The 114,672-nt window shown below is 42.8% G+C and overlaps 1 protein-coding gene and 1 pseudogene across 2 annotated transcripts; one reads left to right on the top strand and one right to left on the bottom strand.

The window, feature by feature from the left end:
- Positions 1–12,790: 12,790 nt before the first annotated feature.
- On the bottom strand, positions 12,791–78,321 carry Pank1 (pantothenate kinase 1). 2 transcript variants are annotated; one of them, XM_041661296.1, is made up of 7 exons: positions 77,416–78,321; positions 37,986–38,338; positions 28,200–28,453; positions 22,853–23,029; positions 22,224–22,347; positions 15,465–15,590; positions 12,791–14,190 (listed from the first exon to the last, which is right to left on the bottom strand). In XM_041661296.1, exons 1-7 carry the CDS (start codon positions 77,978–77,980, stop codon positions 14,131–14,133), a joined length of 1,659 nt encoding a protein of 552 aa, XP_041517230.1. In that variant the 5' UTR covers positions 77,981–78,321; the 3' UTR covers positions 12,791–14,130. The 2 variants fall into 2 exon arrangements, with proteins under 2 accessions (XP_041517230.1, XP_041517231.1); XM_041661297.1 differs by lacking the exon at positions 77,416–78,321 and adding an exon at positions 76,593–76,794.
- An 18,993-nt stretch (positions 78,322–97,314) lies between these two features.
- On the top strand, positions 97,315–97,609 carry LOC121453823 (annotated as a pseudogene).
- The last annotated feature ends 17,063 nt before the right edge of the window (positions 97,610–114,672 follow it).

Here is a 114,672-nt window from a genome sequence, read left to right as displayed (position 1 = left end):
TTTATTTCTTCCTTAATCCAGGTATGGTTCAGTAGTTGACTGTTCAGTTTCCATGAGTTTGTAGGCTTTCTGGGGGTAGCATTGTTGTTGAATTCTAACTTTAATCCATGGTGATCTGATAAGACACAGGTGGTTACTAATATTTTTTTGTAACCGTTTAAGTTAGCTTTGTTACCGAGTATGTGGTCAATTTTCGAGAAGGTTCCATGAGCTGCAGAGAAGAAGGTATATTCTTTCCTCTTTGGGTGGAATAATCTATAGATGTCTGTTAAGTCCATTTGCTTCATTACCTCCATTAATTCTCTAATTTCTCTGTTATGTTTCTGTCTGATTGACCTGTCCATTGGTGAGAGAGGAGTGTTGAAGTCTCCTACTATTAGTGTGTGCGGTTTGATGGCTGCCTTGAGTTTTAGTAATGTTTCTTTTACGTACGTGGGTGCTTTTATATTAGGGGCATATATATTCAGGATTGAGACTTCTTCCTGATGAATTGTTCCTGTTATGAGTATAAAATGCCCCTCTCCATCTCTTCTGATTGATTTAAGTTTGAAGTCAACTTTGTTAGAAATTAGTATGGCCACACCTGCTTGTTTCTTAGGTCCATTTGCTTGATAAGCCTTTTCCCATCCCTTTACTCTGAGTAGGTGCCTGTCTTTGTGGTTGAGGTGTGTTTCTTGTAGACAGCAGAATGTTGGATCCTGTTTTCTTATCCAATCTCTTATCCTGTGCCTTTTTATAGGTGAGTTGAGCCCATTGATATTAAGTGATATTAATGACCAGTGGTTGTTAACTCTGGTCACTTTTTTAGTAGTAGGGTTTGTGTGTTTTCCTTCTTTGATTTGCGCTGGTGAAGGGTCTCTAGATGTCTGAGTTATTGTGGGCATTGTTGGACTCCTTGGTTAGTGATTTTCCTTCTATTATTTTCTGTAAGGCTGGATTTGTGGCTACGTATTGTTTAAATTTGTTTTTATCCTGGAAAATTTTGTTTTCTCCATTTATAGTGAACGAAAGTTTGGCTGGATATAGTAGTCTGGGCTTGCATCCGTGGTCTCTTAGTTTTTGGAGTACATCTATCCAGGACCTTCTAGCTTTCATGGTTTCCATAGAGAAGTCAGGTGTAAGTCTGATAGGTTTACCTTTATAAGTAACTTGGCCTTTTTCCTTTGCGGCTTTTAATATTCTTTCTTTATTCTGTATATTTTGTGTTTTGATTATTATATGGCGAGGGGATGTTTTTTTTTGATCCAGCCTATTTGGTGTTCTGTATGCTTCTTGAACCTTCATAGGTACATCTGTCTTCAGGTTGGGAAAGTTTTCTTCTATAATTTTATTAAGTATATTTTCTGGACCGTTGAGCTGCACTTCTTCTCCTTCTTCTACTCCAATTATTCTTAGGTTTGGTCTTTTTATTGTGTCCCATATTTCCTGAATGTTTTGTGATGAGAGTTTGTTGGACTTGCTGTTTTCTTTGATCAGAGCGTTTATTTTCTCTATGTTATCCTCAGAATCTGAGATTCTTTCTTCTATCTCTTGTATTCTGCTGGTTATGCTTGATTCTGTAGTCTCTATTCGTTTACCTAGATTTTCCATGTCCAGCCGGCCCTCTGTTTGTGTTTTCTTCTTTGCCTCCATTTCAGTTTTCAAGTCATGAACTGTTTCCATTATCTGCTTGATTGTTTTTCCTTGGTTTCCTAGGGTATCATTCACTGATTTACTCAATTCCTCGAACTTTTTGTTATACTTCTCATCCATTTCTATAAGGGCGTTTTTTATATGCTGTTTAAGGGTGTCAATCACTTTCATGAAGTCAGTTTTTTCTACTTCTTCTTGATTAAGGTGTTCATGTCCTCCTGTTGTGAGGTCACTGGCTTCTGGTGGTTTCGTGTTGTTTTTCAGATTGTTGGGAGAATTCCTGCATTGGCGTCTGCCCATCTCTTCCTCCCAATACTCCCCTTTGGATCTTCTTTTACAGGATCAGGTCTTCTTGCCCACTGATGTACCTTCCCAGTGATGTCACTCCCCAGAGATGTTTCTCCACAATGATGTTTCACTTGGGGCCCAGATCGAAACTCTGTGCTGCTTGGTTAGCTCGCGAACAAAGGGCCCACCCTGCTCGCTGCGGGCAGGCTATGGGAACAAAGGAGCTACCAGCCACCCCTTTGTCCTCCCAGTTTGGGTTCGGTCCCAGCGCCCTAGCAGGCTGAGCAGGGAGGCGCTATGCCGCCAAAGAAGGGAGGGAGGGAGGGAGGGAGGGAGGGAGGGAGGGAGGGAGGGAGACAGGGGGTGGGGGAATCTGGATGTAAGCTGGATGAGATAGGAAGAGAGAGGAGGTATGGGCAGTAAAGCCCCTGTAGGATGGCCAGGAAGTGTGGGTGGACTGAGGTATGTTCCCAGCTGCCGCAGCACTCACTCACCACAATGATGTTTCACTGGGTGCCCGCGCTGCTTGGTTAGCTCGCGAACAAAGGGCCCACCCTGCTCGCTGCAAAGGAGCTACCGGCCACCCCTTTGTCCTCCTGGTTCGGGTTCGGTCCCAGCGCCCTAGCAGGCTGAGCAGGGAGGCGCTATGTCGCCAAAGAAGGGAGGGAGGGAGACAGGGGGTGGGGGGATCTGGATGTAAGCTGGATGAGATAGGAAGAGAGAGCTGTCTTTTTTTTTTAAGCTAATTAATCCTTTAAAGAAGTTCTGCTTGCTGAAACCAAAAGTCACACCCCTGTCTCCGCCTCCTGTGTGTTAGGATGACAAGCAGGCAGCCATGTGTGCCAGGCATTTATGTGCACGCTCCAGAGCTGAACTTGGGTCCTTGTGTTTGTATGGTAAGCACTTTACTGATTGAGTCATCTGCCCAGCCCTGCCTTCAATTCTTCAAAAATAATTTGGTGTAGGTCTTTAAGGTGATGTGGCTCCTCACAGCTGGATTTGGCCATGACAGTCCTCATGTTTATTTCATGAGCACAAAAGACTGGAACAGCTGAAGTCAAATGTGAAGTTCAGAACACAGGCTAAAGTATACAAGGAACTGTGCAATCACTTATAAATTCCGGGCAGAGGAAACAGAACTCAACTGTGGGAGACAAGTAGCTATTTGCTCTGCTGTTTCCAAAGACTGCCTGTGGGAGGGAGATGTAGATAATTGCCTCACTTCTCCATTTCCTTCTGCCTGTCTAAACATTGAGTGTGTAGCTCCTGAGTGTCAGCACTTGAACTGACAGTCAGGAGAATGACTGCTCATTTTAGGATTTAGAATCCAATATAAATAGTAATCGAACCCCAAAGGGGAATTTCTAAAAGTACCCAACTTAAAATTCACGATGAAGTTGACTTATCTCATTTCAGACCCTTGCATTTATAGAATTTAATACAAAAATACTCCCAGTTTATAGTTAAAATAATGTCGTATTTGAAACGCTATTAAATTTAAAAGCATGCACTTTGTCAGGCATGGTACACATTTAATCCCAGCCCTTGGGAGGCAGAGGCAGGCAGAGCTCTGTAAATTCAAGACCAGGCTACATAGCAAGCTCCAGGACAGCAAGGGCTACATAGAAAAACCACACAAGTGTGTGTGTGTGTGTGTGTGTGTGTGTGTGTGGTGTCTGTGTGTATGTGTGTGTACACATGTATGCATATACACACATGCTTTAACTAAAGTAGTTTTAGTATAAAACTATACTTTCTTTACTTGAAGGATTAATTTGTGAGATATACTGTAAATGTATATGCATCCAAACACATACATCACATAAATACAAGAAAAAAACACAGACTAAGAATGCATTATAAAAGAAAATGTAATCTATGGAGGTAAGTAAGCTTGAGTGATAGAAAGCAATTTTTTTATTCAGATGTAGTGGTGTCTGCCTGTAATTTCAGCACTAACTAGTGGAACTGAGACACTAATATAGAGTTGGAGACCAGCCCGACTATACAGCATGGCCATATCAAAAGAAAGAAAAGCTTTTAAGTTCTCTTGAAAATTACTATTTATACATCTCCTAAAGATATATGAGAAGACAGACCATCTGCCTTTCTTATGAAATATGGTAAATAGTCATGTCTCAAGGACCAAATTGCATAAATTCTTTAGATTCCTTAATTTGTTGACTTTGGGACAATATGGAGTGAAGGGGAAGAGGAGAAGAAAGAAAAGTCTAATACTAAAAGAAATATCATCATAATTATTTCTGGATGCTTTATAGCCTACAAAAATAATGAACTCTTAACCTTATACCTCCAAAAATTCAAGAGGAAATCCATTTGGAGAGAGGACTGGGGAGAAAGAGAGAAAGGGAGATCTGTGTACTGGTTAGTTTTGTGTCAACTCGACACAAGCTAAAGTCATCAGATGATGGAGCCTCAGCTGAGAAAATGCCTCCATAAGATAGAATTGTAGGCAGGCCTGTGTGACTTTTTCTTAACTAGTGATTGAAGGAGGGGGACACAGATCATTGTGGGTGGTGCCATCCCTGGGTTGGTGGTCCTAGGTTCTAAAGAAAGCAAGCTGAGCAAGCCATGAGGAGAAAACCAGTAAGCAGCGCCCTTTACAGCCTCTGTATCAGCTCCTGACTCCAGATTCCTGCCCTGTTTGAGTTCCTGAACTGGCTTCCTTCAGTGATGGACTACCGTGCAGAAGCGTAAGCTGAATAAACCCTTTCCGCTCCAACTTGATTTTTCGGTCATGGTGTTTCATGGCAGCAATGGTGACACTAACAAGACAACATGGAAGAGAAGGGGAAAGGGGAGGATGGAATGGAGAGAGAGAAGGAAGTGGGGAGAAGGGTAGCTCACACAATTGGGGCTCTCTGAATTTATACCAAAGGAGTCCACATGGAAAGTACTCTAGCTTTGGACCACAAAATAATGGAAAACTTAGTGTTTGGAAATTAAAGGTTGAACATTGAAGCACACACCAGTCCCAGTACTCAGGAGGCTGACAGAAGCATGGCCATGAATTCAAGGCCCATCTGAGCCATATAGTAAGCACAATTGGTCAGAGATACAAAGCAAGTCTCTAAATCTCAAAAACAACAACAAAAAGAGTGATAATTTCAAGAAATGTGTAGAGAGAAACAGGCAGAAAAGCAGAAGAAATGAACAGAATTGAAAGTGGATCCCATCAGGATTTCTTTAATGATTCACATAAAAATTAATAATTTTAATTCTAAAAGAAAATTTTGGTTTTCTTTTTAAAATTTATTTTCTCTATTTGGATGTTTTGCCTGTATGTAAGTCTGCACTCCATGTGTGGTATGCCCACAGAGGCCAGGGAGGCATTATATCCCTAGGAACTGGAGTTACAGATGGTTGTGAGCCACCACATGAATGCTAGAAATTGAACCCAGGATCTCTAGAAGAGCAACCTGTGTTTTTAACCATTGAGCTCTTTCCAGCCCCCTTGTACCACTTTCAAAGGATATTTCTCTATGTATTGTCTTCTATTTCTTTTTAAAGCAACTTTATGCAAATATAGTCCATGCATGATTCAATTCATTCATTTCAAGTGTACAAGCGAATAGTTCTCAATCGAGTTGTACACCCATCAACCACAATCTATTTTAGAACATCTTCCTCACCACACTAAGAACCTCGGGTTCGTTAGCAATTAGCTTCCTCATTTCCCTCAAAGGAAGCCTAGGAAACCACCAATCTACCCTCCGGCTCTGTAGACCCGCCTGGTCTGCATATTTCACATAAACAGTCATATGCTATGTGCTCTTTTGCCTTCAGCTGCACTGTGTACTCAAATTCAAGATATTTTAGACTCCAGTCCTTTTTATGGCTATCTAGTTCCTTGAGTTTCTATACAAATCTTGGAATCGTTTCTAAATTTCTGCTTCAAGAACTACAGAAAGCATCTGAGATTTTGATAAGAATTATACTGATCTGTACATCAGTTTGGGAATTATTATTATCTCAATAATAATAACTCATCAGGTCTAGCAGATTCTTCTATACTCCCAGGGTTGAGGAAAAAGAATAGCCACAAGTTTGAAGCCAGTCTAGCTAGTCTTAGTGTAAAATCTTACTCCAGTCAATAAATATTCTTTGGATCTAAGTAATATGAACTATTTCTTCTTCTTTATCTGTTTTTGTTTAATTTAATTTTTCATTGTTATTATTGGTGGTGGTGGTGGAGGTGGTGTGGTGTGTATGAAACTGAGATTGTCAGGTCTTAAATGATAAACACATTTATTTGTTGAGCTATTTCATCAACAGTTTAGTTTTTGTTTTTTATTTAAATAACATTTTTCATTTATTTTACATGCTGACTGCATTTCCCCTCCTTCCTCTCCTCCCAGTCTGTTCCCCCATGTTGTGTCCCCCCCCCCCCCCCCGCCCATTTCCCATCTACTCACCTTTCCTTCCACGCCTCCATCTTCATTCACAAAGGGGCAGACCTCCATGCATGGCACATCGAGTTGAGGCAGGACTGAGCTGCCCCTTGTGTCAAGGCTGGGAAAGGTAATCCAGCATGGGGAACAGGTTCCCAAAAGCCAGCTAAGCACCAGAAATAGGTCCTGATTTCACTGCTAGGAGCCTTACAAACAGCAATCTACACAACTGTCACACACATGCAGAGGGCCTAGGTTGGCCCCATGAAGGCTCCCTAACTATTGTTCGAGAGTTAATGAGCTCCCAAGAGCTCAGGTCAGCTGTCTCTGTGGACACCTCACTTCCCTGTCATGACCCCTTCACCTCTCTGTCATGAACCCTCTGGCTCATATAATCCCCCTTCCCTTTCTTCAGCAAGATTCCCCAGCTCAGCCCAGGACTTGACTGTGGATCTCTGCATCTGTTTCCATCAGTTACTGGATAGAGTATCTCTGATGACACTTAGGGTGGTCCCCAATCTGATTACAATAGATGGCCATTCATGCGCTCTCTCCACTATTTCTAGGAGTCTTAACTGAGGTTATCCTTGTGGATTCCTGGGGATTTCCCAGGCATTAGGTTTCTCCCTAACCCTAAATGCCCCCCATCAAGACATCTTTTTTTTGCTACCCTCGCCTTCCTTCCTGCCTATAACCTACCTCCCACACCCAAACCACCCAACCGGCTCCCTCAAGTTCCCATTTCTCCATCCCTCTTCCCCTACCCTCAGTTTACCCAGGAGATCTCTTCTATTTCCCCTATAGGGAAACCCATGCATCCCTATTTGGGCCCTCCTTGTTATCTAGCTTCTTTAGTGCTAGGAGTGTTTGTCTTTCTAGGTCTGGGTTACCTCGCTCCAAATGATTTTTTTCTAGTTTCATCCGTTTGCCTGCAATTTTTATGAGGTCATTGTTTTTTTGTTTTTTGTTTTTTTACAAATAAGTAATACTCCATTGTATAATTGTACCATGTTTTCTTGATACATTCTTTGGTTGCTTGTCAGTTTTGGTTATTGCTCAGGGAACTCCCCAGAAAGGATGGTAAAAGGAGTATGAGTGCCAGAGAGAATGGAAGAACCAGGGAACTGAGCCAACAAGGGTCTTATGAACTCACAGAGACTGAAGCACCTAGCACAGAGCCTACACGTTTCTGCACCACGTCCTCTGTGTATATATCATAGCTTTCAGTTTAGTACTTTTATGGGACTCCTGAGTGTGTGAATGAGTGGGTCTCTGATTCTTGCGCCTTCTCTCGGGGCTACTTTCTTTCTGTTGATTTGCCCTCTTCAACTTTGATGTAATGGTTCCTGTTTCATCTTACTATATTTTATTTTGTTATGCTTTGTTATCTTAGAAGCCAGTTCTTTTCTAAGGAGAGACAAAAAGGGAATGGATCTGTATGGGAGAGAAGGTGGGGAGGAACTGGGAGGAACTAGGAGAAATTGTAATCAGGATATATAGTATGTGAGGCATCACTGGCTGGTAATTCCAAACTCGGTTACATCAGCATCTGGTTGCAGTATTTGTATCATCAGACTTCTATTTTTCTTCTTGTTTCTGGGAAGGTCTTGTAATCTTTTTTAAAAGTTACACAGGATGAACTGAGTAATAGAAATAGAGACAAAGACCTGTAGGGTGAAGGATTATGTCAACTTGACTAGGACTAGAGCTGTGTTTCTCTTCACCCTATGGAATCTCCATGGCCAATTCCCTACAGTTACAGAACATTTTGAATATTCTGGAATCTAGCTGACCATGGAGAGTCAGAGGGGAAATGTTCTCCCCTTTTAATCCACCTCACCACACCAATATAGTCTCCAAGTATGGTTATGTAATAAAGCCCCAGACCTTAGTACAACTGAGCCCATGTTAGAGGCTCCGTCCTGACCTTAAAACCCAGCACATGGTTTCCAACACCTGCCAACATGGGAACAAAGACCTAAGCCATCAAAAGACCTGGTCCATAGTTCCAGAAAATGTAGTGACCTTGCTTTTTGGCTTCTGTGGTTCTGGCTTATTGCTAACTGAAGTGTGACAACCAGGATGTGGTTTTTATGCATAAAGGACAAAGGGCTGTGAGGCTCGGGGCTGCATGATTGGGCAAGTGCCACTGGCCAGAAATCCTTTCTTTTTGGCTTTAAGGAGTGGCTGTGTTACCAGTCTCTGGTCACCTAGGTCAGCAACAATACCCTGACGCTATAATGGTTAATACTGTGAACATGACTAAATCCAAAATCACCTAGAAGACATCCTTGGGGCATTCCTGGGAGAAATTGTGGATTATTTTAGCAAAAGGGGAAATCTACAGCTGTAGGAAATCCTACAGCCTTTAAGTTACCCGCCCACTGGGTCGTGGCCTCTTATCCTATTATGCCGAGCTAAAGCATGCGTCCAGCATCTTTTCCAGCTGCGGGATTCAGCTGCTGTTCTCCATTTCAGCAGAGAATATTGATTTATGAGTCTACCTCTAAATAAATAACCATTTATTGTTTTCAGTTCTGAGCTAGTGTGGGATTTCTTTTAGGCGTCCTTCTTCAATCTACCTCTTAACTGTGGGTGGTACTTTACCATGGTGTATGGCCCTGAACTAACTGAAAAGTAGCTGTTTCAGAACAGGTGATTGACTTGACAGGTCAGGATCACTGTCTACCACAACTACAGCCTGTAGTTGTCAGTCACCTGGCAGAGAGGGGAGACATTACTAGTGTGGCTGCTGGGTCTGTACCTATGGATTTTTTGAGGGTTTCCCTTTGTATATTCTTCACTCCCGTGGAGGTAAACATCTTGACATGAAATCACATGTACATATGACACATTTTTTTTTTCCTGGAAAATACTTTAAAAGAAGATGACTTCTTGGCAACTGGCTGAAAACAGCGTGGTAAAAACACTGAGCTGTGTCAGCTAATTCTGTGTTAATCTGTGAACAGTGAATAAAGAAAGAGTCAAAGACTTTTAAAACGCAAAGTTTATTTATATATTGCAGCTGATGAATCCTTGACAAGCAGCCTTCCAAGGTTGACTTGAAAGGGTTCTATATAAACGGTCACACCGTAGCCCTTGTAGGTACCTTTCAGAAACTGCAGTCACTGAGTTCATTATGAGAGACAGTGATTGTGGGTTGGCTGAGGAAGAAAAGATCAATATATCATATATAAATTCACAAAGGGCTAAAGCTATACACTGGAAACGATGAAGCGATTCTGATGGTAAGTTGTCGACAATAATGATTCATGTGAACAATTCAAATCAATCTGTCTCGTGAAATGATCAGTCTAAAAACAGGAAGCAAGGTGAGCATGCCATTCCCAAAGGCTGACACCATGACTGAATTATACCTGCACACCAAGAACATCTGACCAAGGAAGTCCTTCCCCTTGCCCGTCATTTTCCCTCTCTTCCGAGCACTAAAGGCTCTGAAGGCTTCCTATGTACTGGCTTCCATACACAATGCCTATCCCCCACCCAGAACGCAAGCCCAAGGAAGCCAGGGTCTGTAGTCTCATTCATAGCCGAGGGCATCTCGGATGTTGTTCATTGCCTCCTGTGTTGTGAGTTTTCAGTCAAAACTAAAATGATGGAGAGTGAATGAACGAGCACCCAACAGGGCCAGTAAACAAGGTACATTATACAAGTCTTCCTCAGAAACTTAGGATCATCTTCTGATCACTGGGAGAAAAATGTATTTCCATAGAACAACTCTTGCAAGTGATAAGAGCTTCGGGTGAACCTTGGTGCCCGAACATTCTTATTCACTGACTAGAGTCACGGTAGCATAGCCCTCGGTAGCTGCAGAGCATACATGGTCCGCTGCGCAGGTAGTGCTTGAGCCTGGCACATTAGGAACAACGAGCCAGAAAATGGAATGGTGTGATGTACTTATGCGGTAACTGTTTTAATAGATTTCCCTCCAGGGGACAATTTGATCTCTTACTTTGAGTCAGGTTACTTATAGCTTCCCTTTATTTGGAATGCTTCAATGGCTCCAGGCTGACTGTGGAGAAATCTAAAACTTTTAGCATGGGATTAAAAGCCCCCCTGTCCCCCATAGCATATGTAGCTGATTGCCTCTCTCCCAGTACCCAGTTTCTCATTTGTGAACCAGGTTCCAGCAAATAGGTTCTACCCCAAAGAAGGCAAGCAGGCTATTTCTTCCTTCATGGCTTAACTTAGAAACCCTCCTCTCCTGATCCACACTTGGTTAAGATTCCACAAACTTTCCCAAGCATCCTTACAAAGGAGAAACCTCCCGCCCCATCTCCCCTTCCAGCTCTCTGCTCTCTCACAAGTCCGACTCCCAGTAGGACTTGGCCTGGGACTGCTCCTAAAGCTTCGTTTCCCACCCCTCTTGTTGTTTTATCCCTTATAATAAAGCCTTTTACAGAGCCCCTGAACTCCACTCCATTTGCCATGAGTAGAAAAAAAATATGTCCCCACCTACTCAGTCTGCTTCTGATTTCACTCACGTCTCTGTCCAGAGGTCATCGCCAATGAGAGATTATCTTTGATCACCCCATGGAAGCGACTCCTCCCCTTCTTGTTTCCCTAGAAGAACTACTCTGCTCAATAGAAGGAATATAAGCCTTAGCCTACTTTATCCTTCTAGTAGTGATGTGATATGATACTATATATTTCTTATGTATTATATAATGTATCTATTTTTTTTCCTTCTAGAATATAAGGTTTGTGAGCATGGGACTTCATTTTACTTATTACTATCTTTGTGGACAATGATGAGTGAATGTCTCTGTGTCTCGTTACACACTTTGCCTTGCACTTTCTGTTTTCACTGCTGGACAGCAGGGATGTATACTGTTCGTCTTCGTTTCCAACTCCTTCCTAGTTCTTTAAAGTAAGCTAAAATACCATGATACTCCTCATATGACTGAGTGACATCAATTGTAATTACCCACTTACACTTCCTAAGAGAGGGTTTCTGAATCCATGTACTGCAAAAGCCCAGGAATACAATTATATTTCCATTGATGCTTATCAAAAATTCTTAAGACTGTACATACTTTAAAATTCATCATTCTCACTTACCACCCTTAAAAAGTGCCTTGAAATCATACATATTCACAGTTCTGCTATCGAGTTATCTGAGAAGTCCTATTATCATGATAAACAATGCTCAAGTCAGCTGAGGCTGCCAAGTCGATCACAATGGCAAACTTTAAGAGCATGGGGATTTGGAATGGTGGTCATGTTCTGTCATGGAGTCCTGTGAAGTGTCTCCATGCTAAGTGCCCCATTTATCACAACCGAGAAAGCTGGGGATGACTTATTTATTGTGTTGATTTAAAACATCTTTAAAAATATGGATGCCATTTTAATGTATGCATTAAAATATGAATGTAAAACTATTTGCTTTATTTTACAGATTAGCAAACTTGGGCTTAGAGAGGATTTGAGCCACTTGCTTTCACAGTTAGTAACAGGCTAAGCAGCATCCAAACCAAAGCTATCTCACTATGCCAAGACGCCAAGCCACGTGCTGGCCGATCTCACCATCCTCATGTCACATGACACAGGCTTTTTTTCCCCCTTAATTCTTACCAGGTTTCTTTGTGATGGCGAATCTAAGGAGAGCTCTGCAATTCAAGAAAATGTGAAAAATCCTGAGGACACAAGTCCCTCCCTTGTAAAAAACAGGCTAGCTCTATGTAGCCAACACTTAGTTGGTAATTTAATGGAAAATTTACTTATTCATCTATACCAATGGTAGTGGTGGGGTTATGCAGAGCATTCTGGAACTCTATGTAGCCCAGGCTGGTCTTGAATTCACACTGATCCTCTCGCCTTAGCCTCCTGTGAGCTGGGATTACAAATGTGTACAACCACGCCCAGCTCCTAAGTTTTGGATGTTTGTAATAAGCGATCAAGTGATTTCAGAGAATTAATAAAATATATAGGCACAGTTACTTGCTCTGGTTTCCTTGGCAGAACCATGACCTTCAGGTCTCAGGTCTGCTGTCCCCTGAAAGACTAAAGAAGGGAGGGGAGACCATCAAAAGGCACTAGGGTAGATAATACAGAGACGGCGTCTTTGTCAAGAACATTGTAGTTGACTGACAGCTGAGTAGAAGCTGACATAATGTAAATGCAATGAGGTAAACCTGAAAGTGGTTCAGAATCACCAAATATCACAGTGGTACTTTGGCATTCAGCAGTCAATAATCTAAGAGCAATAAAGCTAACTATTAAGCAACCCCTACACAGGTCTAGGGCTACAGCTGAAGACCCAGTCTGGACCTTACCACACTTGTGGGAAAGCCTCATGGTATGAGCTATGCAGCAGAAAGAAAACAGCAGCAGCAGCAACAGCAACAACAACAACAACATACAGTTACTTTACATATACAGCAGATAAATATAAAGACGAGGTGTAAGAAATGAAAATAACATATACACTAAAAACATCCCAACAGAAACGGGCTTTATTTAAACCAGACAAGTGAATTCTTCCATTAGCATCAACTTCTTCAAGACTCGAGGATATGGAAATAAAAGGTGGCGCTTCATAAGGTAGAAAGGTGAAGACTGACCAAGGAGTAACAAGGCCATTCAAAAGCCCTTGCAAGGGTACCCTCAATCCAGAAGACGGTCAGATCTTGTGTGACACTGTGTGTACAACACCCTCATTTGAAAGTGACCCACCATCTATCTTAATGAAAATCTTTCAGAAGGAAATGTCTGCATATGTGAGTATCATAAATTATATTTAAGTTTTAGAAATGAAATAAAGTACAAATCTCGGTTTAAATACTAAAACAAAAATTAAAAAAAAAAACAACCTTTAACATTATTCCTCATGCTGTCTTCTTGTTACAGGGCTCCTAGGTAAAACACTCATTTCTGACACCCCAACTCACAACCTCCCTAAATCTAGCGTGACCAGATGAGCTATGGGAGCCCCTCCAAACTGGTGCCATTCATACGCCATCCGTGAATGAGGATGTCTGATGACAGACGACTTCAACTTAGTGTAGAGTAAATCCAACGAAACGTTATCGTTATGAGGGGTAAGGAGACAAAGATGAAATTGCATATCATGTTCAGTGTCTGCCACTTTCATCAACCCTTCCCTTGAAAGTCTCACTGTGGTCACAGTTTTAGAACTTTAGATTATGTGTCTAACTTTGTGTTGAGTTGGTCAGCACCTTGATTGACACGAGCAATTACAACAAGGAAAGCGTATAGATAAGAGGGAGATCACAGGGGACAAAAAAACGGAAGGACTTCTTTTTGTCCTAAGACACTGAAACAGAAAGAATAAAAAGAGAGCGAGAGAGTAAACAAAGTGTTCACAGTGCAACATGCCAGATTCGTAGTTTCATTTGAAACCAAGAGCAAATCATGAAACGTCATGAAAAAATATAAGTAAAGGTAGAATCTCCTAGAGTAATTACTAAACGAAGTTAAAATTACCACACTGATCAGTAAACCCCAGAAGAAAAATGGACAGCGCATTCAGTTCAGGCCCCTCTTAAACATCACACAACTTTTCAAAGTTAATGCATGAAATTGGTAACTTTGGCCACATTGCACAATTTTTTTTTAAAAAATACAGTATACAGAAAAAAATTATTATATTACCCATTTTTGTATCATAAGCATGAAACCTAAGAGCAAAAAATTTTCAGTTATTTACAAATACAGCAGGTTCATCCACCACAGTGGCTTGGCTTCTGTCCCAAGAAGATGTCACCTTCTCTGGCAGTGTCTGTCAGTCCTCTGTCCTCACCGGAGGCCGCTTCATCTACTGCGCATCCGTCATTTTGAACAGTTCCAACAGGGCCCCAACTGCTCCAAAATAACCCTAGAAAACAGTGGAGAACTTCTGTAGGATTGTTTCTGAGCTTTAGTCAAGGGCTATTGCTGTCACCATTCTAAGAATGCTGCCGTTAACTTTACAGGTGCATCATATTAAAAGCAGAATTCATAGCTGGGGATATGGGTTAGAAACAGGACCCGGGTTTAGCATGATCGAGGCTATGCAGTTGACCTGCAACACAAAACAAATGCTGATCTCTTTGCAAAAGGGATTGAGTGATCAAATAACTATAATTTATCTGAATGCATATTTATCTATATTAATATAGGAAAGTGCTTAGGGCTATATCTAGCATAAGATTTTAATGCCTCCCCGTAAAATAGAAGCTCATATTTCTATGAAAATGAAGGTTTCTGAAACTCAGCTGTTTTAGGAAACAGTGTTTTAGTCATTTGAACTACTAAATGCAACAAAATACCAAAGACTAGGCAGCTTATAAACAACATAACTTCATTTCCTAGCTTTCTGGCGGCGGGGCAGTCCAAAATCAAGGTGTTTGTCAAAGCCAGGATCCTTGCAGACTGCCGAGTCACTGCAAACTGGCCTTGCAGTCTGAGGCCTCTTTTATAAAGATGCTAATTCCTTTCCAAAGAGCTCAGCCCTCTGATCCGAACACTTCCCCAAGCCCTCACCTTCCAACAACGCCATCTTGGGGTTAGGATTTCAGTGTGTGAAGGAGTGGCGTGGAAACCAGGACTTACAAATACTGAGTCCACTAGCTACCTAGTCTCCAGAGGGCTAGAGACGCAGCTCCTCGTTCGCCTGACTCAGCAGTTCCCTTAGAGATGGCACGGATATGCCACTGAGCCTTTCTCACGAGCTAGAAATGATTCTGAGCACTTTCCACGTGTTAAATCATCTCTTCGCCAATCATGGGGCCGTCTCTTCAATGTACTGACTTCACATGTGTTGGAATACTACACTGCAGTGTGACTGCTGGATCAATTAACTCTACTTTCAGTTCTCTAAGGAATTGTCCACACTGTTTCCCACGATAGTTAAAATAACCCATCATTCACATTTCCAAATGACATTTTGTTTTCATTTCAGGAACCGTCTTCAAATCCCCACTGTTGGCTAAGAAAGCTTCCACTGTATAAACGACTTTTTTTTTTTTTTTTTGGTGGGGAAAGTAATAAACACAAAGTTTAAAAGGCTATTTCCTACTTGATCCATTTTGAAATACACAGATTTGACTCATATTGTTAGGCAACTCAAAATACACGTATGACAATGAAGTCCCCGTGAGCCTGACCTACCTCATGTTCCAAAAACAGTGCTTTCAGTTGTCCCTTAGACCAAAAGTCCATGGCATATGCTAGCAGCTTCATCGAGACCATATTGATTCTGAGAAAGTTCCCAACAAATACAACTTTGTCAATATTCTGGAAGAAAAAAAAAACACACACACACACGAAAACAATTAAACCATGGCTTAAGACAGCATTTAGTAAGGACTCAATGTTCTGTGCGTGGCTGTATATGAGCCCTCTCAGTCAATGCTTGAACTATTTCAGCATTTCCCAAGTCAAAGTTAAACCAACAGAGCACCCCACAGAACAGAAGGGTCAGATTCTGGTTGGGCTATGCTGGCTTTTTGGTTAACGTGACACAAACTAGAATCAGCTGGGAAGAGGAACCTCAACCGAGATGCCTCCATCAGACTGGCCTGTAGGCAAGCCTGGGTGGGGGGGCATTTTCATGACTGATGGTCCCGCTCACGATGGGTGGTGTCATATATGGCCTGTATTAGGCTGAGCATGTCAGCATCAGTAAGCAGTATTCTTCCTCGGTCTCGGCTTCAGGCCTCATCTCCAGGTTCTTGCTCTGCTTGTGTTCCTGACTTGGTTTCCCTCAATGATGGAGTTTGATTAGGAAATGAAGGACCAGTAAAATCCTTCCCACCCCAAATGGCCACCGCATGAACTTTATCATAGCAACAGAGCGCAAACTAGGGCATGGGCATAGAGCAGAGATGATAATGAACATGTAGTTTGTTATTGTTTTATAGTTACTATGCTAGGCTGCATTAGGTGGGATACATCTTCAGTTTACAGCATGGCATTGAAGTTAAATTTGTCCCTCAGTGAGCCCATCCCCAAATTCCAAGTATAAAATACTAATTCAGTTAACTTACAAATGAAAAGAACGGCTGCAGTGCGATTTGTTCATCTACTAAGTTTGGGATATTATAAAGAAACTATATCCATCTCAGCCCTCAAGAGCAGAATATCTTGTCGAGCAACAGAAGGGTTAAAATACGGTAACAAAAAGACCCAGCATGGATGTAGGCTTTCATTCTGAACCCACTCTTGATAAACACTCCTCTCATTCTGTGCATGCAGACAGGCTTCAGATCTCCCAAGACTCCCATGCCTGCAGCTCTTCCCGTCTTCCCCGAGGTATTTCTGATCAAAGGCACGAAAGGCTTGGACAGTTATTTTCTGCTCTGTCTACCAGGAGTGATTAAGGTCCAGGAGCATCATCTTTGAAATGTCTCAAGTTTTAACAGTGTATGTTCATGAAGACATTAGTCACTGGAAATATTCCATGGGTAAAGGACTCAGAGGTACTTTCAGTATCTTTCCATTAGAAATGAAGTCTGGTGCCAAAGCCTAACCAGACTACAAACACTCAAGATAAAGAAAGAACACATCAAAGAGGAATTTAAATTTAGGGGGCACAAATAGAATTCTTTTATCACCCTACGGAAGACAGATGGAGTAAAGTCAGTACTAAATTCTGACAAGTATTTCATATTTCAAATAAAGGCCAGGTGGGTCAAAATTACAATTGTTTGACAAAGAAGGAAAATGAGAGGTGACTAAGGAAAATATAAGCAGGCTCTTCTTAAGAGCAACGTAAGGTTAGAGAGAGCTCAGCAGGTAAGGGTGCATGCTGCTTTTGCAGAGGACTGGATTTTGGTTCCTAGTACATACACAAGGCAATCCCTAACTGCCTATAACTCCAGCTCCAGGGCATTCAAAGGTTCTGACTTCTGCAACCACCTGCACTCATGCGCACATATCTACACGGACAGATGCAAACACACACATAATTTTTTAAAAAAAATATTTATTTATTTATTATGCATACAATATTCTGTCTGCGTGTACGTCTGCAGGCCAGAAGAGGGCACCAGACCTCATTACAGATGGTTGTGAGCCACCATGTGGTTGCCGGGAATTGAACTCAGGGCCTCTGGAAGAGCAGACACTGCTCTTAACCACTAAGCCATCTCTCCAGCCACGAACACACACACAATTGAGAAGACTCAGAGTCCAGTAAAATTGATTTGTTTACTTGAAAAGTTATCTTCAGTACATATCAAATGAAATGATTTGTTAATTAATAGAGTTCCTGAAAACCAACAAGAAAGCAGGACCAACTATCCAATACACAATGGGTGAAAAGTCTATTCATAAACTATTCACATGTGCACAAAAGAATTACTGGGCTAGCAAGATGGCTCAGTGGGTAAAGGTGCTTGATGTTAAAGCCTGATCACCTGAATTTAATGCCATGAGTTGTCCTAACATGGACCAGAGTATGTTTGCACCTCTACACATAGACACACACTGAAACACACACACATACATGTAATTTATGAAACTTTAAAAAGGGGAAAACACAATAATGATTAAATAAACGAATATTTACATATGTTCATATATTACATAACCACTTACATTAAGGTACAATTTCTTTTCTATTAGATTAAAATTTTTTTTAAAAGGTTAACAGTCCTCTTAGAAATTTATATAAATTAGAACTATGCTTATGGAAGGAGTTTTATAATGTCTGTCAAAATTATAATCAACATACCCATTGATCCAGAAATTTATCTTTTTAATTTAATTGATTAAGTTACTTTGTTTAATTAATTTACTTTGTTTGAGACAGGTCTTACTATGAAGACCTGGCTGGTCTCAAACTCACAAAGATCTCGTTTCTTTCTGCCTCTTGAATTCTGGTATTAAAGGTGTGGGCTCCCATGCCCAACTAAAAATTTATCTTACAGATATACTGATATTTATACAAAATTTTATGTTGTATAAGCAAGCTTGTTAATAATACCTATATATATATAAAACATATATATGTATATACTGCAGGATTTTTGATAAAGCAAAAGGCTAAAAAAATACCCTAAGTATTTCTAGGATAGTGATCAAATCTTTAATAGCATGTAGAGTAATAGACAGCTATTACAAGTGATGAAATATGAATATAGCAATCTCAAGACATTCTATGTAAAAAAAAACTGTGAGAGGCATATTTCAGAGATGCATTTGTGTAGACTGATAATGGCGGAATTAAATTTCTGATGTTTAAGCTAAAAAGAGTAGTAGAAAAAGGAGAAACAAGGGGCTAGAGAGATGGCTCAGTGGTTACGAGCTCTACCTGCTCTTCCAAAGGTCCTGAGTTCAATTCCCAGTAACCACATGGTGGCTCACAAACATCTGTAATGAGATTTGGTGTCCTCTTCTGGCCTGCAGGGATACATGCAGGCAGAGCACTGTATACATAATAAACAAATAGAAAAAAGAAGGAGAAGCAAGAAAAGAGACAGATGAGGCATATGTGGCAAAATCTTGGAAACTGCTCAGTATGAACTGATGGACATGCGGGAGTCCTTTATCCTTGATCCTTCATACATGCCTAGAAACTTTCACAGTAAAAACCTAAACCAACAAGGCAGGATGCAGAATAGTATGTCGAGGGTGGACTGTAGAGTTTCTGATGATTCCTCAGATTCTCCAGAAGATCTGGGTTCAATTCCCAAGACCCACACATCAGTTCACAGCTGTCTGTAACTCCAGACCTAGGGTATCCAATGCCCACTTCTAGCCTCAGTGGACACTACAAACAAGTAGAGCACAGAAACAAATGCAGGCAAGACACTCACTCATACACATACAAATACATTTTTAAAAAGAGAGAATGTTCTTTAGAGGTTGATATCTTTGAAAGCCATATTTATCTCATACCGTATAAAACATAGAAAGACAAACCAAAGCTGAAAACCTCCCTAGTGAGGTTCAAGGGGAGGTGAGTGTAGAAATGGACTTACTTCCCTGACTGCCTTTCTTTGGGACTCTGCATTACCTGTTGGAAACTAAATAAAAGGTGCAACGCAGGCTGCCGGGAGAGGAATGACATCAGCAGCCTTAGCTAGCAGAGGTGGACCTTGTGTGTAATGATACCGACTGTCCAAGCAAGATATGCCCACAGGTACAACCTCGTGAGCCCATCATGGGGGCGACCTACTGCTTTCAGAGTGGAACAGAGGAGGAAGTTCACGTCTGGTACCACACTCCCAATCACAACCTGCGCCTGGGAGGTCAACAGGCCCTAGTTGGGAAGCTATTGTTCTTGCTAAAAGGACATGACATGCCTATCAAATTACCTCCTAAAGAGCTATCTGCACCCATGGATCGGTGTTGAGATCAGCTTTAGTCAGAGGAGCTTTTTTTGCATACGCTCATAACTGGTCAGAGTGCTGAGGATAAATACTGCTGAGTATGCAGCCACAAGAGAGGCATCTATAATTCTCCCTCTAAGGCTCCAACAATACAGAGGATGGACCAATATCGCCTTTATTGCTCTTATAAACACACCTTCACCAATGCTCCTGTTAAAAACAAACAAAACAAAACAAAACAAAAAACCCTAATGGAAATCACTGGTGAGAGGAGTGGGGAGTAGAAAGGGAGACTAGGGGTCCCTTGGGAAGAGGAAGGGGATCAGTGCCAGTGGAAGAGGGGACAAGAAAGAGGAAGAGAGGTAAATACAATCAGAACATACTGTGCATATGTATGAAATGTCATTACAAATGGATATATGCTAATGAAAAGGTAAATAAAGCTTAAAGTTGGGAGGGGGCTGGAGAGATGGCTCAGTGGGTAAGGGTTAGCAAGTGATACACTTCCAGAACGCCTGAGTTTGATCCCCAGAACCCACATCAGATAACTCACAACAGCCTGTAACCCTGGCCCCAGGGGATCCACGGCCTCTGAACAATGGGGGCATCTGACTCACATGTATACCACTGACATGCACACATACACATCATTGAAAACAATAAAATCAATTTTCAAACTTAAAAAAGAAGTTGTAAGGAGAGCATTTCATTACCCTAAGAGAAAAGCAGCTCAGATTCAGGAAATGTGGTGCCCCACTATATGAAAGAGCTACAACCAAAGATGCACACAGCTACAACTGCAGAGAACAACGCAAGGCTGAAGACCTTGGCTTCTGCTCTCCCAGGGAAATCTGACACTGCTAATCCCCGAGCTGTCCAGAGAGCCTCTTGGTGTCAGGGGGCAGTGAGTCAGTCACTCCATCCGATGAACTGCAGAGGAAACATCCAAAGCAGCTGCTCACGCCAGCAAATAACATGTGTGCACATTTTCTAATGTGAGAAAAGAAAGGCGGCTGGCCTCTCCCAAAGGGATTGTGATATCTGTGAAAAAACCTGGCTCACTCCAGCAGACTGCAGGGCAGAAGGTAACTCAGGAAAGCAGGGCAAAGGGCACAGCTGCTCTGTGGGGCAAAGGCGGACACTATGCAACTGACCTTTGAGAGCCGTGAACAGAGCCAGCCTACCCACACATTAGTCTTCCAGCTTGTTTGGCTACTTAGAAAAACATGCTGGAAAGGTTAAAGCTCGAGAAACCCTTGTTTCCAATGAATCTCTTCATTGCAGTGGACTTTGATAAGGCATGTCTCTGGGACCTGATCACCAGCCTCCCATCTAAGCCCATGTGGACCAGGGACCTCCAGCAAGGGCTGACTGCTCTCCAGGGGACAGCGATATAATCTACTCAGTGTTGCGAAAGGAGGGGTCTCAAAGCCGGGATCAGCATTATTGAAAACAAAATCAACCAAGCAACCAACCAAACAAGCACTTCCTGTAGCTCATCATGGCGGGGTCTCTCCAGATGCCCTAGAGTTGCAGTTACGGGCAGTGGTGAGTGCTGGAACCTAAATTCGAGTCCTCTGCAATAGCAGCATGTGCTGTTTGCCACTGAGCCATCTCTCCAGTCCCTAAAAAAGGTTATGAAGTATCTGTGAAGTTTCATTTATTGATCTTGGTAGTGTGTCTGTGTGTGCATGAGTGTGATAGTTATGAGGCACTTTGAACTGACTTTTGCATGCATGTCATATTTCTATTAAAACTTCCATATTTCAAAACCCCACTACTGACCTGCTGTTGGTGTTGCTTTTTTAAAAATCTATTTATTTTATATATACAAGTGCTCTATCTGCATGTACGACTTTATGCCAGGACCTCTGGAAGGACAGCCAGTGCTCTTAACCGCTGAGTCACCTCTCCAGACCTATCCCACTTCCATTCTTTTTTTAAAGAAAAGATTTATTTATTTATTTTATATACCTGCTGTGGCTCTTATATATTTCTCCTATTACCTGTTTCATGCCCGACTTCTTTTTCTTGTCTTCCTAATACACTTCAAGGAGAGGGCTGTTCTACTGTTCAAATCTTCTTTCTCAGACAGGGGTTCTGCTCTTTTTTTTTTCTCAGTAGAATTTAATTTTTCAAAACTTGTTAATAAAGCTTTGTCTGTCCTCAGCTCTACCTGCTTCTTGCGCCTGGGGCCCTCGACTGCAGCAAGCTCTCTCTGCTTTGATAGCCCTGTACAATGCTGCTTGAACTCCATGCCACAAGGCAACACTGTAAAGAAGCTGAAAGCAGAGAGAATCTCCAGGACTGCAGGCGGGAGTGTTTTATGTTGGATCAGCTACACATGCCCAGGGCGTGCCCTGCGCTTCAGTGGCACGTGGCAATCAATAGTTAGAACGACCGAACCGTGGATTGGAACTCTGATACGCTTCCACCGGGTGTCTATTTAAAAGTAAATCCCATTATCTTCTCCCCCGTCACTACACCCCTCTCCTGTTCTCTAGGGCGAGTTTCCGAAGAATGACAACAGTTAGCACATTGCCAGAGACGATGCGTGAGATGGTCCCCGGCTTCCTCGGGGTTAACGCCTTACCTCGTTCAGTGCACACATCCGAGCAATGGAGCCGATGTTGTTGGTGATGGTGACCAGCGTGGCGCGCGCGAGGTCCTCCTTGCTGATGGACTCTCTCTTTTCCTTACTCATCATGTTGCCAAAGCTATGTTGGAGATATCAGGGAGAGTATTCAAAGTCATCCCCAGGCAGGACCCAGGCTTCCACCAAGGCACTCTGGGAAGCAGTACGAATAATCCTGCCCAAACTCACATGACCTGACTTTGCTATCACGGTTTATAAGCAGACAGTATTGCACTATGAATGGCTGGCTGCCCCCTTCTTACCGAGGGACAAAGTAGTATGACTATAAATGGGGAAGAAACTCATAATGTGTCTAGATATCCGAACAAGCATGGAACAGGGGAAACTGGCAGTTTTCCAGAACCTTCTTTCAAAGTTGTCTTATTTTAAGCACAGGTGGTAACTATCTCAGTGCTTTGTTAAGGACAGGAGATCGGGTCTGCAGTCTGACATGACAAGATTTGTGCCAGGCTGGTACACCGGCATTTATTTTTTTTTTTTTAAAGAGAAAACTAGATGAATGGCCAGGGTGGAGAGGCTGCCTTGTGTGGTAGATTCTCTACGGCTCCTAGCCACTTCGTCTCTACCTTGATGCTACAGCAGATCCTTGAAGGCCAAATCGTTCATAGTCTCCTCCGTAAATGTCCTTCACCAGCTTATCAACATTGGTGCTGTCGCCTTTAGCTGCCATCTCCAGAGCTTCTTCAAAGGTCTCACAACCAGTCAGCAAGCAACACAGGCCTAGGAATGTCCCGCCTCCAAGACTGAAGGACAATAAGGTTGGATTTTTTAATGTTTGCTTTGTGACATGCCCATCCAAGTCCCCAGCTACATCAAGACTATTCATACGGGTTCAGGAAAATGCGGACAAGCGAAGGAGCACTTTGTTGGAGAGCAGAGAGGCCTCTAAATTAAAGTGCTAGAGTTAGAACAGAACTTGAGGGTAGACTGGATAAGGAAAGCGGGCAGCGGCTAAGATCAAACATCAAGGAAAACTCGCCCCTAAATTTGAGAATAAAATTGAAAAAGACTCTCACTGATTTCTGTTGTGAGACCTTCAGCTAGCTACTAGCCTATGAGAGGGGTCACATCATGGTGTGTCCAGTTTGGGTGGTCTGAAAGCAGCATGTAACCAGAAATGGCTGGTGTTAGAGCACCATAGGCAGCTAAAAGCAAACACACAGGGAAAGAAATGGTGTGTACATAGTTCACAACTATAGAGCCAGTCTCCAGGATGGCTGTCCCAACATGCTCCCTGAGGGCTGTCTTCCCTGACCCTGCTTCTCTACAGTAATCATCTCACCCTGCCTCAGAAATCTTGAGAGTAAAACTACTATGTATCTAACACTGTTAGGCTTTGGAAAAGGCTATTGCTGATTTTCTAACTACCACTCACCAGTAAGAGTGACAAAGGTCACAAAACGCTTGCAGTATGTTTTAAAAGTTTTCCATTGTTTTAGAGGTTATGGCTCCAAAATAGACCCTGTTGCCAAACTTAGCAACACACTATGGGAGCTGAGCATAAATTAATTATATATCACATCAAAGCTTCCTGGTGTCTTGACACCCAACTCAAGGAAATAACTACTATTAGTGAAGTCATGGAAGAAAAGGGAACTTTAGTTCTCAACTGCTGGCAAAGGCTTCTCTCTCGGATGATAAACAGAGAAGAGCTGGCTGCTCATCCTAATTGGTTCTGAAGCTTCAAGAGCCACTGACTGTGGAAGAAACAACTTGCACTTGATGCAAGTTTTTAATTCTAAGGGAGAAAAATTAAGTTGAGATTAAAGAAGAAAATGTATGGCAAAATTAAACTGATCATCAATAACTTCTACCAAGAAGACACCAGATTATAGACCGACTAAAAAAAACTATGTGTTTTAGTGTTGCCTTGATTAAAAAAAAATGTGTCATAGTCTGAGACTGTGATTCTAAGAAAAACAAAATGAAACCCAAGAGTTCTTTTTCAAGGGTCATGTAGGCCTCGCTGTGCACCACCAAAACTACCCAAGTCGTGGGTGTGACATCCCAAGGGAACAAACAAGCACACACACAAAAAGAAAGTCTACCTCCATCTGTACAGCAAACCCTACACAGATGCGTTTAACGAGAACCCTTGCGGGATTCTGGGCCGTCTACATTTTCTTGTTTGCTCACATTTTTAGCTTTGACAGTTTTGTCCCTGCTAATCTTTCTTTGAACATTAGGCATCCACCTTGATCAAGGCATTCAACCACCAGCTCTGGGTGTAGGCAACTCAAGAAACTGGCTGACTTAGAAAGAAGGTAGCTCATCAACGGATGTGCTGGTATAACCGGAAAGGGGGTATGGCCAGAAAATGGTAGTGATTCCAGATAGAAGGCTGGATGGGAAAGCAGGCATGCATCTGTACAGCTGGCGTGAGAAAAGAACACAAGGTCACAGAAGAACCGAGAGTCTCCAGCCCTTGTCATTTCCCTCAACCTTCTTATTTGGTCAAGAAATTTCCTTGCTCATGAGCAGATACATCTGTCTGCTTTGACAGACATGCAGAAAAATCCTCAGTATATCAGAGACAAAATATCTAGATAGAAAAAGGCACTAGATACTATTATTCATCAGAGTGAGAAGAAATCTTCAGTTCCTCATTTAGTAATTGAATTGGTAAGCCTGGGAGCAATGCCTGGGGATAGACATACGTGTAGATTCCTGAAGCATCAGGGAGATGCACTGCTCCTTCCACGTTAAGTTCCACAGTTACTTTCTTCTTACAACAGACCATACACTGCAACATTGCCTGTAAAGTACTAATTTTCATACTGAGAATTGGACTTGTGTCACTAAGGGGAAAAATGATTGTGCCCAATCTCGAAAGTAGTGAAAGTATACAAAAGCCATCCATCTAAAACATGCAGAAGAAAATGGATATCACAAAATGACATGATTCTTACACTTATTGCTGGAGCTGGGGAGGTGGCTCCCCAAGCCTGGGGTGTGAGTACGGAGGATGGATCTAAGATGCTCACTGGCCAGCACATCTGGCCATCTAGAACTGGTAAGCTTCCAAGGGTCATTGAGGAACCTTGTCATGTATTTGTACCAGCACACACATGTGTGCATGCACACATACACACACACACATACAAACACATAAACCCACACAAAGGCATGGACACCTATGATCCCAGTACTTGGTGGAAAACTCAAGGCCCGTTTTGGCTGCATAGTGAGACACTGTCTCAGAGAAAAAAACAAAATCAAAATGAAATCCACCAAAGCAACAACAACAAAATGCTTACAGGGGAAAGCCTTATATAAGAAAAAACAAAACAGTAACAAAAATCTGGAGTTAAACTCTCGGTTTATAAGAGAAGCAACAAAACTTAACGTTTACACCATTTGCTTACATCAATGGTCCCCAATGAGGTAGCTCAGTGGTAGAGAGCTTGCTTTAATACCAATGGTCCCCAAAGTGTGTCCCACATGCTAATTCTCACCACTGATCCTAAGTGTTTACATCTGACGTTTTCTAACATACAACAAGAGCGACTTCTGAGCTGGTGTGGTGGCACACACCCGTAATGCCAGCACTTGGGAGATGGAGGCAGGGGGATCATGAAGGGCATTCCTTAATCCCTGAGCTTTATAGACAGACATTACTCCATCTGTGAAGAAGCCACACCCACAATTAGCTCCTTCACAGCTTCTCAAGATGATATGGATCCCTAAAGTGTGTACATTGGAGAGTGCATCTGTCATTCACTAGCTATTGTGTATGCATCAACAAAAGTGCTAAGATTTTGTTGCTGTGGAGAATGTATAGCCTGTTGTTACCTTGAGAGCAGCTTTACCAAGTCAACTACTCATGAAAGAAGTCTGTTGTCGCAAAACTTATACCTTCACCAGGAAAGCACTCTCTAAGGGAAGACCTGTTTAGCTGGGTGTTCGTATCTTGATATTCCTATGGTCCCAAGGGGACCGTGGGATCAGTGTTCATTCCTGGACAAGCCAGAGAGCTACTATATTCTCAATGAAAAGATGTATGCAGAGCCAGGAATTATAGTGCACATCTTAATCCCAGCACTGAGGAGGAAGAGACAGGTGGATCTCTGGGAGTTTAAGGTCACCCTGGTTTACACACTGAATTCCAAGCCAGCCAGGGCTACATACTTATAATAAATAATAATAAATAAAATGAAAATTAGAAAATAGGAACCGTGTGTGCCTGGTAGCAGTTTACAGACATAACAGATACTACACTCTGAACACATGCCCACTTCAGTGAGAGTGTGGGTGTGCCCCACGGTTTCTCAACTGTAGCACTATTGATATTTGGGACTCCACATACCTTTTGCTGTTGGAGGAGCTGCCCTCTGCATTATAGAATTTTATCAGCATCCCTGACTTCAACCCACTACATGTGTGTAGTGCCCCACCTCCAACTGGGAAAACTAGAAATGTCTTCAGACATTGAGTCGTATCACCTTCTCTTGGGAACACCGATTCACACAGCTCCACCACACACACACACAGAGAGAGAGAGAGAGAGAGAGAGAGAGAGAGAGAGAGAGAGAGAGAAGGGGAGAGAGAGAGAGAGAGAGAGAGAGAGAGAGAGAGAAGGGGAGAGAGAGAGAGAGAGAGAGAGAGAGAGAGAGAGAGAGAGAGAGCTGCAGAGTTTTTAGTCCTGGAAATGTCTCCTTCCCAAAAAAGCAATTACAACACCCTTCATGGCAGAAATGAGGACCCTGAGGCCCAGACAAGTAATGTGCCACGTTCATCTGCCATGAACAATGGTTTCGACACCATATCCTAAGCACACTCCATGTGGTACTCATCCTTTTTAGTTCCTTTAGAAGATGGGGTTTGCGGTCTAACAAGCTGAAGCAATGCTTCATTCCAATTCATTCCAAGTCAGCTTAATTTTGCTCTTAGTGGGCTTGCTTGCTTTCTTTTCTTTTTTTTTGGTTTTTTTCGAGACAGGGTTTCTCTGTGGCTTTGGAGCCTGTCCTGGAACTAGCTCTGTAGACCAGGCTGGTCTCGAACTCACAGAGAACCGCTTGCCTCTGCCTCCCGAGTGCTGGGATTAAAGGCGTGCTCCACCATCGCCCAGCGGCGTTTAGTGGGCTTTCTTAATGACTCTTAACAACGGGGCCTTTTGCCATGTTGATTTCTCCAGTAACTGGAAACTGAGCCCGTTTGCCCTTCATGGGTCTTAGGGTACATAAAAGAAGAAAAAAATCCTCCAAGGATTCCAGTCACCTTGGGATGTGGTTGTGTTCCTGGGCCCTACATTCCAAAATTCCTATAAGTTACGCTGATTAGTCACTTCTCGCTTACGCAAAAGAAGGAGAAACCATTCCTTGTACATCTCTTTGCTGGTTGCGATAATATACTATGTCAAGCTATCTTTCCTGGCTTGACACCAAGAAGGTCCCCAAAGGAAGTTTCTCTGAAGCATCTCAGACCGTCCCAGCTCCTACTCCTGTCTTACTGGGCTTGCAGTCCTGGAGGTCCTATTGGTGGCACTTAGTACAAACTAATGTGTGCCACCCTCCTTCTACAACTGGAGCATGACTTCCAGTAGACAAAGACCTTGATATTAACCTTTACATGAATCATCTTCTACTCCTCTAATGCCTCATCCAATAAACTGGCCATGGTGGCTCATGCCTAAATTCCCAGCACTCAGGAGACAGAGGCAGGATTTTGAGTCTGAGACTAGCCTGGGCTTACACACGAAGCTCCAGGATAGTCTTAACTACAAGTTAAGATCCTGTGTCCTAAACCAAACTAAAACAGATACCCAATAAAACTCCCTTTTTGTTAGTATAGGAGCCTAAATTTCTTTTAAAAACATATTCGATGTAAAAAAAAAATCTTTTACGATATACTACTCATCAGGAAATAGGCATAGTTTAAGCAGAGAGAGGCTCTCCTACTCGAGAGCAGGTTTACCTGGTCCCAGTAACTCTCTTGTAGTTGTCCTTGGAGTACACCGCTAAAATGCTGACACCTGAGCCCATGTTAACCAGCAACATGGGGTATGGGTTATCAAGGCAGTATGGCTTCTTTTGACACAACTCGGGATTTGTGGGGTTCTCGAAATAGTAACATTCCGGCTTGCCATTGAAGCCGACCGAGTCAACGTAAAGCAGGCCCTGAATCAAACAGTCCAGTTCGTCCAGTTTGTGCAGCTGCAGGTCCGCAATCTGCAAGAAAACAGAAAGAACCCTGTTAGATGCCACAGACTGTGTTGGGAGGAGCGTAGGAGGTGTGTGCTGTTGGGAAGATTCATGTTCAATGTACAGAAATACTCTCAGACCCGTAGTTAGGAAACTGTGTGGACGAACACGCACTGCCAGGAAGACAGCTGTGCTACGAGAACAAGAGCTTGCCTGGTTCTTGGGAAAGCACCCATTAGATTATGTGATTGGTGGCCTGAATACGAGAGCTCTTCTTAGGTCTCAGAACCTGTGAGTGTGGTCTGATTTTGGAAAGCAGATCTTTGCAGATGTGAACTTGAACAATTGCTGTAGGTCATCTAGATGGATCCTAATTCCAACGACAGGAGACACATCTAGGAAAGGTGTGAAGAGCCCAGAGGATTAAGCCTTTGGAAGAAGAAAGCAGAGATCTGAGAGGGGCACCATGGTCTATGGGATGCCGGCAGCAAACAGGCACCAGGAAAGGCAAGCTGTGTAATCTCCCAAGGCCTGTACAGAACTGTATTGTTGCCAGTGCTTTGACTGAGAGCCACTGATCTCAAGAACTTTGATGGAAGAACTGTCTGTCATTGTAAACCACCAAATCTGTGGTAAATTGTTAGGGCAGCCAAGAGAAGTTAGTGAATTAGAATATTGACGAGCTAATAAGAATCCTACACATGCTTGACAGAACATGGGTCCAAAAGGCCTGGTTATGGATGGAGAAAAACTCCCTGGAACCCATGAAGTCTCTTCCCACACTTGGCTCTGGAGCAGATGGCCCTGGCTTTGGACTCCAGGTCTAAAGTTTGCTTAACTGAGATGATCTGGGTGAGTTATCTAGCTTCTCAGTGTTGCTGTGAAGATTACGACAGTCACCCGCTATCTGCACGACACTCCTCACACACAAAGGGCTCACTAGCTAGGGTGGCCCAGGAGTGTCCTTTCAGAATTCTATGAGGTAAAACCTCCCCTTGTTGGGGATTAAAAAAAAAAAAGTGCTGAATTATATGTGGTATGAAATCGGAAAGGAAGATATTTTGGAGAGGAAGCAGGCCAGCCAGAGGCAAGTCAGATGTGGGATACTACGGAGAGGGAGGTGGATAAGAAGAGACAAATCCCCTCCACTTCTTTCAGGGATGGAGGAGACGCAAGAATAGATCTGGCTGTAGGTGGTCTGAGCAGCTAGTGGCCGCTCTATGTCCTCAAAAGTTTAATTCCTATTAACACTGTCTCAGGTCCAAGTTGGTGATCATTTTCTCGGGGACTATTAGCCTTATTCAGCGGTTACAATAAGAAGCTAGGTAGATTTCCTCAGGTGGCACACTAGCACCAAGCAAACATCTCACAGTGATTCTATTTTCATCATATTTGCCACTACTATTTATGGGGCCTGTGGAAAAAATTCTACACAAGTGCTAGATAGACTTTGATATTCTGCTAAATGTAACGGAATGCTAGATCTAGGGAGAGGGTTGGGGCAGTAAAGGACCAGAGTTTGGGATCCCCAGAACTCATGTTAAAGACCTAGGCATTCTGGCTTCAAACCTCTAATCCTAGCTCTCGGGAGGTAGAGACAGGAGGATCCCTGGAGCTTGCTGGCTGGATAGCCTTGCTAAGTCTGTAAGCTCCAGGTTCAGCAAGAGACCTGGCCTCAGAAAAGAAGGTGAAGAGCAATAGCACGCGCAATATCCCACCCACACATCTCACACACAGACAAGAACATGTATACATACACATAAGGCAGCAGCTACAAGGAAACTTGACTTCCTGTCACTCACCTGAATTTGCTATTCAACACGTGGATGGAATCCTAGGCCTGCCTGCACTGCAGGATTAGACTAGGTCGCCAGCGCGGTAATCAAAGTCTCCTTGACACATGGGAAAAAGCATTCTAACTGCCCCACAGCAAATGCATCCCATACATGTTCCCCCAAACATAGTTCTTATCAAGTGAAACTTTTAAATGGGATGTACATGATTTACATTCTAAGAGGGCAATGCTATGGGTATAGAACTGTCCTATAGTGGGGCACAGTGGGCACACGTTATGTCCTCTGTCTACCGTGGTTCCATAGACTTACACCGGCAGCTCTGGCCATAGGCTGTCTTGTACTTCAGAAGTGCCTTGGTACCATGCAAAAAGCTACCCTCAATCACTGTTTAATAAACACTCAGTAAATGAACAAGGAAAGCTGTCACTTCCTGGGTCACCCCAGGTTGAAAAGTGGCGATTTCATCAGCTGATCTTGAAAACATAGGCTAAGCTGCTTAAATATCAGTCACAGGTTCATCAACAATATTGACAGCCACTCCCAGAGCCAACATCATAAATATGGACACAGGCAATCTGTCTATCTGGATACCCTGAAACTACCACCCCCGTGTCCAAGATAAGTGAACTAAACACATACATACAACTTTGATCTGAAACACTGTTATGTCACCTTTCCCTTTAAAATGGTTTTCCCAAATACCTCGCGAGAAGGAAGCACACATCTCTCCTATACATCTTTTCAGAAAAAAAGAGGTTCTTTGAGCCGAAGGTCATTCATTAAAGCCCCCAAACAAAGGGAAGCAAAAAGGTCACTTTTGTTGAGCCCTTAGGAAGTAGACCCTAAAGAGGAAGAAGTTCCCAGAAGCCCAGAAGCGAATGAGTCAAACTGACACAGAGAATTCCAAACAGGAAATCTGAAACTCAGTTTGTCTGTACACCTGAATTTACTTTGCGAAAAGTTTAAAACCTATCCTTCGGATTCCAGCTATGGAGAAAAGCTTTCCGCGGGCCAGAGTTTTCTTACACAAAGACACCATAAGGGAGGGTCAGAAAACAAAACAAGCCATGGACTGGCTAAAGGCAACAGACTGCTGAGGGCTGTGTCAACAAGACAGTCTGCTCACTCTGTAGTCACCTTCAGCCAAGGGGAAATTGTAGCATGCATCTTTCGATGCCTATACATTGGCAACTAACTAGCTATTTTTTATTTTGCACATTGTAAGCCAAGAAAACACAAGTGTGTTTTATTCTTTATTAGCACATTTACATATGGTTTAGATACTGTTTTTTTGTTTGTTTGTTTGTTTGTTTTCCTCAAGAATCCATGTATTCAGAACATGGTTCCCAGAGGGTGATGGGTTGATGAACTTTACCCCAAGTGGCGCTCCATGGTACATCCTGCCCTAGAGTGTATGTCTTCTCTGGAAACTGGAAGCTGACTGAGTTTTCTGAGTCTCTCTTGCCAAGAGCATCCACTCTACACCTGTCACCATTCTGTTGGACTTTTAAAGTCTGGTATGGTGGCCTTGGGAAGGTTGAGACAGGACACCAGTCCACTACTAAAAGCAGATCCTATCTATAAAAAAGTTCAAGGTTCAAAACTAATAAGCCCCTTTTTTCTTCCTTTAAGAGAGAATCTAGTCAGGTAGTGGTGGCACACACCTTCAATCCCAGAACTTGGGAGGCAGATGCAAGTGTATTTCTGAGTTCAAGGCCAGCCTGATTTACTGGCCAGCGTGAGTTCCAGAATAATCAGAGCTTCAGAAAAACCCTGTCTTGAAAGAGAGAGAGGGGGGGGGGGGGGGATGATGTCTTGGCTAGATGATCTTGAATTCCTAAACTTCCTGCCTCACTTCAGAAGTGCTGGACTTACAGACGTGAACCAACTACAGCTTTCTTTATAAAACTAGATTGCCTGAGACATTTTATTAGAGTAACCAAAAGCTGACTAATCAGTCACCTACAGCTTAATTACAAGGATATATTCTGAGAAACATATTGCTTGGCAATTTCATCACTGTGCAAACAGCATAGACTGAACTTACACAAACTAAGCCAGCATAATATTCCTAACCAATTTCATCTTTGGGACCTCTGCCACATACGCTATTGAATAAACACTGGGATGCAGCACAGAACTGTCTCTGTTCTAATTCTGATCTTAAATGGGCCTTGAATGATGACAAATTTGAACTATTGGAGGCAGCAATCACACCATTAAGATTCCAGAAGTTTGAACATAGCACAGTAAGCAAGGTGTTGTGCAATGATCAGCTCTGGGAACAAAAGCCTTGGTCTATAGGATTTACCACTTCTAATGGGAGAATTCATTCTGAGCAAAATCCCAACCTAACTTCAATGCAGAGAGAGCCAGTCATCCTCAGCAATCCTCCTGCCTCTGACACTCCCTCCCACCCAGGTCTGGGGTCACAGGCATGTGCAGCCACAGCTGGTTTTCTCATATAGGTGCCGAGGAGCTGAATTCAGTACCTTGTGTTTGCACAGTAAGCACTCTGCCCTGCTGAGGAACCTCCGCAGACCTCCTGGAGGTCTTAACACTGAAACCCGCATGAGGAAAGCATCCTTTCCCTGACCTCACTCAACCAGACTGTCGTCACAGCCTATTCAAAGCAGAGATCTGCAGATTCTTTTTAAGACAAAAATTAAAAGAATATCTTTTTGTTGTTATTGTTTTGTTATGTTTTTGTTTTTTGTTTGTTTGCCTGTTTTTCCAGGAGAGGGTTTGTCTGGCTGTCCTAGAACTTGCTCGGTAGACCAGGCTGGCCTCGCACTTACAGAGAAACCCTGTCTCTGGGGGAGGGGAGAGGGGGAGGAGAATGTTGCATTATTAATACTCTTGTTGAAGTTAAGTAAAGTATGAAGTATGGCAGAGCATGAAATATTAAAATTAGCAGATAAAGCATCCTATTACAAAGCTATCTGTAATCTACATTGTTTTGTGTTGTTATGAATAGCCAGGATTTATCACGTGATCATGGTTACACAGTGGAATTCTTCATTGGCTTATCAGTGACACATACCACGTAACATTAAGCTGATTTATTTATGGGGCGGTGTGTCACAGTGTGTGTGGAGATCAAAGGATAACTTACAAAAGTTGGTCCTCTTCTGCTACCGTCAGGGTTCTGCAGACTGAACTCAGGCTACCAGGCTTGCTGGCAAGCATCTTTACCACTGAGCTATCTCATTGGTCCCCATTTAATATTAGGCTAGGCTTTGCACTCCAGCTTGCTACATCATTAATTTAGGAAACAATTATACACCAATCATGAATTGACTTGAAGTCAGGAATATTGATGCGTGCTGCAATCCCAGCACCTGGGAGGCAGAGGCAGGAGGATTAGGAGTTAGGGCTACACCATAAGATCCTGTCTCAAGTAAGAAGCTTTGTTAGGACCATGATCCTAAATGTTAAATAAAAAAAAAAAATCAATAGGGGCTGGAGGAATGGTTCAGTGGTTAAAAGCACTGGCTCTTACTGCGGAGGACCTAAGTTTGATGCCCAGCACCCACACGGCGGCTCACAACTGTCTATAACTTAAGTCCCAGAGGATCTGACTTTCTTCTGGCCTCCACAGACACTGATATACAGACATATGTATAGGCAAAACACCCATACACATAAAAACAGAGGTAAAAATTAAAATTTTTAAACTGAAATTAAAAGAAGAGACTCTATGAAACAGAATAAAATTGAAATAGAGCCTTGTTCAATCAAAAATATCCTAGAGAAGAGTCTAATTTAAAGACTATCTCATCAGTTACAGCCTTTTCTGGTTATTCTAAATGAAAGAAAGAACAACTAACACTTCCTAAAAATGTAAGTGCATTTGCTATATACATCTGGGATGCAGTCCTCACACCTAACAAGTGCAAACTATTCAGAGTTTGCTGAAGACCGTCTGCTTGGGTCTGATAACTCAAGAGTTCTGACACTCCAAAAGCAGCGATTCTACACAACACCATCATTTTACACACATGTGATTTGTTCTTGGACAAACTGTCTAATGCAGAGAGTAGCATATATTCTTTTCTTAGTTTATTTCTGTATGTATCTGTGTGTTCGTGCGTGTGTGTGTGTATGTGGACAGAAGAATGTTGGATCTGGATCTGGAGTTACAGTTGGTTGTGTGCTGCCTAGAGTGCGTGATTGGATCCACACTCCGGTCCTCATGAATGAATAGCAAGGATTAACAGGATTAACTGATAAAGACATCCATGTAGCCCCTCAAACAGTGGTTCTCAACTTTCCTAATGCTGAGACCGTTTAGTCCAGTTCCTCATGTTGTGGTGATCCCGAACCATAAAATTATTTTGTTGCTACTTCATAACTGTAATTTTTCCACTGTTATGAATCATAATGTAAATATCTGATATACAGAATATCTGACATGTGACCCCTGTGGGGGTCTCTACTAGGTTGAGAACACTTGTCCTAGCTTATATAGTGACCCTTCGTTCCTAAGTCTTCAGCTTTCTATTGTACAACACCCAGGAGCTGGGACTCTGGACACATATGTGCATTAACACTTACTAATCCATTTGCCTAAAATATCTATACAGCCTGGTATTTATTACTTCTCAAGGTTTTTGCTTCAATGTTATCTCATCACATCTTGGACCCATCCCAACACTCTCTATCCTTCCTTTGCGTCTATTTCTCCTTCATGACACACACACACATTTTAATGTATATTAAACATATAAAATGTGTATTAAGCATACAAAACATCTATATATTTAATACATTGCACATTCACTTGCTTATCTGATCACTGACCACAAGGTAGTCAGGAGACGTGTAGCACACAGAAGGGGCACGATAAACCATGTGTTGAGTAGATGAATGGCTACCCAGAAAGAAGACAGGAGAAGCCTATCCATCCTCACAAGCTTTGGATAAAAGAACATCATCTATTAAATCATGGGAAGAAATCTTTCTCAATTCTGTCTTAACGTTGACCAAGACTTATCATGGAAACAGAAGACAGCTGTTAGTCCAATACGGATGGAAACAGTTTGGTCAATATTATTTTATTTAAGGTGTGCTACGTTTTTTTATGCTGTGCAACACTTGTTTAGTGATGTAAAGTAAAGGTGTGTTGCTTTTGTTTACGCTGCCTTTGTTTAACTCTGTGAAGCTGTGATTCTTTGTCTAAAACACTGATGGTCTAGTAAAGAACTAAATGGCCAATAGCAAGGCAGGAGAAAGGATAGGTGGGGCCGGCAAGCAGACAGAATAAATAGAAGGAGAATTTCAGAAAGAAAGGAGGAGGAGCAAGAGAAGGACGTCAGGGGCCAGTCACACAGCCAGGCTCAGAGTAAGGAGGAAAGTAAGACTTACAGAAGTAAGAAAGATAAAAGCCCGGAGGGAAAAGGCAGACAGGATAATTTAAGATATGAAAAGCTGGCTAGAAACAAGCCAAGATAAGGCCGGGCATTTATAAGTAAATAATAAGCCTCCGTGTATTTATTTGGGAGCTGGGTGCCCCCCCCCCCCACAGAGTGAAGAGTAAATAAAGAAGTACACCAAAGAGCTTAGTAAACACTCCATTTAGTAAATGCTCCCTCCCCTGGTCTAGTCATTAGGCTTCAAGCAACTGCCTCAAGGATGAGACGACCTTTCTCAGTTCAGAACCTAAGGAAACACACTTGCTCATGGCCAACACAGATTGAGTAAGTCTTTCTCCTAGGACATGAGCAAACCCTGAGGAGGGATGGAGATATGACAGAGGTTGCATAAATCTATCAGGTCATCTTGGTTCACGTCAGGCTCTCCAGTGCACAGACACGATAGCGTGTACTGGAACGCTTAAGAAACTTATCTCATTCCCACACAAAGTCAGCTCTCCTTCTGAATTAAAATGGAGTCCAAGACCAGATCTTACCCAGAAGGCATTGCTATACAAAAGCTTCTTCAAGGCCTGCAAGCCTTTGCTTCTTCACACAGTGCAAGAATGTGATTATCCCTTCTAGTTCTTCTGTCCTGGATGCCCCTCCCCCTCTCCCCACATTGCTGCTACTGTTTTGCGGATGACGAAACTGAGGCCCACAGCAGAAACACACATCAGCAAAAGTCACCGAGCAGGTAAATGCAGAAACAGAACTAGAATTCAGGTTCAACCACCCGCTCCCACTCCATTACGGACTTAAGTTTAGTTCTCCCATCCGTGCTCCTTCACTGTATTTTATTTCAAAACTGTTTGGTTACGGGATCCCTGTAGCAGGGAAGAAGCCCCCACCCATGAGTCATTTGAGTAAATGGTTGTACCAAAGTCTATAGCTGTGTAGGGAAGGCTGACACAGAAGAAAATGGTTAAAACCTAGAGCTACTCAGCCTAGCCAGGTTATTGCTGCAAGTCTGCAGCCAGCTCCTCTGAAAGTACCCCCTGAAGGGTCAGTTTGTACAGCGTGCACTCAAGCCTAAGTCCCGGATTTTATAAGTGGCATTACAGCCATCCCTAGAATATGACTCGCTGAAATCAGTGAAGGAAACGGTGTACCTTTTGACGGGCAAACTTTGCATCTTTCAGCTTTATTAAACACCATGAACAACATGATTGTTCGCTATGCAATAATCACAGGTTTTTCTACCAAGACTGGATTACACTTGTTCTGTGAGAAAACGCAGGTGTCTGCGCTGCAGGCTTTGAAAGTCGCATTCCACAACACGTCTCACCGGCTTGCCAACTTTCTCTTCTAACCTTCCCTTCACCTATGTTCAGGCACATATCTGCCTGTACTTTCCAAGATAGACCTACATTTGTCCCTTAATTTTATTCTCACTTTACCCCCAAGAGATGAAGCCAGTCAGTGGCAAGATTAGTATCTTGACTGAAGAGATGGAGAAATGAGAATGCAGATGTCAAGGGACTGCTAAATAGAGAAAGAACCTGGGATAAATGTTACTTCTCCACATCTAATACTAAGCACTGTGTACCTGTGTCTACCTTGTTCAATGATGATGCTCAATAATGAAGAAATTTACCAATAAATAATAGTGAGGATGCTTTCGATATAGGTTTTTTGTATGTTTTTGTGGCAGAGTGGCTAGCCTTGGTCCTTCAGCCTCTACATCCCAAGTGCTAGAATCACAGGTACGCACCATGATGGCCAGCCAAAAGAGAAACTTCTGAATGGCACTCACAAAACTGAGAAATGCATGAGAGCAAACGGGTATAAAGAAGAAAATCATTTTTAGTTAGAGCTGTAGAAAGTTTTCCTGTGGGTCTTAGTCTATATATCCATAGAACTGGCCTCACGATTATGTAGTAAGAGTCTGTGGAAAAACCCGTACTGTCTCTGAAGGTGATAGATATCATCTTATTGTGACATGATACAGCTGTTCAATCCCGGCATCATACAAATCATCCTGGCAATAAATGTAACCCTAGGACTCGGTGAGAGAATCAGAAGTTTGGGTTATCTTTGGCCTCATAGTGAGTTCAAGACCAGCCTGTGCCCTGGAAGTGAAGATAACAGACGTTAAGTACTCAATAAGAACCAGGTACATTTCCTCATTTAACCTTTCTTGGAACAACACTATGAAACAGGTCAAATATCTCTTATCATATGGGTGAGGAAACCACAGGAAATAGGTCAAATATTTGTTACCATATAGGTGGGGAAACCATGGCACAGACAAGTCCAAGTCCCAAGGTTAATGGTCTAGATCTCAGCAGCCCAGACTGTGGTCACGTGAGAGGCTTGGCTGATCTCACTACTGCAAACCCAACCTACCATTCTGAAGTCCTCTTCAAACTTGAAGGCCCCGCCTCCCGTGGCACAGAGGGTGGTGTGGAGGCTGGAGAAGTTCTTCTCGCTGCCCATCTGGATGAACATGTGCATGGCACAGGTGGGGAAGCGAATGAAGTGCAGGTTCCCTTTGCGCCCACACATGGTCAGGTTTTTCAGCTCCAGGTGGACGTCTCGGATTCCAGTTTTGCCATAGGCAGTGTTAGAAGTCAGATACTTCCGGATGCTCTTCAGGTTCTCCACTTCTTCTTGTTCTTCTTCTGCCGTGATATCCTTTGGTTCAAAGTAGACCAGCTTAACCAGGGTTCCGCCAATATCCATACCAAACCATGGGAATGCTGGGGGGGCAGAACAGAAAAGAATGAGGCTGCAGGCTCAGGGCTGGGATATTCAATGAGGACATGCATTCAACATTAAATTTCCTTTTTCTTTGTTTTTGCTTTGTTGTTTTTGTTTTACTGATGGAGGTGGGTCTTGTATCTTATCTGTTGCTTTCATTGGTTAACTAATAAAGAAAACTGCTTGGCCTGATAGGACAGAAAATTAGGTAGGTGGAGTAGACAGAACAGAATGCTGGGAGAAAGAAGCCGAGTCAGGCAGTCGCCACGATTCTCCCACCGGACACAGACGCAGGTTAAGATCTTCCCTGGAAAGACACCTCGTGGTGTTACACAGAATATTAGAAATGTAAGAGCTAGCCAATAAGAGGTTAAAACTAATGGGCCAAGCAGTGTTTAAAAGAATACAGTTTCCGTGTAATTATTTCGGGTATAAAGCTAGCCATGCAGGTGGCCAGGAGCTGGGGCAGCAGGAAAGGCAGCCCACCGCTCCTCTCACAACATTTTACAAGATAGGGCTTTTCTGTGGAGTCTTGGCTGTCCTTTACTCATTTTGTAGATAAGGCTAGCCTCGAACTCAGAGATCAGACTGCCTCAGGTCAACTACACGAATCTAAAATGAGGTTCAGAGAGACAGAGGCCCTGAGGTACCCACAGCTGTGTACAGTCACTGAGAATTAAGAGAGAGCACAAGGTTCTGCAGAATCCTAAGTCAGCCTCAGTTTTGCTGTGGGGACTTAAGAACCGTGCCAAGCCCTGTCTACGCTAGTCCAATGTTGGAAGACATTTTCTTTTCTTTTTTGCATAGACTCTAAATGTCATTTTATAGAAATCTTAGCCAAATTAATGGATGAGTTCCTAAGCCCGGAACAGTGATATACACCAGTACACAGAAGCTGAGGCAGGAGGATTGCAAGCTGAAGGCCAGTGTGGGCTACAGCCTCAGAGGAGAGGAGAAGAGGGGAGGGGAGACAAGACAGACTGATTCTGGGAACAAAATGTGCCTTTGAACGCTTTTGTTTCGGCCCTAGAGGTTGTCTCTATAAACCCTTGCCAACTGAGTGTGATGGGATCTAGTAAAGGTCTTTTGTGTGTTGCCAGAATCACCTGGCTTTCTACTCATGAGGTTGAGAGAAAAGTGTGCAAGGAAAATATCCCTACACTGCACACAGTCTTTCCTAAACCTCACCGCTGTTTCATTTATGACTCAAAGCATCCATTCGACAGTTGGTAAGTGCTTGTTTAGCATATGGTGTGTGTGTGTGTGTGTATGTGTGTGTGTATGTGTGTGTATGTGTGTGTGTATGTATGTGTGTGTATGTGTGTGTATGTGTGTGTGTATGTGTGTGTATGTGTGTGTATGTATGTGTGTATGTGTGTATGTGTGTGTATGTGTGTGTGTATGTGTGTGTATGTGTGTGTATGTATGTGTGTATGTGTGTATGTGTGTGTATGTGTGTGTATATGTGTGTATGTGTGTGTATGTGTGTGTATATGTGTGTATGTGTGTGTATGTGTGTGTATGTGTGTGTGAGTATGTGTGTGTATGTGTGTGTGTATGTGTGTGTGTATGTGTGCGTGTGTGTATGTGTGTGTGTATGTGTGTGTGTATGTGTGTGTATGTATGTGTGTGTGTATGTGTGTGTATGTGTGTGAGTATGTGTGTGTATGTGTGTGTGTATGTGTGTGTGTATGTGTGTGTGTATGTGTGCGTGTGTGTGTGTGTAGTATTTCAAAGATAACAGTTTTGACAAAGTTCTGACAACGTGATGAAACTAAAGTGGCCAGGTGTGGTGTCACGTGTCTCTAATCCTACCACGTGAGAGGCAGAGGTAGGGGGATCTTTCTGAGTTTGAGTTTCCTGGTCTACATAGTGAGTTCCAGAACAGCTAGAACTATGTAAAGACTCTGTCTCATAAAACAAACAAACAAGCAGTCCTAAAGCTACATTAAAAAAAAAAAAAAGGCCCAAGCCAGGTGTGGAACATGTCTGTAAATGTCTGTAATCCTAGCATCCAGGAAGTTGAGATAGGAGGATTGCCTGTTTTGATTTCCAGGGCAGCCTGAGCTATAGCTCAGCTGTAGCTGATTCTGTAGAATAAGACCCCTGTCTTAACAAAACAAAATGTCTAAGTATTCCAGGGTACATATAAGCCTGTAACTGGGGTGGCGCAATGGCTCAGTGAGGGCTAAGTGCACAGACTGCTCTTCTCCCGTTCCCAGCACTTAGCGCAACTGTCTGGAACCCCAGTTCCAAGAGACCCGGCATCTCTGGCCTCCTCAGACACAGGAGCACACAGGCGCACACACAGAGACACAGACACATTAATTTAAAAATAAAAAAGGTAGATCTTAAAAATAGAATGACCAAATTAACACAACTATTCAAACAAACTATAAACAAAGTGTCTGCCCTTTAGCAAAGAAAAGAAGAGTATGACTCCTATCTAAACTGTGGGACACTAGACAGTAGGAAACCTGATCTCACTGGAAGAACTTTCCCCAAATTTCCATTAATGAGAAAAGCAAAAGATCGGGGCAGTGTACACACAGACAGGTACAAATGCTTATCTTCTTTGTATTTGCTTTTTGCTTTGAGATGGGGTCTTATGTAGCCCAGGCTGGCCTCAAACTCAATGTGTATCCATGGATCCCCTTGGACTCTCTGACCCTCCAGCTTCCACTTCCTGAGTTCCGGAGTTACACATGTGCCGTGCTTGGTTTATGGGGCTCTGGAGACTGAACCTAGGTCCTCGTGCATGCTAGGCAAGGGCTCTACCAACTGAGCCACATCCTCAGCCTTTTCCTTTTTAAAAACAAAAAACAAAACAAAACAAAAAAAACCAGGGGAATCAAAGAAGGATGAGACATCCAGTTCCTACGTTAATGGATGTGAGCCGGCAGAAAGGACAGGAGACCTTAGATCTGCTAAAGTGACAGACACGGAAGGAGTGGCGACCCAGACAAAGGCTAGACAGAGGGAAATGACACTATATTCTGGCTGCTTTTAGTGCAATCAGCAGTTGGAAGAATTCAGCAACCATGGGAGACAGAATGACAGGAGGAAGAGCCCCCTCAAAACCTTTTATTTGGTTAAATCTTGCTACTGAAAATGACTGACTCTTAAAGGCACAGCAAGAGATTCCTGAACATTCTGCAAGTTATTCAGAAGCCTCATTTGCCTTTGGGCCAAAGCATCAAAACGACATGAAAAAATGTGTAGTGTTACAAAAATTCAGTACAATGTTTGATGAGCACTTTGGGCTAAGGTAAAAAAGAACAAAGATTGGAAGGACTGCATTAATTTAAGGAGGAAATTGTTCTAGGACCTGGAGACGGGGAGAAGGAGTCAGGAAGGGAGACTGAGGCTGTTTGTTCAAGAGCATGGCACGGACCTCGAATGAACAAGAAAGGCCCTACATTCTGTCCCTAGGATGATGGGAAGTGGAGCATAGAAAAGGAGTCATTGTTAGAGAAGGGGTGGTTGAGATAAGGTCTTGTCCTGTAGCCCACACTGATCTGAAACTTTTGAGCCTCCTGCCTCAGACCCTTACAGCTGAGTCTGCCCACACGGCCTGCTTTTCTACCGCCATGCACACAGCAAATCCTCTTCTGCACACTGCAACGCTTTTCCAGGCGTGTGTATGCTCGTACTCCTCTTCCTGAAAGCTAGATCTGCCTGAACCGAAGCTTCCCTCAGAGCCACCCTGTCAATGGAGATAGGAGAGAAGGGGAAGGAAGAAAGAACATCCCGTGCCACCGCCAACGCCCCACACATGCCAGAGATGGATGCCCAGATATGTGGATAAACTCAGCTGAACTAGTATGCCTACCAGAAGCCATGCCCATCCTAGACACAGAATGTTAGCATTCACTCCTTACTATCCTCCCCAAACCAGATGGTACAACAGAAGCAGGCTGATCTAACTCAGAGGTAAGTAGCCTGTGTGGCAGGAGCAAGGCCCTGAGCTAAATCCCCAGAGAAGGAGGAGGAGGTCAGTGAGAATAAACCAGAGGAATCAATAGTAAGAGACCATGTTTGGATTTCACAAGAACACTTCCATAAACAAGTGTTAAATAAAAACAGGAGACCACTGTTTGGACTAAGCACTTCCCCTACTCCCCGAAAGACCAAACTAACTCTGTGGAGTCATTCACACCCATCTGAAACTAAGCTATTGATTGGTCTGACCTCCTGAAAAATCTAGATTAGAAAAATACCAGGAACTGCACCCCACCCCAAACAAGCCAGCTTCTGCTAGAATCCTCCACCCCACACCCCACTTTTAATCCTTACACAAAGAAGCAACCTAGCTATGAGTAGGGACTCCTATCTATAGTCCTCACCTTGGATACTGAGGCAGGAGGATTGCTACAAATTATAGGCCAGCCTAGGCTATACAGTGAGTTCCAGGCCAGCTAGGATTCCTGAGATCCTTCCCCGAGAAAAAGAAACAAAACATCAAAGAAAGAAATGACTTCATGCTATCAATTATTTTTCTATGCTGATTCCCCTTCCCCGCCATAAAGGAAATGCCTTTTCTAATGACTGATTGATTTACATTTTATTGACTCTGCTTTCCAGGCCTTTTCTGTCCGTACCAAACATCTTTGGTTGGCCCACTGGAAAATTGCTAAAATTGAAAACAAAGCCAATTAAGCTTAGAAACCTTAAACTGGGGAGAAAGCTCAGCACGTGAAGGTATCTGAGCCTGAATGAGAGCCCTGGAACCCACACAAGAAAAAACGGACCTCAGACCTCCATGTGTGCCCCCTGACATGCACATAAACACGTGGACATGAAATAAATAAACCAAAAAATCAGTAATTTCAACTGTTGTGAGTCTACCTGTTGACAGCATTTATAAATAAACCTTTGCTCTTCACAGCAGAGAGAGCTGAGCTGGGTGGTGGTGGCACATGGCTTAAATCCAGCACTTGAGAGGCAGAGGCAAACAGATCTCTGTGAGTTTGAGGCCAGCCAGTGTGGGTACACAGAGAAACCCTGTCTCAGAAAGAAAGAAAGAAAGAAAGAAAGAAAGAAAGAAAGAAAGAAAGAAAGAAAGAGGGAGGGAAAGAGAGAGGGGAAGAAAGAAAGAAAAAGAAAGAGAAAGAAAGGAAGAAAGAAAGAAAGAAAGAGAGGGGAAGAAAGAAAGAGAAAGGAAGGAAGGAAGGAAGGAAGGAAGAAAGAAAGAAAGAAACCAGTTCAAGTGTAATAACATGGTGAGGTGAAAGATCAGGCCCCAGAGCGAGAAGCAGATCTGGGAGACTGGTAAACAATTGGTAAAACAATTTCCTGTGGCGATTTGAATGACAGATAACTAATATACCTGAGGCCTGAGCTGAGACTTGAAAGTCAAATGCTAGTGGCGTGCCCTGGCTCTTTCCGGCTACCACTGGCTGTACTTGTAAAGGTGAGAGGGAATGAAGTCAGAAAATAATTGCCTGGTTTAACAACAGCGAAGAAAGAGGGTGTGGTCAATAACCGAACTCGGTGGAATGCAAAGCAGGAACTCCTGCCAGGTGTGAGAGTGGAAACGCGGGGTGGCGCATGCCTGGAATCCCAACACTGGCGGGGTGGAGACAGAGGACCAGAAATTCATTGACTGCCTCAAAACAACAAAACAAAATGAAATAATGCCCCCTCTCTAAGCAAACCACTTTAGGGGTGGACATATTCTTGACCATGCTCAGTTTAAAGGCATAATTAAGGAAGAATGATGGGCACACTTTGGGCCGTGTTTACCTAAGTCAGGTAGTAACCGTCTGAAGGGTTAAAATGCCTCTGGGCAAGCTCAGCTTGTGCCACTTGGTTTTTGCTGAAGAAGGAAAGGGCACTTTGAAGGTGTATTATTAATACAAAACTATGCGCTAAACATGCCCGTCTTGCTTCTGGCTAAGAGTTAGGTCTACGGAGCAGGGGAAAACCACCTGGTGACAACCAACCCGAAATAGCCTCTTCCTGGGAAAGGTCAGTTAGCACTCAACACTCTCTGCAGAAATCACCTGTCACAGAGCACACACAAGGAAGGAGGGTGTCGCAAGGAAAGGTGCGGCTTTGCTGCAGGGCTGTGGAAAGAGTTACGAAGCTGATTCGTCTTGAAAAGGTGTACAGCGGGGGACCCATGGGTCTGAACCCGCACAATCAGGGGGCAGCGCCATTGTGAGTGGGTTAGCCTCTCCAGACATCTTAACTCTGAACAACAGCCTCTGCAACTGCTACCTAATTAAGGTGACATCGGAGGGGAAGAAGGGCTAGTGGTAGGGCTGAGGAGCGCAGATGGAAACCAGAAAGGGACATTCTCCACCTGGGGCAGAGCATCTAACAGGGTTGCAGAATCCCGTCTATACTTTGGAGTGGCTACGGAGGGACTACATCCACTCCTTCCAAAACAGCACAGCAGTGTGTGCTGCCTTTTCTGAACTTTGTTTTTCTACGTTAGTACACAATGGGAGGAGTATGGAGAACAGCTAGTCTTTAGTTCAGAAGTCTCTAAATCAGCAGTTCTCAACCTGTGGCTTGTGATCCCCTCGGGGTGGGGTGTTGGCTAAGACCATAGGAAGACACAGATATTTACATTACAACTCATAACAGTAGCAAAATTACAGTTATGAGGTATCAGTGAAAATGATTTTATGGTTGGGAATCACCACCCATAAACATGAGGCACTGTATTAAAGGGTCGCAGCATTAGGAAGGTTGAGAACCACTGCTCTAAATCAATAGGGATCACACCCAAGTTGATTTAGAATGACTTCATATCACCTAATTTAGAGCCCTAATTAGGCATCATCTGGATGCTGTGACTAGCCAGGACACTGGAACAGTCTCCTTTGAAGATTTGGATGTATTTCATCTGCAAGACAAATATCTGGTCATCAGAAGAACGCACTGTGGCAGTCACTTGTGCTACTGACCAGATAATTCTGGTATTTTCCTTTTAGGAACAATGAGGTAAGATAGCAACTCCTGCCATTTGATAACTGACCTGGGCCATGTTCCTAATGAGGCTACTGAGCTGTCAAGGTGTGTGCTTTCCAGGCAACGGGGCATGGATGGCTGGAAACACTGCAGCACCCTTAGCCAAAATAGCAAGACTCAGGTTGCTCTGTCATCTGGGTCTCAGACTGAAGATGAGTCAGAGTAGACTCCCTGTCACCCTTCGATAGAGACCTGCCTTGTTTAAAAAATACTTTATTTTTAATCGTGCATGTATGTGAGTGTGTGTCTGTGGGGGCCGAGCGCATAGGACCTCTTGAAGCTGAAATTACAGGCAGCTGTGAGTAACCTGATGTGGGTGCTCAGAATTAAATACGGGTCATCTGGAAGACCAATATACTCCTCTCTCTCTCTCTCTCTCTCTCTCTCTCTCTCTCTCTCTCTCTTTTCGAGACAGGGTTTCTCTGTAGCTTTTGGAGCCTATCCTGGAACTAGCTCTTGCAGACCAGGCTAGCCTCGAACTTACAGAAATCCACCCGCCTCTGCCTCCCGAGTGCTGAGATTAAAGGCATGCACCACTACCGCCTGTCCCAATAAACTCTTTTATCCAGAGTCACTTCTCCAGCCAACTGCCTTTTTAAAATTAAAATAAACTTAACACATGTATTTGTGTGCATGTGTAGGTCAGAAAACAACTTGTAGGGTCAGCTCTCTCTTTCCACCATGTGAGCCCTGGGTCTCAAGTCGTCAGAATTACAGTAAATCATCCCTCCAGCTAGGACTCTTTTTGACATATTTGGTAGTTTAAATGTAACTGGCTCCTATAAGCTCATAGGGAGTGGCACTATTAGGAGGTGTGATGGGGGAGTGTCATATCAATCTGTTGATTTCATTGGTTAAAAAAATAAAGAAACTGCTTGGCTGGCCCTCATAGGTTAAAACATAGGTAGGCGGAGTAAACAGAACAGAATGCTGGGAGAAAGAAGCTGAGTCAAGGAGTCGCCATGATTCTCCCACTCCAGGCAGACGCAGGTTAAGATCATTCCTGGTAAGCCAGCTCTTGGGCTACATAGATTATTAGAAATGGGCTAGTCCAAGTGCAAGAGTTAGCCGAGAAAAGGCTAGATATAATGGGCCAAGCGGTGTTTAAAAGAATACAGTTTCCATGTAATTATTTAGGGGCATAAGCTAGAGCTAGCCATGTGGGCGCCCGGGTGCTGGGGACGCAGCCCTGCCACTCCTATTTCAACGTTGGGCGCCGACTGAAGGCGTAAGTCACAAACAATGCCACACCAGTTTGGAATTATGATTAATAGGGTGGTATTTATTTAAAGGGGAAAAAACTTAGAGATCGCCATCCCAGACAACAGCCCTCTATGCAACCAGGAAGGGAGTCTAGTCGCCGGCAGAGCAGGAAGTGAAGAGAGAGAGGAGAGGGAAGTGGCCGCTTTTTTAAAGGGAGAGAGACCACGCCCCAATGGGCTGGTATCTCAGCAGCTATAGGTTAGAGGAGCGGGAGGACCTCCCGCAACAGAGGTGTAGCTTTGTTGTAATAGGTATGGCCTTCTTGGAGGAAGTGTGTCACTGTGGGGGTGGGCTTCGGGGAGGTTTCATATATTCTCAAGCCACGCCCAGTGTGTCAGACCACTTCCTGTTGCTATCAAGCTAAGACGTAATACTCTCATCTGCTTCTTGAACACATGTCTGCCTGCACACCACCATGTCACACGATGGTAATAATGGACTAAACCTCTGAAGATGTAAGCCACCCAATTCAATGTTTGTCCTTTATGAGTCACCATGGTCATGGTGTCTCTTCACAGCAATAGAAACCCCAATGAAGACAATATATAAACCTTTTGCTTTGTTTTGTTAAGCCACTGGGATTTCATAGTTATTTGTTGTTATAGATAGATCTGCTACATTAGTCAGTGCTGAATTAAGATAATGAAATACTTGAAATAATCAACTTACAAAGAGAAAAGGTTTGTTTGGACTCATGGTTCTAGATGCTCTAATCTAAGACCTAGCAGCTGCTATACTCTGGGCCTGTGGCAAGCCAGCAGAACCAAAATGATCACTCTATCAACCAGGAAACAAGTGGCAGAGAAGAAGCAGTGACCAGGATTTCACAACCTCCTTTATGGAAATGAATCCAATGGCATTAGACCTGCAGCTTAAGTCCCACCACCTAGTGGTTCTTCCACCTCCGACCAACATACCTGTGCAACCAAGCCTCCACGTGGGAACATTTGGGAAACACTTAGGCAAACTATCGTGCTTGCCTGAACTGACTCCTGCATCAAATCTTTGGCTGCTTGTTGTCCTGAGAAGTCTCTTTCTTCAGCAGAATTAGACACGGGGCTTGTCACCACTCCTGGGAAGTGTGTGGTGGGTCACTTATTAAAAGGTAAGTCCGGTTAACATTCACTTCTTTCCTAAACTTTCTTCAAAAACAAACCAGGACGGTCGATCTGATAGTGGCTCAAACTGTGAATTGAAACTGCATTCCAATCACTGTGGCAAGAATTTTATACACTTTTTGACAGTACGTAGGTGATGTCAGAGCTTTTTAAGCCTTGGGACCTTACGCGGCTCAGCTGTGCATGACCCAAGGACATACGTCGGCATCAAAGATCATCCTAGGACAGCAGCTCTAAGTTCATTGTCTCCCACCACTGACGATTAATGATGTGGACTCTCAACAAGTATTCAAAATGAACACAGGCTTTATGGAGAATTATCTACAGAGGAACTGGACTAAGAATACTGGCTATTCTTCCACAGGACCTTGGTTTGCTTCCCAGCACCCACCCACGTGGTAGAAGCAATCACCTGTAACTTCAATTCCAGAGGATCCAATGCTGTCTCCTGACCTCCACTGGCACTAGGCAGGCTTGGGGTGCACATACAGTCATGCAGGCAAAACATTCATAGACATAAAATAAACAAATTTGAAGAAAATTATTATAGAAAAGTGAGAAATCAAGTTAACTGAACTAAGAAAGGGAGACAAAGTCCTGTGAATGAGAGAAAGATTTCAAAGAGAAAAACAGGCTGTTGAATTTCCTTTGTCTGGGGTTTTTGTAGGCAATGACAGAAACTGGACAAATTCAGAGGAAAACCTCTGTTAAAACTGGTTAATTTTCTGGGATATCATGGACTGAAACAATGGAGGATCTACATTCTCTATGCATGTCCTCCTAACCCAACCAGGTTGATGAGTATGTGTTATTCATATGTTACCACCCTGTCAAGGCTGGTTACAGATGGCACCCCAGTCCATCTTAGACTTTAACTACCTGCTAGCTATTAGTCACTTGGCCAGCATTACTATCTTCTGACCTTGCAGGTGTCTTGCTAACTGTTAATTAAACTCAATGGCTTCTTAGTGGCTGATCTTGACTGACTGTTGGACATCAGTTAACAACGGGTATTACTACCTCTGACTTTGAAGATGTCTCAAGTGCTGTCAACTGCACAGAGCTGTCTTTGGTATCATAGCTACAAAGGAATAAATAGCAGCAGTGGTCTTGGCTATCTCTGTCTACAGAATAGTCTGGGATCTCTTTCTTGAAATAGGACAGGCTTGTCAGAAGCCATCCTTGCTTACAGCTTAGTCTAATACAACTAACTGCATTAGAAGCAATGTATTAAAAGCAAGAATATTCAACAATATTTAATAACAATAGTGTTTAGCATGTGTTTCCCAGAGGGCAAAGGTCTCACAGACACTATCCAGCTGGCCCATTGTAACTGGCCTTGATTCTTGAAGCCTGTTCTCTCTCTCTGGTCCACTTGACTATCTTATACTGCCTAAAAGTAACTGGCTCTGCTTCATTAGCTTAAAACAAAGACTCCTTTTCTTTTTCTTTCCTCCCAGTCCCCTTTGCTACTTCTCTCTTTTATTTGAGATAGAGTCTGTAGCCCAGCCTATCTCTAAACTATAGCCAGGAATGGCCTTCAACTCCTGATCCTTTTGCCTCCTTCAAGTGCTGAGATTAAAAGCATGCACCACCACTCTTGGTTTCAATGTTGTTCCTTAAAGTCTTTTTGAATACTAGGATCATCTGAGATGATTTGATTTCTGTGGTAAATGTTAAGGGTACATAGTGAACATAAATATCAAAGACAAGATCCTTAAAGTTTTTTTGAATACTAGGATCATCTGAGATGATTTGATTTCTGTGGTAAATGTTAAGGGTACAGAGTGAACTTAAATATCAAAGACAAGAAAACAAACAACAATAAAAACTAGAAAAAGGTTCCTACTGGCTTCAGAAGCAATTTTAAAGATATAAGGGAGTCTGGCGAGAGAAAAAAACTATTTCCTCTTGACTTCACAGGATAAAGAACTAAGGGAAAATCTGAGACTCCCTCTAGTTGACCACAGAGATTTAAGTGTCTTAGTGAGGCAACACTCTCTAAGTGCCAACAACACAAATTTTTGGTCAATGATGGTGGTCCCCTGAGAATAGCACCTAAATGACAGTATAGCCACCTTAGTACGTATGGATTTCTACATGGTCACACAGTGACACCAAACACGTCAGAATGCACGTATCTTTGAGTAACACAGGCTATATTCTTCCTAATTGTAATTAGACACCTGTATGAGCAGTTACTCCTTTGGGCATGTACCTGATCTAGTGGCCTTGGACAGTGACAATTCTTTCAAAGAATTAAGCAGTTAAGTTAGGATCACGCTATGGGCTGTTGAGCTGGATCAGCAGCCACAGGTGATTGCTGCACACACCAGACTGGCGACTGAGTTCAATCCTGAATAGGACTTCTACAAGTCAAAAAAAAAAAAAAAAAAAAGAGCCCCATGGACAACAAAATTGTATGCTGGGGATACAGCACAGTGGCAAAGTACATTTCTACCATGTATGAGGTCTAGTTCTTATACGCCAACATCCCAAATGCACACACGCTAAGCACTCCAAAGCCATATGTCAACGGTGTGAAACCAAGGGTTCAAAAACTCCATCTATAAGGACCTTAGAATTTAATAAAGGGTTTCCGTAACACTGAAGAGACCCATTATTGTACAGAGAGATCTGTCAAGCTTTAAATTCTCTTTACAAAGACACCAGAGTCAGTGTTTCTCTCAAGTTAATGCATGCCAGATTGTCTAAATTTAAACTGTAGTCATGGAGTGACTGTCAATGCTGTCAAGGGTATATGTACCACAAATGGGAAGGTAAACTGGTGCAATCTTTCCCACGGGGCTAGGTTGGTGTACAAAAGAGCTCCACAACAGCCCAGAATGGAGTATAACAAAGGTGTATTTCCTTGGGGATAAACTCAGAGAAAGAATAGTGATCTGCAATCCTCTGTGTGTGCTGGGAACTGGAATCGAATCCAGCAGCCAATTTTCATCTGCATTTATAGTACATGAGTCCACGCCCAATGTGGGCTGGTATCTTAAATGCTATTGGTTCAAGGAGTTCCACAGTCGGGCTATTCAGAAATCTGTATTAAAAAGCTCCAGATTCTTCAACCTTTGACACCTTCATTCTAACCCTAAGGACATTATTATGAATGTGTCCAAAGAAATTAGCATAAAATTTTCAAAATATGGCGAAAATGTACCTTGACTACAAAACACTTGCCTAGTATGTAGAAGGCTATAGGTTTGATCCCTGGCAATTAAAAGACAAAAACTTGAAGCATCAATGTTTAAAAATTCAGGGCTGGAAAAAGAAATGATTATCCATTAGTACAAAGAAACAATACATCCTTATTTAAATAATTTGATGGGGGGGTGACTGGAGAAGTGATTTTTTGGTGCTCGTTCAGAGGACCCGTGTTTAGTTCCTAGTACCCTCATGGCAGCTTACACCCTCTAACAACAGTCTTAGGGAATCTCCTGGTTTCTATGGACACCAGGCATGCACATGGTACATAAACATACATGCAAGCAGAGTACTCATACACAAAATAAAATAAAAATAATTTTGTTGGACAGAACTTAAGGGCATTAAAAGAAAGTTCCAGTTAGGGTCAAGGAGGGTGATTAAGCGGCACACGCTGTACAATTGCAGTTCTGTCGATGGATGAAACTGGCCTTGAGCAATTACAGAAAGCCAGCCTAGAATCACTGTTAGCCACGGGTCATAGAACAGGGTGATCCTTTCTCCGGAATTTTCTGACACCTTCTGATTTTTAGAATTAACACAGTTAAACTTCATAATCTGAGGTCTTTCTAAGTTCCATCTCTGTCATGGTATAAAAGAAAAGAAACTGCTTTAACTTTGCTTCAAGTAGCGATAGCCGATCTTTGGTTTCCCATGGAAATCAATTCAACATTTCGTTTACTACCCATAACGGCCTCCACGTCAAAGTTACAACCCACTGGGCACTAGCCATCAAACATGGCAGAGAAGCCAGGTGCGGTGTTACACACCTGTTGATGTGGGAGTGTCATATATCAATCTGTTGATTTCATTGGTTAAGTAATAAACAAACTGCTTAGGCTCATAGTTTAGAACATAGGTGGGTGGAGTAAACAGAACAGAATGCTGGGAGGGAGAGGAAGTGAGGTAAGACGCCTCAGACAGAGACGCCATACCCCGCTCCCGGGCAGACGCACGCAATGAAGCTCTGACGCAGGATGGACGTGGGCTAGAATCTTTCCCAGTAAGACCGGGGCTACACAGATTATTAGAGATGGGTTGATCGGGATATCAGAATTAGCCAGTAAGGGCTAGAGCTAAAGGGCCAAGCAGTGTTTAAATGAATACAATTTGTCTGTTGTTATTTCAGGGCATAAGATAGCCAGGCGGCCAGGGTGCTGGGGACGCAGCCCCGCCGCTCCTATTACTACAACCTGTAATCTCAGTACTTAGTGAACTGAGGAAGGGGGACCATGATCTTGAGGCCAGCCCACACCACAGAGCAAGTTTCTGTCACAAAAACAGGGTTGGGGGTTGTGGGTTAATATTAATTAGTCCCTTTAAAATCAGGAGAGCCAGGTACAGTAGCACACAGTTGTCATCTCAGCACTTGAGAGGCGAAGGTAAAAGAGCTACCATGAGTTATGGCCAGCTTGGGATACTTAGTTCAAGGCTGGCCTGAGCCACATGGTGCGGTTCTCAAACGACAAACAAAATAAATCAAAAGAAACCATAAACACACACCTCTCTCCCCTCCCACCTCTCTGTGTGAGACACAGTCTCCCTGGGTACCCCTGGCTGGCTTGGAACTGGCTATGTAGTTCAGGCTCATCTGAAATTCACAGAAATCAACCAGTCTCTGCCTGCCGAGTGCTGGAAGTATAGGCCTGTGCCACCACACCAGGCAAAAACATGAACTTGTGGGTTGAAGGCAATGTAGTACAGATAATGTTAACACATTTCTCTCTGCTGACATAGTCATAAAATACATTACCCTTTTATTGTTTTATTGGTGAAGGGGACAAACAAAGGCGGGTTGGCCTGGGGCCCACAAAAGCTGGCCTCTTCACATTTTGTTGCCTGTGTAACCTCAGCAGCAGAAATGACTCCCACGCCACAGTCGACTGCACACTTGGAATTGAAACTGGATCTCTGTGGCTTATTTACAATCATGTTTCCTTAAAGCAACCTCGACTTCGGTGTTTTGTACAACTGCACTCGAAAGCAAGGATGTCTTATTTGTGTGTGGTGGCGGGAAGCAATGACTTCGTGGGATGGCACACTTGTCGAGGGCAGAGGACAACTATGGGGGGAGTCGTTCTCTCTTTTCACTGTGGATCCTACGGATTGAAGGAACGTTGCCAGACCTGAGAGACATGCCTTTGCTGGTTGAGCCATTTGGCTAGCCCTAATTACAGTTTCTTTTCTAAGTGACTGGCCATATTCACCCATGCGGTTTCTCAAACTTACCAAACTTCACAAAAACAAACAAACAAAGTAACCAACAAAACACCTAAGGCATATTATAAAAATATGGATCGCCAGAACAGAAATGTGAGTAGTGGTAGGGTATTTGCCCACCGCCCACGAGGCCAGTTCAATCCACAGCGCCATAAAAAAATAAATAAATAAAAATAAAAACAAAGAGTACAGACTGCCAGGCCATCGTCTAGAGATTTGGGTTCCCTGGGGCTGGAGCACTGCCCAGGACATGTTTCCAACAAGGGGTCCCTTCACTCGAGTTCAGAACTACTTACTACACTAGCTGACTCCAGACGAACGGTCTAAAAAGCTGGAGCTCATCTTCGGCGAGATGCTGGCACTTGATCAAGCTGCTGCTCCTGGCACCTCTGAGGACAGAGCCCTGCTGCTGACAGCTGAAAGCAGCACAGGCCAGTGACCCATAGACGCCGCTGTTCCCAGGACACACCTAACTGCTTCCTAACAAATTTCTTCACGAACGACTGACTTCATGAGTGCTGCAAGTGATTTTCAGATTTAAAATCCAGATTTTGAAGTTCTAGACATCATGCTTGATTAACCCCAGGGTTGCAGTTCAGAAAGTCTTATAATTAAATTCCCTTGATGTCTCCTCTCTCTCTCAGCAACGACCATGGTAGAGGTAAGTATGCATTTCTTCATAAGGAAGCCAGCTCTGGCAACAGTACTCAAGTATTTAGGTCATGTCGGTGCACAGTTCTTTGATTTGCAGCCCATCTGGCTGACCCTAACACAGATAACCACATGAAATTAAAACAAGCTGAAATATCAACATTTCAAACAACAACAAAAACCCCCGTGTCTTGAGATTAAGATTTAAAAAGCAAGATGCTCTTGCAGGGGCAAGGGAAACCATGAGCCAAGGCTCCCTTCATCCCTGCATTTGGACGAGACAGAAGCAAGATGGAACTGGGGGTGATCCAAACATACCAAACTCAAAAGTTTACAAAACATTTCTCAGTTCACACCTGTAATCCTCATACTGGGTAAATCTCACACAGAGACTGAGATTGGAGGATCAGTGTGTGGTCTTCGGGGCCAGCCTGGGCTAGTAAAACTCAAACCGAACAAGTGCCCAAAGAGCAGTTTTTAGTCCCAAGGTCCTGGAGACTCAGTGCCACCCTTATGACAGAAATTACAGACAAGACTAGTCACAGAATAAAAAAGAGAGGTCGCTCCAGTGACCTCATCTCCACAATACCAATGCTGTCTGTCAATCCTTGCATTTCCACTCCAGGTCTTAAGGAGGCGGGTAGGGGAGGCTGACTGAATCCAAGTCCTATTCTACATTAGTGTTCTTGGGCTGTCTAGAGGGAGACTGTACAAGAAACAGTAACCGACAGCCGCCGCCAACACCTTTACTTCTCACCAAGAAGCCGTCGGTTCTACCCAATTTAGAGGCAACAGAAGACGGAGGATATCAACCTTCCTGACACCATATTGTGCAGCTCGCTCCTCCAAATGTAAACACTCCCTTCTAGAGGAAGGAGGCAGGCTCCTAACTAAGGAAGTTCCTAAAAGTCAAAAGATGCACATGGCCCCTCACGAAGGCTACAGATGCGGCAATTATTCATAGGCACGAAGGAGATTTTTTCCATGCGCTGACTCCATGGTGTTCTAGGACACAACTTTCATGAGTCTTCACTCTTTCCTGATGGGTCTGTAAACTACGAAGCTGCTGCTGAGTCACCCAAGCTCCTGGAAGTAACCCCAATAAACTCAACTGGCTCATTGGGCTAGAGTTTGGTCAAATCATTTGTTGGGTCTGTGGTTGATGCTGTATCTTAGGATAATAATGTCTCCCCAGGAAAAGTCACACAACACCTCATTTTCTTAATTAAAATTAGTCTCTGGATGAAACAAGAATCCCATTATTTGACCACATGCAGATATACCAAGGGACATGTCAACCAGGCACTTGTGTGACTGTCTTTAATATGCCCACCTTACCCACCAGAGCTGATTAGAGTCTACCAAGGTATAGAGCTCCTTCAGCTTCTTAAAGCCTTGTGCTAGGGCTCAAGATGGTAATCTCATTATCTGCTAAGACAAATCCCAGTTTAAACCACCAAGAGGTTTAGCTTTCTGTCTGTACAAGTCACTAGAGAATGCTGGTTTACTCTAGGGATGCTACTGATAATTTAATGTCACAGAGTAGATAATTAAAGAGGTGCCAGAAGAAATAGCATTGCTAGGTAGCACCACCGAGCAGAACAAGTCTGCCAAAAATAAGCTTCTTTCATTTCTTTCAGCCTCAACTATAAAAGTCTAGCAAATCTTTAAAGCTTGTCTGGGGTCACAGGGAGAAGGAAGAAGAGTGTTCGACTGCTCTTGTGGCAATGCAAGATGAAGGACAAAGTCATAAGCATGTACCTCATACAGTTCGGAACAAGTGCGTTCTGCCATTTAGCCACTGAATAGGGTCCTTACTTGTTTGTTTTCCTAGACAGGGAAAGATACTGCAGCAAACAAAATTTAGACATAGCAATGCATATTTCCCCCTTCACTTACATTCTTCCTAAGTCTCAAAGACTGACGATTAATTAAGAATAGTTTAGAAAGAAGGGATGAAATCCACATTGCCTGAGACCTAAATGCTATTTAATTAAAACCAATCTTCAGTACCTGGAGGTCAGTCAGCCTCTTAAAGCTTGTGACCACCTAGCAAAAGTTTAGCACTTTTAAAGCCATGGCAGAAACATACTTTAACTGGATAAGGGACTCAAACTTAGAAAACTGGATGTTAATGTCTGAAGGGTTTAAGTGCTCTAGACAGCAATACATACATAAGATGTCCATCTCTAGGAAATGCCAATAAAAACCAAACAACAACAACAAATAGTTTTTCAAACCCAGTGGGAGGGCACTGAGAGAGAAGGAGGGAGGGAGGGAGGGAGGGAGGGAGAGAGAGAGAGAGAGAGAGAGAGAGGGGCAACAAGTGTTGGAGAGGATGTGAAGAGTGCTCATTGCTCCATTATCATCTCCCAGGTGGAAACAACCCAAATGGCTACCAACTGATGAACGCGAATCCATAACATGTGTTATAATCATATAACGCAGAGCAACAGAAAGGCAATAAAATGCTGAGAGATCTTGTAACATGTACGAACGGTGAGCACTGCCATGGGAAAGCATCCAATGAACAGAGACCGCATGTGAAGGAGTTAAAAAAAAAAAAAACCTCCAAGGACAACCAGGGCTACACAGAGAAACCCTGTTTTGAAAAGAAAAAGCAGAAGCAAAAAGAACCAATCAAGCAAGCAAACAAAAACCAAAAAACAAACAAACAAAACCAAAAAGACAGAAAATAGATGAGTGACTATTTAGGGTTGGAGGCTATGGAAAGATAGGAGGAGTGCCTGCTACTAAGTGTTTTGGAAGATGATGAAATGTTCTGAAATTATGGTACCGATTGCACAATATTAAATACCACAGAACTGTATATATTAAATGCAAACATTGTATAGTAAATAATTTTAAAGTACATATGCTAAATTCTAGTCTTTTTTTTTTTTTTTGATTTTTCGACACAGGGTTTCTCCGTAGCTTTTGGTTCCTGTCCTGGAACTAGCTCTTGTAGACCAGGCTGGCCTCGAACTCACAGAGATCCGCCTGCCTCTGCCTCCCGAGTGCTGGGATTAAAGGCGTGCGCCACCACCGCCCGGCTTCTAGTCTTTTTTGAAAAAAAAAAAAAAGTCTTCCTAAAACAGGAAGTAGTTTCCGTATCTTTAAAAAAAAAAAGACTAAGTATATTTTTGGTTCTTTCTAAAAGTTGAGGCAAAAGAGATTCAACTTTGTCCACCATTCACTGCTGACACGCTCAAGAATAAACCAAACTTACTGATGTTCTCAGAAGGAATGGGGGTCCATGCTTCTCAGCCGCTAAGTTCCAGTGTTCTGAAGTCTCAAACCATTATGTCCGAATACAGACAAAGGAGAAAAATAAGTCTGTTAAAATGTGACTTCGAGCAAGTTGCATGCCTTTCATCATAGCACTCATGAAGCAGAGGCAAGCAGATCTCTGAAAGCTCGAAGCCATCTTGAACTATACAGACTTTGTCTCAAAAACAAACAAAAAGTGACTTTGAAGGGTAGAGTAGAGAGCTACCTAGCAGGTACAAGGTTCTGGGTTCAATGCATAATACAGACAGGAAAAAAAACAAAGCTAAAAAATTAGACCCCTAAGACACATGAGCATCTCTCCCTCCATATACTTCCCACCATTTGGCTGTTTAAAAGTGTTTGCAGGAGCCAGGCATAGTGGTGCGCACCTTTAATTCCAGCACTTAGCAGGCAGAAACAGGTGGATCTCTATGAGTTCCAGAATAGCCCCGTCTACATGGTGAGTTCCAGAGCAGCTAGAGCTATGTAGACTCTGTCACAAAGACAGATAGACAGAAATAAAGAAAGGGTTTGCAGGGCTAGAGATGCAGCTCAGTTGCTACAGTGATTATCTAGCATGCATGAGGTCCCAGTTTTGAGTACCAGCAGTGGAAAAAAAAACAAAAAACAAAAAAAAAAAAAACAGGACATGGTGATGCATGCCTGCCATTCCAGTACTCTGGAGGATCAAAATTCAAGGTCTTCTTTGACTGATTATTGAGTTTAAAGCCAGGCTGAGTTACAAGAAACCCGGCCTCAAAAAAAAAAAAAAAAGAGAGAGAGAGAGAGAGAGGAGAAAAGAAAGAAGGAAAGGAAGGGAGGGAGGGAAGGAAGGAAGTGCTTCCTGTTGAGCATAGCAGTGATCAATGAACGTCTACACTCCAAGTACTTCAGGGGCTATGGCAAGAGACTCTTGAGTTTGAGGCCAGGCTGGTGATAAAGTACACCCATCCAAATAAAGGAAAAACAGACAACAAAAGAAGGTAAATATTTCCAAGCTCTTGCTTTGAAATTCTTTCGCTCCATCTTACTCCTGAAGCCCACATATGATAGATAAAAGTAATTCTCCTTTGCACGAACATACAAATCATATCACAACACTTAAAGCTAAGTGGTCTCAATGAGAAATGCCTCCCATTGGCTTCTGTATTTGGAACTCAGGGGCAGTTGAAGGTTTGTTTATAGCCTTGCCCACTTCCTGCTCTGTCTGCCTCCTGAGTAGGGATGAAACATCATCACACAGCTTTCCCCTCCAGCCAGCATGCCATTATGGACCGTAGTCTTCCAGAACCATAAGCCACACCAGATTCTTCTTTATGTTGCCCTTGGTCCTGGCATTTTATTACCATAACAGAAAAGCAACTAGAACCACAATGACCAAGAATAATGACACTGATTTGAGCAGAATAAAGGCAAGAAATTGTCTCATGGAACAGCTTCATTTTCATGAATCCCAGCACTTGTTTGTTTTTATATTTATATTTATTAGTTTGTTTATTTGAGACAAGATCACACTCTGTAACCCAGACAGGCCTCAAATTCACAGTAATCCCCCTGCCTCAGTGTCTCACGCTGCAATCAGAGGCATGACGTCCCATGCCTGGCAACCCATGTGTGTACTCTATCGGCTTACATACTACAAGCAGAATCCCAATTTACAGAATAGGTGCAAATCCTAAATGTTTCTGAACTGCCTCTTTTTTCCCCCTCAGAAATCGACTCAGAATTGATTCCGCAGCACAGAAAGGCTTACAGAAAGTCTTCCATACAAAGCTGAAATCTAAAAATATTTAACAACTCTTCACTCTGTTCATGATAAGCATAAAAATCAGAAGTTACCTAAGCCTTTCAGCAAATGTTCCAATACGAAGAGAGCACTATCCAAGGCCTGGCAGGTTACACATTTACTTCTTAGGTAACGGACTTCAGCCAAAGTCAGAGCAGTGGCCAACTAGAAATGCCTACCCCTTGACTACAATGTCAATGAAACTGCTGCACACGTGCTAGAGTGGTGTGCTGGATGGAGCATGTGCTACTAACTCAGTTACCGCTGACATCTTCCTGCAGGCCGAGAGCTACAGGTCTGCTCATAACAGTTGGGAGGATGCTTACCACAGGGCTCTGGCAATCCATCCAATCCAAGCCTGCAGAACAGCAGCCGTCAACTAATGTGGCCTGTACCTCCACAGTGTCAGGATGCTCACTAACCTCAGTTAACAGGGTGTGGGTTTTGTCGGTGTTTGTTGGTTTTTTTTGGGGGGGGGAGGGTGTTGTTTGGTGTTTTGGTTTGGTTTTTTGGTGTTCGTGTTGGTTTCTGTTTGTTTTTGAGACGGGGTCTGTGTATCCCTGGCTATCCCGGAACTCATTATGGAGAGCAGACTGGCCTGTGAATTTTAGGCAAGCACTCTACCATCTGAGCTAAATCATCACCAACAAGAGGGGGAACAAAATTAAGAGTTTTGAATGAAATATTTGAGCCCTTCAAGGTTATAAGCTGCACATAACTCAAAATGCTCAAAATGCTCAAAAATAAGCTAATTCGGATATTTGTGCATTATCTTAAGACTTCCCTGAACTGTACTTCACTATAAAATTGCTGTTGATGGTACCTCTAAATTATTAAAATATAATAAATCAGATACTCATTCTGTCAAGAAAGACAAGAATGTATAAAATGCCTCTAATGCATGTTTTGATAAAACAGACAGAAATAAACCAGCTCTGGCCATCACACAGATGAGAGAAATCATGCAGAACTTTAGCTCCTGGGGATTCTTAAAATACAGTGGTTTTAAGTAGATTCGGTTTCTCTGTGTACTTTTGTGTCTGGGTGGCTTTGAAACAAACTCAGAATCTAAACTAAAGCTCAGTGTGGCAATTCCCACAGTTCAGCAATCCAGGGACTTTAGACTCCGGTCCTAAACTCAGCTCTATACACTAATGGTTTTTCAAGATAGCTCGTCCACCTGTTTCTACTAGCCTTTTACAGCAATCTTGAAAAGGAGAAAATTACTACTATTCCTTGCCTGGCATATATATGAGCACCCTTCTCAAATTACAGTATTTGGGACACTGAGGCAGGAGGAGCTCTGTGGGTTTGAGGGCTACCTAAGCAGGACCTTGTCTCAAAAATCAAATAAATAAATATCAAACATTTTTAAAGGGAGGGAGATTAAGATGTCTTGGAAAGCATGACGAATGAAATCCAGATCCCTAGAACCCACAGAAAAATACAGGCATAGAGGCACATGCTCATAATCCCAAAGACAGCAAGACAGATAGCGGACAAGCAGATCCCTGGAACTCACTGGCAAGTTAGCCTAGCCTCCCTGTGAAGTTCCAGGCAAACGGCTGACCCTGTATCAGACAAAAGGTAGAATATGTATGAACAGGACGAATGATACTTAAGGCTCTGATCTTAATGTACACACATGTTGTCTGACCTTCCAATGTACACACATACAGGTATACACCCTCACACAAGAGCATACAAACATACATGCACACTCCTACACCCATACCAAAAAAGTATTGCTTTTTCTCTCTCTGAGGTCCCAGCCCCAGTTTGTCTGTGTGTTTTGGAGGCTGTTTTCTGAGATGGTGTCTTGCTATGTTTGTAGCCCTGGCTGGCCTAACGTAGGCTGTGGAGATCAGGCTGGCCTTGAACTCATGGCACTCCTCTTCCCTCTGCCTCGGGAATGCTGGGATTACAAACATATGTCCTCACTCTGGCTTGTTTCTTCATTCTTAACCTCTCTCTCAAGTCAGAAATGATGAAGAAAATATTAATTATTTCTAGTCTAGTGATTTGGGAGGGATCCAAATGCTGCTTTTTGGCACAATATTATCTTATTTGCAAAAATGAGGTTTCAAATCTCAAATCATAAAACAAATGGTTAAAAATTAATCACATGCAAACAATTACAGGCACTTGCAAACAAAGGGGTTCTCTGAGGACAACACAATAAAAAGGCGTTTATTACTTGGTCTATAAGTGAGATGTCACAAGTTTTATTGTGACTAAATAACTTCTAATTATGCATTATATAACACATTGCTAATTTTAAGGTAATAACAGGTTACATTTTTAAAGAGGTTATTTTTTTTTTATGGTTTCTCTGTGTATCTCTGGCTGTCCTGGAATTCACTCTGTAGACCAGATCGGCCTAGAACTCACAGAGATCCACTTGCCTCTGCTTCCCTGAGTGCTGGGATTAAAGGCATGTACCACCATCGCTCGACTTAAAGAGGTTATCTTACAGAAAAATATACAAAAACATAGTAATTGAAACGAAATGGTCCCTGAGATTTTCTCTCATAGCATTCGGTGTGCAAGGAGGGAAGCTGAGCTTGCAAGAAAAGAAAAGAGATTCCACATGAGCGGCAATTACAGAAGCGACTGATGGGAACTGGGCAGTTCCTAACACTCTGGTCTCTAATTTTGAGTAACCGCTAAATTTTTCCCAAAGGAAAAAGGTTTCTGAAACCCCAGCACTGTCCAGATGTTCTTCCAAGACAAGGGAGTCACAACAGGTGATCTCTGAGACAAAATCCGCATGGTTCTTGGCTGGAAACACTTCTCTCTTTGCCTCCCAGATCCTATTTATAGAAACACTGGGGACAATTTCCTCCACTTGGCCACAGCGCACTTTAATTTACGTGCCCTAGCAATGAAGATGAAATAAACATAGTGTGGCCATGGCACCCTGACACCTCAACAGCAGTTAGTTATAGGAAAAGTCATCTCACAGGGTGGCACTGGCCTGACCAACACCTGGGAAGGAGAGGCAAAAGAATCATGAGTCTGAGGTCATCCTCTGCTACATCACAAGCCTGAGGCCAGCCTGTCTCCATGCTTCAAATAAACCAATAATCACCTCAGAGAGGTTGAGGGGCCCAACCGAAGCCCTGTTTAAAGCTCTTTAAAGGCAAACGCTTGCTGCGTTCTAAATCACAATAAACAAGGGCCTCGAAATAATCCAAGTCATTCAAAAACAATAATGCTGAATCATGAAATACGTATAAACAAATTCAAACCTTTGCTTTTCCTAGGACTAAAACTCTGGTACTCACAGGTACAAACACCTACAAGCAAGAATAAACACACTCTCTCCTCCACATTCTCCCCCCGGAGTGCATAGACATGTTCTACAGCTCCTTGACCTCCTTGATCAACCAACTGGCCAACCCAGCACCAAGCCCAACTATGTTTGGAATAGGAATTTAATAAGAAAGAGATGATCACAATGTGGTTCTTAAAAAATTTTATCCTCATGCCACGGTGGACCCTCAAGTATTTATAGAATACTTTTTCTCCCAAATCAAAAATGCAAGCTGAAGCTCTGTACTATCACTGAGCTACAGTCTACTTTTCTCCCATTCTTTCTTTACAATTAGCTTTCTTTTGAGGCAGAGTCATGCTCTGCAGCCTGGCTAGCCTGGAACTATGTTGATGCTTTATAAAGGAGGACGACCCTGAATTTCTTCTGTGTTCACCTTCTAAATGCCTGCTGGGATTACAAGCATATGCTGCCACCCCTGGCTTGAATAAATCCAGCAAGAGCAAAGGCAGCACCCTGAAACCCTGGGAGGTGGCAGTAGCTAAACCCTTGGGAGGTGGTGCTATCCTGAAACCCTGGGAGGCAGTAGTACCCTAAAACCCTGGGAGATGGTACCCTGAAACTCTGGGAGGCAGTAGTACCCTAAAACCCTGGGAAATGGTACCCTGAAACCCTGAAAAATGGTAGTACCTAAAATCCTGGGAGGTGGTACCCTGAAACCCTGGGAGGCGGTAGTACCCTAAAACCCTGGGAGATGGTACTCTGAAACACTGGGAGGCGGTAGTACCCTAAACCCCTGGGAGGTGGTACCCTGAAACCCTGGGAGGCGGCAGTACCCAGAAACCCTGGGAGGTGGTACTGCAAAGCCCACCTGGGCGGTGGAAGCAAGATAATGAAGACCCAGATCATTTTCAGCTACATAATGAGTAGTTCCTGAACTGCCTGGGCCACGAAAGATCCTGTCACAAAGGAGAGAAAAAGAAGAGGAGGAAGAGAAAAGAGCAAGGAAGGAAGGAAAGAAGGAGGGAGGGAGGGAAGGAAAGAAGGAGGGAGAAAAGGATCCCTGCTGGGTGTGGTGGCCTATACTCATAACCAATCTAAAGAGACAGAGGCAGGAGGATTACCTTAGGTTCAAGTCCAGGCTGGGTTACAAAGCCAGTTCGAGGCTAGACTATGCTAAGAGTGAAACCTTGTCTGCAAAAAAGCAAATGAAAAACAGTCAAGAATGAAGATCTCCAATCCCTTGTCCGACTTTCACCGTCAAGCGCCGTGACACTTGGCAGAGACCGCTGACCTTTCCTCTAGCTCTCTACACCAAACGCTTCGGTAACTCAACTGCATTACCGATAGCTTCTCTCTGGTTCTGTGGTCTGTGTCCCTTTGAATGGAGGACTGGTATATGCGTAACTGGCTTCCTGCTTATCAGTTTCCATGGTGTAAATATAGCCACCACAGTCAAAGACATTGATTGCAAAATTAGCCAAGTGTGCACATTCAAGTCCTAACTCCAGATATGCTGCCTTGAGTACACCACCAGGCCAACTGGTTTGCTTATGATAATCCTAAATCATGCTAGTCATGGTCTCATTTATTATAGTACTACTACAAATACATGGTCACCTCAAAGAATAAATTTCACCTGAATCTTTCTCATAGTGAAAACCTTCTGCAAGGGGCTGGGTATGTAGCTCAGTGGGAAAGTGTTTGCCTAGAATGCATAAGGCTCTGTGTTTGATTCACGGAGATGCATACAATCAAGGGCGGTGCACGTCTGTAATACCAAAGAAATTACAGGGAGAATTTGAGGCTACCCTGGCCTCATGAAACTCCATCTCGAAAATGAAAAATAATAATAAAAAAATAATAATAGAATAAAAAGCTTTCTATCACAGGGAAAGGATAGCCTCCCAAAGGTAAGATATGATTACCCCATTGACCAGACTTATTTTTTGCCTTTATCTACTTACTATTTTGATATTATCTATTTTGTTTTAGGTCTTGCTATATACCCCTGGCTGACATGGAGCTCATGATTCTCTTGCCTCAGTTTCCCGTTAAGTGCTGTTATTATCAGCATGCCACGACCTTGGCTTCAAACATCTGCATGGGATACAGATAGCTGGAAGCAGACATGATGATGGGCCTCTACACCTCCAGTTACTTGACAGACTGATGCTGGAGGAGCTACAGTGCAGGGGAAGCCCAGACAACAACATCACAAGACACAGGCTCAGAAAATATAAACATAAAACTTTAAAGCATGGTTGACTGGAAGAAGCATGATAGCTAACAAGCAGATCCTCGGTCACACACTTGTGACTCTGCTAACCTCTGTAACTACTGCAGGGTTCACCTGCTTAGAGTCGCAGGAAACTGGTAATACATGAGTACTTGGCCCACAGGGATAAAACTGATTAGTTCCTATGGGGTCCTACTGGAATCATTACATCTGAGTCTAAGGCCACCAAGCTCAATGCCTTCTTAATCCCTACTACATCACTCCAAGAAGCCATCTTTGGGTCTTGGGTTAATTCTGGCCAGTAACCCAATACAACCCATGCTGAATGACAGGAGTGGGGTTTGGCCGACGACAGTATTGACAGGTCTTAGTTCTGTAGGGACTAAGGATTCAGAGGAAGAGTTAAAATAATAAGGCTATCTTAAAATAGCTAATGGGCTGTCATATAAAAGAATAATGGGATAAATTGTGAAGGAACACAGGGTAGAAGTCATGGGGAAAAGAGGCAGGATTTGGCCTAGAACATCTATATAACCACCAATAATAATCGCCAACAAGTACTGAGTGCCTGCATGCATTATTCAGGAAGCCTCACTGTACTGCTGACTCACGCCAAGCTTCAGATTGACCAAGCCCACCCTTGCCACTTTATCCCAGCACAGCTGACCTTGGGAGATGGAAGGAGCTGTTCACCCAGAGCCGCAGAGAACTTCAAGTAACTGGCAGTACCTAAGCTGGCCACAGCTCACTGGTTCCTGCTGACCACAGCCCACAGGTTCATGCAGGCACAGCCTTCCTGTATGCAGAATCCGTGCAGCCTCAGTCCTCAGCAGAGACTCAAGGCCAGAGCACCAGAGGCCCTCGTGGTAATGCTGAAGGCAGCACACACCTGGACACGTACGTTTCATCTGTATGCCACCGAAAGATGGCCTGAGAGCTAGAGGCAGCTGCTCCAAAATCATGTTCAATTCATGCAATTCTTCAAAAGAATAGCTATGACCTTTCTAATCCTTCGTATCTCTTTCTGCCTCACTTAGAGGCTGAGATATTAGTCAAGAGCAAAAGATACTGCTTTAAAAACAACTTTGTAAGGGCCGACGGGAAGAGCACTTGTTGCTCAATCTGAGGACCTGAGTTCAGTCTCTGGAACCCACAAGACAGAAGGACAGAACACACTGCTGTGAGCCACCAAAGACTTACTGTGGCATGTGTATGTAATGTAACTTAAATATAATTTGAAAAATAGTTTAAACAAAAGTGTTGTCCTGACTCCAAATTAGTAGTTAAATCAATTACTCATTTCTCTTATTCGCTAAGTTGCCAATATCAATTCACGCTTTCTTAGTCTCAGGAGTTGTAGTGGGGCAGTCTAGGCGTGTAACAATGAGGTTACGACTTGATTGCCACATAGATTCTAGAAACATCAGAGGGTATTAGAAAACTCTCCTCTCAGGAGGTAATGGAAGATGGGATTGGAGAATACTCTAAAACCCAGTCCTCAAATGACCCAGAACACAAGCATACACTTTATACACATGTTCCATATCTGGTTCTCTCTCCAGCCAGTAAGATGGACACCTCTATTCCTGCTAATGAATGGGCCTCGGAGAAGTCTGGACCTCACTCAAGTCTACAATGTTAGTTAAGAGAGAATCCGAGTCCAAAACCAGAGCTGTTCTCTATATAATACTTACCTTCTGGAACTCCATGAGAGTCCTATCCAGCAGAGTCAAGACCCCACGTCTTCAGCCTCTTCATCTGTAGACAACTGTAGCCCTCACTCATAGGGCGCCGTACTTAGCACATAGAAAATTGGGTGTTCCTTAATGTAGGTTATTGTTACTTCCATAGACATGGAGAAACTTATTGCCAAAGCTGTACAGACTGCATGCACCTATCTGTTTTAAAAGCTGTACAGACTATATGTACCTATCTGTTTTTAATTTTACAGAACTGGTTCCCATTCCCAATGAAATGTCAGGAACATTGTGACAGAAAAGAAAGTCACTCAGAGAGGGAGATAAATGGCATGGGTTTAAGTTTTGGCCCTGACAATCATTACCCACATGTCTTCAGGCAGGACCTTTCACTCCAAGCCCTCTACACCTGCGCAATGGAGACTGTGCATATACTTTTGGAAAAGCAAACTTGGAACAAAAGTACACAGCTCTTGCTCAACGATGGCTACCTGCAGGCGTCCACAACTGCCACGAGTCTCTCCAGATGACAGAGAAATCACAGTGGCCAGGATGGTGACTTCTATAGCCATCCCTAAACACTACCGTTCTCTCACCCCTTTGAATCATCCAGTGCTCTCAAATATATTCTCAGGGAGAAAAACATATTCATAAATATCCATTCAACTTGAGGCTTCCGAAAGGTGTCATAAATTAGGTATCACGAGACCAAGCTTGACGACTGTACTATCTAGAAAAAAATGTACTCAAATGCCACACTGAGTACACTGAAGCTTCTGTATCTGAATTAGAATACTGTCATTCCAACATGGGTGGATATAGGCATAGATATGAAAGCCAAGGCACACATACCTAAATGTAATAAAAATCAAACCGGGCTGGGGAGAGCTCATGAGACAGTGCTCGTCTAGCATGGACGATGTCTTGGGTTCGATCCCAGATACTGGGGGGCGGGAATGGAGAAGTTACTTTGTTTTGATCTTTCTTATTTTCTTTTTTGAGAGACTATCTCTCTCAGTAGCCCACACTGGCCAGAGACTGACTAGGTAGCCCAGCTGGTCTTGAATTCTGGACAATCCTCCTGCTTTAGTCTTCATATCGCTGGGTTTCCATGTATGAACCATCATGTCCAACAGATAGTTTATAACACACACACACATAAAATAAAAAAAATGAACACACGAATTGAGCCTGGTTGATACAAAAACAAACAACAACAACAACAAAAGGGGGGGGAAAAAAGACCTGACAGTAAAAACTAATACTTCCACTACAGACTGTAGACAGCTCTTTCAAAAATGGCAATGGATTTCCACTTACTCACTTGTAGAATTAACATGTCCCTCATGCTAAGAATTAACAGCACTGCTTTCATCTGTGGTTATAACACCAAACACATCCACAATGTTCTCGTGTGCGTAACAGAATCCTGAAAAGTAGGCGGGCAATACGGGGTAGCATCTAAAGACTGGACAACTGGCGGAAGTCAGTTTTCTCCTTCTGCCCTGTGGTTTCCAGAGACTGGTTGTGAGTTCTCAGGCTTGGCATCAACCCTGCCGAGCCAGCTCGTCCCCGGCCTAGTTTCAGTGTGTTTGGAACGTATCTGGCAAACAGGAAGCTGGGTGGCTGCGCATGGCAGCACATGTCTGTAATCCCAACCACTGGACAATGAGCTTAAGAACACAAGGACAAGATCAGCCTGTTCTACAGAGTTCTAGGCCGGCCTGGGCTATGAAAACTTGTCAAGAAGTAGAGGAGGACATGACAATTTGACCATGTCCCACAAGGTAGCTCCTGCTAATGTTTAATATTTTGTAATTGGATTTGCACTACTCTTGTCTGTCTGGAATGACTGATTAGGACTAAAGAACAGAGAGACAGAGAGATCAGGGCTCTGCAGCTAATGACCAGAAAACTCCCTCTCTTTCTCCTCATGCTGACTTTTCTCATGGGTCGATTTAAAGATAAAGGCCGAGCTGGGCAGTGGTGGTGCACGCCTGTAATCCCAGCACTCTCGGGAGGCAGAGGCAGGCGGATCTCTGTGAGTTCGAGACCAGCCTGGTCTACAAAGGGAGTTCCAGGACAGTCTCCAAAGCTACAGAGAAACCCTGTCTCGAAAAACCAAAAATAAATAAATAATTAATTAATTTAAAAAAAAAGAATAAAAAAATAAAGGCCGAGCAACTGGGCACAGTATCTCAATATTTTAACACTTTAGGTCCTGTGTACGTTTTCACACTTGCAGCTAAAACTGATAACAGATTTAGTTGTCAAGTCTGTACCAATGTTAATACATAACTCCCTCATCCATTTCCTGCTACCAGAATGTACTCTTTGATTGCAACAAGAAATCAGAACCACTTACCAGAAGGCCACCAGCTTGAATCACCTATAACTGCTGCCTGTTCCCATGCGATGGAAAGAAAGGGGGCCTGCCTTCCATATTGAGTTCTGTGTGCCCAGTGACCACCTGAGCATTCTTCTACTCCTCTCAGTAATGCTGTGCCTCATCCAAAACAATATCCATCGTATCTAAAATCACTGGGGTCTCTCTTTCTTTACCCCTTCCTTCCTTCCTTCCTTTTCTCCCTCCCTCCTGCCCACTCCTTCTCCTCCTCCTCTGTTTTTTTTTTTTGTTTTTGTTTTTGTTTTTAAAGCAAAATCTCCCCATGTAGCTCAGGGTAGCCTGGAACTCCCTACATATAGCCCAAGCTAACCTAAATCTTTAGATCTTCCTGTGCTGCCTCCTGAGTGCCGGGATTACGGGGCAAAGTGCCAGCACATCAACCTAACACACACACACACACACACCACAGCCCTAAACATTTATACCCAATACACACACACTCCTAATACATACACAAACCTAACACACATACACACACCTCTCACACATAAACACACATATCTGACACAAACACACAACTTTGTGTCATTTGTGTGTGCCCCCCAGAAAACTATTACATTATTCCTCTATATATGTGGTTTATTGGTTCTAGGAAATCCCCAACTCCTCCCCCATCTGAGGATACCAAAGTCTGTTTATGCTCTACATGAAATGGCACAGTTGCCTGGAATATACTTTAAGCCAGCGGTGGATAACTTGCATCATCTACCCCAATGCAGCTGTTATATGAAGAGTTGTTCTTCTGGCAATAATGGGGTTTGTATATGTGTGTGCATTTCATGATGTAAAGACCTAGCTACAGACTAAAGCTACAAGTCAGGGTAAATAAATTATGGTACATCCATATAACAGAATATTGAGAATATCATACAACATGGTATTAAGGAAGATATTTAGTCAGAAGAAAATGTTTATGCTGAGTTGTTGGGAAGAGGAGATGGCTTTGTGAGTAAGAACCCTGCTGTTTTGGAGTCCCAATATTCATGCTGCTTCCCAGACCTGTAACCTCCAGCAATGGAGGGAGGAGGACCAGAGAGAAGTGTTTATTAGCCATCTGCCTAGTTAAAAAAAGAAAAAAAATGGCACGCTTTAGCTTCAATGAGGGAATAGGCAGAGAGCACTAGAGGATCCCGAGTGTTCTTCTTTGGCCTCCACACATACACAAACCTGCATATACACATGTGAACAACATGAATACACTTCAGAGAGAGAGGGGTGGGAAGGAAGAACAGTTCAAGCTAAAATGTTTGCCTTTCTTGAGAGTTAATGGGGTCATAATAAAAAAAAAAGTATAAGATACTCAGTGGATAAAGATCCCTGCTATCTTTGGCAACCTAGGTTTGATCTCTGAAGGGCATGTGAAGGTCAAGGAGAGAACTGACTTCACAAACTTCGTCTCAACTCCCATGAGTGTCCCGGTACATGCATCCCCCAAACACATACACACATTTTTTTAAAAACCATCAGTGAGTAGGGAAATATCTCAGTTGGCAGAGTGCTTGCCTAAGAATGAACAAAACCCTAAAGTCAGTTTCTAGCATTGAATTAAAATGAGCCATGACAGTAATACCAGTAATCTCACCACCTGAGGCAGAGGCAAGAGGATGAGAAGCTCTGGGCCGGGGCAGGAGAGGTGGTTCAGTGGGTAGGAGCACTAGCTGCTCTCGGAGAGGACCAGAGTTCAAGTCTAAGCCCTCACGTAGCAGTTCGAAGCTGTCTAAAACTCCAGTCACGGGTAATATGACACACTCTTCTGCTCTTTGCTGGCCCCAGGCACATACGTGGGGCAAGCACATACATACAGACAAAATACCCATAGCATAATAAAAAAATAAAAAACAAAAGAACAAAAACCCTGAAGGTCATCCCCAGTTACACAGTCAGTGAATCTCAGGCCAAGTGGGAATCTGGAAATTCCGCCTCGATCAACAACTAAATAAATAAGCAAACAAAAAACAAGTTAGCCAGCCTGGCATAGTGGCACGTGCCTGTAATCTCAGCACTTGGGAGGTTGAGGTGGGAAGCTTGCCATGAAGTCTAGACCATCATGAAGTATGTAGTGAGTTCCAGTCTGCCTAGACTATCTGTTTCAAAAACAAACAGAAAACCCAACAACAATAAGATGTTATCAAAAATCTTAATTTAGCAGCATTAAAAATAACTCTTAAAATGTGGCATATTGTCACAAATAACATAAAATATCTTGGATTAACTCTAACCAAACAAGTGAAAAACCTGTATGATAAGAACTTTAAATCTTTGAAAAAAGAAATTGAAGAAAACACCAGAAAATGGAAAGATCTCCCATGCTCTTGGGCAGGTAGAATTAACATAGTAAAAATGGCAATCTTACTAAAAGCAATCTATAGATTCAATACAATGCCTAGCAAAATCCCAGAAAAATTCTTCACAGACCTCAAAAGAGCAAAATTCAACTTCATATGGAAAAGTAAAAAACCCAATCCTGTTAAATAAAGGAACTTCCAGAGGCATCACAATCCCTGACTTCAAACTATTACAGAGCTATAGTACTGAAAACAGCCTGGTACTGGCATAAAATGAGACAGGAGGACCAATGGAACCAAATTGAAGACACAGACATTGATCCACACACATACGAACACCTGATTTTTGACAAAGAAGCAAAAAATATAAAATGGAAAAAGGAAAGCATATTCAACAAATGGTGCTGGCATAACTGGATGTCAACATGTAGTAGAATGCAAATGGATCCATATCTATCGCCATGCACAAAACTCAAGTCCAAATGGATCAAAGACCTCAACATAAGACAAACCAACCACACTGAACCTCACAGAAGAGAAAGTAGGAGTACACTTGAATGCATTGGCATAGGAGACCACTTCCTAAATACAACTCCAGTAGCACAGACACTGAGAGAAACAATAAATGGAAATAAAAAAGGACCTCCTGAAATTGAGAAGCTTCTGAAAATAAAAGGACATGGTTAACGAGACAAAACGGCAACCTACAGAATGGGAAAATATCTTCATCAATCCCACATCAGACAAAGGGCTGATATCTAAAATATACAAAGAACTCCAGAAACTAGTAATCAAAAGAACAAATAATCTAATAAAAAAAAAAATGGGTTACAGACCCAACAGAGAACTCTCAACAGATGAATCTAAAATGGCTGAAAGATACTTAAGTAAATGCTCAACATCCTTAGCCATTAGAGAAATGCAAATTAAAACAACTCTGAGATTCCATCTTATGCCTATAAAAACGGCCAAGATCAGAAACACTGATGATAACTTATGCTGAAGAGGTTGTGGGGTAAAGAGAACACTCCTGCATTGCTAGTGGGAGTGCAAACTGGTACAGCCACTTTGGAAATCAGTATGGCAATTTCTCAGAAAATTAGGAAACAACCTTCTTCAAGACCCAGCACTACCACTTTTGGGTATATACTCAAAGGATGCTCAACCGTACCACAAGGACATATGCTCAACTATGTTCATAGTAGCATTGTTTGTCATAGCCAGAACCTGGAAACAACCTAAATGCCCCTCGACTTAAGAATGCATAAGGAAAATGTGGTACATTTACACAATGGAGTACTACACAGTGGAAAAAAAATAATGACATCCTGAAATTTACAGGCAAATGAATGGAGCTAGAAAACATATTGAGTGAGGTAACCCAGATCCAGAAAGGCAAGTATAAAAAGTGGCTTTTAGAGATAAAGCAAAGAAAAAACAACCTACAATTCACAATCCCAGAGAACCTAGACAACAAAGAGAGACATACATGGATCTAATCTACATGGGAAGTAGAAAAAGATAAGATCTCCTGAGTAAATTGGAAGCATGGAGATCATGGGAGAGGGTAGGTAGAAGTGGGGGAGAAGAATGGAGAAAAATATATAGCTCAATGAAAAAAATGTGGTCTATTGTAGCTGATGCGCAGGCGTGGCTATAATACCAACTGTCTGGAGACAAGACAAGCGAATCACAAGTTTGAGCAACAGAACAAGCCAGTCTCTTAATAATAAAATAATTTTATATTATAATATAAATAATAAATATAAATAAATTTTATATAATAATATAAATTAATACATAAATAGTATAAAATGTTTAAGTGCCATGTTTGTTTTTGCTTTCTTTTATTGAGATATAACCTGGTCTAGATTCTAATTCGCAATGAAGTCAAAACTGGTCTTGAACTCCTGACCCTCTAGCTTCTACTTCCCATGTGAAAGGACAAAGGGCCTGGGGTAACGCGCAAGCTTGGGATCACTGCTGGAGAGGGAACCCTGGTGTGTGTTCATTTGTAGAGCAGTACTCTACATCCAGACTCACGGATTACCAAAACCCAACCCAAACCAAAGCAACAATAAAAACAGAACTATTTGCTATTGTGTGTGGGGGGGGGGGTATGTGTATTTATATTTTTAGCTATCTTAGGTTGTGAATATATGTATATATGTGGGTGCACATGTGCCACAGTGTGGGTGTGGAGGGTAAAGGACTACTTGCAGGAGCTCCTTCTCGCCTACTGTGTGGGGCTGGGGATCTAACTCAGGGCATCAGGCTGTGCTGTAAGCCCCCTTCCTTGCTAGCCAGCGCCGTACGTAGAACAGCTGTTTCCCTGCTGTTTTTCGCTATTTTTATAGGAAAGGAAGACAGGTATGGGGTTAGGAGTGCTATAACTAATAAGCTCAGTATTTTACTTAGGCCTGTGCTGCTTTCTTGAAGAAAGCCAGTCTGAGACAGCATGTGCTGCCCCCATTGCCCGTCCTGAGATTCGTGGCGGCCGACGGTGTTTAGTGATGACGGCTGGCAGGTACAGAGGGAGTACATATTGTCCCCTGTCACACTCACACGAGTTCTGCATGGTCTGATCCTTTCACTCATCCTGAAACACAAAGGTTGAGTACTCGCTTTGATCACACAGCTGAAGTCCAAGCCCAAGTCATCTGGATGGAGGGAGGGGCGAATTCATACAACTTCGAATGCACTGGGCATTCCTAGCACCTTGGCACTGTATTCACTGCCAAACTTGTGTAAATGAGGTGACCTCCCCAGCAGCGCTACTTCACCCCATTTCACAACATCGGCACAGCAGGGCATGTCAGTCAGCCAGACTTGCTCCTGGGTGTTAAGAGTAGCACCCCAGGAAACCTAAACTCACTGCAACCTGCTTTGTGATTTGCTTTTGCTAGGGAACTTTTGGAGCCACTTATATATATATGTGTATTTATATATGGACTACTTCCAACTTAAAGCTGGAAGTAAAAATAGCTGACAAGTTATTAGCCACCTATTAACCAAAATATAGCTGAGAACTGCCAAGGAAAGAAATAAAACCAGCACAATGGAGTAGATCAACCGGGAACCCTGGAAGGGCTTTTGACAAAATCGGTTATGCAAATGGAGGCAACTATCCAGTGAGGTGGTGATGCCTCCTGACCCATTTTTCTGCTCCAACACCAACCACATATACATGCCTCTCCACGTCGAAGTATATGAGAACACATCATTTTTAACCAGACTTCCAACTTTATTACAAAGGCAGGAACAAAAGGCAACCGAGTAGCTCTATGGGACAGTATGTTTTGGGCGCGTAGGAGAACCTAGTTTCAATATCCAGCACACACACAAATACATGAGAACACAAATGCTCACTCATATGGCGGTCTAGACAACTAGAACAGAGGTCACACAGCAAGATGTGTCAGCTTTGAAACATTATGGAGGATTCTCTAAGTATAACAAACAACATCGAGTTCAACTCCAGCATTCCAAGAGCTCTGGTCCTGTATTTGTGACTTCTAGGTAGCAGGGGCAGGCAAAGGAACTAAGGAACCCAGATGAAGAAGGCAGTCGTAGAAAAGGTCTCCAGAGAAGAAGTAAGTAGGATGCCATTTAGATGCGCAGGAAATAGACAACATTCCCCTCTCCTGGTTTAGTAGAACTGATCTGATTTTTTGGAGGGTGCTGGGAATAAACCAGCTTTTGAATATCTACATCTTCTATGGAGCTATTCCTTCAGCCTCCTGACTTGATCTCTAGATTAGAAAACCTTCATACTGATAGACTGAGTTTACACTTTTGGTCTTCAGTGTGTGTACGTGTGTATGTGTGTGTGTTTTGTTTGTTTTATATTATACGTGCATGTGTCTGTGGCATATGTGCAAGTGTCCTTACGGGTCAGAAGAAGGTATCAGATCCCACAGGGCCAGAGTTACAGATAGCTGAGTCTTCTGATGGAGGCCCTGGAAAAGCAGCATGCACTTTTAACTGCCAAGCCGTCTCTCTTGTGCTAAACCTAGTTTTAAGTAAGAAATTTTGGTAGTGAAATGTACAGGTGTACTCCTTAGAGCATGCACAATCTATTTCAGAAGCGTGTGCTCAGGGCTGCAGAGATGGCTCAGTAGTTAACAGCATTAGCTGCTCTTGCAGAGAACATAGGTTTGGATCCAGCACCTAAATGGTGGCTCACAACTATCTGTGACTTCAGTACCAGGAGATCTGACACCCTCTTCTTACCTCTGATGGCACCAGGCAAGCACATAGCATAAAAATATATGTGGAAGAAAAACATTTATACACATAAAAAATTAAAAGAAAAACTAATGTGTGATCAAATCTAAGAAAATTAAACGTAATAGGACAATGAAAAACAAGCTTTGATTCAATCCTATAAAAAAACTGTAAATAGGTCTGGTTGGAGGCACACACGTTTAATCCCAGCACTCAAAAGGCAGACAGGCGGATCTTTACAATTAGCTTGTTCCCTGGATGGTCCATGTTACATAATGAGACTCTGCCTCAAAAAACAAACAAAAAGTTGAAAATAAACCAAGTGTGAAGGTTTACTGTAGAGACAGGAGGATCAAGGAGTTCAAGGTTATTCTTGACTACACTTGGGAGTTTGAGGCCAGTCTGGGCTACAGGAGATCCTATCTGGAGGGGGGGGAAAAAGGAAAATAAATAACTTATAAATAGCAGAATTTGTAAATAAAAAGAATTCCAAGTTTTTACTTTTATGTAAGAAACACAAGCTACTTAACTTCTGACACAAAGCACACAGTTACATCTTCTTGTATTTTAAAATAATCTCTATAGCTTTGTAAGCATAGTTAAGGCTTAGTTTTTTTTTCCTTCCTCAAATCATTGTATTTCCAATTCCTCAAAAAGTATTTTAAGAAGTGCAGAGCAAGGTATGATGGTACAGGCCTGTGACCTTTGCACTCCGGGCAGTTGAGGAATTAGGAATACCAAGAGATACAGGCCAGCCTGGGGCTGGATCACAAAACCAGGTCTCCTAAACCCCTGAAGAGGCCAGAGAGAGCTCAGCGGGGAAGGGCCCTTGCCGCCACGAGGACTTTGGTGGCCTGAGCTTGAGCACTGGAGCCCACATGCGGGGAGGAGAGATCAACTCCTCCAAATTGTCCTCTGATCGCCTCAGTTGCTGTGGCATGCTCACACCCACATACCCACCACCACACGGTAAAAAAGAAAAACCACAGAAAGAAAAACGCGATTTAAACCAGCAACTCTGCCTCTCTGCCACCCGTACAACTCACTGTCTAGGTTGGGCTGGCCTCAAATTGGAGTCTCCTGACTCAGACTCCCCACCCCAACCTAGCTATTGTCATTGAAAACTATAGAAAACTCTTTACAAATGTAGATCAGAGAAACAACAAAAACGGGGCTTCACAGAAGTAAAACAAATGAATAAGACACAGGGAGCTGGCAATACGAAGTTCATAAAAATAATATCTCAAGAACTATAAAAAAGTACGTAGAAACTCAGATACTAATTAACTGTCTTACAGCCACAGCCAAACCAAGCCTGCTGTATAGCTCCCAAATTCCACACACACCTGAACATTTTAGACCTACAAAATGCACGCACTGGATTCACCCTCAGTCATGTTAAAGCATTTTCCAAAGTTTTAGAAACGAATGCACTAACGAACAGCTATGAAACGAGATAGCAATCACGAACAAAGGCTGAAGGCGTTATGCTGTTTCCCAAAGATCAAACTTTTACAGAAATTCAAACCCGATCTCGTCACTTCCCAACACCAAACAGTAATTTTATATGCAAAAAGTTCGCGTTTGAATGTGTTCAGTTTCCCATGCACTCTACTTACTTTGCTTTTTGCCATTTATAAGCTTCATTAAAGACACTCACAAAGAGGTAACCAATTGAATGGAGTTAGGCTCGAATTAAAACAAACAAACAAACAAACAAAAAAACCACAGTCGTAAACTCTACCTACAAACTGACATCCCAGAACGCCAGGTGGGGAAGGTACCCTTTAGAATCTACCATTATATATACAAGCCTCGGATTGTGAAACAACGCACTGTCGGCGCTGTACAATTACAAACACTCAACTCTACCCACTCCAGAAAAAAAATAAATAAAACAATCCACCTGCAGGCCTCATTGGTCCGCACAGTTCCGGCCCACATGGTGTCAGTGGGTGTTTCCCTCTACACAGGCCGTCTCACTGGCTGTATAGAAACACTGTTTAATAAGCTGTGATTTGGGGGATTGTCAAACTCCACGCCTCCAGACTTAAGCTTGCCAATGGACCCAACATACGGTTACTCTGCAATTCAAAGGGCAAGCTTGGTAGCCTGAGCTGCAAGCCCCAAAAGATGTGCTCGGACAAGGGAGCAATGAGCCGGGGCTGTACCAGCCCTCCCTGTCCCTAGCCCCAGATCCAAGATCAGTCTGGTGCACGATCCCGGCCATCAATAAGGGAGGGCAGAGCATTTGCCTTTTTTCTACTGTGACCGCGAGACCAGCTACAGCTAGTTGTCAGGCGGATAGGACTACTAGCCAGGCGCCACCGAGGGCTACCACCTTCAGCGCTCGGCGCCTCTAAGGGAAGCTGCAGTCCCGAGCGGGCGCTTGGCCGTCCCCTCCACCGCGGGCACCGCCGCTCCCCTCGCGTCGGGACTTACGCGGCCTGTTCTTCCTCCCGGAGTCCATCCTTCTCCGCAGCCGGCATTTCTTGGCCGGAGAATCATGTTGGGAGAACAGCGGCTGCTGCTGCGGCTGAGGCTGCAGCTCTGACGAGAGCTGGAAGCGTGCAGGCAGCGGGTCGCGGCTGCAGGACGGCGGCGGGTGAAAGCCGTTGTGCAGCAGCCCGTTCACGGTGGCCGCGGCGCCCTCGGGGGCCCCGGGGGACTGCAGGGCCGCGCGCTCGTGCTGCGCGCCGCGCTCGCCCATGCCCGGGGCTGGCGGGGCGTTGCGCGGGCTCCGGTTCAGGCAGCCTCGCTGGAGGTCATGGTCGGGCGTTCTCCCGGCCTCCGACCCTCCCTGCGGCTTGTTATCCGGCAGCCTTAGCGCCGAGGCCGGGGGCTGGCGGCCCGGGCGCTCCTCCCCTCCTCCCGCCGGCGCCCCCGTGTCTTCGGCGACCTGGCTTCCGCGCGCCGGGCTGGCTGCTCCCGCCCGCAGCATGTCGGCCTCGCGTGCTGCACCGGGAACCTCCACGGACCCCAGCCGGGGCACCCGCCTCCCCCTCATCCCGAGGCCGAGCCACTTCAAATGCGGCTTCCTCGCCTCCCAGACCTGTCCCCGCCACTGAGCATGCCCAGTCCTGCCCGCCACCGCCACCGACGAGTTTTAACGTGCGGAATGAAGTTCTCAGGGTTTGCGAAGAGGAGATAGGCGGCTTGGGCTTTGTGTGGCGGAGCGAGCGCAAAGGGTACTAGGTGAGGCAGGCACGAGACAGCCAGAAGCCTCGGGAAGAATGCGGGAGGAAGCCAAATATTTGCAGAGGTTTCAGGTTTGCTAATCCTGTCCCCAGTGGGCTAGTACCTTCACAAGGTCACTCATGCCCACACCCCCGCGCCGAAAGTGTGTGTGCCGGCGCGCGTGCGTTAATGTGGCCAAACTACTCCGAGGTCTAAAGGGAGGGAAGAGAACAATTATTTATAGAAAGGTAGGCAGCCTTGGAGACGGAGGGGAATGAAATTTCTTGGCTGGCACACACACACAAACAGCATGTGTTCTTGAGTTAGTTGTGTTTTGCAGGGAGGAAACGTAGGAATACAGCGTGTGAGGACAGTGAAGGACGAAACTAGGCTGAAATAACCGGTGCTGGCAGAGACTAAGTAAACATATCCCAAACTATAAAAAGCACATTCCTCACCCAGAAAAGACCGAGGGGGACAACATCCTCTCCTGTTTATGGAGTAAAAAGTTGTCCCTGGCTATAAGTAGGGAAACCAGCATCACGAGCTCTGGAGTTAGCCAGTTAGTCAGTACGTGCCGATTCCTGTCACTGAGCAAAAGACAAATTCAGTGCTTGGCACACCTGTAATGGGCAACCAGAGTGGCCGTTCCCAGCAGAGGGGACACACTTAGGTGTTGGTGATCTAGTGAGGCCTCAGCTTTTATATCTGTCCAAAAGGGGTTTTTATTTTTCACAAATGTACCTAGTGCAACCTTAGCTCATAATAAATGTTCACAGGGGTCTAATGTGAAAATTAAACTCAGTGCATCCTACGATGACTCAGTAGTAGGATGCTTCCTAGCACAGCGTTCTATCCCCCACAAAAGAGTAGAGAGAGAACATAAAAGCTGCAGGCCATTGTTTCAAACTACTATGAACAGAACAGGCAGAGACCAAACAGAAGCCCTGAGAAATCTGTATTAAAGTCTCCAAACAAACCAGCTTAACAAAGTGAGCTTCCCTCTACCTTGCAAAAGTGACTTGTGGTTAACCTACTTGTTGCTTGAACTAAATCTTTCAGGGGCCCAGAACCAGCATTAACTGTGCCATGGTTTACAAGTGGTTTGAGGATTTCTTCCAGCGGAGCACTTTTCAAAAATCACATTTTCAGAATCAGTGAGTCCACCCCGTTCCTTCCACTTGTTGTTGTTGTTGTTTTCAGGCAAGCAAACTAAGGCACAAGAAATAACTGAGGTTAGGAGCAAAGCTAGAACGCTACCTAAATCACTATCCTCTCTGCTTCCTTGAGTTACTATTTAATGGCTCCCAGAAGTTGCCTTAGGAAATCCAGCCCCTGCCCATCTGCAGTTTTCAGTTCCATTCCTTGGCAACTTGCTCCCTCAGGCTATAATCTCTCCCTACTCCTATCCCTGTTCATCTCTCCTTATTCTGGCTATAAAATACATGCAGCCTACCTGGTGACACAGGCCTGCACTCCCAGCTAGTTAGGAGGGTAAGGGAGAAAGTCCTCAAATTCAAGGCCTGCCTTAACTACTTAGTTCAAGTCAGTTTTCAAAACTTAATGCAACCTTGTTTCAAAATAAAAGTCAGAAAGCTGGAGATGTATAGCTCTATACATAGAGTGTTTGGCTAGCATAGCATACACAGGGTTCTAGGTTCAGTCCCTAGAACTGTTAAAATACAATGCATATGTTTCCTTAGTTTTAGAAGGTCACGATATTGGTAAAGTGGTATATTACTTGTGTCTTAATAAATAAATCTTGCCTGAAGATCAGAGGGCAAAGCAGCCACACTAGTTGGAATACAGGTGGAGTGGTGAGAGACACTTTTAATCCCAGGACTCAGGAGACAGAGGCAGTAGACAGATCTCTAAGAGTTGATCAAGGCTACCCTGGGCTACACAAGATTGGTCCAGAAACAGATCCAGGTGGTGGTGACTCACACCTTTAATCCCAGTGTTTGGGAGTCACACACGTTTAATCCCAGCACTAGGGAGGTGGAGACAGGAGCGATCTGACTAGGCAGAGAGAGGATATAAAGAGAAGAGACAGGAACTCAGTGGAGTGTGGGGTCTGAGGATTCGTGGAAACAAGATCTTGCCCTTTTGGCCTGAAGATTCGGTAAAGGTAAAAGGTCTCTCTAGTGGTTGGCTGCTTTGCTTTTCTGATCTTCAGCTTGAACCTCAATATTTTTCTCTGGGTTTTTATTATTCATGCAACATATTGAGATGTCACTTCATTGCTGCAGAGCTGAATTGAAAATGTAAGTGTGTATGGCTGAAGTGCCCAGTCACGTCTCGTTTGGTTGCTCTTTTTCCCCCCACTGCTCTGTCCGCTCCATTAAGGTGGCTGGCTCCTCCTCACTGTATCTCCAGGAAGTCCTGGGTAATGGCTTGGGGGCTGAACAAGTGACTCTAGTCTTGGGGCTTCTCACTTTCTTCAGTAAATTTGCTAAAGGCCCCCATTGCCACTTCTCAATATTCAGATTCTCACCCACTCTTCGCTGAGTTCTTTAGCACTGCAGTAACTTCAAGGACACATCCTCCAGCTTGATTCCCAGGCGTGGTGAGGGAGGCCAAAGCCAATTGGCTCTGACCCAGACAGGGCAAAAGTCCTGGTACAGAATGTCTCTCACCTGCTTCCCTTTCGGGCTGGTGCCCTGGTTCCAGCCTGGGGGAAGCCAGGCGACACCCCACAGGTTTGTTCACGGATATGCGTAGGTGGTGACCATGAGCCATCGTGTGCTCCAGAAGAGCTGGGACAAATAATGTTTGAGAGTGAGGAAGGGGGAGGCCCACAAGCTGCTTCTCTCTGTTTTTGCTCATTCATGATGTATTCAGCCATTTATTAAGTGCTGAAGACTCTAAAACAGACTTTAGGGGTACAAAGGCACGATCGATGCCTTGCTGCACTGAGAAGGTTACAGCTTACTAGACAGACAGAGATCATTGGTTTTCTCACCTCGGTGTCCTAAGAATTATGCAGAGTCCACAAGCTTTGTCTTGTGTTCTGCGTGTTGGAGTCCAGGCTTTCCGCATGCCAGCCAAGCGCTTTATTGCTGAGTTACTCCTCCACTCCCTCTTGCGCTCTGAGGCAGGAGCTCACTAATGCGCCAAGGCGGTCTTGACCTCTCTCTGTCACCAAGTGGGCCTTGGATTTGTGATTCTTTTCCCTCGGTAGATAGGATTACAGGTCTGCACCAACAAATCCAGTTGAGAATTTTTACTTTTCCTGTGTTTCTTAAGTATCTCACTGTGTAGTCCTAGCTGTCTGGCCTGGGACTTGATTTGTAGACCAGGCTGGCCTTGAACTTTCAAAGTTCTGCCTGCCTCTGCCTCCCGAGTACTGGGATTAAAGGTATACTGAGTATTTTGTTTGTTTTGTTAGTCCTTGAACTAATCATGTAGCCAAGGGTGGCCCAGAAATCTTGATTCTCCTGTCTCTATCTGCTAAATTCTGGGATTACAGATCCTACACCCAGCAGAAAATATTTACATTTTTAATTTTCTTTTTTATTTGTTGCCTTTAGCGACTGAGTAATATCTGTAATCATTAATTTCTTTTTTAAAAGAGGGCGTTGTAGTTGAAGATGAGTGTGGTGGCTCATGTCTATCATCCAAATTGCAACGCCAGCAAGGGCTACATAGTGAGCTCCTGTCTGATAGAGAAAGAGGGAGATTTCTCAGCCTCCTAAGTACCTTGGCTTGTAGGCATGAGTCTGCCTAACTTCATTCTTGCCTTTCTCTTTCTCTTCAGCTCCTCCCAGCTTTCCTCCCCAGCCCTTATGCCCTCCCCGCCTCCCTTCCTCCCTCCCTTCCTTTTTATGTGGGTATGCGTGTACATGTGGATAAATGATTAGGGGTTGTGGTGCTTGGGATGGTAACCTGCCAGGGCAGATGTTCAATCACTGAACTATAACCTTTGCCTTGTAACCTGCTTTTATTTTTCTTTGCTTGTTTGCTTCATTTGGAGCTCCATCCTCTTGTGTAACCCTGATTTGCCTAGAACTCCCTATGTAGACCAGTTGGCTTCCTTTATTTCGAGGCAATCCTCCTATCTCTACCTCCTAACTTCATGCCCAGATACTTGGAACTGTAACCTCATGAAGCCCTGGCTGACCTGGAACTTGCTGTGTAGACCAGCTGGCTCCCGAGTGCTGAGATTAAAGGTATAAAGGTGTAATAGCATCGCACCCACCACTGTGTTAGTTTTTGAGACAGAGTTTCATTTAATGTTTCCATATGATGGTACTTGCAATTTATTTTTTGTAAATTAATTTTTAGCTTAGCATACAAGATATTGAGTTTTGTATTATTATACTTTTCCCCATATGTTCCCCTCTGACACTCCCTCCCTTTTGCTGGTTCTCTTTACAATTTACTGTTAATTTCTGAAAAATGCAGATAAAACCCACCCACTGTGCCATAATTATTCACTATTATTGGGAAAATCGTAACAAAGACAAACAGGCCCAAGCTTAAGCTTAAGTCAAAAAGAGGGCTCCGTCCCCAGCTTTGAAAAACGAGAAGAAAAACAAAACACAAAAAGAAAAAGACATACACACACACACAAAACACACACAACACAACACACACACATCTGTGCTTTTCTGCATTCATCCCATCAGCTGACCTATGAGCTCTGAGAACAGAAACAGTCGAGACTCATTGTTAAACCTAAACTCTCAACACTGAGAGATCTAACGGACAAGTGTTCACTGCATCACTAGCGATGAAGAAGAAGGCCAGGTCCTGAACCACCTGTCCATATCCACCAGCACACTGGCTACACAGGCACTGGGGAGAATATGTTAGGCCTGGAGTTCAGAGCTTTTTCACTTTTGCTCTGGTTTTGTTTTTGAGATGAGGTCTCCCTGTTCAGCCTTAAACTTGTGATCCTCCTTCCTCAGCCTCCCAGATGCTACAGATATAGGCATGAGCCACCAGGCAGGCTTAGTTTAAATTTCTTAGTTTCTTTCTCTGTCCTTGGTTTCTGAGACAGGGTCATACCCTGTAATCTCAAGTGCATGTCCCCAAGTTCCTAAAATCATTTATTGAGGGTAAAGAGTATCTTTTATATGAATGATAGCCCCTCCCCCTCTTTTTTAAAATCATAACTGATTTTATTCTAACTAGATAGCTCAGGCTGGAGCCAGAGACAGGCTCCAGATAAGGCTCAGCACCAGAAACTAAAGTCATCAGAAAATCAGAGAGCTCAGACTTTGTCTTTCTTAGAGGGAGGGCAGAGAATGGGAGGCCAGGGTCTTACTTTAACGCAGGCTGGCCTGGCACTTACTATGCAGCCCAGAATGGCCTTGAACTCTCAGCTTCTCCATGCTAGGGTGATAAACATGAATCATCACAGAAGGATGAGGGTTGAATTTTCAGTCCCATCTAACAACCTTCAAGAAGCTTTGCGTGGCTAGAGACTAAACTCTATATAAAACACTTGGATAATGGACTCAAAGAGACAGAAGGAGCAAGTGCAGACCTGCATGGATCTGCACCAGGACCTCTGCATATATGTTGTGGCTGTAAGCTTGGTGGTTTTGTGAGACTCTTAGCAGTGACAGTGGGTGTATCTTTGACTCATTGTCTGTTCCTGGGACTCTTTTCTTCCTGTTGGGTTGTCTTGTCCAGCCTGGATATGAGGGCTTTTGCCTTGTCTTCTTGTATCGTGTTTTGTTGTGTTTGACTGTCTCTCTTGTAGGCCACTCTTTTCTGAAGAGGAAACAGAAGGGATGTGGTGATATTTTGTTTGTGCTCTAACAATTAAAGTTTTCCTGAAGATCAGAGGGTGGGGCTAGCCACTAGTTAACCATAGAGGTCTAGAGGTCTGGGCAGGGAGAGAAATATAAGGCGGGAGGAAACAGGAGCTCAGTCCCTGTTCGGCTGAGGAGTTAGCAAGGAAAGAGTTAGCTGTGGCTTGTTCCTTTGTCTCTCTGATCTTCCAGTATTTACCTTTATATCTGGCTCTGGATTTTTAGTATTAAGATTAATTAGAATTCGTGCAATAAGGAGGAATGTATCTAGGGAAGAGGATAGACTGTGGTCAGAACATATTATATGAAAGAAAAAATCTATTTTGAATAAAAAAGAAAAATTTAATGATCTTTCATGTTGTTCTAATTTTTGTTCTCTTTTTAAAACAGGGTCATCTCATATAGTCCAGGGTGTCATCACTACTAATCCTCCTATTTTGACTTTCCAAGAACTAGAATTACAACCCTGCACCACCAAGCCCAGCACTTGGGTTTACTTTTTTCGAGTTATCCCTGCCCCCATACCTTGCCAGTATATCCTTTCATCTAACTTTACATCTGAATTCTTTATAAGTGGGTAAACCTAAGTAAAGTATTTCCATGAATTATTTCCTATGTCAACAACAACAAAAGCCAGCTACAACATTGAAAGGAAAAAAGATAGTTTATTGTGGAACCCAGTATGAGTAATTGTGACCCAGGAACAGAGACTCAGGTCACTTCTGATCCCATGGTTCAATGTGGTAACAATCTCATATGGGCTTTTGTTTGTTTGTTTGTTTGTTTTGTTTTATTTGAAACAAGGCCTCTCTATTATGTAACTCTGGCTGACCTGGAACTTTCTATGTAGACCAGGCTGACCTGGAATGTACGGAGATCCACCTGCCTCTGCCTCCCAAATTTTGAGATTATAGACATGGGTCATCATGCCCAGTTTCATGGATCTTTTATAGTAAGAGAAAAAATAAAGTTACAAATCAAGACACTTTCAAAATACATTGCTAGAAACATCAGGTAGGTGGATTAGGACAAAGCCTGGAAATCTGTTTCTGATTTTGAGCCTTGTGCTATAGTGATATTCTTAGCTTTTAGATTGGAGGGAGAAAGTGGCTTGCTAAAAATACATTTTAAAGGGGTTTTCTAGTTTTTGGATAGTTTTTTTTGTTTGTTTGCTTTTTTGGTAGGCACACCATGTTAGTTTGGTCATAGAGGTGGGCAAGGAGTGGCTTTCAGTGGGACTAGAAATAGCCCAAGCTAACTTAGCTTTGGACTATACCATTTTAACTTTCCGCAGTTATGAAATTTAGTCATTTGACCATGTAGAATCTTCAGTGCACACCGGCTCGCATTTTCCTTCCTTAGGAACCTGAGTTTACACTAGCAAAGTTTGAACACAAGGAAGAAGTTCATGGGGTAGCAAACATGTAGCCAGCTAGTCAGAGCACAGATCACATAACTGGGGCTTACAGCTGGTGTCTGAGGAAGAGGCTGTCTCTTGGTCCTGGGTCGTCACTTAGCCTGTGTGAAGTAACCTCCAGGTGGATAGTGTTAGAGCTGAGCTGTAGGGCACCCACCCCCACATCTGGGTACCGGAGCCTCCTGCGTTGTTTTTTCTCACTGTGGGAGGATGGAGAGCCGGTGTTTTTCTCTACTCCCACACACTTCCTAACTCTGCTGCAGTGCCTCCTCAGAGAAAGCCAGAGAAACTGCTTCTCCCGTGGCCCGGAGACCTGATGCGGTGACTTCCCATGGCTGTGTAACATCCACTGCCAGCACTGCATTGAGTTCTTAACGGTGATTGGCTAGCTTTGCTTCTCCTTCTCACTGGTATTTCCGTTCAAGCATCTTACAGTCTTGTTTACAAAAGACACTTTTTATCCTTAAAGGAATTTCCTAAGCTGGGCATGAAGGCAGCACCCATGACTGCAGCATTCAGGGGTAGACACTAGGGACTAGGAGTTTGGCGCCAGCCTGGACTACATAATGAGACCCTGTCTCCAAAAACCAAATCATCTTTTTTAAAAAAAAAAAAAACAAAAAAAACAAAAAAAACTTAGTGTGCAAGCCTGGCAATGTTAATTTCATCCTTGGAACCCTTGTAAAGGTCCAGAGGCCACAAAGTTGTTTTTTACGAAAAAAGTAAAAATTTCCAATTCAATCCCCGGCAACAGCAATAATAATGATAAAGCCCCAAATTCTAGCCGTGTTCTGTTTTCTTCTTAACTCTGTATATCTGTACACAATGACTGCAGGTTTCTTTTGAAGCCAGGGATGTCCCCACTCCCACTGGAAATGGATTTATAGCAACTGTAAGCTGCCTGACATGGGTACAAGGAACTGAATTCAGGTCCTCTGAGAGAGTAAGCCCAGTGAGTGCTCTTACAGTCTCACAAAATATGTAAACAACTCTTTTAACTGATGGCCACAGCTACAAGTACTGAGTTTACAGAACTGGGGATATGGCTCAGGGGTCGAACACTTGCCTGCAAAGCCTAACTGTTAGAGAAAAAAAAAATCCTGCCAAGTACTAGATTACCTTAATAACTGAGAGGGAGAAAATGTCCCCTCCCACTACAGATGACACATTCTTCTTGGGGAAGAATATAGCAAATATGTAAGTCAATAAATAAATACAGGTTCTTAAGAGACACAATTAAAATAGTATAAAACACAGTAAGAAAAGAGGGTGTCTTAGGTTTACTACTGCTGTGAAGAGACACCATGACCACAGCAACTCTTATAAAGAAAACCTTTAACTGAGGGTGGCTCGCTCACAGTTTCAGAGGTTCAGTCCATTATGGTCATGAAGGGGAGCATGGTGGGCAGCATGCAGGCAGATGTGGTGCTGGGGTTGAGAGTGCTGCATCTTGTAGCTGTCACACTGAGTGAAGCTTGAGAAAAAGCCTCAGAGCCCACCCCCACAGTCACACTTCCTCCAACAAGGCCACAACTCCTAATAGTGCTACTCCCTTTGGGGACCATTTTCTTTCAAACCACCACAAGGGGTCTATTTGTAAGGGAGTAATAAAGAAATCACATTATGTTGGTAACTGCAGGATGAGGTGTGACCTGTCGTGTAATGAAATGGAAGAAAATAAAGAATACCTCTATGCATATGTGTGTGTGTGTGTGCGCGTGTGCGCGTGTGTGTACATACACTCTTGCATACATACCATTTCTCTAGAATCAAAGTTCCATGATGTTAGGTGTCATGACGTCACGTCAGCAGCTAGTCAGGCACGGATCTGGAGCAGTAGCTGAGAGCTTATGTAAGATTACAAGTACAAAACAAAGAGAGAGCTAACTAGGAATGCTTGGGTTTTTGAAACCTCAAAGCTCCCTCCTGGAGACACACCTCCTTCAACAAGACCACACCTCTCAGTCCTTCCCAATGTGGACCAAACATTCAAACATAGGAGCCTATGGAGGCCATTCTCATTCAAACCACAACACTGGGGATACTGGTGAAGAGAGTATGTGCACACGTCCTCAAGAATAATAGAAACGAAGGGAGGTTCTCACATGATAGGTCCTTCTGGACCTCTGGATTTGCCTTACCTGCTTTATTTCCCAGGCTAAGACATCTACGAATAGTGAAGATTATCAGCTGCAAATGAAGTTACCTGGTTTTCTCTTTTTCATATTTAACACAGCCCACTACCCTCCTATGACCAAAATGTATGGGAATCTCCTACCCATCACACATATACTAAGGAAATAGCCAGCAGTATTGTCAACCTGCAATCCAATTCGGTTCTGCCACTTTCCAGATCCCATAGACCAAGTGTCAGTCCCCTAAGACCTCTTAAGTCATCCAGTGCTAAGTGTAAGTGCCAGGTTGTGTCCTCCATATCTGACCGGCCAGCTACAGAATCAGGGTTCTCATACTTTCTCCTTAGCTTTGATTATTGGCTAGAGTAGCTCGAAGACCTCCAGTGACTGTGAAGGATATTGTTAAGGATACAGATGAGCAGGAAGGTAAAGAGATGCATGAGTCAAGGTATGGTGGAGGAGTTGGGGATGGAAATGTACTTTTTTAATTCTGCAAGATATTCCTTATATGATTTCAGGATAGATGATAGATGATTTCAGACTGTTAGCGAAGCTTTGAGAAGGAGGTGAATGACCTAATTCCACCCATTCCCGTCTGCTAGCCTATGGTAGGCATTTGATACAACTGCAGTCCAAGAAAGATAATGTAAATTGGTCAAGAGATATTTTAGAAGTGAGGCATGGTAGTACAGAGTTGTAACCCCAGCACTCACTCAGGAGGAAGAGGTAGGAAGATGACCTCAAGTTCATGGCCAGTGTAACCTACATAGTGAGTTTCAGGTCACCCGGGGTTATATAGCAAGACCCCGTCTCAAAACTATTTTTGTTCTGATAAAAACAATATTGTGTTATGGTTTAAATATGACATGGAATCCCATAGGCTTATCCCCAGCTGGTGATATGATTGTGAGAGGCTCTGGAAACTTTAAAAGATAGAGCCTGTAAGAATTAAGTCTCTGAGGGTGAGTCCGATACATGTGTGTATGTGTGGGGGATGTGTCTTGTGCCTGCTCCCGTCCCATCTGTCTCTCGGCCTCCTGTTCTCCATGATGTCAGTAACTCTCCCCTGCTCCTGCTCCTCTACCCTGAGGACAAACATGAATAACCTGAGTCCTTCAAAGCCACGAGCAACTCACATTTTCTGTCTCTGAAGCTGCTTCTGTCAACTGTTCTGTCACAGCCTGGTGGCTTGACTAGGAATGGACCCGAGACTAATGTGATTGAACTCTTGGCCCACTGGGAGCGCCAATATTAGGAAGTATGGCTTTATTGGAGGAAGTGTGTCACTGAGGCAAGCTCTGAAGTCTCAGATGCTCAAGCTATGCTCAGTGTTGCTAACAGTGTCCTTCTGCTGCCTGCAGATCAAGATATAGAGCCCTCAGCTTCTTCTCTAGCACCATGTCTGCCCAAGTGCTACCATGTTTCTTGCCATGAAGATAATGGACTAAATCTCTGAAACTGTAGGTCCCAATTAAATGTTTTCCTTTATAAGAGTTGCTGTGGTCATGGTGTCTTTTCACAGCTGTAGAAACCCTAACTAAAACACCCAGCAGCACAGAGTAATGAATACAAAGGAACTGGCTAGAAACCAATCTGAGCTTGCTGCCAATGGCAAATAATGTGACAAATGTGCACAAAAAGAATTTGAGGATTTATCAAAATATATAAAATATGTTGAAATCTGCAAGGTCATCCTGTCTCTTGCATGACTCTGGGGACTGAAAACAAGACTGGGTTGCATGCATTCATTACAAACATTGTCACTGAACTATATCCCTATCCCAAAATTATTGTTTTTGAATTGGTTATTATTAGGGAATTTTGATGAATAGATTCTCTATTTTGGATAGTGGTAGGCCACGGGAGATATAAAACATTTGCCTCTCCTTTATTGTCTGTACCTGCTAGATAGTTTTTTTTAATATTTATTTATTTATTATCTATACAATATTCTGTCTGTGTGTATGCCTGCAGGCCAGAAGAGGGCACCAGACCCCATTACAGATGGTTTTGAGCCACCATGTGGTTGCTGGGAATTGAACTCAGGACCTTTGGAAGAGCAGGCAATGCTCTTAACCTCTGAGCCATCCCTCCAGCCCAAAACTCCAGCTCTCATTATTTTTTTAATGAGTTATTTAACTTTGTGTTCATTGGTGTGAAGGTGTCAGATCTCATGGAACTGCATTTTCAGACAGTTGTGAGCTGCCATGTGGGTGCTGGGAATTGAACCCGGATCCTCTGGAAGACCAGTCAGTGCTCTTAACCGCTGAGCCATTTCTCCAGCCCCCCTGCTAGATAGTTTAATAATAAATAAGAAACTTTCTCTTCATACATCTGATTTTTATAGTTTCTCTTTATTGAAAAAAAGGGATTTTTTTTCCCCCTTTGAGACATAATCTCACTATGTACCCATGGCTAGTCTGGTACTTGCTGTAAAAGTCACAGAGCCCTCACACTTGTCACAGTCATCTTGGCTGTAATGGTCTGTCCTGTCCCTTTAAGAGACAAGCCCCGCCCACTCCCCTTTCCATTGGGGCAAGGGGATGTTCCTTCTGCTCCCAGTCTGTGCTCTCTCTCTGTCCAGTCCCTCTTCTGAAGAGGTGGCTGCTGCCTCTGCCTCTTCCCCCGCTTTTGCACTCTCAAGCTCTCTCTCTCTTTCTCCCACTCTCTCTCCCCCCCTCCCTCCCTCCCTCCCTCTCACCCTTCCCTTCCATAACCCACTGAATAAACTAAACCCAAACCCTCACTTCAAGGTTACTTTTTTTAAGGCTGGTATAGGGATATAGTACAATAGAGAAATAACCTATCTACAGCCCAAATAATAAAAACCCAGAGACAGATAAAGCTGAAGATCAGAAAAGCAGAGCAGTCAGCCATTGGAGAGACCTTTAACCTCTACCAAACATTCAGACCAAAAGGTCGAGATCCTCTCCCCAGGAATCCTCAGACTCCACACTCCACTGAGTTTCTGTCTCTGCCCTTTATATTCCTCTCTGTCAAGCCATATGCCCCTGTCTCCACCTCCCTAAGGCTGGGATTAATGGTGTGAGTCCCCAAGACCTGGATCTGTTTCTCCCTTGGTGGCATGGAAGTTCAGACTGATTCTGGTGACCTGAATTAGGGCCCAGTGTAGGAATACTTAGTTCAAAGCAATGGTCCACTGCCATTTTTATTTAATAATAGTATTTGAACTTGTTTTCAACAGGTATTTTTCATTTAAATATCTTTTGGCACTCCATGGTAGGAAAAAATATTTTTTTTTCAACTTCCTATTTTATTGTGAAAAACATTTATTTTGCTCTTATGTGGGGTCTGGAATATGAAAAGGACTCAGTTCCATTGTGACTGTGATGGCGGAAATGGCTACAAATGGTGGGTCTGGCTCAGTGGGGATCACAAAGTTGTTACGGTCTTCATGTCCTACTTGCCAGTATGATGGGGCTTAGGAGGCTATTAGATCATGATGGAACCTTCACTAATAAGATCAATACCATCATAAGAGACCCAAAGAGAGCACCTCCTCTTCATCACATGAAGACAGTGAAAAGTTGGGGGTCTGTGTTTCATAAGAGGGTGTCCAGCACAACCCAATCCCTCTAGTGGCTTGCTGACTAGTAGCTTTCAGATCCATGTGGAACAAATGTGTTTATAAGTCACCTAGTCCATGATGTTTGTTCTTGCAGTTGCACAGGATTAACTGATTTCAACTGCATTTCTCAGGATTTTTTTTTACCATATTGAATCTGATGAAACAGAAATGTCCTAAATAGATCCTCCATGCCTAAGTATGGCATAGGTTTGTTGAGCGGTTGGTTGTCTTGGGCTGGCTGGTCATCATTCTATCTCCATATTCTATCTTTGCTTGGCTGTCATGGGTTTCCTCACACACAGCATGGCAGCTGCATGTAGTTAGACTTAGGTGGGGTTAGCTTCAAAAGTACATATTCATACTATTTGGATAAAAAAAGGGCACTGAATCAGAGAAATGCAAATCAAAATAACTCTGAGATTCCATCTTATACCTGTAAGAATGGCCAAGATCAAAAGCACTGATGACAACTTATGCTGGAGAGGTTGTAGGGTAAAGGGAACACTCCTCCATTGCTGGTGGGAGTGCAAACTGGTACAGCCCCTTTGGATATCACCATGGCGATTTATTAGAAAATTAGGAAACAACCTTCCTCAAGACCTAGCAATGCCACTTTTGTGTATATACTCAAAAGATGCTCAATCGTACCACAAGGTTATGTGCTCAACTATGTTCATAGCAGCATTGTTTGTTATAGCCAGAACCTGGAAACAACCTAAATGCCCGTTGATAAGGATAAGGAAAATGTGGCACATTTACACAATGGAGTACTACACAGTGGGGAAAAAAATGACATCTTGAAATTTGCAGGCAAATCAATGGATCTAGAAAACATCATATTGAGTGAGGTAACTCAGATCCAGAAAAACAAATATAGTATGTATTCACTTATAAGTGGCTTTTAGACATAAAGCGAAGAAAAACCAGCCTACAATTCACAAACCCAGAGAACCTAGACAACATGAGGACCCTAAGAGAGACATACATGGATCTAATCTACATGGTAAGTAGAAAAAGAAAAGATCTCCTGAGTATATTGAGAGCATGGGGACCATGAGAGAGGGTTGAAGGGGAAGGAAGAGGGAGGAAAGGGAACACTGATGTCCTCTGAGTTCCACGCAAACACAGGCAACATACAGCTTCCACAGCCTCATAAAAACCAGAGAAGGCAACAGAAAATGAGGAGTAAAACAACTGCTCAGCAAAGACCAGACACCAGCCTGTAGAATTACAATCTTCCAGAACCCAAATGCCTAGATGGCAACATAAAAACATAATCAAAACCAGCATGGGCAATATGTCTCACCTGAAGCCCAGTAACCCTACCACAGTTGGCGCTGAAAATCCCAACATAGCTGAAACACCAGACAAAGATCTTAGAATAGCATTTATGAATATGATAGAGATCCTTAAAGAGGAAATAAAAAAATCCTTTAAGGAAACCTATGAAAACACAAAGATCAGTGGAAGGAAAGTAATAAAATAGTTCAAGTCACTATTTTAAAGTCACTATTTGAAGAAACACCACCACCAAGGCAACTCTTGGTAAGAAATTCAGGAATTCAAACAAGAACCTCAGAAGCAATCCTCACCAATACAGTACAAGAGATGGAAGAGAGAATCTTGGGCATTGAAGACATAATAGGAGAAACCTTAACAGTTTCTTAATCAAAAAAAATGTTAAAAACAAACAAACAACAACAATAAACAAAAAACGGACACAAAATGTCCAGGAAATCTGAGATACCATGAAAAGATCAAATCTAATAATAATAGGAATGAGGAGGAAGAAGAAACCCAGGTACAGAAAATATTTTTAACAAAATCATATACGAAAATTTCCCTAACCTAAAAAAGGAGATGCATATCAATGTACAAGAAGCACACAGAACACCGAATAGACTGGGCAAGAAAAGAAACTACCCTCGGCACATAATAATCTGAACACCAAAGGTCTGGGATAGACAATGGGGACTTTGAAGCTGAACTGAACGCGTTTTTGCATTATGATATGACTATAAGCCTTTGAGGGTCAGATACTAGAGTGTGGTGGTTTGAAAGAAAATGGCCCCCACAGGGAGTGTCACTATTAGGAGGTCTGGCCTTGTTAGAGCAGGTGTGATCTTGTTGGAGCAAGCGTGTCACTGTGAGCTTTGAGGCCTCATATATGAGGCACACCCAGTGCCTCAGTCTACTTCCTGTTATCTGTGCAAGATACCTCTCTAGCACCATGTCTGTCTGCACGCTGCCATGTCCCACCATAATGAAGCTGTCAGACCCCTACTAAATGATGTTTTCCTTTTTAAGATTGCCATGGTCACACCATGGGACTATATAAGTAAATCACAAATGAAAGAAATAAAAACAAAGGTACTAAACAAAGAAAGAATATTAAAAGTTGAAAGAGAAAAAGACCAAGTAATATATAAAGGCAAATCTATTAGGAAAAAACCTGACTTCTCATTGGAGAATCTAAACCCAGATGAGCCTGGACAGATGTTCTACAGACTCTAAGAGACCACAGATGCCAGATAAGACTATTATATCCAGCAAATCTTTGAATTATAATAGATGGGGGAAATAAGATATTTCATGATAAAACAAAATTCAAGCAATATCTACCAATAAATCCAGCTCTTCAGAAAACACTGGAAGAAAAACTTAAACCTAAAGAGGCTAATGACACATGTGAAAACATAAGGAATAAACAATCCCAGACCAGCAAAATAAAAGAGGGAAAACACACACACACATAAAATAATAGGAATCAACAAACACTGCTCATTGTTATCTTACATCAATGGTCTCAATCCCCAAATAAAATGGCACAGGCTAACAAATTCAAAAACAGAATCCATCCTTCTGCTGCATCCAAGAAACACACCTTAACATCAATAATAGATAGCACCTCAGGTTAAAAAGATGGAAAAAGTTATTCTAAGGAAATGGATCTAAGAAACAAGCTGGTATAGTCATTTTAATATCTGATAAAATAGGCTTCAAAGCAAAACTAATCAGAAGAAATAGGGATGGACACCATATACTCATCAAAGGAAAAACTTACCAAGAGGATTTTGGATTTTGCAGTTTTTTTGTTGTTGTTGTTGGTTTTTTGAGACAGGGTTTCTCTGTGGTTTTGGAGCCTGTCCCGGAACTAGCTCTTGTAGACCAGGCTGGCCTCAAACTCACAGAGATCCGCCTGCCTCTGCCTCCCGAGTGCTGGGATTAAAGGCGTGCGCCACCACCGCCCGGCGGATTTTGCAGTTTTTCATATCTATGCAGCAAACATAAGGGAATCCAAGTTCATAAAAGAAACACTACTTCAACTCAAAGAACATATTTACCTCACACACTGATCATGGCAGATTTCAATACCACACTCTTGCTAATAGGTCACCCAGATAAAAAGTAAGTAAAGAGGACAGGCGGTGGTGACGCACGCCTTTAATTCCAGCACTTGGAAAGCAGAGGCAGGTGAATCTCTGTGAGTTTGAGGCCAGCCTGATCTAGAAGAGTGAGGTTCAGGACAGGCTCCAAAGCTTCAGAGAAACCCCATCTCAAAAAACAAAAAAATAAAACAAAACAAAACAAAACAAAAAGTAAGCAAAGAGATACTGGAGCTAATGGACAACCAAATGGACCTAACAGATGCTTATAGAACATTTCATCCAAACACAAAACAATACCTTCTTCCTAGCACCTCACACCTCATGGGACTTTTCCCAAAATTGACAGCATATTAAGAAACAAAACAAATCTCAACATAGACAAGATATTTGAAATAATAGCTTGTATCCTATCTGACCACCATAGATTAAAGATGGATATCAACAACACCAAAAACAATAAAAACCTTAACAAACTTATGGACACCAAAACTCACTACAGAATGAAAATGGGTCAAGACAGAAATTAAGAAACAAGATTAAAAACTTTCTATAATTAAATGAAAATGAATATATAGCATACCCAAATTTATGGGACACAGTAAAGGTAGTTCTAAGAGGCAAGTTCACAGCACTAAGTGCCTATATAAAAAAAAATTAGAGTGATCTCATACTAGTAACTTAACAGGATGCCTGAAAGCTCTAGAACAAAAAGAAGTGACTGTTATGTGATACTTTGTGTTCTGGCAAATAAAACTTGCCTGGAGTGCAGATGGCAAAGCTAACAGCTAATTAACTCTGAGGCCAGGCAGTGGTGGCACACACCTTTAATCCCAGCTTTTGGGAGGGAGGAGGAAGCAGGAAGATCAGGAGTTCAAGGCCACCTTGAGCTGTGTGAGATTGAACCAGTCGAAAAGAAACAGCTGGGCAGCGGCTCATACCTTTGATCTCAGCACTTGGGATCTCAAGCCTTTGATCCTGGTACTTGGGAGGCACACACCTTTTATCCCAGCACCAAGGAGGTAAAGACAGGAATGTAAGATGGGTGGAGACAGAATCGTGGGCCCATTCAATCTGAGGATTCATAGAGACATGATCTCTTCCATTCAATCTGAAGATTCATAGAAACAGCATCTCCCCCATTTAGTCTGAGGATTCATAGAGACAGAACCTCTCCTATTCAGTCTGAGATTTAGTAGAGTTAAGTTTCTGGTATCTGACTGTTCTCCTTCTCTGATCTTTCAGCTTTTACCCCACTATCTGATTCCTGGTTTTATTTGAAAAGTCTAATTAGGATCACACTTCAAGTTACAGTGACCCTAGAGATTCCACAGCGGAACTCCTACAGCCGGTAAACACTTTCAGCAAAGTAGCTGGACACAAAAATTAACTCACAAAACTCAGTAGCCCTTGTATAAATAAATGACAAATGGACTGAGAAAGACATTGGGGAAACAATACCTTTCATAAATGGTCCCAGATAATGCAAAGTGTCTCAGCATAACTCTAACCAAGCAAATGAAAGGCCTATATGATAAAAACTTCAAGTCTTTGGAGAAACTGAAGAAGATACCAGAAGGTGGAAAGATCTCCAGTGCTCATGAATCAGTAGGATTAACATAGTAAAAATGGCCATCCTACCAAAAGCAATCTACAGACTCAGTGCAATCCCCATCAAAATTCCAACACAATTCTTCACAGATCTTGAAGAGACCTCAACTTTGTATGGAAACATAAAAAACCCAGGGTGACAAAAACCATCTCAAATAAATCTAATAACTGCAAAAGGCTCACCATTCCTGATCGCAAGTTATACTACAAAGCTATAGATGTTTTTAAAAGAGCATGGTATTAGCATAAAAACAGACATGTTGATTAATGGAATCGAATTGAAGACCCAAACTTAAATCCACACACATATGAACACCTGAGTTTTTTCTTATATAGAAGCCATAAAGACATACTGGGAAAAAGACAGCATCTTCAAAAAAATTTGTTGGTAAAACTGGATGACTACATGTTGAAGAATGCAAATAGATCCATATTTATCATTGTACACAAAACTCAACTCCAAATTAATCAAAAACTCAACATAACCAAATAAATACATTGGGCTTACAAGGTTTGTCTGCACGCTGGGGCGAAATGTTTGGGCTCAGGTAGGGCGTAGTGGAATTTCTGGCTGCAGCGGCTCCCATGGCTCTTTTCTGCCTCCTCTACCAGGATGCCTGTTCCTTGGGGCTGTGGACCCACCCACCCAGGCCGGAAACAATGTGGCCACCCCTTGGCAGTTTGCCTGTGTTTTGAGGGTGTCTTCACCACAGTCTTCATGAAACCATCAGCTTTCCCAATCCCTGGCTTCAGTTAGGTTGTTGATGTGCTCGAACTGTTCTTGTTCTAGCTTAGGAAACGTCTCTCGTCATTCCGGTGTGTTACACCTTTACACCTGTGTATGCTTTATGTTGACTTCTTTGTGTATATAAAATATCTAATTATGGATTATTACTTCAGACTTACTACTTGATTAGTAAATCAGTTTAGTTTTTTGTCTACTGTTTACTCCTATAATCATATATTTCCTACTGTCTAGTGTGTGTGTATTGATTTTTCGAGACAGAGTTTCTTTGCGTAGCCCTGGCTGCAGGCTGGCCTGGAACTTAAAGAGATTCACCTGCTGCTTCCTCCTGAGAGCTGGGATTAAAGGTGTGTACCAGCACGAACCTTTTGTGTGTTTGTGTGTGTGTGTTTGCGAAACAAACCCTTAAACCTTGGCAAACTCTTTGCATCATTCTTTTAAAATCTGTAAACTGGGGATAATAGCATTTACCAAAAGGGTTGTGGTGAAGAATAACTGAGTTAAATTGCATAAAACACAATGGCCAAGAACAAATTAGAAGGGCAGAAGTCCAGGAATGTATTTCATATAGCCAGCCAAAAAACGCTGCAAGGCTAAAAACAAGGCAAAATCAGTTACTACTAATCTTAAGAAGATAAACATTATGAATGATGAAAAAGTCAACAGAATGAACAGAGCTTTTGTAGACATAAAGAAAGAACTTGCAAGCTTTTCAAACAGCCTTTCTCTTAAAACTGTGCAGAAAGAGCTGAAGCACCATGAAAATGAACCAGCTAATGTTGATGAAGCAACAAGACGAACGGCTCAATTGTAACACTGTGACAGTATAGCACACTCCCCCTAAGATCAATCAATTGAACGTTTTATAAAAACAAAACAAAAGAAAACCTAAAAAACAAAAAACAAAACAAAAGAAAAAAACCAAATACATTGAACCTGATAGATGAGAAGGTAGGAACAGCCTTTAACTCATGGGCACTGGAGAATACTGTCTGGACAGAAGGCTATTAATGCAGACACTAAGATCAGCAAAGGCTTCTGCATGGTAAAACACACTGTTGTTCAGACAAAGCAGCAGCCTACAGTACAGGAAAGGATGTTTACCAACTGCATTCAACAGATGTGCTGTAGACCAGGCTGACCTCAAACTCAAGAGATCTGCCTGCCTCTGTCTCCTAGGTGCTGGGATTAAAGACCATGTGCCACCACCAACTTTTATTTTATTATTATTCCTAAGATGCCTGTTGGTTTTCTAAGGAGAGAAAGAAAGGGAGTGGATCTGGATGGCAAGGGAGGTTGGGAGGAACTGGAAGAAGTAGATGGAAAGGAAACTGTAATCAGGATATTTTATGTGAGAATAAAAGCTATTTTCAATAAAAGAAAAATAATATTAAAACATATTGTGAAGCTGGGCCAGTTGGCCAAAGCTCATGGATCTCCAGCTGCATGTCCTTGAAGGAACACTCAGTGTACTTGGCCTGACCTGCACGATTACCCCATATCTGCCAGGGCTGCTGGATGCCCTTCAAGCTGTCATCTCCTTGGCACAAGCAACACATGGTGAAGTTGTCACTGGATATAAGAAAATCCAGAAAAAAGTCTTTATCTTGTAATGTGTCTTTAAACTTTTTTTTTGTGGGTGTTTACCAACTTTAAAGGGAAGGAGGAAAGAACAGGTAATATATATATTCCACAAGGAAGGACTATGTGTGGGATGGGTAGAGATTATAGAAATGGCATTTATTTCAAATCCTTGTCTTGCCCTTAACTGACTAGCTGTGAGGTGATTTGAGGCAAGTTGCCTAACGGCTTTCTGCTTCAGTTTTCTCAACTTGAAAATGGTGATAATATCTAGTAGAATTGTTCAAAGGTTGAGATGACATGTGAAAAGCAATCTGAACAGTGCTTGGAAAATAGTGCTAAATTGGCAGTAGTTATAATTATTGATTTGAAGAAAAGTATTTATTGGAACCTACTGGTGACAGATGTTAGACTGCTAGAAATAATAACTCGAAGAGAACATGATTCCTATTGTGCTAAGAATGATAGGCGTGAATTAGATGTGGAAAGTAGAAGAATGGGGAGAAATTCATATTCATCTAGGAGTACAGAACGTGGAGCATTTCCTTTCTTATGGGGAAGGTATGAGATACTCCCTACAGGAGGTGATCTTTAGTACCAAGTGTTAAAAGAGTGAGTAGATATTTGCCACGTATGTGGGGGAAAAAGGAAGAAGGAAAGTTATTCTGGATGGACACACACAATTACTCTCTGCTTTTCGGGGAGCATAGAAAGTGTATGGAGAGGTAGGGCTGGTGAGGATGTTGATATAGCTGAATGTAATGCACACTATGTTTGTGTTATGATGAGTTTAAATCCCAAACAAGCACCACAAAGATATTAGCGAACCAAGTTTGTTTCTGTGGCAGATGCTTATATCCTAAACAGAGTGTGAAAGTTGTTTCTAAAGCAATGACCCCTTGCAGCAAAGGAGGCATGGATATTTTATCCAGGAGCCTACACATATAGAAGAATGCAATCAGCTTACAATATCAAGAAGAAAATGGGTCCATTTTTGGACACGCAAAGTTCAAAGTATGAAGCATATTTAGAAGGTTAATAGGTAGATAGGAACGCCTATGGGCAACTTTGCTTGTATCACAGTTTTAGCAGAATGTATGTGGTAATCTAGATGTGATTTGCCCCCATAAGCTCATAAGGAGTGGCACTATTAGGAGGTGTGGCTTGTTGGAGTAGGTATGGCCCTGTTGGAGAAGTGTGTCATAGTGGAGGTGGGCTTTAATTCTCATATATATGATCAAGTCATACACAGTGTTTCAGAACACTCCCTGCTGCCTGCAGAATCAAGATATAGCTCCTTCTCCACTCTCAGTTCCTTCTCCAGCACCATGTCTGCCTGCCTGCCACCAGGTCCCACCGTGGCAATAATGACCTAAACCTCTGAAACTGTAAACCAGCCTCAATTAAATGTTTTCCTTTATAAGAGTTGCCATGGTGATGGTGTCTCTTCACAGCAATAGAAACCCCAAAATAGTGTAAAAGAATGGACACTTTAAAAAAACGTTTTTAAGATTTATTTTATTTTAAATGTATGAGTATTTTTCCTGCATATATGTATGTAAATCATGCATATACCTAGTGTCCACAGAGGCCATAAAAGGGCATCAGATCCACAGATGGTTGTGATCCACCATGTGGGTGCTGGGAAACAAACTTGGGTCCTCTGAAGAGCAGCCAGTACTCTTAACTGCTGAGTCAAGTGTCTAGCCCTAGGACTGTAGTGGCGTAAACGAATGCAGACAGATTGTAAAAATATATATAGTTTTAATGTAGAAATAGACTTACAGAACCACCGTTCCTGCGGAGACCAGGAGAGCAGAAGAGACAGCTCGGAGCATGCTCGCCAAATTTATAGGCAGACATTAGCCCGAGGCGAACACGCCCCCTAAGGGGCGGGACTTATCCCTACATAGGACATTGCTTTTATCAGGTAATGTCTCAGTATGTAGCTGAGGCTCACCCTGAACATGTGGTAATTCTCCTGTCTCAGCCTCTAAATGCCAGGATTATAAGAATGAGCCACGCCGGGCGGTGGTGGCGCACGCCTTTAATCCCAGCACTCGGGAGGCAGAGGCAGGCGGATCTCTGTGAGTTCGAGACCAGCCTGGTCTACAAGAGCTAGTTCCAGGACAGGCTCCAAAACCACAGAGAAACCCTGTCTCAAAAAACCAAAAAAAAAAAAAAAAAGAATGAGCCACACACAATGCATCCTGACACTTTGTGTACTAGCATGTTTGTGCAGTTATGTACATGCATGTAGGGGATGAATGTCAAACTCTGGTGTCTTTTCTCAAGCTGTCCACTTTGTTGGAGAGATAGGGTCTTTCACTGGGACCTAGGACTAGCCTATTAGACTAGGTTGGCTGGCCAGCAAACCCCAGGAATCTACACTGGGATTATCTGTATACCATCACGTCCATCTTATTATGTGGATGTTGGGGTTTGAACTCCAATCCTCAAGCGTGTTTGGCAAGCACTTAATTGACTATGCTATCACTCTAGCCCCTGCTTTGTTTTGTTTTTGAGGCAAAGTCTCGCATAGTTTAGGCTGGCCTTGAACTCCTGGTTTTCCTGGTTACACTTTGAAAATGATTGCTGGGATTCCAGGTATGGTCCACATCTAATTTTATTTGGTAGTGGGGATCAAATCCAGGGTTTTTGAAAGCTAGGCAGCACTCTACCAACTAAGCTACATCCCCAGCCCCATAGTAACGTTTTTGAAGGTGTATTAATATAGATCTTCTCCTTAAAGTGCCTGTCTTTGGAGTTAATAATGAGGCTGCCAACATCTGAAGGTCTATGTGGGTAATTAGCTGTAGTTTGATCTCTAAAGGAGAGCTGGTTGCAAGTCCTTGGAGAAGTGTGTTTGACGTCTGGCTCCTATGTGTTGTATGGCAGATTGATAGATGACCCTCATTAACCAGGGTATCAATTAGGAAATATTTGCAGTCATCTAGGCAAGAGAGCAGTTAGGAGGAGAAGTCTAGGTATAGCCCAGGCTTTTGGCTTAGCAGGCCTGAGCAGATGACGGAATATGATCAGTTAGAAAGAATGCCAGATGGTCTCTAGTGTAATCATTACAAATGCTGTATGGCACCATAGAAAAACACCCATGATCTTATAGTAGCTGACAAAAACAACCAAATCGTGTCTGCACCATTTATGACTAGATACCCACTCATGTTGTATATAGTAAGTAGATGAGGTTCTAGGTTGCTGTGTAATTGGTGCACTCCGTCAGTGTGTGCACAGCTGAGCTTTTCTGTATGTGTGTCTGTACATTTGCATGAATCTGTCCTTTCTTAGCTCCCTCACAGCCCCAGTTAGGTTTTTAGGATCATACCATGTTGGGCAAAACAGGACAGTCTATGGTGTTTAGAGAGACCATATCTCAAACCAGAATTAAAATCCCCCAAACCCAAAGAACACACTAGCTTCTTTTATTACATTTATTTATTTATTTATTTATTTATTTATTTATTTATTTAGTGTGTGTGTGTGCACGTGTGTGAATGTGTCAGGGCACAAGTATGGAAGTCAGTGAACACCTGTGGAAGTTGGCTTTCTTCTTTTACCATGTGGTTCAGGTGACTCATTTTGTCAGCCCTTGCTTCTTTTAATAATTCCATACTCTCAGGGGCTTTATTCAAGAAGAGCCTTTTTGTTGTACAGTGTGGTCAAGGGGTTTGCTAACTGAATAATTTAAGAATGCTTGGGTGTTTCACCCAGTGAGTAGATGATGGGTAGAAGAGCATCGAGGATGGTGTGGAATGTTTTCAGGATTATACCTGTCTTAGTTAGTGTTCTATTGCTATGAAGAGACACCATGACCAAGGCAATGTAAAGAAGAGAGCATTTAACTGGTAGCTTGTTTACTTTATCGGAGGGTGAGCTCATGGCTATTATGGTGGAAAGCATGGCAGCAGGCAGGCAAGCATAGTGCTTGAGCAGCTGAGAGCTTAAATCTAATCCACAAGCAGGGGAGAGAGAGAGGGGAGGAAGGAGGGAGGGAGGGAGGGAGGGAGGGAGAGTTACAGAGATAGAGATACACCACAGAGAGGGACTCTACTTGGTGTGGGCTTTTGAAGTCCCATAGTGCATCCCCAGTGACACATCCCCTCAAACAAGGCCATATTTATATTTATTCCATCAAGGCCACACCTCCTAATCCTTCCCAAACAGTTCCACTAACTGGGTATCAAACATTCAAACATATGGGCCTATGGGGTCATTAGCATACAAACCATCAGAATATTTGAACTACCATATGACAACTTTGCCCAGGTTTAATTGGCCAGAACTAAATTACCTGGCCCTTTACAGTCAGCTAATTGTAGCACAGGTGAGAAATGTTTAAGTCAGTGCCTATGAGGAAAAAGAAATGAATTTGGAAAACATATGGCCATTCTCTGCCATTTTTTTCATTCAGTCAATAATTTTTCATTTCTTCTTCTTCCCATATGCAGAATGTTTTTTTCCCACCATGACTCTCAGTAAATTACTCAAAGACACTATATTCAGCCAAAATCCCTGGGTGATGTGTCTAACCCTAACTTGCTCATCTAACACAGATATGATTTTTTTCTTTGAGTAATTTAAAACCAGGGTCTCTACTTCCTTTGCTGTCCACATCTCCAAATACACAGTATGGGGAGACAACTTCAGTGGCCAACTTGGAACACATAGACTGTCAGTTGTAGTCGGAGGCTGTTTGTTTGTTCCAGGCCACTCTGACTTGAAATAATCACATAGAAACTATATTATTTGCAATATCCTTTGGCTAATAACTTAAGCGTATTTCTGGCTAACTCTTATGTCCTAAATTAACCAATTTCTATTACTCTGTGTATCAACACGTGGCTGTGGCTAACTGGCAAGGTTCAGCATGTCTGTCTCCAGCTATATGGTTTTTCCCTGAGTCTGCCTACTCTCTCTATAGATCTCTTTCAGCCTGGCTTTACTATGTTAAGCCATTGACCAAAAGCAGTTTCTTTATTAACCAATGGCAATAAAACATATTCGCTGCATTCATCACCTCCCACATCACCCACTCACCTAAAGAAGGTAAAAGATTGATTCCTAGGTCAGAAAACATACGGAAAGTTATTCATTTAAAAAATTGGCAGTGAGGGGGCTGGAGAGATGGTTCAGAGGTTAAGAGCACTGATTGTTCTTCCAGAGGTCCTGAGTTCAATTCCCAGCAACCACATGGTGGCTCACAACCATCTGTAATGAAATCTGGTGCCCTCTTCTGGCCTGCAGGAATACATGCAGACAGAATACTGTAAACAAAATAAATAAATAAATCTTAAAATAAAAAAAAATTGGCAGTGAGGAGCAGCTGGTGAGATGGTTTAATTGTTAAAAACTTGTTACAAAGTCGGACAACATGACTTTGATCTCTGGAACTCACAAGTTATGATGGGAGAACTGACTTCTGCAACTTCTGACCTTTATACACACATCATAACATGAGCCCTCCCACCCCAAAATAAATAAATGAAAAAAATGATTACTAGTGCATATTCATTATACAAAGTTGTAAGTTTCAAGGCGATATTTTTGTTCATCTATATGTACTTTGATCACATTGTCTCTAGTTAACCTTTCTTTTCCCTTTCTCTCTCCCCATTTTTCAAAATCACTTCACTTTCTATTAATGTTTGAGTGTGCGTATTTGTGTGTGTTCTACAGATGAGAGAAAACACATGATAGCAGGATGGAGGGTTCTGGCTTATTTCACGTCATATGCTGATCTCCAGTTATTTCCATTTTTCCTGCCAATGTCACAATTTCATCTTTATGGTGGCATAAACTCACTGCATGTCCACAGCACCTGAGATAATTGTTTCAATCATCTGTCCTTATGAAAATTTGGTTTTATTTCTTGAGAATTCCCTTTGTTGTGTGTTACCTTACATGGTGATTTTAAGGTTGGTGAGTGGGAGTAGGCTTTCTTCGAGGTTTACAGTGGATTTTGGAGTCCATTTTGAAGTCTATTCTCTTCATTCATGGATCTGAAAGCTGTTTTATTCCTTTACTAGTCTTTATCATAGAGTTTTGTTTTGTTTTTTGGAAACAACTTTCTTCAGAAATGTAATACTTTACATTACTTTCATATACAGTTTCTAAGGTCTTATATACTTTCTTGATATATTCTCAGTTTTCTCTTAAGTTTTTCTTTTGGTTTTTGAGACAAGGTTTCTCTGTAACTTTGGAGCCTGTCCTGAAACTAGCTCTTGTAGACCAGGTTAGCCTAGAACTCACAGAGATCTGCCTCTGCCTTCCAAGTACTAGGATTAAAGGCATACACCATCACCACTTGGCTCAGTTTTTTATTTTGCTTGATTCATTCCCTCTTTGATGATGCATCTTCGTGGTAGGCCCTGTGGTGCAGTCTGGACTGATGGGAAGACTATATGTTTGATGTGCTCTTTGCCATAAAATAGTAAATTAACAGGCTTTTGTTGCTACCGGTTTTCTAAATATAATTCCCTACAATTTGAGATCAACAAGTAGTTTAGTTTAAGATCCCTTAGATATTTTCCAATTTTTCTTTTGCAAATTGCCAGTACTTGCTAGCCAACAGTAGCCAATATACATGAACAGTTTGGTTCCCTGTAGCTGCTTCTCGTGGACCAGACAGATCAGTGAGCATATAGCTTGCCTTCTAAGTTATTATTATAAGGATTTTTGCAGATCATAGATTGCCAACTTTTCTGCCTCTAGCATTAGTTTTCTTTCTTCCCATAACTGGTAGTCAGTGTCCCCTATTTTACATTTACTTCAAGGTTTCATCATGGTTTTATTTGATATAAGTGTTGCTTGCATGAAAATGACTTTCAGATCCCAGCATCTTAAGACAGAAAACACACCAGGCGGTGGTGGCACACACCTTTAATCTCAGCACTCGGAAGACAGAGGCAGGCGAATCTCTGTGAGTTCGAGGCCAGCCTGGGTCACAATAGCTAGTTCCAGGGTAGGCTCCAAAGCTACAGAGAAGCCCTATCTCGGAAAAAAAAAAAGACAGAAAATACACTATACCAGCACTCATTTTGCAGTCCATTAGTAGCTTGAACTGGTCTTCCAAACTGGGAAATTTTTCTGCCTCATCCTCCAGAGTGCTGGGATTACAAGTCTTTGTGGCCACCAGGCTGCAGTTTCTTTTTAAAATGAAGAAACCACTTGCTTTACAATATTAAACATGAGAAATGTCACGTAAATATTGTCTGACTCAGAGTATAAGGCAGATAGGTAACTATAACAAAGAGGACATTTGGACATCCACTTACATATGTGTGTGTAGGAATGAAAAAACAAGTAGACCAAAATGCTCACAGTGAGAATCTGGGAGTCTTTGGGTGATGGATCTTCAAGGATAATTTTTCTTCATATAAAATATGCCTAAAGTATTTACTATAGAAAATTAAACTGGATAAACAAAATACTGTTGATCCCAAAGTCTTCACTTACGGAAACTTGAATTTTATAATTCTTTGTTTTGCCTAGTTAGAGGACTCACTCCATCCATGCTAGCTCAGCTTTTTTAAAAGTTTCAATGTGTTTTTAACAGTTGAGGTCAATATAAAAATATTACTGTAAACATGAAGCTAAGTGGTTTTTTTTTTTCCTGTGGCTTTACTCCTTATTTAAGATTGCATTTTTTTAAACGATCAAATTCATATTGGTGTTGTAAAAATAAAAATTAATCTAGAACAAAGGTGAAGCTTTTGGTTGTTTGATATAGAATTAAAGGGGGATGAAAGATCGTTCAATGAGTAAAAGCACTCACCTTCAACCCTGATGACCTAAGTTTGATCCTGGAAGCCACAGAGAACGGAGAGAAAAGATGTATTTCATTTTATGTGCATGAGTGTTTTGCATGTTTATACACCACAAGCATGCCCAGTGCCTGCAGACATCAGAAGAAAGTGCCAGATCTCCTGGAACTGGAGTTACAGATGTCTGTGATCCACCATGTGGGTGCTGGGAACTGAACCCAGGTCCTCTGTAAGAGCAGGAGGCTTTCTTAACCACTGAGACATCACTCCAGTCCCTAATAAGTTTTTTTTAGAAATAGAATTGAAAGTCTTCTATGTGGATATATGAAATTATTTCTTGAGTGGATATAATTTTAAAATTCACAAAAATAAATCTACATGAAAGTCACTCCATTTTACATCTTTCTTATACAATATATTGATTTCAATATGAGAAGGCATCCAGATTTGTTTCAGCTAAGTGTTCCTTAATAAAGTTGTCAGTCTATTTCTGGCAAGCACAGCTTCCCACAAGCTTAAGTCATGTGGACACTTCAAGATAAAAATAATTCAGATTCTGCTACTGGGATACATGGCACTTGCCTAGTGTTTAATAATGGGATGTATTGTTGAAAGGGAGACTGTTCTGGCTTTGGATTACAAACCCAGGTCAGTCCTTGGGCTCACTGACTTGTAGTCTCTATCAGAGTGGCCACAGGGCAGCTAGTTAGAGTCTGCAGCTGCTGCTCTTCTTAGTCTAGGAGCACCTGTCCCAAGACAACTGGAGCTTGATCTTTATGTGAATTGCCAACCCTATTCTGTAAACTTGAAAAGGTTTTCTCTAATAGGAAATTGCCGAAAAATGGCAAGAGCTAGTCTTAGTACCTAGGTAAGCCTAAGGTTAGGAGACAATGTTTTCATTTTAATGATAATTATTGTGTGAAGTTTTTTTTTTTCCCTTTTGATTCTCTAGTCTTTTAAATTTTGGTGGGGGGGGGGCACCACCCAGTTCCCAGATAAATCATACACGAAGACTTATGACTTCATTCTTGGTTATGAAGGCCCAGTCTTAGCTTGGCTCGTTTTTTGCCAGCTTTTCTTAACTTAAGTTACCCCATTTATCTTTGGCCTCGGGGCTCTTATCCTTCCCTATTCCTGCATACCTTTTCTTTCCTTCTTACTCCCTGTCTGACTGTGTGGCTGGTGTCTCAGCCCCTCCTCCTCTCTTTCTCATTCCCTATAGTTCTCCTCATATTTATCCTCTCTGCCTACCAACCCCACTTATTCCTCTCCTCTGCCTATTCAGCTCTTTATTAGACAATCAGATGTTTTAGACAGGCACAGTAACACAGCTTCACAGTTAAATGCAACATAAACAAAAGTAACATACCTTAAAATACATTACCCAACAAATAATAATAAAAATAATAATGCTAGTTCCTAATTATTTATTTATTATAAATTATAGCTGTCTTGTGTGGAAAGATGGCTAAGTGGCTAAGAGCACTCACTAATCTTACAGATGATCAGTGTTCAGTCCCAGCATCCACATGTTGGCTCATTCCGGAAATTCTAGAACTCCACTTTTGGGAAATATGGCATGGTCTTTTGATCACTGTGTGTACCTGGTAAGTGCACATGTGTACACAGACATACGTGAGACAAAACACTCATACATGTAAAAAAAGAATGTATTAATTTTGGGGGATATAGCTCAATGGTTGTATTTACCAGCATAGGTAAGATCCTCGGTTCAAACTACACACACACACACACACACACACACACACACACACACACACACACAGGAGAGTGAGGGAAAGGAAGGGAGGGCCTAGTAGGGCCAGATGTACCTGAACTATAGATAACTCCAGTTATTTCTAAGTGAATCTTCAGGGTTCTAAGATTCTATGAAGGGTTTCAGTAGCTATAGTGGTAAACAAGGAAGACAGGGAATAGTTCACAATTAAGGAAGGCTCTCTCTTTTGTTCTAGTCCAATAATATTGCTCTTATTTCTTTACTGTAGTGTGTAGTAATAGGGGCGGTGGGGCTGCGTTCCCAGCACTCCTGCCGCCTGCCCGGCTAGCTTATGCTCCGAAATAATTACACGGACACTGTATTCTTTTAATAACTGCTTGGCCCATTCTCTTCCAGGCTAATTCTCACATATTAATTTAGCCCACTTCTAATCATCTGTGTGTAGCACCCCAAGGTGCGCTTACCAGGAAGATTCTAGCCTATGTCCATCCTGGGTCGGAGCTTCATCCCAGGAGCAGGGCATGGCGTCTCTCTCAGGCGTCTGCTCCTGAGAGGAGAGATGTCAAGACTCTGACCTCACTTCCTCTTCCTCCCAGCGTTCTGTCCTGTTTTCTCCTCCCACCTATCTTCTAACCAATAAAATGGGCCAAGGCAGTTCCTTTATTAGCCAATGACCTTCCTCCATCATTTCCCCTTTTTCTGTTTAAACAACAACAAAAAAAGGCTTTAACTTTAACATAGCAAAATTACATATAACAAAACAGTTATCAAGTAAAAGTTACAATAATCTTTATCATAACTAAGGAAAACTATAACTAACTATTCTTAACTCCATCAAAGACTCCAGAAAGATACAATACTACCTAAGCAAACAAGAAAAAAGCAACTTTTAAAACTCTAGAAATGACAGAGACATCTCGCTGCCTGGACAGTCACCCAAAGTTCCTCTGTACCGTTGGGGCATCCATCTTCAGCCTTCAGGCCCATGCTATCCAGCAGACATTTCCATAAAGCAGGAAAATTCAAAGTCAGTTCAGTCACTATCTGTTGTGTCCTGCAGAATGTCTCGCAGACTCTTTCATGAATCAGGAACCCCGAAAGATCATCTCACCTTAGGCAAGTTCAGTAGTCCTCTCTCTGCGGGTTCTCTGTGTCCAGTTTATGCAATAGTCCAGGCAAGAGCAGTTTCTTGCCCAAATGGCTATCAAACTCCATAAGGTGCCTCTTCGATGCCCATCTTCCTCTTGAAGTACATTGGTGCTGCCAGGAGCAGAGTGTCTCATTGTCATGATGTAGCAGCGTAAACGAATGCAGACAGATTGTAAAAATATATATAGTTTTAATGTAGAAATAGACTTACAGAACCACCGTTCCTGCGGAGACCAGGAAAGCAGAAGAGAGAGCTCGGAGCATGCTCGCCAAATTTATAGGCAGACATTAGCCCGAGGCGAATACGCCCCCTAAGGGGCGGGACTTATCCCTACAGTAGTGACCTTCTCTATACACTTCATTTTAAGAGTAGTATTTGTACTAAAAGGTTTTGAAAACTTCTACAGGCCGGGCAGTGGTGGCGCACGCCTTTAATCCCAGCACTCAGGAGGCAGAGGCAGGCGGATCTCTGTGAGTTCGAGGCCAGCCTGGTCTACAAGAGCTAGTGCCAGGACGGGCTCCAAAGCTACAGAGAAACCCTGTCTTGAAAAACTAAAAAAAAGCCCGGCGGTGGTGGCGCACGCCTTTAATCCCAGCACTCGGGAGGCAGAGGCAGGCGGATCTCTGTGAGTTCGAGACCAGTCTGGTCTACAAGAGCTAGTTCCAGGACAGGCTCCAAAACCACAGAGAAACCCTGTCTTGAAAAACCAAAAAAAAAAACAAAACAAAAAAACTTCTACAGAACCACAACACTCAGGAGGCAGAGGCAGGTGGATTGCTGCAAGCTCAAGGCTAGCCTGGTCTACATAGTAAGTTTACAGGACAGCTGAGCTACATAGTGAGAACATGTCTCAAAGAAGAACCAAACAACAGTATAGAAATATAAACACAGATAATTCCTCTCATGATCCAAACCCTAACACTTACATGAAGGAAATGTCTTTGTGTGCCCACATGTTTGGGCACATGTGTGCACAGACACACACCCCGTGCTGTAAGACAAATGGGATCAGAACAATAGAAAACAGAAAATGGAATTGGGATAACATTGAAAGAAGGAATCGCTGCTGTAAACTCAAGAACGTGGCAGCATCTATAACTGTGAAAGGCTTCAGTCTTGCTCCAGGTTTAGGGAAAACGAGTCTTGGGACTGTGAGGCATGCCTGGATCAAATGGTCAAGATGATTTTATCACCTGCAGCAGGGACAATCAAGCAGTTCTTTTTGTCTTTTCATTGCTCTGTGTGACAAACAGGAAAAGCAATTCCAGGACAGTAACAGTTGGACACCAGAAGCAGTGTAGTACCCCCTAGGAGTGTTGTGTCTCTTAAAAAGCAAGAGATCCATCCCCAAATGTGCCACTGGCTCCATACCCCTAGAAGGGGACCCGTCTCTCCCCTGTGTCCATCAAAAGGATATAGAATGTGACAAACAGATGCACACTCACACAGACAGGAAGCTTAGAACCCAAGTGAAAGAGCAAACATCAGGACACAACCATAGCTCGCCAAATACTTATGAAAACTAGGAAAGAGTTCTGGAAGAAGAGTTTGGTGAAAATAATGAAGAACAAATTTCCGAAGAAAGAGCAGAACAGCATCTCTCACAGAAAAGGAAAGATGGGAGCATCAGTGGAAAGGCCTGTGACTGCTATTTAAAATGAGGAGGAAAATAAATAGAAAACTCCAGACTAAATCCTAGGCACTTACTGGTAAAATTTCAGAAAATGAAGGATAAAAGGAAAAATTATATTTATAGAACAAAAGAAAACAAAATCAGATAACTTAACAAAAGTATGAAGGCTTTGAAGACAGTGCAATATTTTCAAAATAAAACCATTAAATGAAGGCAATTTCAAATGAGCCCAAATTTGTTTTTTTTTTTTTTTTTTTTTTTTTTTTTGGTTTTTCGAGACAGGGTTTCTCTGTGGCTTTGGAGCCTGTCCTGGAACTAGCTCTGTAGACCAGGCTGGTCTCGAACTCACAGAGATCCGCCTGCCTCTGCCTCCCGAGTGCTGGGATTAAAGGCGTGCGCCACCACCGCCCGGCCTGAGCCCAAATTTGTTAATTCCCATGAATACCATATAAGTAAAGGGAAGCGGACTCATGGAATCGTCCCAGCTTTAGGACTGTAATAGAAAAATGTTGCACTAGTGAGATCTGTATCAGGTAAAATGCGGTAGTGATAGAATTCATAACGATAAGAAAACAATCATGTTCTTAACTTTCTTGGGAATCTGAGAATGGATGGACTAAATTCCCCTCGGGCTGCTAAGGGAGAGGCCTGGAATAGACTACCTCTTGTTTTGGCACATTGATTTGATGAGATTTTTTGTTTTGTTTTGTTTAAAATTTATTTATTTATTATGTATTCAGTATTCTCAGTACTCTGCCCGCAGGCCAGAAGAGGGCACCAGATCTCATTATAGATGGTTGTGAGCCACCATGTGGGTGCTGGGAACTGAACTCAGGACCTTTGGAAGAGCAGGCGGTGCTCCTAACCACTGAGCCATCACCAGCCCCTTGATGAGATTTTTTTATTTCTGCCATTCGCAACTGGATCTTGTGTAGTCCAGTCTGATGCTGAGGATGACTGAAACTCCTGATCTTTCTGCCTTCACGCCCAAATAAGTTTAAGACTGTAATGAAACATACTGACATTTTTGCATGGTGACACATACCCTTAGCACCAGCACTTACGGGGCAGAGGCAGGGGAATTTTTACATTAATAAATCTATCAATAAATATAATTTGTTCATAAATTTATTGGTAAGTAAAACAGGATAAATATATAATGTGCTCTTCAAGCTTTTTGAAAGACACAACTTTCAAGAAATTAAAAGGCATTTAAATTTATGTATATAAATAAATGATTATGTAACATAATTTAGATACATGGAATAAATGTCCTTTCTGGCTGCTTGAGAATCTTGGTGAAAAGGTTATACTACCATTACCATTGTCTATGAGACTAGGTGGGACCTGGACATTCTGTGAGATAGAAACACACTGTCAAGTGTGAAGGAGACACTACCAGAGAGCCTTTAAAAACATTTTCTCCCATATCATGTTTTCTCAACATGGGTTTCTGTCTAAGGAGTTTCTCTCTAATTAAATACAGTACCATAAGCTCTTTCTCACTGATAAGTGCTCACTGTTGGAGGCCAGTTATTAACTGGGCACATGTTTATGTCATTTGACCTATAGATATTTTCCCCCTGTGCTCTCAGTGTTATCAGTGCTGTTATCGTTTGCATAATAATCTGTATTTAATACTATCTCAGTAATTTCTCCCTCATATAAAGGATGTACAACTGGTACATCATTGTCAATGCTCAACATTTCTTCAATGTCAGCTTTTTCCAATTTATTTGCACTTTCAACTGACAAACTTTTGGCATAAGTGATGAGTTTGATATCATGATCTTTTCATTAGAGCCTTTAAACTCTTCAAAATCTTCATCAGCAAGGTCATTCTCAAATGTCCTTGTAGCCCCAAATCTGTGCCAAGTATTTGCTAATAAATGTTGCTAAGTCAGTTCCAAGCATTAGCAATGGCATAGATAGCACCCTTAAGACTAAACTCTTACAGGAAGTCCTGGATTTTGAGACATCTGTTGAAGTAAACAAGTGTGGAAAACCCAGAAAATAAGTAGAGAACATTTGTAAAATGCAGCAAGACTGGAAGAAATCACATATTTGTGGTGAAGTGTGAAGACATGGAGACTATTTCAACAGTGTTCTTTCCTACCAGCTTATAATAGTCAAGTGTGATTATGTATTGAGTGCCTTCTTTGTACTCAGCTAGCACACAGGCAGCCTCAAGGCACTGACTTGTACTTGCTAAGCACTGCAAACTTCTTATTGATGGAGGAAAGACGTCACTTGTCTCTTGATCATAAAATCCCATCCATTTTCTCTTTACATCAACACACTCTGCCATACACAAGCACTCTGTAACCTTCCTTTCTCTTTCTTTCCTTCCTTCCTTCCTTCCTTTCTTTTCTTTCTTTTTTGGTTTTTCGAGACAGGGTTTCTCTGTAGCTTTGGAGCCTGGCCCTTGTAGACCAGGCTGGCCTCGAACTCACAGAGATCTGCCTACCTCTGCCTCCTGAGTGCTGGGATTAAAGGCGTGCACCACCACCTTTAATCCTTTAATCATTATAATCTTGTCTCCTACCTTATGAGAGAAAGGCATACCATAGATTCCCTGGTTCTGTCACACACGCCTAAGACAGGGTATCACAGTGTGACTTGGAACTTTCTATGAAGACCAGGTTGGCCTTTCTTGTGTTATACCAAGGAGGAAAAATCTGGCTGTTCCTTACAGGAGCAATATAAATGATTAGTTTAGGGGCTCCTCTCTGAAATAATTAACTAAACCACATAAAAACCCTCTAGCATTTTCCTGTACCTTTTTGTTCAGTGTGAAGCGCAGCTTCAGAACTCAGGTTTTGTTTGCTCGGTGGAGATTTCTGAATGAGCAAGGGCAGTAGGAGTGACTGTAAAGTTCTAATTTCTTTTCATCTACTGTCAATGAGATTAATACTTGAGATTCAGAAACAGAGTTCCACAATTATAAAACCAGGTTATTTAAAAATATAAAAAGCTTTCATTAGAAGTTCTACAATAGGCAATTCTCTTAAAGAAGCCCATACTGTGCTCTCTTTAGTATGTCTTATTTTCTTCCCAAGCACCTTTTCCTTTCTCTGAACTCTTGTGCTTAAAATACATATTAAAAACACCCTTTGATAAGCCCCTCTCTCTCCAAAAAAATTTAAATAAAACAAAGAGAAACAAAGAGAAGTTCTATGGTAGCGAAACAAAGACAGTTTAAAGTAAAAAGCAGGTGCCAGGCAGGAGATGGCTTGGTGAGTAAAAACCCTAGCTTACAAGCCTAAGGACTGCAGTCGGAGTCCTGAAAACCACAGACAGATGGTGGCATGTACCTGTAATCACAGCACTCCCAGGGTAAGCCAGGAAGCAGAGACAGGAGAATCAGTCAGAAGCTCAAGTATAGTGCGGTGGCAGAGACACTGCCTCAAAAACAAGAGAGAACCAACTCCTAAAAATGTTCTCTGGCCTCCAAATGTGTGCAACTGCACATATGTGTGCGTGCCCTCTGTCTCTCTCCCTTCTCCCTCACACACAGCCTTAAAAACAATAACACATTTTCCCAGACATGAAGACAAAACCAAGCAAACAGGTGCCAAACCTCATCCTAGGTGAGCGTCCCCAAATAGTTCCCACTGCAGTGGCAGCAATGCTCCTGCCTGTAACTGCTTTTCAGTGACGTCAGACTTTTCCAGAGGCACTAGTGAATGCCTATGAGTACAGTTGCTGTGAGTTTTCTCAGAGGCTGCGGCAGATGGCTACTCACATGTGTGCTGCTCCGGGTTTGAATCCTAGCTGGGGGGGGGGGGGGCGGGAGGGAGAAGAAGGCTATGTTCTTTATTTTCTTTTCTTGTAGACCAGGCTGGTCTCGAACTCACAGAGATCCACCTGCCTCTGCCTCCCGAGTGCTGGGATTAAAGGCGTGCGCCAGCACTGCCCGGCTGTTCTTTATTTTCATATTCTTCCTCTGGCACTAAGCAGTGATAATGACTTGTGCATATCAATTAATTTTCCA

This window comes from Microtus oregoni, unplaced genomic scaffold (genome assembly GCF_018167655.1).
Source record: "Microtus oregoni isolate MIOR12 unplaced genomic scaffold, Mior012 000012F_ref0000307, whole genome shotgun sequence".
Classification (NCBI taxonomy): Eukaryota; Metazoa; Chordata; class Mammalia; order Rodentia; family Cricetidae; genus Microtus; species Microtus oregoni.
This window is presented reverse-complemented; position numbering and strand designations above follow the sequence as displayed.

Coding starts and splice junctions, on each gene's coding strand:
- Pank1 (XM_041661296.1), bottom strand. CDS start 77,980: ATGAGGGGGAGGCGGGTGCCCCGGCTGGGGTCCGTGGAGGTTCCCGGT. Junction 28,454..37,985: donor TTGAAGAGGACTTCAGAATG/GTAGGTTGGGTT, acceptor GTTTTCTTGCAG/ATTGCGGACCTGCAGCTGCA. Junction 23,030..28,199: donor AAGAGAGTTACTGGGACCAG/GTAAACCTGCTC, acceptor ATTGTCCTTCAG/TCTTGGAGGCGGGACATTCC.